Source organism: Aulonocara sp. 'chitande type north' Nkhata Bay, linkage group LG23 (genome assembly GCF_057382095.1).
Source record: "Aulonocara sp. 'chitande type north' Nkhata Bay isolate Kocher_YH1m ecotype deep benthic linkage group LG23, A_spYH_male_GT1.1, whole genome shotgun sequence".
In the NCBI taxonomy this organism is placed as follows: Eukaryota; Metazoa; Chordata; class Actinopteri; order Cichliformes; family Cichlidae; genus Aulonocara; species Aulonocara sp. 'chitande type north' Nkhata Bay.
Genome location: NC_141365.1, coordinates 28,247,116 through 28,391,294, shown reverse-complemented (window position 1 = coordinate 28,391,294; position 144,179 = coordinate 28,247,116).

Sequence of the window (144,179 nt, the reverse complement as noted above, 5' to 3'; positions counted from 1 at the left end):
ATTTTGTCTTTCTTGCCTTTTGCTTTTCTCATCTGTCGATTGGTGCACTCTTTCATTCATCAGTTACTCTACCTTTCATCCTATGCTTCTTTCCTTGCCTCCCAACACTCTTTCATTCATCGACTAATATGTGTCAAGCTAATCACACTTGCACGATCCCTCCTTTAACATATTACTCGTCTATTTATTCATCCATCCATTTTACTTTAACCAGTGGGTGGTTTTCAGGAAGCCCTTCAGCCTTGGATGTTTCCCTCCAAACACAGGAGAGGTGTTGACCGACGCTGGACAGATTGGCCGGGCAGCGGCAAAGCCGAATTGCTGTAATCACATTTACTTGGCCCTTATCTGCGTGTTTGACATTTTGTCTCAGCGGCCCGACAACCAAAGTGTAGGTCGAGCTGAACCACGAGCTGTCAAAACTCGCCGCTCGGCCCGTGCCATGTTAAACACCCAACATCTGGGTCCACCGTAAACACTCGGCCCCTCATAATCAGCCCCACATGTGGCTGCGCTCAGACTGCACATGCTCCCGTCCGGCGCCTGGGCGAGAGGGAAGCTGTCAGGTCCATCAGAGTGCTCGTCTCGTGTGAAGCGGATACAGCGTCAGGATTACGATTTGATAAATATTTGAGCTTGGGCTCTCCTCCTATTATAATTAAGGCAGGTTTTGAATGGGCCCCCTGTGTTTGATCTTCACGCCATCCTGATACGGAGCTTAGGATGGGACATTTATTTAATAACAGCTGCACCGCAAAACTTCAGCAGCTGGCAGTTAAAAGAAAACCCCTCCACTGGATACTGTTACACTCCTAGATATCATCAATCTGTGATTTCAATGCATTCCAGGAGTTATTCTTTGATGAAGTGGTTTAACTTGCTTCTCCAGACAGCCCGCTTTCCTTCAAAATGCCTTCTCTAATTGTGCTTATGGTAGTTTCCTTATGCTTTGCAGAAGAGCTGTGGCAGCTTCCAAAGATGGGTTCATGAAGCTTGTCCACAGAATTTACAACCATTAAACCTTTCATGCTGAAAAACTAATCTTTTTTGTGGCTACGCTGGATTGTGGTCTGATATCTACTCCCATGGGTGCAGAGTTGAATCGCTCCCCCCTCCTCCGCCTCCTCCACAGTGTGTAATGTCTATAAGACAGATCTGTGAATTTGCACGCCTTTTATTCTAAGTTACTGACATCAGATGTGACTTTAAATATTTGTGTTTGAACATTCTTCACTGTAGCCTCTGGAATAAGATACAAATGAGGAGTTTATGGGAGGAAACAAGCTGAGCTGTAGAAAAAAAGACTTTTTTGTTTGAGTGGTTAAAATGCGAGTTTGTCACAGACTTCCAAACTTGTATGTCTTCTTTAATATATTTGACTCTTGTTTGTTTTATTGTAAAGATTAATATAGGTTAATAGAAGTATATATTTTTAAAGTCTTCTGTTGTCTAATTTTGAAGCGCCTGTGTGAATTGTAGCCTCAGTTTGTTGTTTTTAGCTGACAGAAGTGACACCCAGTGCGGTCTTCTGCTTCTGTAGCCCATCCGGTTCAAGGTTTGAGGTGTTGTGCTTTCAGAGAGGCTCTTCTGCATGTTATTTAGGGCCTTCCTGTCAGGATCCTGACCTTTCTCCTCAAACCCTAACAAGACAGTTTCACTCAGAGAGTTGCTGCTCACTGGATATTTTCTCTTTTTCTGATCATCCTCTGTAAACCCTGGAGATGGTTGTGTGGGAATTTCCCAGCAGATCAGCAGTTTCTAAAAATACTAAAAAACAATGCCACACGACTTAAATCACCTTCCTTCCTTATCTTTATGCTCAGTTTGGAATTCAGCAGGTCATGTTGTCTGTGTCTACCTGCCTAAATGCACTGAGTTCCTGCCGTGTGATTGGCTTAGATATTTGTGTTAATGACAAGTTGAACGGGTGTACTTCATAAACTACTAACCGTTGCATTATTAGTTGTATGCAAGACATCAGCTTGTACCTGAACTCCGGTTTGCTTGGTTTGCTTGCAACTTCGCACCACTTCCACTTAGTCTGCTAACCCCCCTCAGGTTTGGGGCAGATGTTCTCAATACGAAGATCGATGAGGGGTTCATCTCACTGTCTTTGTTCCCTTCTGTTCGCCTCGACACTCGCACTTCTCGCAATAACTCAAGAAAGTAACACAAATGGCATGCAGGAGGCCATGTGGTGCATGAGAATGACAGAAAGACAGGAATTGAGGGAGGGAGAGGGGGATAAAGGCGGAGGTTGTGAAAAAGTAGAAAATGCACGAAGCCTAAATTAAAAAAAAAATTGAACCCCAACTCTAAAACTAAATCTCAACTTTGGAGGAGCTCAAATTCAGACTGTTCACAAACTGACTCTCTCCTCCGCTTCCTCGGCTGCTCGATGCTTTGATTCCACTTGGCACTCGACCAAGAGTTCGCAGATAAAAGGGGGAAGGAAAAAAAAAAGGAAAAGGAACACAATGAGCGTATCTAGCCTGTCACCTGAAATTTATCACTGCAACTTATCTCAATTGGCTCCATAATCTGCCACCTTACATCAAGTTCTACGCTGCTATTGAGCGTCAAGTCCTCAGATCTAAAACACATTTAAACTGCAAAGGACAAGAAAAAAAAACAAAGAAATACCTTCTGATTATAAACCAAGCGTAAGTTATGTATGTGCTCAGTGTTGGGAAATCTTATTATTAAAAGAAGTGACAAACAACAATTATAAATGTTTAACTTTAGTTAAATTGTTATTAATATTAGTGTTTTTGTTTGTTTTAATTAAGTCATGGAAATAAGTGGTGTGGGCAGATTTATGAAGGTCAAGCAGATATGTAAGTCTCAGTAAAGTGGGCATGGATAAAGATGTGTGGGAGCGGAAGACTAAAGGACCCAAACAGGAAGAAAGGAATCCCAACAAAACCAGAATCAAAAAAGGAAAAGGCACAGGAGAGCAGAAAGGTTGCAGGAGCACACCAGACTTTTCCATATCAGCGGGGAAGTTGGAAAACCCGAGTTTCCAGTCAGGATTTCAAGTCCTACTTGGAAAGTTGGAGAAGCCACACCAGCCATCCAGCATGTCAGCAGTTTGCATAAACAGGATTTGTAATCTATACTGTGTATTTTCAGCTCACTCAGCTCGTACACAGATAACTGATCAAGCCTGCTGTGTGGCGATTAATACTCCTGGAAGACGGTCAGATCCACTGTGATGTCGCTCACGGGTCAGACTTCTGAGGTAAAAGGAACGGGACATATATACGGTACTGTGCAAAAGTCTTGAGCCACCCCTCATTTTTGCAGTGCAAAGACACGTGGAAATACAGTATGTAAGGCAAAGCATTGGGATGAGGATTTGAGGAATTTTGAGGCTGGGATAAGGAGTTTTGGCTTCTTTTTCTTCTTCCTGCTCAGTTTTTTCTCTTTTAGGGGTTGAATTGAATTCTTTGTTTTCCTGAGGGAACGGGTGTCGGTAGCGCTGTTTAGGTGACTGGTACGTGTCCACATAAATTGACCCACATTCAGTTTACGTGTAAGGATCCACATTTTTCCAGCAAATTATTGCACTGTAATAATATCCATCAGTATTATTCACTTTACCTGTAAGTCGTAGCTGCATGCAGTGCAGCAATTCATTGTATTTCCTTTTCATCTCAGTCTGCTGATAATGAGTCTTTCTGCTGCTCTGCTTTACTGTGACCCACCCATTCCTGTTTATCCTTCTTCATGCTCACGTTATCTTGTGTGTAGGATTTTATTCCTATCTGTATCCCTGTTTTCTTTCTTCTTTGTTATTAATTGCTGCTGCAACCTCCCAGTTTCAGCACAGGTTTTTATCTCATCCAATAAGAGATGAGATGCCAAACCGACATGCTCTGAAGCTCTGTGCGTCAGCGCCTGTAAGACTAGGTGTGTGCACGTATGCGTCGCGCTCCTCTGTCGGGCCAAACCTATACATCATCCCTAGTGACGGCGCCTCTGAGCGTCAGACCGGCTCAGGCTGGCCCTCCGGGGTCAGTCTCTTAAATGAGATTTCAGCACCACTGACCCGTGCTCTGCTCCTCTCACCTTTTGCCAGGAGAACAGGAATGACCTTTGACCCCGGGATCTGTGAGCAGCCACCGTCTTCCTCCAAGTGACGACCCGTCAGCTGCAGCTGACCGTGCCTAAGCCACGGCAGACAGAGTGTGCGAGTGTGGAGATGAGGTCTCGGTGGGTGGAAGACCACAGAGGTGTGAAATGGAGAGTTAACTTTGGCAGTTTGGAAAAAAGAAGGACACGTTATCTCACCAAACTTCCAGGGATTACAGGTTTATTAATCTCCCTAATGTCTTAGTTGGCTAGCAAAATAGAACGTATTTACAGAAGAAGTGTAACTGCATTTCACAGCTAATAAAAACATTACGATTGAGCCAGAATTATTATTGGACTGGTATGAACTTGCTGTTATTCTCTTAGAGCCCCAATCTTCTTCCATTTCTACTGTTAGACCACAAGATTATTAGAGCTGCCAATACAGCATGCTCTGTTCTTAGACCCGGAGGTTTTGTAAGGAAAGGTAAGCTGTATACATTACTGTTTCTATATTGGAGATGCTGCTAATGGCTTCTTGTCTCTTGACCATGGTAAGGGCTTATCAGTGACAAAATACATTTTCTAATTCAATATTTTCAGAGAAAAACTCAAAATTTGTAAACATTCTTTTTGTGGTGTGGACAGTTCTGCCTAAACCTGTGAGAACGTTGTTTCAGTCATTGGTTTGAGGTCCTGGATGGGAGTCTTGATTAATAGCATCTTTTCAGAAGCCTCTACATTTGTCAGCTAAGTTATCAGCTAACTCTATTTAATGTTTTGCAACACCAACTGGTCACGGCAGATGGCTGCTGCTCCTTGAGCCTGCTCTAATGGATGTGTCTTCCTGTTAAAAGCGAGTTCTTCTTTCCCACTGTCACCAAGTGCTACCTCAGTGGGGGCATCTGATTGTTGGGGTTTTCTCTCTAATATTTACCTTACAATGTAAAGCAATTTAGGTGACTGTTATTCAGAATTAGTGCTATATAAATAAAATTGGAGCATAAACTTCTTACTAACAGCACAGGAAGCCATATTACTAGTTATTAGTACTGCAAAAATCAGTAACACCCCAGCATGGTTGATAGATACAGTTATGTTACTCAAGTTGGCGGAGTTTAAACAGGAGACAGCGATCATCCACCATTTCCTCAAAGCAGCCACACCCATAATAGTGGATGACTTGAAGAACAAGCTACTTTTAGCTGCTCACTTATTTCTTTGTATATTTGCTTTGGCAGATCTTTACACCGGACGTCCTTCCTGAGGCAAGCCCAAAGAGATTTGCGCCTTCTCCTGGGATCCAACTGGAGAGCTTTTGCCTGTAAAGGTATGTCCACGCTTTCAGCTGCTGTTACGGGAGACTATAGAAAGTTATGGACGGTTAGGGATATCAAATGATGAGGTGAAACAACCAGTTTACCAGAGATCCAAATCCCAATGAGAATGTAGGATACCTTTGATTGACAAATGGTAATTAAAGTTCTTGTCAACCAGAACCTGGACCGTCTGCTAGCAACATCACAGTGATGCACGATGAGCCACTCATTTCCAGTGTGGACGCAGCTGTCTGCAAATATGAAAACCACTACATTCTTTTGCTGCTAATAGATAATTTGAAGCCATGATGCACATTTAATGGGTTTAAGATCAGTTACATAATTTTTTCTATATATATTTGTAGCAAAGATGAATTTATCTGCAGAGACATTTGGGTTTTTTTGTACTAAGCTGTAAACATGTTTATATCTGTTTTAAAGTTGGACATTTTAACATGGGACTCCATGGGAACTGACTCGCTATTAGTTCAAGCCTCAAGTGGCCACTCAATGAACTGCAGTTTTCAACAGTATTTCTCATCTCCAGACATTCCTGCTTTAAAACTCACACTTAAGTCAAATTCATAAATGACATAAACATAACAAATTCCACCATTTCTTCTCTGAATTGGTTTGAATTTTAAATTACAATTTTCAGTACATAAGAGGGTGCTATTCATTGGCTGTGTTAAAACTCAGAGGCTGATAATCCACTAGAACATACGGGCCTTAGCCTGCATATTACACTATATGCCCTGGAGTTCAAGAGCTACACACACACACAGCTGCACACACACAGATATGCTATATAAAACAGCCTTTAATGTGCATATGTGCCGTTGTGTGCTTCTTTCCTGACATCTTGCAAGTGCTGTATGTATGTCATTAATTGAGTCTCCAGCTCCCTGGAGTGGTTAGCTCTACTTGTACTGGGAAGATAGAGAGGGAGATGGTCTTTGTGTGTGTCAGTGTGTGCTCTTCACACACATAAACACACATAGACCCTGACCGCCTGATGATTATGCTTGATCAGTGTCAAACACAAACTACTGTAGCGGGTGCTTTGAAAAGGAATATATTGTGTACTCGGGCTTCTTCAGACCCTTAGCGGTGGTTTTTACGGTGGATGATTTGTCCAATTCACCCAGATGTGAAAAATACAGTCTTTTTTTTTAAGGGGGTGAGGGGGGGGGGGATACAGTGGTAGAAGCAACACAGACTCAAAAATCTTAATTTTAAAGAAAAGAAAATCTGTGAGACAGGTAAACAACATGTCTGGTGTTTGCAGAGAGGTCATAGTACACACACACACATACACACACCACCTCAGCTGAGACCGATAAAAATTAATCATCACTGTGAAATGTAAAAGCCAGAAATTACCTTTTGATACTATGCAGCTCATATACACAACGAGACCACAGTAACATTGCTTTTTCATAGATTAAGAAAAATATAATCGATATAATTCAGCGTCAGATGTAAGTCTGGTTACCTGCACATATAATTCTTCCTCTCTTAGCTGGGGGTCGCCACTGCAGATCATCTGCCTCCATCCCACCCCTCTCCCTAACATCCTCCTTTGTTGCACCAACCGTCTGCATGTTCTCTTTCACTACATCAAAACAACAGTCTCCACAGTTTTCCTCTTTTTCTCTTTCCTGGCAGCTCCGTGTTCAACCTCCTTTGTCCACTATATCCACTATGTCTCGCCTGCACATGTCCAAACCATCTCGTCTCCCAATGAAAATCTTAACATCTTCGGTTCTGCCATCTTTGGTTCCTGTCTTTTTTTTTTTAGTGCATCTGGCCTTAAAAAAATCTCTAAAGGGAACAAACACAAAAAAGCATCATGCAAAGAGGAAGCATCCATCTGCCTCTACAAGGTACTGCTGTCTGAACTAGATGTTGTCATGTACACAACACATTACTGTACTCTTCAACCTTTTTGAGCTAGAGAGAAAATTCAAATGATTAAAACTAAAAATTCAACCCCTGTACAGTTTTATGAAGGGGAAGATTATCTATAGGGATCAAAACTGTTATTTGTAGCAGAATGTAAGCAGGTCTATTTCTCCTGTAAAACTGGGGATTTTAAAATGGGAGACTATGGGGAAGCCTCTGAAGGAAGCTTCGAGTGGCTGTTAGAGGAACTGCAGTTTTTAGCGTGATTTAGATATGAGGCGCTTAGGGATGTCTGAACTTTTCACTTCATTGCACCGTGATTGTGCCAGATTTGATCTCCTTCAACTGGAAAACCAACCAACTTCTTGTAAGTGTAGCAATTAATTATCGTATCACAGAAGACTCAGAGAGACCCTCAGCGCTGATGTAACACCGAGCAGGAGGACCTGATGATGAAATACAATCCAGGAAGTCCAGTTGTAGAAAGAGAGAAACACGTTAAGAGGCTTAACAGAAGCCAAAACACTGCACGACTCTTAATAATGCAACGAGACTGTCGAGTCTAGAAGATATCATGGTCGCAACAGTTTGACCTTTGCTCGCCGTGACCCCGAGGTTTAGGTTTAAATCCCCCAACAGGAACTTTTGTTGCACTGTTTTGACAGAGCCCCCTGTGGTGGCATCCGAGCCTCGTTTCCAGCCTGGCTTCATCAGCATGAATGAGAGGGTTGTGCTTTACACATGAGGTTCAAATTGGTGTGGACGCAGCCTTAGTCTTGTGGTGACTGTGTGCAACCACTTCACTTCAGTGTCTCAGTGAGGAATTTGGTAGTTTATTACAAAAAAAAAAAGGCCACTGGCGGAACTGCTGGATCCTTTTGTGCATTATCATCCACTCAGTGTGTTCTGCCCAGTTTGGCGCCCAGTAAATCTGTTAAAACTCCAAATTTTAGATCAAACTCTTAAAAGTTCTGCAAGAAGCCTGTCTGATTTATGTTGACTGCAGTGCGCTTGGCTCAGTGTGTTGACATGTGTGTCTTCATGTTGGTTTAAGAGAAGGAAAAGAGACAAAACGAAACCTAGTTTGATTTGTTTTCCAGGGGCATTCAAGCCAAGCGAGGCCCAATCAGGGGCCCTCGCTGCTGAGATGAACGCGATAGGGGTAAATATTTGTATCTCAGCGGTGGACAAGCAGTGCTGAGGTCAGTCGTCTGGAATCCCTGCGTTGTTTAGAGACCACTGTTGTTACAGTTGGGCTTTTTTGGGTAAAAAAGGAGGCATGAGAGAGACAGGGAGAGAGGGCCAGACTCCCCGAGGGAGAAAACTGAGCACTAACAGTAAAACAAAAGAGGAGATATGAAAAGAAGTGTGAAGTCTGGGGAGAGAAATGTGCATCTGCCACATGCCAGAAACCTCCATTAACCTCTGCATGTACACACAACTCCATTGTATTCAGAGGCAACATTCGTTTTACCACATTTAGAAAAATTCACATGACATAAAAAGGGTCATATCAACATCAGCTGTGCACGTACACACAAGGTTTATCGAGCTGTTTCAGGCTCATGGCAGTCTAAATGCTCTCTACTAGAATATCTCTGCATGATTCACAGTTTAAACCAATAATGGTGTTTATTTTAAGTGTTTAAACAATGCCAGCTACCACAAAATGTACATAAAAGTAGAATAAAAAAAGACATAAAAGAGAAAAAAACTGAATTAAATTAAGAAGAACAAAGACGTTTGACCGTGAAATGATAAATGGTTAAAACAATGAATGGATGGATTACTAGATTTACCCTTCTGATATAGCATTTTGCATTTAGCAACACTTTTACCCCTAGATTTCACCAAATACAAACACAAGTTAAAGATAAGTAGGCAAGAACAACATACTAATGAACATTTAACTTATCCTGGGCCTTGGTGTGAGTCCTCAAGCCAGTTTAGGTCCTCCTGCTTGAAGGACACCCTCTGTTTAGGATAGCAGTTGTCACAGTGTGAACAACTCAAACAACTGCAGGTGGGGCTTAAAGGGTCTGTGCTCAAGGTAGACAGGTGGGTTGGATTTTGCCCTGGACCTGGTGACTCTTTCATGCAGGTCGGTCAGAAATCCCATTAGTAACAACTGGTCAATAGGGAAAAGTGGCCATTTGGTGATTGGTTGTTGGAGGTTATCAACTTCAAACTGGTTGAAAAAGGCATACAGTGGTTCACCAAATACCTACTTGTAATTGTTTGGGTCACTAGCAGATTTCTGGTGTTCATCCTTAGTTGCCAACTTGTAAACTATTTACCAAGCAACAGTGAAACTGTGAAGACTGTGAAACCAGAAATGGAGAACATTTGGTTTCAAAGTAAATGTTGCACATTTTGACTTTGTTGGTTGCTGGAGTAAGACACAACTTTTACCTTGAATGCAAAAGTTCTCTGATTTCTGGTATGCATTGCACTTATTCAAGTTTCACTACAGCTTGGTGTGAGTCTTTGCAGAAAAAACTGTCATCTTCGAAGCAAAGTACAGTGGACCTTTTCTTGCTAAAATTCAACTCACATCCCTTTTTGTTGCTGATATTCAGATTCTAAAGGGGGGCAGGCCTGAAAAAGTTACCTTCAAATTTTTCTGCAGACATATATTTGAACAGCATGTGGGTGGGGCATCCTGAAATGAGCACATTACCTTGCTATGACAGAAACAGTGTTTAAAAGCCTCCACTCTAGTCTCACGGGGATTACATTTACATATACTGATGTCGTTATGTGAAACTCTTCCCATGTTTAGTGTGAGCATCCACCACTGTAGCAGCGTACATACATATATGACAGGAAGTGAGGAAAACCATAATGACTGCAAATTAAGGGGAAGCTTAGTGATGACTCCAACATGAGAGGATCTAAGACAATGAAAGAAATCACCTCTACTGTTTCTCCGCAGCCAGAAGAGAATGCAGCTGTAGCTGGGCACTGTGATGAAAACGAATCAGTGTGACTAGCTTTGCCTTGTAGGGATAGAGCAGTGAGCGACATTAGCGGGGGTGTCATGTTTGATTGGGGTTTATTAGCAGCGCCTGTATTGTTCTTGTTCGTCAACAGACTCCCAGGTAATGTGGTGATAATCGTTGCGGAAGCCTCCATCTGCTCATTTGGGGGAGAGGGCTGGGGAGCTGCCCTCGTTTCAAATCCATTTTCCCAGGTGCTGATGGGAGGCCGCGGGGTGTAGGGGTGGATGTAGGGAGGGAGAGAGGAGTGGGAGGGTGAGTGAGTGGGGGGAGTAGCAGTGTAGAGCCCTCTGTTTCATTTACCCAGGAGTGTCGGCGCGCTCGGCAACCAGGTTGTCTTTGCTTGTATCGGCTAATGGTTCAAACCCAGCTGGCTCCAATTGGGAGCTGGGCTCTCGAGTAATACATTTTGCACTTTGGCTCGCTACCAAGTGTACAGCGTTTCGATGCTGCATGCTACACTGAGTTTATCGCTCAGGTGTTTGGAGCAAGTGCCATAAAATCCATAAACAACCCTTCGTTGCGGCTCCAGGATGTCACTCGTGACATTTGGGGTCAAGGTGCAGACGGGCAAGGAGAGGCTCTGGAGCCAGCCGGCGGTGAAGGGCCGTCTGCAGCTTTGACTGTTTGTGAGAGGCAATTCTCCACGCTTGTAATTACACGTCTTTAATTGATAACGCGGAAAAACTGCATTGATTTGGTGTCAGCCGAAGGAGCGCGGCATCGCCGCCTCTAATTACTTTTCAGTTCTGCGACGTCAGGTTCGGTTTCCGCCGTCGCGTCTGAAGCGAGGATGCGGCTGATGCCATCACACCTGAGAGGCTTGCTTTTCTGTCCACTATGTTTAGCGAGAGAGAAAATCACTAAAACGTGCTTCCACATTTATAGATGAGCAGCGATATCTGCCCTGCTGGAGTGCCCTTAAACAAACCACTTCCTTCCAGCTTTGCTGTAGATGTAATGTGTGTTTGATGTGTTCTTTCTTATGAAATAAGAAAGAAGAAAACGCTTTTCACCCAAATGCAGCTCATTTGGAACAGTCCGCTCCAGGTTTGTGCTTTCTTTTGGAGAAAGAAAGATGTGAAAAAGAATGAAGGCAAACAAATAGACAGACAGAAGAGGAAGTGGCTCAGGCTTCATGCCCTGTTGAGCCTCCTTGTTCCCTCCAGCTTGTCAGCCTTTTGGTTAAGCTATCACTGTAAATTTCCTCTTGGGCTAAATCAAGGCAATGGGAACTGAAGGCTTGTTACCCGATTCTGCATAATGCCGCTAATTTCTAGAAGTGTATGAGAGCGCTGTCGCTGAGGTGATGACAGAGCAGGACCAACTGGCTTCACATGGGACTTTGTGAGCAACTAAATGGATTTAAGGTGGAGGAGAACAAGAGCTGGAGGCTCTTAATGTCCTGGGAAAGTTAGCTGAGCTGCTTTCTGTTTATCTATCCATTTGTAATGTTACAGAGTTTAAGGGTTCAGTGAAGTGCTTAAAGGGGACTTTTCTGCACATTTCCAGCTCAATATTCTTATTATTGGACTGGATTAGAGTAGCTTTTCATGATTTAAAGTTTTAATTAATCTTTATTTACGTGTAGATAGGTAGATGTTCTTTTTGGTGTTGTTCGGGCCAACATTAAGAATCAAAAAATAAACTTATAGGTGTCCATTTATTAGCAGGATGTTACTGATGGACTAAACTGAAAAGAGTTGCATGTCGGTCTACCCTCTCCACTTTTGATAAGATACTTGCAGCTCCCCTTGCTTAGAGTTGCACTTTCTTCTTGAATCATCCAAGGATGTTAAACCTCAGTGAAAATGCCGCAAAGTATTACATAACCTTGTTTAAAGTCGGCTTATTTCCACCCCTGACTCTATGGAATAGCTTTGCATGGCTCACAGTTCAAAATAATTCCTCTTTATCTGCTAGTGTCTGCTTATGGAGCCCCTAAGTTCATCCTTTGTCTGAAACAAGCCACTTTGGCCAGTCTTCTTCAGATTTCAGCCCATCCTTAACAGACATGACCACATTGCCATATTAAGACACCATACAGGGTCAAGAATAGAAAAAAAACTGTCAGATTCCACCATAGCAACCATATTGAAAAACATAATAAGTATACTTTAATATTTTGTACTTTAAAGCAAACAAAATGCCTCCATTTTAAACTAAGAGGTATGGGCTGTATTATGAAGTGGCTTAACTTTACCTTTTTACGTTTTCATTATGCATTATATGTCTGTGCCTCATTAGCGTCAAGCTATTATATTATTCTGTTTTATAATATAAAACAATGTGATAAGGACTGTTTTCACTTTCCTACTATAAAGGGTCGCCATTGTAATAATGCACTGCAGTCCAATGTACGTTACCTGAAGAAAAGATAAAAAAGAAACCAATGCATTCATGCAGGATTTTCACCTCAGCACTAAATTCAATGACATAAGCTCAACAAGCCATTACTAAAAAAACAAACAAACAAACTCTAGTCTTCAGTTATTTTTGTGGTTTTAAAACTGACATTTAGAGCAAACTGGAGAACACCTGCTGAATGACGACATCTGCGTGTGTGCAGAAAAGACATAAAAATGCTGCTCCGCATCAGCAATTCATGTAAACATGACCTCAGCCTTGCTTACCACATTTAGACACATTATAATCCTCTATTTGTTTGTTTGAATACATCAGCGAGTGTTTCTGTGTCACCTGTACCGGATCACATCTGCGAGCGCGCTAATAGAGATCCCGCCCCTGCTTGACACAAGTGACGACGCTGAAAAGCGACGTAATGTGGTTTTAATTAGATTTTAATTGTATTACCTGATCTTAACGAACCTCAGGAGGGAAGCAGGACGGCACTCTGTTGTGTGCCTTGTTTTCCTGTAAACTGTAATTTGCATTAACATGATGCCTGAGAGAATTTAGAAGGTTTAAAAAACAGAGTGTTGTCTGTCATCTGCAGAGATGTGTGCAAATTTATACGTGCTGCCCTTTTTTTTTAAAGACTGAAAGTGTTTCATTTCCAATGTGTGTGATCTCTCGGCCTGTAGATGGAGCTACACTCTACACTTCTCTTTCTCTCTCATCCTCCATCTGCACACAATGAATATATTGTTTAAAACCACCCCCCTTACACTTCTCTCTCTCCTCCAACAGATTTGGTATTTATGTTAATGTACACCTCTGTGGATCTCTTGCCTCCCAGTGGTTAGATACCCTGTTGATATGTGGCTTTGCCTGTGTGTATGTTTGTGCATGTGTGTGTGTGTTTTGTGGATGGATATGAGCTTGAGAGAGAAGCTGGAGGGGTTGAAGATGGTTTAGGGAGTCAAAGGACAATTCCTTCCCTCCAGAAACCAGAGAGAGGAGGAAGAAGGGGAAAAAAAAAATCCTGGCACTAGATAGACAATCGAGCCTTCAATAAATAACTTTAAAGCTGGTGTTGTCGTCTTTCTTAGGCAGGTGGGATTGGAGGGAAAGAACGTAACAAGGCTGCAGAACAGTTATGAAGTGTTTCATGATATGAGCCTGCACACTCGGCACGACCGCGGGGACCAATGTGGGTTTAAACGGTCTTTGCAGGTCAACTCGGTTCTTCAGCAACCAGAGATCTGACCCGGGATCTGAGTCATAACAGGTTTGAATTAATCAGGCTGCGTGAGTATCGCACCTATTGAAAATCTGTCATTTGTTATAATCAGAAGAGGAAAAAAAAGATGAAAAAAACAATCTTACCAGTTACAGACTGGGACTGGGATTTTTAATACGTTTTTTAGTTTTTTAGTTTTGGTTTACGCAAGCTTAAAATTTATTTTAGTTACCAAAAGGCCAGAAATAACATTAAGCAAGGTAACAAACACTCGTTGCCTTAACTGTAGGCAGACCAATTATCCTTACACGTGTAACACTTATGGGCCCATTTTGAGCTGGGCAATGGTCCCAGGACTTTGTGATATACTTTTATTTTTCTAAAAGGTTCCTGATAGAGTTTTGTTGTGTTTCTAGTTTCTCTGCTGCCTGTGTTTTCTTTGTCACTTCCTGTCTTACTTGGAAGGTTTAAATAAACCAATAAAATGGTTGCTTTATGTTGTTCAGTCTGCTGCCATGCCCTGCACTTGGATCATCTTTCCAGCTAATTATACTATATGGCTCTCATCGGGTGCCTTATTTGCTTAAAGACAGAACAGAAGAAGAAAGACACAAAAAAGCAGGCACGATAAAAGATGTTACATTAAGTCAGGCACGCAATTAAAAGGAGCTGATAGCAGAGGTGGGCTGCTAAGTGGCTTGCAGATGTGTAGTAATTGTGTGCAGTACAAAGCAGTACGTACTAGTAGTAGTTGCTAAAGTGGTATAAATAGTGATTTTGCAAAAGGGTCTCAGTTGAGACGTCTGTGTTCACCAGGGTTGTGGGTAGAGCTTGGCCTAGATGACAAACTCTGTGCTCATTTAGCCAAATTATTGTACGCTGTCAAAGGTTAAATTGTCCCTGCACATCTCTGATTGTTTTAATCTTTTCCAAAAATACTTGTGGTTCCTCAAGTTTCTAAAGTAGAATGGGAGGCAGAGGCTTTTAGATTCAGGAGACAGACGCCCTCTCTACTTTTAAGACCAGGCTTAAAACTTTCCTTTTTGATAAAACAGTTAGGACTGGATCAAGTGACCTTGAACACTCCAGTAGTAATGCTGCTATAAGCTCATGATGTACAACAGAAAACATGCTGTTTCTGTCCCTTCTTCCCCACCATCACCAAATGCTGCTTACAAGACATGGCTGAGCAGCATTTTCTTCTCAGAACAACTGGATTACATACGACACACATAATGTTGCATTATCCTATACTACGTGAATTTTGTTAGACATAAATGAGGAGAATAGACCCCTGTTTCAAAAATAAAGAACTTTATGTTAGAAAAACTGATGCCAAACAATCTTTTTAAATGCTGTTTCAAGATTTTTTGTGTGTGTGTTTGCATACATACTAAGTGGAGTGCTGTCTGCTGAAATCAAGTGAAATAGTAGTACTGAATTTTTATAGTAACACAACGCTACATTTTATTAATATTCTTAGCTGTGAGACTGGAGTTGATTAGTTTCTTTTTAAGGTCACTTGGGCCGCTGCCGAGATGGGCCATTGTTAGCTAGATAGAGTGGTGATTGATGTGATTGATAAGTATTGATAAAAAATCTGTATTTTTCAAATTCTCTTCTGCATAAAAGCTAATTTTTGCCCATATTTAATGAATTTTGGCTTTGATGGAACAAATGCAGATTCATTAGCATAATGAATTCCCACTGTCACAAAGTGTTCGCACAAAGGGGATCGTTTGATTGTTGGGCTTTCTCTCTGCTATTGTAGGATCTTTACCAGAATGCACCTTGAGGTGACTTTAGTTGTGATTTGTGGTTGTTCTTGAGCACACAGACCTGGAAATCTTACAAAAGCTGGTGAAATCATGAAAACCTAAAAGACGTCCTTCAAAAAATTTGGTCTTGGGCAGAAACTGACCTTCCCTTAGGATGATGATCCAAAACAAATCATCAAAAAATGGTTTGCGGACAACAAAGTGAATTTTCTGTAATGGACAAGCCATCAAGAGTTTGTAGAAAGAACAAAAGAACAAGAAAACATCTCAAACCTTTTAAGAAGTTTGCCAAAGAGCAGTGGGGAAAATCCCTGTGGAGATACGTAGAGACCCTCCTGATCAACTCCAAGAAGCATGTGGAGGCTGGAATCACAAACTGATTACCAAGAAGGAATATGACTAACTCTGGCAGGAATTCTTTTCCTAAGTCTGTCAGATAACTGCAATAAAATCTCATATATAAAAGAAGTCCCTTTCTCCCCACTTAGTCAGTAATTTGTTGTAATTAAGAGCTCGCCACGCAGTAGAAAATGCTTCCGTTTTTATTTCTCTCTCGGCTCCTTCATTGCCCCGTGCCCCAATCTTTCACACTACATATATAAAACAGTGATATTTTAAGATAATATCAGAGGCTAAGAGGATAAGAAAAAGAGCAGTGTGCATTACACTGGTGGTAATTTTCGCCACTCAAACAGTGTGTGAAATAGAGCTCCGCTCAGGTCATTGTTGATCCCCACCTCTAATAGAATAATCAATCTTGCTTTTGGCTAGTCTGTGGGATTAATTATTAAGGACTAAACATTTACCAGCTAAGCACAGCCCGTCTACCTGCTTCTGCCAGCCTCGCTGGTTTGCCGCAACTTCCTGGGGAAACTGCTCAACCTGGCGTGAATTGATTATCTACACGCTTATCTGCCGCCTCCATCCCCCTGCACCCCTCCACCTTTAAAACAATGCTATCTTTCCAGTTTGTCAGTCACAGATTTATTTCATGTAGAACACTCACAGAAGGAGGATTAACGGTATCTGCTTATACGCATGTGATAAACTCTTATCTCCTGCCTTCCCCTGAGCACTCTGTGGGTGCACGTTGACCTGTTTTTTCCCCCTCTTCCTTCTCCCTCCCGTCTTCTGCTCGCTACCTCTGCGATTTAATCATTTAACCATGTATAATCTGCGCTTTCTCCCAATTTGTTAAATCCTCCTGCAGCGGGCACATTTCTCTCGGAGCAATTTTAGGTTTTTTAAGACCTGCTGGAAGTTAATATATGTGAGAGGGAGGTGGATGGATTTCACAGAGTTTGAGCTGTATGAAAGGACAAACACACCGAGAATGAACTGCGCAGTAATTAGACGCCTGTTTATAAATGTGTCAGCATGGAGAGTTTATATGATTTAACAGGTGCAGTACGTCACAATACAAAGATGACAAGAGGGTGAAGAAAGGATATAAATATATGTGTGCGTGTGTGTGTGTGTGGCGGTGTTCATAGTTTACATTCAGCAGGTAAACTTTAAGCAGCTGCAGCATCCTGTACGCTCAGTGGAGGTTTACACAGCATAAACGCATCACTTCCCCCTCATTTAGCATGATGTAAACCAACCGTATACCCACCAGGACACCAGCCTTCATCCTGTGAAAGCAGGAAATGTGACGCTACCTTTGGCCCGCCGCTTTCTGGGTGGCACTGCCATGACGCGGCCTGGGAATTAGCCTGATGACAGCTTGTATCCATTAGGGTTACGGGGTGGCCATAATGTTATGTACTCACATCCTCTCGCAGGCTCTTAAAATGACATTTTTTTCTTCTGTCACAGGTTCACCTAGGTGAAATATTTTGAAGTCTTTCTAAATATTCAGAGCGTTTGCTTACTCCAGCTTAGAGTGGGTGGTTTTGCAGCTCCGGGAAAATACTGCTGTCATGTAGTTACACACCATTTACTTCTGTTTATGTCTCATTTACATTTAGAGCAGTGTATTTCCCCTCCTTTTTGTTTTTTTGTTTTTTTTTCAATGCTTGCTGCATGCAATTATGTTTTTTTTAACATATACTTGCCTTTGTCTTTTTGTAAGCTAAACAAGTCATGGTGGAAAACCAAACCAGTGATGAGAACTGCAGGAAAGCTGGTCAAAGAAGGTGGAAACTTTTTATTGTAGTCTGATGACAGAGAATGGAAACTCAACGCAACATTTTTAATGCCCTCCAAAGATACCTGCGTGACTTAGGCTACGTCCACACTCACCCAGATAGATTTGAAAACTGTGTTTTTATCTGAAAACGCTCTGTGTCCACACTAGCATTTTCAGTCGTTTTCACAGAGTTGTGCGTCCACACTGAAACGGCCAAAAATGCTTATGTTCCAGTCCTGCGCATGCGCGAAACGCAAGAAGATTCGACCTGCCTCATTTATGTCAGCCGTTTATTTACTTTCCGGCTCTTTGAAATGCCGCAGCAAAATGAGTCTTTTAAATGGACTAACAGTGAGGTGGAGTTGTTGCTGCGAGTAACACAAAAGCACAAAGTTGCAAAAGCAAGTGAGAGTTAAAGAATTTGAAGAAAAGCTACCTGAAGCATGTACAGACTGATATTAATCTTTAACAGGGCTGTCAAAATTGAGAGCAAACAAAACAACTGCTGCATAATGCCCTCCGCTATCTTTGTTTAATTGGTCACATAATAATAATGGATTTATATAGCGCTCTTCAAGGCACCCAAAGCGCTTTACAATGCCACTATTCATTCACTCTCACATTCATACACTGGTGGAGGCAGCTACAGTTGTAGCCACAGCTGCCCTGGGGCAGACTGACAGAAGCGAGGCTGCCATATCGCGCCATCGGCCCCTCTGGCCAACACCAGTAGGCAAGTAGGGTAAAGTGTCTTGCCCAGGGACACAACGACCAGGACAGAGAGCCCTGGGATCGAACCGGCGACCTTCCGGTTACAGATGCGATTCCCAACCCCCTGAGCCACGGTCGCCCATATATCACTATATCATATGACTAACATGCGTCATCGTTTTCGAAAGTCTCCGTTTTCGCTTTCCACACTGCGACGCAAAAGCACCGTTTCCAAATGTATCTGTTTTCGAGAGCGTTTTGAAAATGCCGTCTCAGTGTGGAGGCCAAAACAGAGAAAACTATGCTTTTTCAAACGAAAATGCATTAGTGTGGACGTAGCCTTAAAAATGATGCAACTGGTGTTTTCTGCCCTGCCAGTTAAGATATAATCAGGGTTATACTGTATATTTAAAGAAAGTATTTCATTCATGTCATTAAATAGAAGATCTGATACATTGATCAGTTACAGTAGAGCAAAAATGAGATAGCACCCTCCCTGCAACAGGCCACTACATTGAATTGTTTTAAGGCAACCCCTTTGGAACTGCAAAGGTCACCTGGTGGGAGGCAACCTGTCTCCGAACTTTCACAGTTTAACTTGGATTGAAAGAAGTCAGTGGATTTGCACATTTCCATATAAACAGAGAAAATTCTACAGAAACTCTACTGGAGATGATTCGCTTCTACACTCAAACGCAGCTTTTGTAATTGCAGAAAATAAGTCACTGAAGTTTGAGATAAAGTTTGAGTGGATTTCAGTTTCATTCATACAAAGCGCTCTCCATCAAAGCTAATAGTTTTTAAAAGGTAAAAAAATTACAGGAAATCAACGGAGCTGAACGTACAAAATGCAAAAATATCCTCAGAAACTGTGCAGGAATTTTAGGTTTTCTTTTCAGCTCAACAGTCAGTGGTGTTTGATCCATGGTTTGCAATGTTCCACAGAGGTTTCTTCCTGTTAAAAAGGAGTTTTTCCTCCCCACTGTCACCAAGTGTTTGCTCACAGGGGGTCATCTGATTGTTGTTCTCTGTATTATTGGAGGGTCTTTACTTTACAAAATAAAGCGCCTTAAGGCACCTTAATGTCCTGTTAATGAAGAAATGCAGAAATGTTGAAATCCTACAGAAAATCTGTGGAGTATGGTGAGTGACCATACTCTATAATGTGTAGAACCAAATATACAAATATTTATGTATAATAATAATATTATATATACATATCTGTATAGATGCCAATCAACATCAAGGATTGTATTTACATAACAGAGGCATCTACAGACCTCACCTGGTCTTTACATGCACTGTCATCACTGTTTTTCTTATTAGCCTAAATGTGTTCATTTTTGCTTATTAATAAACTTTGTGACATATATTCTTTACTTTTTTCACTTTTTTATTAAACAAAAAATACATTTAAAAATAAAATAAAGTGATTAAGATTTTAGAGAAAGTCATTGGACTATTCCATGTTCATTGAAATGCATGTCATCGACACTCAAGCGCAGAAATGGTGCCTGAGTAAAGCCAACTTTGGTTTTTTTGTTTCAAGCAGGAAGTTTTTAAATGTTAAAATTTTAAAGACAGCCAATGGAGCTCAGGGTGGGGTTTAGCATGCATTTCTGCTGCTCTCATTTAAAAAAGCACCCAGCTAAAGCTCTTATGTAGGACTCAGATGTTATTTAAATAGAATTAATCAAAGTTGATTTTGTTTTTCATAAAGTTCATCATTTTTAAAAGTTGAACTTGGACATTTAACTCACTTTCACTTTGCACTGAAGGGTGCTGAAATGATTTCGTAATAGGTAAAGGGTAGAAAAATGTTAAAATGAACAGAAAGTCAATAGACTTTGATGCAAAATACCACCAGCTCTGCGAGGCGAAGCTTTATTTGAATAAAGAAACAAAGACTGAAGTGTACATATGCTAGACTTTAGTCAGAACCTTTGCTGCTATTATTCTTACTGTATTTTCAATTAATTTCAACAGTTTTCTAAACAATTTTTGTTTCCTGAGCAGCTTCATTTTGTAGTGCGTATAAAATAAATGTCGATCAAGTGATGATTTAATGTTTACAGAAATGCGCTGTGGCCTCAGAGGAGTCTTTAGATGCTTTAGGGAAACCTGCCTGTTTGATTATCTTATTTTTCAAGACAAGCTCCTCTTTGCATACACAAACTATGCAAATGCACGGGTTAAAAAAATATACGTGTATATAATATATTCTGTACGGGGCTGTAAGTTGACGCTTTCTCCATACGCACACCCTAAAGTGTGTGAGAGAAATACACCTCTTCTTGTATCTTAGGAGTGTGGGTAGCAAAGGATGCATATAACCTCATTCCACATCCGACGTTCAGTGACAAATACATAGTTTGGGGCAAATTTCCATTTCATGTTCGACTACACCGCACATCTCAAATTAAGAGCGCAGCATTATCATCGACAAGGAAATACATCGCGTTAATATTCTCGCTTCACAGTTGCCAAAGAATTAGTTCAGATCTTCGCATAAATTAACGGTGGCACAGTTTAAAAATCGGTAGCTCAAGGCCATGCTCTCAGAACAAGGCAGTGAGTGCCGTGCCTTAATTCACCATTTGTTTTGATGTCTGTATTTGAAGAGTTTGTTTCCAGAATGTTATATATGCATTTTTATACAGGAGGGGGGGGGGGGGGGGGGGGGGGGGAGAAATCTCATTACCTGAAGCTCATCATGCTGCATCTCGAGTAATGCAGACGATCACGTCTAGAGAGCGTTCAAGCGAAAACTCCCAGTTTTTCTCTTATTTTTGTGTTATCAATCATCTTAAGTTGTCTTTTTTTTTTTTTTTTACCCCATAAAGAATTCACAACATTTAATACTTCAGATAACCTTTTATGTCCCAGAATTTACATGAGGTTATATGGAGTCCACCCCAGCTGTCATAGGACTGGGATAAACTCCCAACTCCAACCTAAATTGGATAAGTGGAAGGAGATGGACGGACAGAAGGATTTTAAAGATCTCAGACTGAAATACAAATTCCTGATTTGTTTGTTTGTATGGATATTTGTCACACTTCCATGTTTCAGTTCTTCAAACTAATTTTAATATTAGACCTGAGTAAATAGAACGTTCTAAATGATGACTTAGTCATTAAGATTTAAAAAAAAAAAAAAGTTATCCAAACCTACCTGCCCCTGTGTGAAAAACCTTATTTCCCTCTAAACAATATTAGCTGGATGAAGAACTGCAGTCAGTTGTTTGTGATAATGAGTCATTCACATAACTGTGGAGGAAATACGGCCCACTCTTCTTTGCACAATTGCTTTAATTCAGACACATTGGAGGCTTTTCAAGCAAAACGGCTCATTTACGGTCACATCAAAGCTTCTCAATGACACTTAAGTCCAGACTTTAACTAGACCTTAATTAACCTAACCTTGATTTTATTTTTTTATTCATTTCTGAGCCATTCAAAGGTGGACTCGCTGGTGTGTTTCGGATCATTGTCCTGCTGCATAACCCAAGTGCTCCTGAGTTTCAGGGCATGAACTGATGGTTGGACATTCTGCTTCAGGATTTTCTGGTAAAGAGCAGAAGTATTCATGGTTCCATCAGTTACAGCAAGTCGTCCTGAAGCAGCAAAGCAGCCCCATCACACTACCACCACCATGTTTGACTGTTGGTGTGATGTTCTTTTATTAAATGCTGTCAGTTTCATGTCAGATGTAACGGGACTCAAACCTTCCACAAAGTTCTGCTTTTGTCTCGTGAGTCCACAGAATATCTTCTTGGGGATCATCAAGATGTTTTTGGCAAATGTGAAACCAGCCTTTGTGATCTTTTTGGTCAACAGAGGTTTTCTCCTTGAATTCTGCCATAGATGCTATTTTTGCCCAGTCTCTTTCTTACTGTTGGATCATGAACTTTGACCTTAACTAAGACAAGTGATGCCTGCAGATCTTTAGATGTTGTTCTGGTTCTTTTGTGACCTCCTGGATGAGTGGTCGAAGCTCTTGGAGTTATTTTAATCGGCCAACCACTCTTGGGAAGGTTCACTGCTCTTAAAGGTTTTCTCCATTTGTGGATAATGGCTCTCACCGTGTTTCACTTTCTACCTTCTGTGGTAGAATAGTCCATGATTTAGTAGCCTGTTGTCAAAAGATGAATGACATAAGTTGTTTTTCTTTACAGATACATTTTGTTTACATGTAGTAGACTAATGTAGTAGCATTTAAAAGGTCAAAGCAGATAACCTTGTTCGTCAGTAGTGCTAGTTTCGGTCATTCAAATGTACTCTTTATAAGTTTGGGGAAGCCTGATGAAGTCACATTTCTCCCACTGAAAACGCTACGTCCAGATAAACACAATGAACTTTTTGGGATTTCTTTACCTGGATGATTGAGCATGCATCAAGATGTCAAAGCAGATCCAAAATACTAAAATATGGCTGGTAGTTCTCGACAAACAGAAAGAAAAGAACATTTATCTTCAGGAAACAGTGAGTGTAAGATGAAACACAGTGTCTTTGTGAATTATTTACTCATTAGCTTTAAAAAAAAATATGTAAAAAAAAATTTGCTGAATATTTTGTGACATAGAAGAGGATCCAAATGCAGAATGTGCAGGAAGATTGAATAAAACGAAATGCGTGCCTTTAATCTGTCCTATTCACCAATCAACATAATGTAAAAACAAAACAGGAAGAACACAAATAAAAATGCAATAAACAATTAGAATTTATTTTACCAAAGTAGTCTGCATGTAGTTATTTTATTTTTTCTCTGCTGGAGCAACCTGGTGGGGGTTTCCCAGGTTGTTCCAGCAGCGTCAAACCTGTGACTTTGCAAGTTCAGCTGCATTCCTGGCTACTTCAGATATTAGTCACTTGCACTTTCTCCATTTTCTCTTTTCATGTAGTTTCCCAGTCAGTCTCAACTGTAATCCCACAACTCTTGTTTGTAGTTTTACTACCTGTCATGTAGCTCTTTCCCCTCATTCAGAGTCTGTGTTCAATTTCAGGAGACGTGCTCTCAGTCAGGAGGCTCACAGGACTCCCTTCCTGTTGCATTGTGCTCAGTCCTTGACGCAACCTCTTCGCATTACTGAGCCCCATGTCTCCCTGACTCCATTTCCTGTCCTGAGAAAACCTTGAGCATTGTTGAGTTAGCAAGAGTTGGATGTTTCTGAGTGTAGAAATGTGTACGCGACTGGCTGTCAAGGCCTCTCAGTTCATTATTGTAAGTGGATGAGATGCCAGGGGACTCATTTTGTTTTCTTACTGTTAGTTGTCTGCACAAGGTAGATTAAACCTGCTGAGCTAAAGAGCACTTTAAGTCAGGGCTGCTAAAGAGTTTTAAACTGAATAATCAGACTGCCTGCGACACTCACACAACCGATTCCTCATAGCTGCTTTCAAGTCAAATATTTGATTGAGTGCCACTGGACTTACACAAGCAGATTTTTAATATACTTGCACTTTATTTACATTTTTTTTGTTTCATTTCCTGTCTTGCAATTTTAAAGCATAAATCTACTAATATATTGTTCTGCGTGGTTACAAATTGAAGTCTTTATGATCAGTTATAATACAAACATTTCAGTGGGTGTGAAATCCTCAGATGTCATGCACATTGGCACACGTGTGTTTTTGGTGTGTGTATTTATATTAGTAGTCCATGCTTCGGGTCATGCGTGGTATTATCAACAATGCCAATAATGTAACATATATTGTGCATAATCAGTAGTCTAAGGAGCTTGGAAAGAAACGCGTCTGGACTTCTTTAAGTTGCTTGAAGATGTTTCACCTCTCATCCGAGAAGCTTCTTCAGTAAACATTACAGGACGTAGGCCCCAAATACCCACAAGTTACCCACTGCTTAAAATTACTTTCAGGATAATTACTTCTTCTTTCCTGTAAAGACTATCAGCTATCACACTATTATTCTGGTCTAGCTACCCATAAGTATTTGTAGGTAAGTGTAAGTATTGTCATAGTAAAAATCCTCCTGCAGTTCAGTGCAAGTGGTGTACATGCAAAGAGCTGTTAAAGGATCATTTCATCCTTTGTTTGTGATTATTTTGCCTCCACTCTCTTGCTCTGCAGTTTTAGGGTCACAGTATTCATAATAATCCAGTGCAGAGGTTGTATTCAGCTGCATTGTGTAATATTTCAGAGCTACACGCTGCGTTATGTTCACATTATGCAACAGCATCCTGAGTGAGTGCAGTGACTGCTTGATGGCCGTTGTGTCGATGTCAAACTGAGGGATTTCTTCATGTAAAGGTGCTTCCTGTGTGCAGCTGTGTGCAGCAGTTACCTGAAGGAAAGAAAAACTGAAATGTGGAGGTCGCTGGTCACTCGTATCTGTCTGCCTGGTACTGACGGTGTTAGAATAATTGTCTAGATGTTACTGGATTTACCGTCTTTTAATGCTCACGGTCGATTTAAGGAGACGGGTTTAAGGTTAAAGGTTAAGCAGATGGAAGATTCACATATAACAAGAGAAGTGTATGTGTGTGAGAGTGGGTGTGTGTGGTTGCCTGAGCCTCTCCGGCCTTCCTGTAGCTGTCACTGAATAACCAACCGCCAAGCCCACATGCCACAACCAACATGTCAGGTGCTGTTACATCACACACACACACACACACACACACACACACGTGCTGTGAATTTGCCACCACAAAGGTAATCAGCCACAAACCTGATTGCTCCCCTCAGCTGTTTCACACCAAGCAGACACCTCAAATTACACCGTCCGGGCTTCAGAAGGACACACAGGTGGAGGGTGAAAGGATTTATCATCCCTTTGTTACCTCTGTGAGAATGAAAAGATGGCGAAAGATAAAATAAAGACAGACGGATAAAGTCTTCATCTGCAGGTCAAAGATGCGTGAAAATAGAACATATCCTGAAATTTTCTAATATTTCAGAAAATACAGAGAAAATTATGGATGTGGTGTTTTTTCCTGAGAAGTGTCTGCAATATTGTTCATGTACGTAAATGAAACCAGGTCTAACCAGTTATTTTAAGATATAAAATATGTTAAATGCTTCAACTACACAACATGATGGACCTATTCAAATAAGAAAAGCTTCCAAAACCAACAGATCCATTTTCCTGTTCAGAGTCATGGGGGTTGGAGCCTATCCCATCTGTCACAGCTTGAGAGATAGGGTACAACCCTGGGCAGGTCGCCAATCTGGAAAAAGTCAGAATACCCAGAGAGAAGCCATAAACACCTGGCGACAACATGGAAACTTCACATAGAAATGCCCCATAGTGGATTCAAACCCAGAACAGTCTTCCTGTGAGGGAACAGTGTGAACCACCACAACACTGTGCTGCCTAGAGACCCAGTAAGAAGGGACTCTCTGCACTCTTCATTTTCCACTATACTCTGGGAATTATTGTCTTTCTCGCACTTATGTGGACATTTCCTTGACACCACCCTCCTATACTTTGTTACAGACCACATACTGAGTCACTTTGCTCGATGGCAGCAGCCTCTTCCAGTAGGACAATGCTGCAAAAACTGCAGGTGATTTGATGCATTGCAACAAACCTGATCCAAAAGAGGCCTTCACCTGAAAACCAGCAGGATCCAACATCCAGAGGTCCTGTGTGAGCCGTTTTGGCAGGATGGCCGTGGGTGTGGATGCTTCTTGTTCAGGTTCCGTTACAGCTGCTCGAGCTGATCACACCCACTCAAGACAATGCTCGCGAGTCTACCAGATGTGCTGCAGTTCATTTCAGAAGCGGATCTCTGCGCCGCGTTGCTTGAAATAACACCAAATGTATTTTTTTTAACAGAAGCCCTGTCAAGCTGGACAGAGCAGGAAAGGAGAACAAATCTAATCAAAAGACCCTGTGCAGGCTAAACACCCTGCTACTGGAGCACCCCTGGTATCATTTAAGGCTATGCAAGGGAAATAAAAGACAAGCAGTTTAAGGCATGCGGTGTATTCCTGGGGGAAAGGAAACATTACATTAAACACAAGTTAAAGTCTTAAAGTCTGTTCAGCCCCAAACTGCAAAGACTCAATCACCTTCAGTGACCAGACAAGTCTCTGGTCCCACAGCAAGGCCAGCGGCTGGACGATCTCCGTCAGTAATAGTAGTGGATCTTTATTTCTTTATAGCACTTACACTGAAACAGCTTTTTCACATGCTTCAGATTCGGTGACTTCTACCTTAAATTCCTTGTATATGGATTTCTTTTAAGGTCGTAGTTCTTGTACAATGTAAAAACAAACAAACAAACCCATCGCCATAGGATATGTTTGCAAGTTATTGTTATGACCTATAGTGATGCTTTAAATTTAGCAGCCTTTTGAATAAAATGTGCTGTGGTGTTTTCACCTTTTAGATGGCTAGGAACTCAGTGCCCTGGAAATCTATAAAATGGAGCTTTGCAACATGTGTTTGATGTCTTTTTTTAGGCCAAACCATTGTTTTTTTCTTAACAAGATGTTTTGGTGCCTAATCAAAGCAAAGAGCTAGAGAAAATGAAACTTTGAAAGCGGCCATACCAAACTCAAACTCCAAGCTTTGCACCCATGTGAATGCAGTCTCTTTTTGGCCTTAAAAGCTGGGAGAAACCCCTCTATGTGGTTGGAAATTATAAGAACAAATGACTGATATCACTGTTTGGCTGGAGGACTTGTTGATCTTTAAACTTCTGAATAGGAATTCAGATTCAATTAGTGTTACTTTCTCCAAAGTAGTGCGTTAGACACATATAAAAACTAACTAGAAGGTCTATCAGTCCAGAGGCCAATGCTGTACCACGGAGCCAGCTATCACTCAGCAGTATTTCTTTGAAAACTGTAGCATGAAGCATCAGAGCCAGCAGTCTGAAGGGAGCAATTTCAATGTCTGTTTTCATTTCTAAAGTTGATCAACGAGCCATTCTAACCCCCAAAAAGAATTTCTTTTTAATTATCTCAACTTTCCTCCCCAAGCTGTTTGCCTGTCAGCAACTTTAGCTTCAGCCTCATGCTCTGCTGAGCACCCCTCCATCCCTCCACAGCAACTTTAAGTTGGCTGAGGCCTTGAACTTCTCTCCGAGGGGGCTGACAGCACTTCATTTCTCCCTGCCCCAGTTTTTGGCTGGAGTTAGCTCCCTCCTGGGCTGAATGGGAAGCAGTCAAAAAGAAAGACTCTAAATAAACAAGGCAAGTTTTATGTAGGTACTTTGAAAGAAGCAATGACAAGTTTGGGATCTGCTGATATTTGTATTCAGATTGGGTTTAAAATCAACATTTTCTTATTTTTCATTAGTTTAACTCCCCCAAAAAGCAGCTGTTTGTTTACCCAAAGCGATGCTGAGCTGACAAGAGTTTTCAGCCATGCTTAAACTTGAACTGCTTTCTCGGTGAAAAAGCTTTTTTGCAACTTTGTTCTTTGTATATGAGAGGCACTGAATGATGATCTTAAAGTAATATTTTTCATGATTAGACGGGACCACGAGTATGTTTTCTTAACGGCATAACAATAACGCTTTACTTCTAGCTTGACTTTCAGGCCTTAGAAAGATTTCAATAAACATTAGCGTCCCAGGAATTTTGGGGCCCCCAAAAGAGCATGTAATCATGCATTTAAACAGAAATCAACAAGTAAAATTACATTTTATTCCCAGTTTAAATACTCCTGGAGTCTGGGAGTTGTCCTGTTTTTACTCAAAGTTAAATATTAGCTTTAGTGATGTAAGCTGGTACAGTACATAAAATACAGTATAATGTTGCCAGATCAGATGTATTGGTCCACCTACAGTATGCAAAAAAGGTCTTGTTTTGATGTCACAAAAGATCGTGGATTTCCCGCTTCCCGCCCAACTCTGCTCGGTCGTTCCATAAAAGCGTTGAGATCGCCCTCTGGTGGACAAACTATGCAGCATAGACGCTCATAACATGGATGAAGGGTGTTTCTCCCATTTTTTCTTAACTGTTTTTCATTTTCTTTAGAAGATTTTATAAATGCTGATATATTGGCAAAAATAAATCCAGTGCTATTTTAAGCAATGAGCCCCCACTTCGTACTGGATCCCAGGCCATGAGATATATAGGAAGATATAGTTGGAGATCAGAACGTTTGACAGGTCGTGGTAGTTAAGTCTGTTTACCTGTTTCCATGTTTGCCTACTTCTCAGCTGTCAAATCGTGAAACAGCAACTCCCAGTCTGTACATTGGCTCCGCTCCAGTTACAAACTCCGATCCCAACTCCTAGTGAAGAAACACACATTGGTTGACTAGGCAGTCCAAACACACACAAAGTTTTTCTTAGGCAATCCACAGCTGTACTGACGAGTAAACTCAACAATCCAGCATCGACTGAAGCTCAGCCACACGATTAAATAGAGAGTCTGCTGACGAAGGTAATCAGCTGCAGCTTGGCGATGGCTGATGTGCGACAGGTGTGGCTGCCTCCAGCGCGGGAACACTTCCCAGTCAGATGACACTCGGAAACTAGTCTTCCGAAAACACATACGTCACATACAGAAACATGCAAACAGCAAAACAGGGAGCGGAGTCAAGAAAACAAAACACAACACATGGACACAACGGGCAGGTCGACCGGCGAGGGCTGCCAGACCTTGATACTGTCATTAACAGCGAGTGTGACCGAGAAGCAACCAATGAAGAAACGCAGCTCATTCAGTGGACTACATGGCTGAAGATACAGATCTGAATAATCCGAATGAGACACGTGGTGGGTTCTAACTTTCTCTTTGAGTAATTAATATACTTTTAAATAAAGCTGAGCTCTTAGCACGGTCGTTTCAACATATATTTACTAGCTGTGAGTTTTTCAGACAACCTCAGATACAAAGTGCAGCAATAACACCATATGGTTACCTATTTTCCTACTTTCTTGTACTTAAGACTAAGTTTATAAAAGTCTTGTAACCATATGAGAAATCATTTTCACCATATGGTCTCTCTAATTAAGACATTTTACATTTTACATAAATATATTAGACATAAGGCAGCACGGTGGCAGAGTGGTTAGCAAGAAGGTCCTGGGTTTGAATCCACCATCTTGCTGGGCCTTCCTGTGTGGAGTTTGCCTGTTGTGTGGGTATTCCGGGTTTCTCCCACAGGCCAGTGTCATGCAGTTAGTGGGGTTAGATTAATGGGTGTTACCAAATTGGATGTAGGTGTGAATGTGACCGACGCGACCTTGAATTGAATAAGCGGAAGAAAATGGATATATGTATTTTTAGACATAATCTCACAGGTGCAGATTTCTAAACACGTGTCACTCAGTTCTTCCATCTGCAAGTTTTCTTGAGCCTTCTTTTATTATCACCACCTAATGACTTCTTTCAAACAGTGTAACTTGAGGGGAGGCGTGCGAAGGTGGGCTCGATGGGTCTCTGTCACAGGGTTTTTTTTGTTTTATTTCAGGGGTTTAACCACGACAAGAGCTCCACCCCCGTCCTGCGTTTCAACACAGGAAGTTTGATCACCTTTTTGTCACCACATCAAAGGAGGGCGGGCTGGTAAGTTGGGGTGGGGTGGGAAATTATAGAAGTGCCACCGCTCTCTCATCGAGGTTCATTCAGGAGCGCTCCTCAATTTGAGCAGTCGGGGCACATTTTCATGCAAATAACGGCGTCACAATTTTTTCTCCAGCATTTCCCTAATAGCTTCTTACAAATGATGTGCCATTACAAGGAGGTTTATTTAAACAAATTTAATACGTCTTTAATCAACCCTCGGCGAGCGCCTTTCAAAAGGTCACACGCCACATCAGGACGGGCTTCGTATCCCCCCCCCCCTTCATCACCACCCCTCGCATCACCGTATTAGCTCAAGGATGGAGGACAAGAGGGGCGGGGTGGGGAGAAGGAATTATTTCACGGACAACTCATTTTAAGCAAATCTTTATTTACATTTTTATTCAGTTATTAAATTTTATTTCATCAGGCAATGGAAAGGGCGGGGGGCCTCCCTCCTTTCACCTCCGCACACACTCATTTACTTATGAAGTCATCTAATCTGAGAGCAGGAGGGCGTGTGTGAACCTCTAGTGTCACGTCTGACATGGCGGGGCCCTTGATCTTTTGTTGTGTGCGCGCAGGGAGCGATGGATATGCAGGCGGGTGCTGTTTGGAGAAGGCATTTAGCGTCATTTACAAGTAGTTCGTAAAACACATAACATTTCATAGATTTACTGTCATTTTAATGCAGCAAGTTGGCAAATTAAAGAAAAGAAATAGATTAAAATCACGTCTTGGGTGACAGCTGAACTGAATTTTATTGCAGGTGCACTAAAGGCACCCACACAAAAAACAAAACACAGCACAAATTGTTAAATAACTTATTAAATAAATGACTAAATAATTAAACAAAGTGTTTATTGCATGCATAAAGACACCGCTGCGGTTTCTCTAGTTCATTATTTGCGAGGATCTCAAGAAGGAAGAAAGGGAACTGGAAAATACAATAGACTGTATATGAAAGATGGACATAGCCACTGTGACATCACCCAGTGGTCCATGAAGTGAATCTGTCTTTCTGTCTTGGAGCCAGAAGTGGCCATGATTGGAGGAGATGCTGCTTCTCTGGGGTTTGGGTTCCCAAAGTCAGAAAGTCGCAAAGTGGAAAAAAAATGGGCGCTTTTTTTTGTTTGTTTATTACTTAAAGGGCTTTTAAAACATCCTGATCAATTTTTCCAGTGCATAATTATCTGATATATCCTTAATACCTACTCTCTGTGGAGGCCAACTGTGTCAGTTTAAATAGTTGAACTTGGACCAGTATTTAAAACCTTCCTGTGTCAGTGGAATATTTATCTGCCATGTTTTTCAGTATGATGCCACCAACTTTTGTACCAACATGTTTTATGACTCTGTTGCATCCATGTGAGTGATTAATGGTGAGTTAAATTCAATGAAACACCAATGTGGCGACAGCCAAAACACTAATATTAAGGCTTTAAAATAGAGTCCAAAAAGAAAAAAGGGCATGTCCATCCTCAATATACAGTCTTAATATAAGAGCTTTTGGAGGAAGAATTCCTGGTTGACTTAATTTAGCCTGGAAAAAGCTAACAACATGAACTTGCTATAAGAAAACTGCCACAGACTGTTTGAGAAGCTCCTAACTGTTCACTAGGCTGGAGGTGGGAGTGACACACACACACACACACATATGCGACTTGAATCATTTGTCCTTGTACTTCTGCATTCTCTTAACTCCTGTTCTGTTGTTTCATTACCCTGCTGCCACATCCGCGACCCCGACCAAAGTCAATAAACAAACCTATTTGAATATGAGCGTCAGCCGAAGCCGACCCCGTGCTCCCGAGATGGAGCTATTTCAATATGCAAGATTGGGACTGTGTAATATTACCTCGCCATTTATAACCTGCGACCCAGAAGGCGAAGCGCCGCCCACCATACACTTTACATATGCAGGCTCAAAGGTACGCCGCACATGTACCTAACATGCCCACAACCAAATCCTCTCTACACTCGACTGGCTACGCTTTATTTAATTGTCCATGTAACCGTGCACATGTAAATCCTCTGTTTGACATCTGAGTCATCAATACTCTGGATGAAACAGCATCCTAGCATGACCGAACCTCACCCACCCCACCACCCCCCAAAATAAACAAACAATGAAAATCCCACATGGCTGTTTTGGGGATAAAGTTATTCAGTGTCAGTGGCGAGAAGAACGTCTTAATTTTTTTTCTTTTTTTTGGAGAGGAGGGTGGGTTTAACCCTTTCCACGCTAATGCCTTTTTCTCAGGGTGGCATTTACACAAAATGAATTGCTTGCTTAGACACAGCTAACTAAATAAAAGACAGCGGGGGCTGATACTATGAAAAATGGATTTTCATTACTGTTTCATTGATTCCAGTAAATAAGGGCCCCGGGCCGGCACCGCAAAGGCTGCAAAACGGTAATAATTTAATCTAAGGTGACACAGACCAAAATGTATGTGGACAAAAAAATCATCCCTGAATATTAAACAAGGCCCCGAGACAAGAGCAGGGGGGAGGCGAGGTGGGGAAGGGGGGAGAGAACGTGTTTGCGGGCACATTTAAATGTATGCAGATTGCCGTCCAACCTATTTAAAAACAAGAATTAGGCATTCCTGTCATAAATCACGTTTGCCGCTACGGATATGCCTTGTTATGTCGGTGTTTAACGGAAACCTGAAAGGTTAAAGTACTCGGTGCATTAAATTGTACAAGGATAATTAATACTTTTCTCCTGGCTATTTATAAAATATGGAAAATAGAGTCAGCTGAACTGTGACAACACACTCGTTTGAGGAAGAAGGAGATGAACACACATACGGGTGAACAAAACGCGGCAGCAAAAGGAGCAAACACCTTCCAGGCTGCACATAAAAGCACTTTTTTTTGTTCCTCTTGTTCTAAACAGGTAAAAACAAAGCTTTGATTTACATCGCAGAAGTCTCAATTGACTTTTAGCGCCAGTCAATGGACTCTCTTCCCCCGAGGGTGCCCGCAACCCGACCAAGTAATCTCTGGTTTGTTACAGAGGTGACACCCTCGAGCTTGTGTGTTAGTGCCGCTAATTAGTGCCTGTTAGCGGCAAACTAGTGCAAAGTCCCTTAATTTGACAAGCTCGTACTAGAGGTGTTGACCTCTCACTCACACCGGTGTCAGCACCTCTGGGAGAGAAGTGTCACATCTACCTGGCTGTGTCACACCTTCCACCGACACGCTGTCAAGGTCTGATTCTTTGGAAAAATGACTGTCTGGGTACTTCATGTTGAATTGGGAAGCCACTTTTAAAGAGCCAAAGTGTGAATAGAAGCGCTGTGTGTGTGTCTGTGTTAGGGTTAGGGTCTGTTATGTAAAAATAAATAAATAAATTGCGGGTCATTTGGCAAATGGCGGCCTTTCCATGTGAGCAAAAGGCGACTTGACAAGTGTCCGCGCCCATTACTCCGTGTTAGTCTATTCACCGACTTTTGCTCCACTGGTTATAATGTGCGCCTTTAAGACGCGCCGAGACGATCACATCAGCTCGGGGAGATAATAGCCTCAACATACAAAAGCACAACATCTGGAGCGAAAGCAAAGATTTCACTGAACCGTAGAGAAGGTCCACTTCCTTTGCGTGAAGTAAAGGTATGAGCCTAATAGCCTAATAATTTAGGTTACATGCTCGGTGTGACTTGCCCGACTGAAGGTGTTCGTATTTCACTGGAGAGTCCTGTGTTAATTCATGCTCGACCATCCTTACAGTCTTTGCCAATCCGCATTCTGTGCTTGACATGCGTGCAGGAATTCTGCACACTTGCGGCGCTTACTCACTAACGTACCTCTCAAAACCCGGCTCAGAATAGATAGGAACAGTTAAGCTGATGCGAGGAACGGTTTAGTGAACCGTCAGAGCTGCTCACATCTGTCCGTGTTCCCTCCCTTCACTGCAACCACAACTGACCTTTTCCACATTTGCTAAAATCTGAGCGCCAGAGTTCGTCTGCATCATCCTGATTAGACCGAGTCATTACAGGAATGCTGTATTTAGAGTGACACTGATTCCTTCTTCTCTAGGACAAGGGGGATGACGAAATGCAAAGAAGAAAAGCTAAATAGAAAAAAATAACTGGATCACGCCAAGCCGGATCCAGAGTGTCTAATGGAGACGACTCACTAACCGACTTGTGTCTAGTAAACGGAAATGTACACAGTTGGGGTCAAAAGATTACATCTACTTATCATGAGCATGATTTCTTTAAACTGTTGTTTTTCCAGATTGGAATGACTGTACTGCACACATCTAATAAGTTTTAAAAACAGGAATTTGGTGTGAAACCTTATTTTGAATTTTCGCTAATCCACACAGACTAAAACGTATGCTCAAAACTGGATTATAGATGGCAGACAGTTGGTGTCGTAAACCACCGCCTCTGTTCAAAGATGGTCGCTTTTGAGTTCCCTCCTCAGACGCCTTAATGCCCACTCACATCCTGGGCCATCTGACCTCAGGAAATCGCATGATAACCCATTTTTACAACAACTGCCACTATTTGATGGAGCCAGGTCCAGGAATATATAATAGTTGATAATCCGAGTCTTACTAAACTCCCTTCATTTTTCTGGAGAAGTCAACTTTGCCATTGTTGGTAGTGCATATATAGCTAAACTCTAGAGATTAAAGGAAGAAATGAATGTCACCTCAAACTTAGCCTTCACTGTAATTTATATGTCACTTTATGGATTATGTGTTACACCAAAATATGTCTGGACCTGGCCAAAAAAAAACCCCAACATTAAAAATAACCTAAAGATGAATAAGTCTATGAATTTGTTTGGTCACAGTTCACCACCTCTTGAGGTTAATGCAGCAAAAGTACAAGGTGCTCTCTCAGTGGAGTCAATTTGTGCATCTCCGTGAACGCTCTCATGCTCAGGAGACAATTCTGAATTCAGCTCACTCCTTCCATGGGTAAAGTGCCTTCCTGAAGTTAATAAAATATTTGCTGTTTGCTTGCAACAATTAGCGCAAGATAAACATGAGCTGGATTCTTCTTGTTTCTGCTAATGGAGCTAGCCTCTGGCTACACTATAATTATTCCTATTAACAAATTAAGTTGTTACCTTGCCTCCTTCCTCTTTTTTTATAAAGTGGTAGAAATTACTTGGAAATGAACTCAGAGCAGGAGATAATTTGGCAGTAAAGCTGGAAAGTATAGAGACTTCTAAATGTAGGAGGTGCACTTCATCAAACTACAGCACAGACTAAATGCTGTTGTTTTATTTTTCTTTTTTTTTAACCTTACTGACTTTGGTGATAGTGCTGGGAAAATGTGGGCTTAATGTAGAGTAATAAAGTGATCATATACAGAATGATGAAGGATTTAAGCAAGATTACACATATGAAATAATGTTTTTCTTCTTTCGGTCACACCAACCCTCTGCTTCTCCTCTTTCACTGGATCCATGATTCTTCTCTCTGTCTTCCTCTTTTCCTTCAATGTCCAAACCATCTCAGCCAGAGCTGTCTCTCTGATATAATCATTTCAAATCCTATACATTCTGGTGACTCCCAATAAAAGGATCTTGATCTCCACCTCCTGTCTTTATGTTACTGCCGCCATCTCCAAACCATGCATCACAGCAGGTCTCACTATCATTGTAAGTGTTTGTAGATATATATATATATCTACAAACACTTACACTGCTCAAGTACACTGCTCAAAAGAATTAAAGGAACTAATCAGATCTCAGTGGGGAAAAAATCATGCTGGATATCTATACTGACATGGACAGCCACATCTTTTGATGGAAATGAAAATTGGCAACCTACAGGGGCTGAATTCAGACACCCTGAAAATCAAAGTGAAAAAATTATGCAGTGGGCTCGTCCAGTTTCCCGGAAATTTAATTGAACTAACTAAAATGGTGCTCAGTAGTTAGTATGGGCATCATGTGGTTGTAACCCAGATGCAACCTGGACATAAATGTTTTTTTTTTTTATTATAAAATTTGATATTTTAGAACAAAAAAAAAAATAGAGAAAAAGAAAGACCAGAAAATTATCTTTGTGTATGTTTAAACACCTCAGTTAACCCCCCCCCCCCCCCCCCCCAAAAAAAAAAAAACACTAGATTTCCAACCAATGAAGTTTCTCATATTCCAACTTCACCTACTCCTACACCTTTGGGATTAGAATACCAATATAAGACCAGACCTCTAAAACGCACAATACATAGTGCAACAGAGGGTCTAATCGGTTGTGTGGTTTGTGGTGCACTTGCATAGGAAAAGGAGCCCAAACTCCCTCCAAGGCCCCCAGGTATCCTCTTATGTCACAACCACTGGGGAGACTGCCAACCACAAGCCTTATATTGGGCAACCTCAGCGCGTACAGCAGGACATCGCACCTTCCTCAAAACGGTTGTATCTATTCAAAGCTGTGGTGGAAACACCTTTTTGTGATTTACATAACACATTCAGCACTTTCTCACACCGCTGTAATGAAGGTTCAGTTTTCTCCTCCATGTGGCTTATAAAAAGCGGTACTGCTTGCACTCATGCATGTTTAGCAGGTATTATGATTTAGTGAGCGTTTTAAAGCCAGATATGGATGTAATGCCCCCCTTTTCCCCTACCACTTGAAATATGTCATACACAAATAGCATTATACCATTTATTTTCTTGAGAGCACTTGACTTGAGGGAAAGGAAAATGAATGACTAAAACCCATATTAACAAAGCTGAAAACCTTTTTACTTGCTGGAATTCACATAGATTGATTAGTGGCTGTTTGAAATCACCTCCACTATGAAAAGAACAACAACACATCCTGACCATACAGCTTGATGTTCGCATAATTTACCCTCTCAATAGTCAGGCAGGCAGCAGCCTGTTTGGGGAAAACTAGAGTCAGGTCAGTTTTTCTAAGTATTTAGACAGTGACTTGATTTTTTTGTATTTTTCCCTCTGTGCATCACCTCGGGGGATTTAAATGCAATGATTGGTTTATATACTTTATATACTCTTCTTCTCTATCCTATTCTATTCTCATCATTCGGTCACAGGTTAACCTTGGTCCCATGTGTGTAAAGATTTTTTTTCCAGAACTCTTTCCTGTTTGGTCTAATCTCATCTTCTTGTTTTTGACTATAACCTGTGGTTTGCACTTAGTTGTAAACCCTCTGTATTCACATTCACAGTTGTAGACTCTGGAAATGATGTGCCCACCTCAAAAACCTCAAGAGTTCTTGACTTGGTTAGATGGTGTGCTAGAAGATGTTTTTCCTGACTGTGGAAATAATTCTGTGATCATCCACTTTAGTTGTCTTCTGTGGTCTTTTAGGACTTTTGCTGTTGATCAGTGATTTGGTCACTCCTGAAGCTTTTTTGTATTGGCTTATTTTGGTTTTTCAGCCTAATGATAGGTTCCTTCAATTTCATCATCTTTAGACCTGAAATATAGAGCTCAATGGCCCCATTTTGATCCTTTATCTGTTTTATTTGACATAGAATAATGACTGAACAGACCTCAACTAGCCATAAGATTGGTCAAGAAAAAGAAAAACTAAAAAAACAAAACAACTGATAACTGGACTGGTTCTTACCTAGTGCTTTTCTGTGCTATCTGAGCACTCGATTTACCGTAATAAATACCGTAAGAAAACATGTGCATGTGACATAGTAAAAGTGTCATCAACACAGAGATGCTTCAGGATCTGATGGTCAGTAATGTTTTTATTCTTCTGTGCACCCTGTCACTGATTTCTGGTTTAATTGATGGAAAAATTCGTTTTTTAAGCCTCCTATCTGCCACACTTATTAACTAGCGCTTTACTGAACTTGCCTCATTCACACAAGGGTTTTTCACATAGTCTTTCTATGTAAGTGCTTTTTATCTAACATTCACACACATTCATACTCCGATGGATGCATTGGAGAGCAGCTTGGGGTTAGTACCCAAGGATATTTAGCATACAGCCTGGAGCAGATGGGGATCGAACCACCTGAGGTGCTGCTGAGGTGGACCAGATGAAAAACTTTTCTATTTTTTAAAAATATTTAATAACATTGTTGTGTTAGCAAACTCCTTTTTTAAAATATCTTCTTTATTTAAGCACAACTAATACCACACTTTATTCAAAGTTCATTTGTAACTTCCATAATGGTCTTTATTTACAACAGCTAAAGTATTTAGATGTTAGGTATTTGGGGGCTGTTTGTATTGTTATCATGTTTGAAATTCTAGTATTGTGATAATGCTACCATGCTATGAAACTGCATCAAATGAGGAACTGTGTAAAAAATGTCTGTAATTCCTAAACAGTTAAAGCAATACTGTTAGACATCACTTCAAAATTTACTATGTTGGTGTAGAAAGGTAGAATTTGTGTACAAAAGCCCAACAATCCTAGATTAACCAAATGAAAAAAATGAAATGAAAAAAAATGTCATTAACATTAGAACAAGTATCTATGAAATAATAAATATAATCTACAGCATATTCTTTAAGAGCAGTGTCACAAGCCGTCTCGATTCACTCATACCACAAACCAGCCTTAAAATCCTCAAAGCCCCCTTATTCCACATGAATACAAGATTTTTTTCTTTTTTTTGTAAGGGGCAAATGTATCTAGGGCAATGAGGATGTGGCTCAAGGCTGGGGAAAAAAACACTATGCTGTTTCATCTGCGAGATTCAAAAGGCTTGTGCATTGAAAATTTAAAAGTAATTTCTTATGTACATATTAAACCTGCAGCAGCAAAAATCAGCCTCTTTCACAATGATACAGCCACTTCCTCCACTGCCTGCTAATGATTCACTGACTTGCTTCTCGTTTGCAAAACAATCGGTTTGTCTGTTGTCTGAATGCTTGCTCTAATTGGTGATTGGCAGCTGAGGGAGATGTCAGGGTGGAATATGCGATTACACCGATACACGGGCCTGTAGTGCAGCAAATGCAAAATGGGTGTAGCAGCGCCTCGGCATCAAGCAAATGAGAGGCGCTGCTCATACGGGTTCAGAATTTGTAGAATTGAACCCAGATTGATAGATGTGCCCATCAATCAGCATAACCAGAAGAGTTAGAAATGTTACACATAATGATGTGAATGCACTATGAATTTTGGCCTGTTGTTATGTTTATTGAGTGATTAATATTTGGCATTGCTTGCTTGACAGGTATATTGTGACCATTCAGAAACCTTCATAGGTTAAGAAATTAGTTTCCTTTTGAATTATGAGAACGGCCACGGAGAAGCTATACACTGTTCAATTTTGAAAGTTTTTCAGCTTTTAAATCACAGCAAAGTGATTTAAGTTTGGGTGTTAGGGTTTTGTGACAAAGAATGCCTGAAAATATTTGCGATATTTCGGGGATTGTTTTTGGTGATGATGCATAACCAGACAGAGAGGATAAACACAATAAGAGCTTGATTCTTCTTAGGAGATGGCAGGCTGCTTATATACAGTGGGGCAAAAAAGTATTTAGTCAGCCACCGATTGTGCAAGTTCCCCCACTTAAAATGATGACAGAGGTCAGTAATTTGCACCAGAGGTACACTTCAACTGTGAGAGACAGAATGTGAAAAAAAAATCCATGAATCCACATGGTAGGATTTTTAAAGAATTTATTCGTAAATCAGGGTGGAAAATAAGTATTTGGTCACCTCAAACAAGGAAAATCTCTGGCTCTCACAGACCTGTAACGTCTTCTGTAAGAAGCTTTTCTGTCCCCCACTCGTTACCTGTATGAATGGCACCTGTTTGAACTCATCATCTGTATAACAGACACCTGTCCACAGCCTCAAACAGTCAGACTCCAAACTCCGCCATGGCCAAGACCAAAGAGCTTTCGAAGGACACCAGGAAAAGTATTGTAGACCTGCACCAGACTGGGAAGAGTGAATCTACAATAGGCAAGCAGCTTGGTGTGAAAAAATCAACTGTGGGAGCAATCATCAGAAAATGGAAGACATACAAGACCACTGATAATCTCCCTCGATCTGGGGCTCCACGCAAGATCTCATCCCGTGGGGTCAAAATGATCATGAGAACGGTGAGCAAAGATCCCAGAACCACACGGGGGGACCTGGTGAATGACCTGCAGAGAGCTGGGACCAAAGTAACAAAGGTCACCATCAGTAACACACTACAACGGCAGGGAATCAAATCCCGCAGTGCCAGACGTGTTCCGCTGCTGAAGCCAGTGCATGTCCAGGCCCGTCTGAAGTTTGCCAGAGAGCACATGGATGATACAGCAGAGGATTGGGAGAATGTCATGTGGTCAGATGAAACCAAAGTAGAACTTTTTGGTATAAACTCAACTCCTCGTGTTTGGAGGAAGAAGAATACTGAGTTGCATCCCAAGAACACCATACCTACTGTGAAGCATGGGGGTGGAAACATCATGCTATGGGGCTGTTTTTCTGCCAAGGGGACAGGACGACTGATCCGTGTTAAGGACAGAATGAATGGGGCCATGTATCGTGAGATTTTGAGCCAAACCTCCTTCCATCAGTGAGAACTTTGAAGATGAAACGAGGCTGGGTCTTCCAACATGACAATGATCCAAAACACACCGCCCGGGCAACAAAGGAGTGGCTCCGTAAGAAGCATTTGAAAGTCCTGGAGTGGCCTAGCCAGTCTCCAGACCTCAACCCCATAGAAAATCTGTGGCGGGAGTTGAAAGTCCGTGTTGCTCGGCGACAGCCCCAAAACATCACTGCTCTCGAGAAGATCTGCATGGAGGAATGGGCCAAAATACCAGCTACTGTGTGTGCAAACCTGGTAAAGACCTATAGTAAACGTTTGACCTCTGTATTTGAGAAGATTTGGCAGATATACAGTGGGGCAAAAAAGTATTTAGTCAGCCACCGATTGTGCAAGTTCCCCCACCTAAAATGATGACAGAGGTCAGTAATTTGCACCAGAGGTACACTTCAACTGTGAGAGACAGAATGTGAAAAAAAAATCCATGAATCCACATGGTAGGATTTGTAAAGAATTTATTCGTAAATCAGGGTGGAAAATAAGTATTTGGTCAATAACAAAAATACAACTCAATACTTTGTAACATAACCTTTGTTGGCAATAACAGACGTTTACTATAGGTCTTCACCAGGTTTGCACACACAGTAGCTGGTATTTTGGCCCATTCCTCCATGCAGATCTTCTCGAGAGCAGTGATGTTTTGGGGCTGTCGCCGAGCAACACGGACTTTCAACTCCCGCCACAGATTTTCTATGGGGTTGAGGTCTGGAGACTGGCTAGGCCACTCCAGGACTTTCAAATGCTTCTTACGGAGCCACTCCTTTGTTGCCCGGGCGGTGTGTTTTGGATCATTGTCATGTTGGAAGACCCAGCCTCGTTTCATCTTCAAAGTTCTCACTGATGGAAGGAGGTTTTGGCTCAAAATCTCACGATACATGGCCCCATTCATTCTGTCCTTAACACGGATCAGTCGTCCTGTCCCCTTGGCAGAAAAACAGCCCCATAACATGATGTTTCCACCCCCATGCTTCACAGTAGGTATGGTGTTCTTGGGATGCAACTCAGTATTCTTCTTCCTCCAAACACGACGAGTTGACTTTATACCAAAAAGTTCTACTTTGGTTTCATCTGACCACATGACATTCTCCCAATCCTCTGCTGTATCATCCATGTGCTCTCTGGCAAACTTCAGACGGGCCTGGACATGCACTGGCTTCAGCAGCGGAACACGTCTGGCACTGCGGGATTTGATTCCCTGCCGTTGTAGTGTGTTACTGATGGTGACCTTTGTTACTTTGGTCCCAGCTCTCTGCAGGTCATTCACCAGGTCCCCCCGTGTGGTTCTGGGATCTTTGCTCACCGTTCTCATGATCATTTTGACCCCACGGGATGAGATCTTGCATGGAGCCCCAGATCGAGGGAGATTATCAGTGGTCTTGTATGTCTTCCATTTTCTGATGATTGCTCCCACAGTTGATTTTTTCACACCAAGCTGCTTGCCTATTGTAGATTCACTCTTCCCAGTCTGGTGCAGGTCTACAATACTTTTCCTGGTGTCCTTCGAAAGCTCTTTGGTCTTGGCCATGGCGGAGTTTGGAGTCTGACTGTTTGAGGCTGTGGACAGGTGTCTGTTATACAGATGATGAGTTCAAACAGGTGCCATTCATACAGGTAACGAGTGGGGGACAGAAAAGCTTCTTACAGAAGACGTTACAGGTCTGTGAGAGCCAGAGATTTTCCTTGTTTGAGGTGACCAAATACTTATTTTCCACCCTGATTTACGAATAAATTCTTTAAAAATCCTACCATGTGGATTCATGGATTTTTTTTTCACATTCTGTCTCTCACAGTTGGAACTTGCACAATCGGTGGCTGACTAAATACTTTTTTGCCCCACTGTAGTTGGGCTACAAGATGTGAAGAGATACACAGAATCTGTCTTATAAATGAAGAAATACATTTACAACCAATCATTTATGTGATGTTGGGGAGGACTTGTTATAGTATTAAGATTTTTGTAAGTGTTAATAAAATCTGGTAATTGGCAAAAAGTCTTGAGCCAAATCTCATTTCTTTATATTTTCCTTCCAAGGAGCCAAACTTTCTTGTAATGAACTTTATACATTAGTTCAATAAGGAAGATCTGTAATTATTCATCTGCTGGCTTTCCTGGGTGTTTGGCTGTTGGTCTCTTCTTCACCTCCTACACTGTCAAACTCAATACTGACATTATTACACTAGTCCAATCATCTTCCTGCTGGCCTTCTTTGAGACAATCTGCCTCAGTGCTGTCTGTTAATCTCCCTTTCACACTTTTATTCATGCAAACCCACCCCGTCCACACCTCCACCTCACCCAAGTTACTCAGAGCTCCGTCCAAGCCTCCACCCTCATCTTCACCACCGCCAGTGTCACCGACCTATCACCACTGAGATTCTGTGTTGCCATGATGGGTCATTGGAGTTTAATTACCAAATACATTGATTTCCTTATCAATAAATCATTTTTAGATCTTCCAAATGATCAGTCCTTATTGAAATGTTTTAAAATGTTCTTGAGAATGAGTTCTCCAGTATTTATGAAGTTTTTCTTTGGACATTGGCAGTTTTTTTCACTCATTTTCAATTCAGTTTTTGTACTTGACCATTTTCTGAAGAACGTTACCAGCAGCCTGTCCAAAAAAGACATAGTGTTCCAATTGTTGAATCTATAAAAATGTCAAAGATAACACAGTTTAACTGAAATAAAATAGTATTTTTGCACCAACAAGGTGATTCCCAAAGAACTATTAGCCAAAGGCATACAGCATACAGCACTTAGCATACAAAATGATGCTGTGGTTTGAGTACTGACAATGTTTTGTTGTCTGCAAGAACAGAAACATAGTTACTGCATTTTCTTTGAAGGAGAAAGAGAACACTGTTCAAAGTCATTAGGTACTTTGCCGTTAATATCAGCAGCAATATCAGCTGTTAGCTTCTAAAGTTGTTCTGAATCAAAATACTTTGCTTGTGAGTACTGTGTTGTAACATGTTGAGTCAAAGAAAATGATTAAAAAAGGATGGGATACAGACATAAAAGTAAAATGGTGCAATTTTCTCCCTTAGTAGGTGTGTCCATCAGTTATTTTGCTTTTCATGGATCGAGTAAGGTTAGTGTCACATTTGGTGTTGTTGGATGACCTGAGTGTAGCTGGAAAATTACCCAAATGCTTACACATTTTGGCTGGAAGATGCAGGGTTGCCAGCCTTTCCAGCTGCTTTGGCAGAACACTAACCATCATTTGGACAGGCTCCTCAAAATCTAGCTGGCTTGAGAAAAAGCAGGAGGGGCTGGTGGACCCTGGAAATGACTAGTTACTGTTTGGGAAGGTGAGCTTCCCACTTTACATGTCGCTGGAATGGCTTTATGTGTTTTTGTACATTTGCCCACATCAATTAGATGACTTTGAGTGCTGTTTGTTTCAAACTTTAAAAGCTTAGTGGTTGATTGTGTCATTGTCTGTTGGCTAAATATCAAAGCTACTCCCTAAACTCACAAAATATTTGGTCTACTGACTTTAAGTTAAGATGCTGAGGTTTTCTTTCCTACTTTCTACATGAAATACTTTGAAATGTATTTGAAAAGTATTTAGATATTAAGACCATTTTAGCAACTTTACAGCATTACTTATATTCACAATGACATTTAACTATTAAGACTGTCATTCCTAAAGGATTTATACAGTATTTTGTTAATGAAACCCACACAATGCCTCAATTTTAGTATTTGTCCTGTCACCATGTTGGGTTTTGTGAGCCAGAAGTGATCATACTTGGATAAACTGCACAGGTACAGCAAACAGATATACACATCAGCTAATTAGTGCTATGCATCGGGCTAATAAAACTGGCTCATAAAACAAGGGAATTTGACCCATCAAACTGCTTGAATGACCTGTCCCATGCATAACGCTTTTAGTTTTATGACCAACAGCACCAATCACTCAAACACAGTGGAAAGGCCCAGTTAAATGTCTTTAAATAGCAAATTTCAAGTTAGCAGACACTAACCGTCTACAGCATCAGTTACATGTAGCTTACATGGAAGACTCACTAAACTTTAGTGGAGCTTAGAAACGTGATGCAAATCACAGAACGCCTGCCTTCAAAGTAAAAGTTGCACCTTTTGCTGGTTTCAGCAGTAATGCGTAGCTTCTATTTTGAAGGCGAGTGTTTTCCATATCCCGTCTATGTTGCATGTTTTTTAAGGTACACTAGAACTGGCCGGTTAGTTAGCAAGTGTTTGTAGACAAATCAACTTATTTTATGCAAATTACAGGTAACCAGAGCAATCACAAGAAGATTTTCCATGCAACTACCCTCTTTATGATCAGATTCTACCAACAAGAACCAACTATCGCTCACCAATTGGTTGAAGAATCTACATATTTACCCAAAATCTGAGGTTGCAAAAGGGGAGCTGACAGTTTCCTAGGTCTGTGTGACTAAAGTCTTAACATGGGAGTCTATGGGAGTCTGTTTCTTATTCCTTTCTTAGTATATTCTAGATATATATTTATAGCATTATCCAACCCAAGGTTTTAGTTCATAACTAACCTCAAATGTTTGTTTTCTGAATGCATCAATACTGTAATTTGAATAGCCAGTACTTTTTCACGTATAAAAGATAAATCTTTTCTGTATTTGTTTCCTTCACAGGAGGAGTTGCCCACTATGGAGTCTCTTGTTGCTTGTTTATTAAAAAGAGGTTTTGGTTTCCTAACAAGTATGTTTTATATTGTCTGGTTTTGGAACACATGGAGAAACAATCCAGTATGTGTGTGTCCTAACACCCTTAATCCCCTGTGTTTTGGGGTTGCTTCCTGTTGTTTCAGATTGTTTTCACTACTAACAAACCTCACTGCAGTTTGCTTGGAAGAGGAGAAAGATCCACATTTTCAGGCGCCTGGGTGCTGCGATGTTCTTGTTCTCACCTGGCCAAACAAACTTGAACCAAAGCATTAAATACTTGAGGCGTCCTCGATGTGAGTGCACCCCGAGTGGCGAGCGCGTATCTTTGCGCTGATATTAGAATGACAAAGTGGACTGCAGATGCATAAAACCTGGCTGCCGTCCCACATTAACATTGCCCGTCTGCTGATAGATCGACTCTGGCTGCATGTGCAATGCGTTAAGATGCCTCCCGCCGCTGGTAGAAAGACACCTGCGTGATTGATGCATGCTATTTAGCAGCGGGAAAGAACAAGTGCACCTCCGCTCCAGGGAGTGTTCGCCAGCACCTTGTACCGGACAGCTGTGGGTGGCCAGAGGGAGACAGAGAGGGAGAGAGTGAGGAATAAAGATTAAAAAAGTCAGGAGTAGGCAGAATAGATGAGAAAAGGTAAAACATCGAGGAAGATAAAAGAGAGTGAAGGAGAGAAAGGGAAAGAAAAAAGCGAGAGATGAAGTGATGGAGAGAAAAAGTGGATGTATGAGAACAAGAGCGAGCGACCTACATCTGTTACTCATTATCCTCCTGGCCCCCTCTCTGGTAATCGCTCCATCTGACATAACTCACAGCAGACCTCACTTTGACTACAGATGGGAGTCGATGGGAGGGGGGTAAAAGTTATTCAAGGCAAAGTTGCAAAAGGTATGATTGATCTCTTTTTCTCTATCTCTCAGTGAACACAAAGCAATAAAGAGGTGCGACTGAAGTTCTGCATCATTACAGGGAAAATTCTGTGTTTTTTGTCCCACTTTTGGACATCATTCCTGTGGGTGATAATATTGTATTCAACACTGTAATTGCCAAGATCTGGCAACGCTGTTAAACAGAAGTCTGGGCAGGAAACACACAATCAGACAGGTTGTAATTTAACCCCTGGGCGAGCCAAATTTATTTAGAAGTGAAAACAGAGAAGAGTAAAATTATTATCCAATCCCTGAGTTTCAGAGATAGAGATGTTACCTCCAAATGAAGTGGTTTGGATCATCTTGGCTTGTTTACAACCTCGTTGAACTTGTTATTCATTACTTATCTCTAGAATAGAGACATGGGTAAAGACTTTTCCTTATAAGAAGCTTTCTGGTTGCCATTTTGTCACCAGAGTTTTCTTTACGACCTTGGAGAACCTTGGATGGTGGTAAACCCCTACTTGAAGGTAATTAGAGCCTTTTAATTTTCATAATGTTGTGGATTACGTATTTTCTTAAAAGATCTCTTATTGATCTTGGGACGAATGACAAAACTCTTTGGGGTTGCATCTGGAAGAGCATACGAATCTGCCAAATCAAACATGTGGAGCTACCCATTGCGGTGACCCCTTGTGAATAAGTGGAAAGTTGAAAGTATAGTTATTCAAGTTAAGGAATAGGATCCTCTGAGGCCAAGGCTAGCACCAGGGGTGACCCTAACCTTAACCTTTGGCAATAACAATCTATCATAAAATTATCGTGTTTCTCCAAATTATAGACTATGGGTAGGGTAGAGTTATTAGCCATTATGACTTTGCCATCAGGGGTTTAAACCAGATATCTATTATTTGCGATCCTGATACTTGGGCTACACTAAGATGCCCTCACAGAGTTGGTCATCAGTCTAGCCAGCGGCTTCCAGGATTTTCCTTAGCAATCAAATTGTGAATCACATTTGAGTAATAATCAATTGTAAAGATGGTAAGACCTTCAAAAGCAGCACAGATGTTATAATAAATTGGCATTACCATTTAAGCAGCACCCTTCTGTTCCTAACTTTGGCATTTTTTTCAAAGTGAGGAAAAAAAAAAGATAAACTCAAAGAAAGGTGTCCCAAGAAATAAGAAATTACATGCATGCAAATTGGGTATGGGGATACAAATAGCGTGTTATTATAATCAGATTCTCCTCAGTATCTTGCAGGTCATTGAATTCTCGAGGATGTGCAGAGACTGTTGAGGCCTCTGCCTGCTCTTAATCACCATGTCTTGAAATGAGATCCGTAGTCGCTGCGAGGAGCCCCTGGGGGCCGGCGGCACACTTGTAGACTCGGGAAGGTCAGGCCCCCATTGTGCTTCTCAATAGTCAAGTGCTCTTTTTTAATCACAGAGCTGCTCTCGCTCAGGGTTTTGCAATCATACACATACCCGAGTTGTGTTGTCAGAGTGTCTGACCGTAACAGCTCTTGAATATGCAAGGTGGCTTTTTGTTTGTGTGTGTAACTGCATCACTGCCACTGTGGAGGCAGGTGTAATGTTTGGCCGACGAGTGCAGCTTTCAGCACCTGTAGCATAACCTCATGCTGCAATTTATGCCCAAATATCCTAGGTTCTCACAACTTCAGCCTTCATTTGAGCACAGGTTATTAATTCGAAGTCAGCATTTAATGAGTTATATGTGCCCTCCTAGCCTTCATAAGATTTGTTTTTTTTTTTTAATGCAGCAATGATTTTTTGCAATTCTGTCAAAATAAGTTTCTTTTCCTTCTGAAAATGAATATACACAAACTGTTGCCGAACAACAAGATGTGTGATACAATAAGCTTTTTAGCTTTTCTTTGTTGTCTTTTTAAGTATGATTAGTATGACCCAATCACAGTGGAGTAGGCTTTGGCTGCATAAGCCACCGCGTAATGATGATATGATTTTTTATTAGCTTTTTATTTATCTTTTAAGGTGCACTCATAAGCAATGACACAGAACTGGACATATAATCCACTCTTGGATATTCTGGCTCCAGTGAAACCCCCAGAAAATTGGTCATTGCCCCCAGAGGCTAAGTAATCAGACTAGTCAATGGATTCCAGGATTTCATCTTATCATAGCCGACTATCTTGCAGTAAATAGGGTCACTAAAAGCCCTGAAAAAACCTTTAAAAAACTATATGGACAAAGGTACTGGGTGACTTACACATTACAGCTGCAGGAGCTGCTCAGCCATGGAAGCCCATCCCATGAAGCTCCCAGCCCGCAGGTGTTACACTGATGTTAATGTGAGAGGCGGTTTGCAACTCTGCAGTTGGAGACTTTTATGCACTTTTCAGCACCCAATTATCACAAGTGTGTAATTTTACATGGTCTGTCACTCCACAGCTGAGTTGCTATGGTTACTATACTACTTACAAGTAGCTGAACATGAAATATTAAGGGGGGAAAAATACCAAAAGCTGACTTGTTGCTTTGGTGGTATCCATGTTACAGTACTATGCTCAGATTCAGCAAGCTTATTATTTTAAACATTTTGATAAAGGCAGACTGAATGGCTAGTTGCTTGATGGTAAATCAAGCAACTAGCCATTCAGTCTGCCTTAATACACCTGAATTCAAAGATTAGGAGGTGTGGCTCAATGCTTTTCTCCATAAAGAACTGCATAAGATACTACCTCCGCTTGAATTATTGTTTATTTTTGTTGCACCAATAAAATGGTTTCAGCTACTTGATACCCCTATTATTGGCAAATTGCTTGAAACCTGAAGCGTTTGTGGCTGGAAATGATTACAATGCAAATTGTGTGCTATGTTGAGCGTACTGCAAACTCAAAAAAGAGCATAGGCTTTGAGAAACTGACAACAATGAATTTACTGGGAAAGTGTGTATTTTTACTTTGATGGTTTAAAAGTGGTATTTAAAGGTCTTAGAAAGACTTGAAGTGAATTTCTTTATACTGGTAAACACTGTGAATAATTGATTTGTAGGTAAGTTGCAGAGGATGTTATAGCCGTTAATTCAGAAATCAAAACTATCTTCTAAACTGAGGCTTAAGTATGTTAGCTTAGATTTTTTTTGTTACTGAAACTAAGGAGTAAAAAAACAGTTGTGATCAGCGAGTTGCCCTTTTTTTGTGTTTCTTTGGTTTAGTGAGTGCAACAGGTTGTTACATCTTGGTCTGTTTTATCTCAAGAGGCCATATAAGACTTTACAAAGGTGGTGTGCGGTGTTTGTAATATTGTGCAATTAGGGGTCTACACAAAACCAAAGACAGACCACTACACACTGGCTGTAGACCCAAACCAAACAGAGAGATGATTTGAGATGATTGGCCCACCTAGTCAAAGATGTATGGGACATGATACATTTGTTAGTTTTTGTAGATTTCTGGCTCTAATTTAGTGAATGTATGTCTTTGGTTTCAGTTCTGACCACATTAGACATTCCATAACTGTGTGTGCTGAGTTTCTCAAGGTGTGTTTTCAAGCCGCTGCTGTTGCCAGCGGGTGAAGGGATGAGGCATGAAATTTAACAAAGGAGTGGAAAGGACTTCACCGAAGGCACCTTACAGCTGTAAAAACACAAACCCTCACACAGAGAAAAGACTTTGAATGCCAACTTCAGGTGACTGCGCACCTTGGATTCCATTTATCAAAACCCTGTTTGCTCTGGCTGACAAACTGAGGCCGCAGAGGAATTGACTTCCTGGCAAAGATGGATGCGGCATGCTCTCATCTTGGAGAAAAACCCTGACAGCTGTGGCCAGAGGCGAGTCCCCAAGATTAAGAAAGGAACTGGTGTTAGAATGGGGTGGAAATCTGGTATTTGGTACTGGAAGTGTCGGACAAAAGAATACCTTTCTGTAAGTGTATTATGGCAGCAGATTGAAGTAAAACTTCCTTTAAATCAACTTTTAAAATTTTAATTAAAGTTTTTGCTGAGTGTGAAGAAAATCGGTTTGCACATTCACACCTGAAAACTGCCTGTTTAATAAAACTTGGATTTTGCCAGGTGGGAAAACACATGTGAATGAGTAATACCCCCCACAATGTGTTTCAGATGCCTTTAGGCAAGAGCCCAAAGCCAAAGCTTGACTTGGAGGTCCTCAATGGCCTCGAGTAGAAAACTGCCCTTGTACTGGGCAAAACTAAGGTGTGAAGTCATATGTTTTTAAAGGTAAAGAAGGTCACCACAGGCACATTAAAATGAATTATACTTGAAAGCAAATGACAGGTTTGTTTTAAGACTTGTGTTTTCCAGCCTAGAATTCCTCAAAGACTAAATGGCGACAATCCAAAAGGAACCAGCAGTAGTCTCAAACCTGTATTTGTATTGCTGCAGCTCAACAAAAGGCTTACACTGCATATTATTGCAGTAATATACAGAGTATGTCATTTAAAAACGTCAGGGATTAACCTGCTAGAAGTCCTCTGAACAATGTGTTGACCTTACTTTATCTGCAGACTCTTCAGTATCTGGTAATCATTGAACTAATCTAGGAACATATACACTGATCATATTAACCCTTGAGGGCTAAGCCATCATACGTGGTACACCAGCTCTACAGATTGGAGAATGGCGAATCAGATTTTAATGATAAATATGTGAATGATTATTTTCTTTGATTGCCTAAATGTCCATCCATCCATCCATCCATCCATCCATCCATCCATCCATCAATCAATCCATCAATCCATCAATCCATCAATCCATCAGGGTTGTGGTTGGGCTGAAGCCTATCTCACCTGTCTCAAGCCGGTCACCCTGGACCGGCTGCAATTAAAAGTACATACTCTAATTGCCTGGGATTATAATAAGGGTTGGGATCATCATTAATGTTGATCGGTCAATATTTGGTAGGTCCACCTCTAGCTGTCAAATAAGCACTGAAAAATTGGGACATAATCAAAAGATCTCTGGGTGCTGTTGGCTCTGAAATATGGCCTCCATAGATCAGGCTTCTTGCATGCCCCATATAAATTTGGAGCTGGGGATTTTGAATACCCGGTCAAAATTTGGCATGCTTCTAAAACTGATTCTCAGTGCTGTTTGTGATCTAATGGACGTCGGTCCAGAAGGAATATATTGGTCAGGTTCTACAACATTGTCAAAGGAGCTTGCAAAGAAAAGCGTCTGGACTTCTTTAAGTTGCTTGAAGACGTTTCACCTCTCATCCGAGAAGCTTCTTCAGTTCTAAGGTCAATGGTGGAGACTCTCCACCATTTGACCTTAGAACTGAAGAAGCTTCTCTTTGCAAGCTCCTTTGACTACGATGACCTGGATGACTGAGAACCTTCACAGACGTTCTACAACATTGTTTAGGCCTCAGGTACACAGGACTGGAGACCAGTCGTCAACCCTGACTCATCAGTTTCACAACCGCCTTAGGGAGTAGTTAGTGACCACAGACAAATCGGTATCTGCCATACAAACTTTACAAGACAATTCTATGTCATTGTCTCTGTCATTGTTTAAATGACACATTTTAAAGAACTAAAAAGAAGCTTAACTAACAAAGCTTAACAAAGGACTGTTGCAACTATATAAACTGAACTATTCAAGGGAAGCCAATAATACTGATCCTTGCCTACATATACTGCATATTCACATGGTATTATCTGGTTAATGAGGTTAAGTGGGTGGTAGGTGCCAAACTAACATTCACATAGATGCAAAACCCCAAGGTTTCCAGGGCAACTTTCATTTTTATTAATGTTTTTTTGTTTCTTTTGTTTATGTGTTGTGGCTGCTCGGCGTAAAAAGTTGGTATTACACTGTATAGCACTAACTTGAAATGCTTTGGGGCTTGTGTCATGTCAGCTGATCTTGTGCATTAGGCATGCTAATTCACAAACAAACCCTCAATTAAATTTGCACAAACCAAATGACATACAATAACTTCAGAGCTTTCAGTGCCCGCGGACTTTGGGGTGCCTCGGGGCAAATGCCCATTTTGCCCCAGCTGCATTCTGAGGCACTTGCGGTCTGCCCATTCCATATAAGGAGGGAAAAGACAAACCAAAGTTAGATCAAAGGTCAAAAGTACAGTTTAGACTTCACCACAGAAACAATTTATGCTCATAAATAGGACTAAATGATAAATAATCCTTTCCTGGACCACCGCTTCTTTCCTGTTAGAGCAGGAGATCAGCTCAGTCTCACTGCCCACACAGCTCACACTCTAGCTTTTGCAGGGCAGCAAACATGTGATACAATAATGTAATAAGGTGAGCTTCACTTAAATACAGGAAGGGCATATTAGATATTTTTACGGCTTAAAAAGAATGCATAATAACGCACTGCTGAAATTGCCTCTGGGAGTTGGATAGGAGTGTAGGAGGGTGGGAGAGGATTGTACATGTTCCTGAGCTCAGATAAGCCAACATTTCCTCCCTGTTTGGGTTTATTTTCCTTCGGCTTTAGAGTCTGGCCTCATATCCCACGCTACAAAGCCTCTGCTCAGTAGAAACCAGAGCCATCTAAAACCTGGACTAGCGGTGTCCTCTTGTGTGAACCCCACCTCCAGTGTTGACCCTTCAGTTGATACGCCTTGAAGTACACAGGAAGCATCATGAGAAGTGCTTGTGCATGCCACATACTGAATTTACATTCCACTCGGATTTATGGTATATTTTGAGAGCGTTGAACAAAGATGGAAATAATAAATAAAATAGATGTGAAGAGGTCTTTCATTCTTTTCTTTCTTTTTTTCTCAGCAGCACGAGTCACATTCTGATTTGTGTCATCAGTGATGTAGAATCACTGATTAGTGCAGCTTGAAAGCGTTAGTGTTTAGTCTCTCAGTTAAAACAGAAACAGGAGCAGCAGATGGATATTAGCAACAGAACTTCAAAGAACACCTTAACTGTGGTCAGTCTGGGATAACCTGGGAATGGCGTGGGTGCACTGTTGCATATAAGCTGGTATTTTCTTTTTTCTTTTTCCTGTTGCTGAGGAAAATAAACCACCGTGGAGCCCCTTTCCCCCTTGGGCTCTCTCCCACGTTTAACATGTTATCCTCAACATCTGTAATAATAAGGGGTCATTTGTTGTGATTACGGCTTTTATCTGCGACCTGCATCTTACATCCACAACATCCTCTCCGCTACACCTTCCTCCCCACGCTGGTGTGTTTACACTTACAACGATAAACTCTTGTCTGGGGAGCCCGTGCTTCATTCGCTGGCACCGTGATGGATATCCATATACAGTAACAGTGCAGAATAATATACAGTGGAGTGATAGTTGGAGACCACACTGATGCACTTAACCTGCAACTTGAGTGTCAGAAAAGTAAAAATTAGAAAACAGAACCTATTAATTACTTTCTTTACTTTAAATATTTATTATATATCATTAATATTACTTTACTTTGACTAGAGCTACTGTCTGAGCTTAAGACAGACTTTTTTTGCAAAGATTGTCTACAAAGACACCTATGGTGCCACTAGTTCATGGTATGCCAAATATTTTGTGTTTGCTCCAGATTAACTCTTAAAATTTGATAATTAGATCCCATGAAATGTGATTTACAGCTGGTACAGGCAGGAGACAGACTGACTGTAAGAGGATGCTAGTAGATGCTAGCATCCTCGTACAGTTAGCCATTGTTAGCATCCCTTTACAGGATGCTAACGGTCACTGGGGGCTTTTAATGATTTCTTTGAACTGTATGACCACTACTTCTTTACCTACATCTACTGTTGCTTTTGGTGGGAGGCTTTCCTTTGAGCATCACCAAACAAGAAACTCGCACATGCAAATTACACATGTGGCACAACATCTGTTAACCAAATGGTAAACTTAGCTATGGCCCCAAAATGGCTAGAGCTGACACCAAGTACATGTACCTGATTTTATGGTATTTCAAATTGCTCTCTTTATGACATATTTTAATATTCATGGCTTGAGACTTATTTCAAATAATAAACTGTAGCAGCCCATTTAACTATTGGTTCTTCTAGTGTTTACCACTACTACTATTTTGACTACCTTTACAGTGTCACTGAGAGTATAGTGTCAGTGGTATCATTATTACTGTGGTAGACAATTTTTAACTGGAAAAAGAAAAAGGACAAAATGTTTCTGGGTCTGTGCGTGATGTCAAATGTGTCAACTTTTGAGTGGCCAGCATGTTACAGAAGAAGTGATATCCTTGGTTGGCAAGATGGGAAACATTGGGGCGTCTTCCAGATTTCGTTTGGGCTTTGAGAAACTGTCGGAGGATGTGACAGTGTCGTGCTGGAAGAATAATGTAATCTGTCAAAGTGGTAAACAGCGATGCGAGGAGTCGTTCTTCGAGGCGACGAGCTATAGTAGCAGTGTCAAAAACGTCCGCTGCCCTGACATAACAAAAGGCAATGACTTCTTCATGAACTGGCATTAGGATGGCTGAATGAAGAGAAATTAGGTTTTATCGTGAGCTGAAGCGTTTGTCTTTGTTTCTTGAAGTTTTAAAGAAATGAAAGACAATGACAGCAACATAAAGGAAGATTTTTTTCCTCACCAGTTTTTACTCCCATTGTCTTATAAGCTGTCTCATAGGCATAGCTTTGTTTAGTTAATTGTCATTTAATATTTATTGCTGTTTGTTTTCCCCACAACAGGGGATTGTTAAACATTTCCTCTACATCAAAGTTAAAACTCTAAGAGAAACATTTGTAGTTAACCACATAACTTCACTTTGCAATGTTGGATAAAACCCATAGATTCATACTTAGAGTCAAGAGTTAGAAATAAAAGAGTGCTGATGTTCACAAAAATCAACCATATTCTAGCATAAAATAAATCACAGAGTCAGCTGACCTTATTGGCTTACAAGTTCTGATATACAATCACCGGCCACTTTGTTAGGTACACCTGTTCAACTGCTCATTAGCACAAATGTCTAATCAGCCAATCATATGGCCGGAACTCAATGCATTTAAAAAGGTAGCTGAAGTTCAAACTGAATTCAGAAGAAGGGTAATTTAAGTAACTTTGAAAAGGCATGGATGTTGGACATAGCTGAACATAGCTGACAAGAAAGCAACACAAAAAACACCACTCATTCCAACCAACATATGGAGAAAAGCATCTCTGTATGCACAACCCTTTGAACCTTGAAGCAGATGGGCTACAGAAGACCACACCGGGTACTGTTACTGTTACCTACCTACTGTTACCTAAGAACAGGAAACTGAGGCAACATTTCATATGCACTCGCCAACATTGGACAATAGAAGGTTGCAAAAAGGTTTTCTTGTCTGATGAGTTTTGATTTCTGCAGTAACTTTCAGATGGTAGGTTCAGAATTTAGTGTGAACATGAAAGCAGAGATCCATCCTGCCTTGAACTTAACAGTTCAGGCTGCAGGTGGCTTGGTTTATTGGTGTGGGGAGATTCTCTTGGCACACTTTGGGCCCCTCAGTACCAACTGAGCATCATTTAAACACCACAGCCTACCTGAGTATTGTTGCTGACCATGTCCATCCCTTTATGACCACAGTGTAGCCATCTTCTAAAGGTTTCTTCCAGCAAGATAGCACGCCGTCACAAAGCTCAAATCATCTCAAACCGGTTTCTTGAACATGACAATGAGTTCACTGTACTCAGTTGGCCTCCACAGTCACCAGATCTCAATCCAGTAGAGCACCTTTGGGATGTGGTGGAACAGGAGATTCACATCATATGATGATAATGTGCAAACAACAAATCTGCAGCAACTGCTTGATGCTGTCATGTTATCATGGACCAAAATCTCTGAGGAATGTTTCCATCACCTTGTTGGATCTATGCAACGAAGGATTAAAGCAGCTCTGACGGTAAAGGAGGGTCCAGCCTGACACTAAGGCTCATGTGTGTATACGCAGCAATGTTTTAAAATGAACTCCAAATTTCACTGGAAGCCCAAAATTTCAGGGTTATGTGGAATCAACAGATATCAAATTATTCAAGTCTGAAAGATAATTTCTTCCACATGGGTCGAGATGCTTCTGATTATACTGATGATATATTTTGGGTTAAAATCAAAACTATTTCCTTATTGATAAGTCTAACTGCAAAGAATGATTTGCTTTCCCTCTGTGGGTGTAATGTATACTAGTCTGTAAAGTCAATCCAAAATGTAATTTACACTCTCTGAGAATGTGAAATGTATTTTGTTCTTGTGGTTACCTCAGTGTCAGAGTATATCCAAGATTTCTCCTAAATTTAACACCATGACGGTCTCAGGTTTTTGCAAAGTTGACGAGTTTTGGTTTCTGCTTTAATTTCATCGTTATCCCTTCTTCTTGTGTAGTCTTTATGTCTCACTACATCAATCCCTTTTCCTTTTGCATCACCTATTGTAGAATGCCAATTTTCTGGAAGCTCCGAAAACAAATTTTATTTTTAAGGACACTCGAACACATTATGAGCCGTGTCTCGCATTTCTCTTGCTCATCAAAAGCTGCAGCACACTTCTTTAACACCCCTATCTTCTTCAATCTCCATTATCCCTTCTTCCACACCTTAGAACAGATTAGAGCGCCTCATTCATATCTCCACCCAAATCTAACAGGATTAAGGGGATAAAAAGTCACACTTTTTACATTTCCAGACAATTACCTTTTTAAGAAACCCCACTCCAGTTTCAGCTCGCTTCATCTTTTGTTTGTCACAAAAATAAAGATTTCTCCCACCTTTTTCTCAGCAGATATAAATCGGTGGTAATCAGCGATGCAGTGGTGAATCAGAAGGTGGGTAAATCCAGCCAGTAATAATCACTTAAACAAGCATCAGTGTGTGGATTATGCTTTAAGCTTCTATTTACCCCTTAAGAATTGCTGTTGCCTCAGGCGTTGGTTCACCTAGATTACAAATAAAAGCATAACATATTTTCTCTCTTACCTTAATAATGCTGCGCAGACAAAACAGTTTTGATTTTATTTGGTCTTCCTGTGAGATATTAGTCTCTAGAACTCATCTCAGGTCAATAAAGGTTGATATATTTTAGTTTCGGGGGGTGTTTTTTGTGCCATTGCAAGAAATCTACAGCAGCATGCCTCCGTCACATTTACTTTCACAGTTTTAATTTGCTCTGCTCTTTCAGTAATCCCCTCACAACACTCTGCTTGTTGCTAAAATATGGTATTCTGTGAGTAAAATGGCAGGTTTATCCCCCCCAACACGTGACTGTCTTCCAGGAAAGCCTGTGAAGCACTTTGTGCAGCCTGTCTGCAAAATAAATACAACAACAGAAGCATTATTTGTACGTTTAACAAAAAAAAAAAAAAAAAAATGAACTGGGAACACAACGATACAGTCACATATGTGAGTTTTTGAACCTGATTTGCATGTTTCTAAAAGATAATATTTAGTGATCAGTGTGATGTTTTACCAGACAATTAGACATCAGGATCCCTCCTGCATCGCTATGTTTAATGTAGTCATTTTCTACATTTGGCAGCTGTAAGATATTATTTTTTCTAAAGTTTCTATTCTACTCAGTCCAAAAACTGATAGATAGATAGCACTTTAAATTACATCCCTTTGACTTGAAATTATTCTAAAATAATAATTTATTTAAATAAATAAATAAATAAATAAATAAATAAATAAATCTAAAATAACATAAGTAAAAATATTAATTTCCAGCTTTTTTTTTTTGTGGCAATATAGTTCTTTTTAGTTTAGTAGTTTTGCAGTTTTGGTCCTCCATACCCTCAGATTTCGTCCAATTGTCTGTGTTTTTGCGTTGCCCGTAGTTTCACATATATTTACTTCATTCTTTCCACTTTACTTACATTTTTTAATAATTTATTTCGGTAAATAAAGTGGTTACAGCTCCATGTTTTTAATTTAACCTACATTTTTTTTAAATTCTCAGCTTGTTTTTCATTGTAATCTTAATCATAATCTGAACCTCTATCTGATTTCTAATCTTCACCCGTGACCTGGCTCAGAAACTGAATTATGAACCTCCTTCACTTCCTGTTTCTATAAATACTGTCAGATGGAAGACAGACATCCCCCTCCTGCCTTACACAGACACACAAAAAAACAAAAAACAAAAAAACCAAAACAAAAAACCACAGCCCACCTTAAAGTTATTTCCTTAAACCTTAACTCCAGACAGTCGTCTCTTTTCGTTAAATTCCTGCCCTGGGTGAACTCCTTCTTGTCGCCTCCTGGGACACACTACCACCTCCTTTGATACTTCTCTATCTTCATTTTCAGGAAAATACACAAGGGAATAAAAAACAAGCAAACAAATTTTTAGATTATGTAACATACATTTTAAATTCTGACCTAACAGAGACTTTAAAAAGGAGAGAGAAGCAGGAATAATCCTGAATTGAAATCTGAATAATTTTCAGTTTAATTTTGCAAACATTAACTCAAGAAGAAGAAAAAAGCAACTTTGTTATTTATAAATTATTAATTATTAAAATTATTATTTAAAAAATTATTATTAAAAGAAAACAGAAAATGTGGTAGTACATTATCTATTTTTGTATTTTTGTTTGCTTGCCCCCCCCCATAAACAGTAAATGAATACAGAACATTTGTTTATTTTAAAACAGTATATAGTCAGAATAATGAGTATTTTTTGATCATTATTATATACTAATAGTAATTTCAATAATATATTTTTATGGATTTATTAATTTATTTTACCTTATGAGTCGAAATCAGCAAACTTTTGTAAATTTAGTATTTAAATGTGATTATTTATTTTACGGAGGTAATTTTACGTTGTGGTGATCACTGAAATGAATGTTAGTTTATACAAAGTGTAACAAACAAACAAGTATTTGGGCAAAATTCTCAGACTTTCTTCTGCAGGAACTTCTCGTGTCGATGCTTGATGCTGACGTTCAGGACACACACAGACTCACACTGAAGATGAGATGTGAAACCAGCAAGCTGTGAATCTATTGTTGTAATTTGCAGCAGTGAGAGGTCAGATTTACTGTGAGCCTCGGGGCTCCATATCACTGAACACTGCATCATCTTCAGTCCATTTGATGTGATTGTGTCCATATGATACGGTCTTTTTGTCAGCGCTATCTGCAGGAAAATTGTTGTTTTGGTTTTTGGTGCTGGATTGATCCATTTTATTCCACGCTAGAGTTGTACTGTTTACCAATATATATATTTTTAAACTTCTAACGCAGTCACTTTAGAAGTTTATAACACAGATATCATAACTTTATTTTCATGTAATGAAACTTACAAGGTACGCAGCCAGTTGTCACATTAAGCTTCTTATTTGTCTGATTAAAAATTTGAAAAAGATTTTTTTGATGTAGCTACACACACTGGACATTTTATGAGTTGCAGCTTGCTTCTGCTGCCTTCAGAACTACATTAATTCTTCATTCAACAAGGTGCCAGAAACACTCCTCAGAGATTTTGGTCCTTGTTGACATGACAGCATCACACAGTTGCTGCAGATTTGTTGGCTGCGCATCCATGATGAGGATCTCCCGATCCACCATATCTCAAAGGGGCACTACTGGCCTGAGAACCGAAAGAAACCAGTATGAGATGATCTCAGCTTTGTTACATGGTGTGTTATCCTGCTGGAAGCTGCCACAGAAGATGGTGCACTATAAAAGGATGTACATGATCTGCAACAATACTCAGGTAGGCTGTGTGTTTAAATGGCAAGTGTGCCAAGAAAATAAGCCCCTCAAAATTACACCGCCAACAGCTAGAACTGTAGATTCGAGGAAGAATATCTATGCTTTCATGTCATTTACACCAAATTCAGACCGTACTATCTGAATGTTGGAGCACAAATCAAGACTGTTTAGATCAAATTTTACTGATTTTCCGTGGTGTTCTGCAGCTGTAACCTATCTGCTTCAATGTTCAGAGTCCAGAAATGCTCTTCTGCATACCTTGTTTGCAACAGCTGATCATTTGAATTAATCTTGCGCCTGGCATCAACAAGGTAATTTCACAGAGAGAACTGCCACTCTCTGAATATTTTGTCTCTTTTGAATCATTCTCTGCCTGTGTAGGAGTTTCTCAGGCAAACCATACCAAGTTCAAAGCCACTGCAATAGAGCAGAAAGGTCATTTAAATGCTCAGAAGTTCTTCTTGGTCACTAATAGCACTAAAAACTAAAACATCCAGTTATTCTTGTGGAAATTCTTGTGCCTGTATGACCGAATTTAACTGAAACATATATAAAAACAACAATTTCAACACCGTGCAATGAAACTCGATTTCTTTTTGGCCCTCATGATGAAACCAGCTTTGTTAAGATGGAGCAGACAGAGCCTCACTTTTGAAGTAAGTTTGAAAAGTGAAAAAGTAGACAAACAGCACATCAATAGAGCGAGTTCAGCACACTGAAGAAAATACAAACAGAATGAATGTGTAGTTCACAGCAGGTGGTTCGCTGTTTCTCGTCTTTTTTCCTACAGGCATAGGAAAGTGTATAGTTAAGTGTGTGTGTGTGTGTGTGTTCTTTCTCTGCATTACTTTCTCTATGTGTTAGCATCAACGGGCATCCTTGCATGTAAGGCTCTGGTGTGTCTGTGTGTGCATGCTTCATCCTCTCAGGCGCTGAGGCATGTGTGTTTGTGTATGTGTGTGTGTGTTTGTGTAGTATGGATTGGGTCAGTGCAACCAGGCATGTTTTCAAACACAAGCTACAAGACAGATCAGGGTTCCTACACAGGTCTGTCAAGTGTGGAAATGTATGAAAAAAAATGGTTCTATCTAAGGCTTGATAGGTTTGGATATTTCACAGAAACGGTTCAAAAACTGGGTGAAAGGACGGCAGCTTGTACTGTGATTTGCTCTTTCAAACATGCTAGTGGTCATCAGGGTTGCTTTCTCTAGGAGTTATTCTTAATTTTGGCGTGAGATAAAGAGGATTACTTGGAGCAAACAACACCTCTACATGCAGGTTCTTCAGGTTTGTCTAAGAAGCTGCCAAAACATCACAGGTAGCTTGATATTGAGCCTCTCTCTTTTTTTTTGGGTACCGACCAAAATGTGTTGACAGGAACAAACACTGAAAGCTGGCATCAAATGCTGGCCCAGTTTGGCTTCTTTTCTCAAGTGAGAAAATGGTTTTGTAGTATAAACATCATTCTATTTCTAAGATGTCAAAAAAATATGTTTTTGTATCCTTATTTTGAGAAAAAAAACTCGGGGTGGGGTGATGCTAATGATTTGAATTAATTACTTTAACCACTTAAGCATAGACAGTAGAGCTAAGATATACTTTATTTATCCCATAAGACTGGGAATTATTAATTATAGTATTATTATACTGTATATAATATATTGTAAAGTGTATATAAATTACAGCATAGAAATATAATAACGTTTAACATGGTGCTCAGGAGGATTTGTATTTGTGGTTTGTACAAAAAAGTATATACAGTGGGGCAAAAAAGTATTTAGTCAGCCACCGATTGTGCAAGTTCCCCCACCTAAAATGATGACAGAGGTCAGTAATTTGCACCAGAGGTACACTTCAACTGTGAGAGACAGAATGTGAAAAAAAAATCCATGAATCCACATGGTAGGATTTGTAAAGAATTTATTCGTAAATCAGGGTGGAAAATAAGTATTTGGTCAATAACAAAAATACAACTCAATACTTTGTAACATAACCTTTGTTGGCAATAACAGAGGTCAAACGTTTACTATAGGTCTTCACCAGGTTTGCACACACAGTAGCTGGTATTTTGGCCCATTCCTCCATGCAGATCTTCTCGAGAGCAGTGATGTTTTGGGGCTGTCGCCGAGCAACACGGACTTTCAACTCCCGCCACAGATTTTCTATGGGGTTGAGGTCTGGAGACTGGCTAGGCCACTCCAGGACTTTCAAATGCTTCTTACGGAGCCACTCCTTTGTTGCCCGGGCGGTGTGTTTTGGATCATTGTCATGTTGGAAGACCCAGCCTCGTTTCATCTTCAAAGTTCTCACTGATGGAAGGAGGTTTTGGCTCAAAATCTCACGATACATGGCCCCATTCATTCTGTCCTTAACACGGATCAGTCGTCCTGTCCCCTTGGCAGAAAAACAGCCCCATAGCATGATGTTTCCACCCCCATGCTTCACAGTAGGTATGGTGTTCTTGGGATGCAACTCAGTATTCTTCTTCCTCCAAACACGACGAGTTGACTTTATACCAAAAAGTTCTACTTTGGTTTCATCTGACCACATGACATTCTCCCAATCCTCTGCTGTATCATCCATGTGCTCTCTGGCAAACTTCAGACGGGCCTGGACATGCACTGGCTTCAGCAGCGGAACACGTCTGGCACTGCGGGATTTGATTCCCTGCCGTTGTAGTGTGTTACTGATGGTGACCTTTGTTACTTTGGTCCCAGCTCTCTGCAGGTCATTCACCAGGTCCCCCCGTGTGGTTCTGGGATCTTTGCTCACCGTTCTCATGATCATTTTGACCCCACGGGATGAGATCTTGCGTGGAGCCCCAGATCGAGGGAGATTATCAGTGGTCTTGTATGTCTTCCATTTTCTGATGATTGCTCCCACAGTTGATTTTTTCACACCAAGCTGCTTGCCTATTGTAGATTCACTCTTCCCAGTCTGGTGCAGGTCTACAATACTTTTCCTGGTGTCCTTCGAAAGCTCTTTGGTCTTGGCCATGGCGGAGTTTGGAGTCTGACTGTTTGAGGCTGTGGACAGGTGTCTTTTATACAGATGATGAGTTCAAACAGGTGCCATTCATACAGGTAACGAGTGGGGGACAGAAAAGCTTCTTACAGAAGACGTTACAGGTCTGTGAGAGCCAGAGATTTTCCTTGTTTGAGGTGACCAAATACTTATTTTCCACCCTGATTTACGAATAAATTCTTTACAAATCCTACCATGTGGATTCATGGATTTTTTTTCACATTCTGTCTCTCACAGTTGAAGTGTACCTCTGGTGCAAATTACTGACCTCTGTCATCATTTTAGGTGGGGGAACTTGCACAATCGGTGGCTGACTAAATACTTTTTTGCCCCACTGTACGTCGATGATTTTTAAAATTTTGATGAATGATTGATTAATTTTGATAAAGTTAATTGTATTAAGAATAAGAATAAAAAGACTAAGAAATCATTTATTTACTAATTTAGAAAGTATGTAAAAAACTTTAATTTAAATGCCCCCCTTTGAGTAAGCACTTGGCAACAGTGGGAAGGAAAAACTCCCTTTTAACAGGAAACTGCTGGAAGAACCATGCTCAGGGAGGGGCAGCCATGTACCGTGACGGGTTGGGGTGAGGGGAGGAAGACTAGACAAAAGACCCATACTGGAAACAGCTGCAAAGTTGAGCAATTAAATAAAACACATTTAGTTTGGAGGGATAACTTCCCAACTCAAGAATCTTGATTATCTGAGCTCTTAGGAACACCATGGATAATAAGGTGGACAATAGCAATCGGGGTGGGGGGGCACAAAGGCAAGAAGTTAAATGCAGTAAACCACACAATGAAAATAACCATTAAAAAATATCATTTTATAGCATATTGTGGTAAAAGAAGATGGCATTCCCTTCCTTTTACTATTAAAAGAGAGTTTTTCCTTGCCGCTGTCACCAAGTGGTCACTCATACGGGGTTGTCTGATTGTTGGGGTTTTCTCACTTATATTGTACCTTACAATATAAAACACCTTGAGGTTATTGTTTTAAATTGCTGCTATACTATAAAAATTGAATTGAAAGAAAAAGGACAAGACTGAAATGAAGAAACAGAGAAAGGGTAACCAGGGGGACCCCGAAAAAACCAAGCGGAACAATGGAAGTATAGACGTGTCCAGTATAACTTCCCTGTGCTCAGGATAGTATCTTCAAATTACCTGTTTTGCCAAAGACGTGACTCAAAATGCAAAGATATTTGATTTGGTATCACATAATGTAAAGTAAACTAGTAACACTGTTACATTTGGAGGTTCTGTCATCAGAAGGTCTGGCTATTCATTTCAGCTGTGCAGTAAAACAGAAAACAAGGTAAAGCAACTGATTAACATTCGCCTGTGATAAAACTTCTGTGAGTCTGCCTTCTGCACCAGCGAATGAACCACAAAGCGTCCACCTTCAAAGCTGACAGGAAGTGACGGTTTGATTCATGTGCTTTGTCTGAAGTATCACTTCAACACATTTCTCACTAGTTTTGTTGCTTTTGCTCCCTTTTTCCTGAATAGGACAGCCATGTTGGAAGTCTTTCACTCCTTCCACCATCTGCTGTCACCAGAAGCTCAAAAATCTTTGTGTCCGCTCGCTCTGGAAGAACAGCGCCCTCCTCCTGTTTCGTGCCATAAAGCAGTCCAGCAGGTTTCCCTCCAAAACCGAACAGGTGGCTCACAGTGAAAAATGTAGCGTAGAGACTGTTGGACAAGCTGACAGTTTCATCATAATGTTCTTATTTAAATTCTAATGTACCAAAATGTATTCATAAATGGCTGATTACTATTAAAATATACAGAGCGCAGTTAATGTGGCTTCTAATTTCAGGTAGGGGCAGAGTGGATTTGGCCCCAGTGTAGCAGCTTAAATACTGCAAAAACACTTCAAAGTGTTCCCATAGAGTTGCACTGAGCAATGTGTGTTTGAGAGCAGAGGGGGACTTTAGCACACCAGATGGACTCTGTCACGCTCCGGCTCGAGGCCTATCTGCCGGCCTCAGAATTTCATTAGTAGCTTGGCCCCGGTCGCAAGTTTGAAGAGCATAAGAGGTTCGATCAAAGGATTAGCAGCACATCTGAAGCAACAAATGGTCCACTTTTTTCTTCTTCTTCTTTTTATTTCTCTTTTTGCACCCTCCCACCTCCACAAAGTGCTCAGACCTGGCCAAAATGTAGGAGAGGGGGTAAGAGTGTGTGGCAACAAAGAGAGTTTCTTTGTTTAGAGAAAAATATCTGAATCCAGTCAGAATTCAGTCAGAGTGACAAAGAACAACATAATCTGGGCGCTAATTTGTTCTTAAATGATAAAAATACTGTCTTCATAGACAGTACTAGCTGATTCAAATTTAGCTTTATATCAATAATTTGATCTTAAAATGCAATTCAGTGATTTCTAGAGGATTATGTACTTGTGGCAGAAGTGAGGCTTGTGTGTACTTGAAAGGTGGCACACACATATTTCGTAACATATCATATCATATATAAATATATATATGTACATCCATTGTGTTTTACAGATGCTCGTAGAAACTCACTGTTGTACATCTTTCGCTAATTTGAAACTGCATCTGGTGCAGTGCAGAGGTTTGGATCCTTCTGTCAATCTCAACTGATTGATAAACTGGTTCCAACAACATTTATGATGGAGTGATGGATCCAAATTTGAATTTTTCTGCAAATAATCATCAGAAATGTATGGAAGAGGTCAGGAGAGATGTACAACAGTGAATTTCTGCGAGCATCTGTAAAACACGATGGAGGCTCTGTCATGGTTTGCGGCTCCATTTCAGCCAGTGCTGTGGCGATCTTGTCAAAATTGATGGAATTATGAAAGCAGAAATGTACCATCATCAGAGATGGGCAGTAACGCGTTACTTGTAACGTTACTTGTAACTTGTAACGCGTTACTGTAATCCGATTACTTTTTTCAAGTAACGAGTAAAGTAAGGGATTACTATTGCAAAAACGGTAATTAGATTACCGTTACTTTCCCGTAGGAACGTTGCGTTACTGAGTTACTAAAACCGTGATTTTTTGCGAGAATGTCTCATGACAGTGACGTAAGCGAGTGCGACGTTCGTGACAACAGCTGTGTGCAGATCAACAATGGATCGTATATCGAGTGCGGGAGAGAGTATGAGCGTGCAGCGTTTAAAGCGTGGAAGTACTGACCTTACTTTGAGTTTGATTCCATAAAAAGTGACAAAAACATTAGTGTCCATCGTGCGTGGGAAGAAAACTTCTTTTTACAGTGAAAAAAACCCCTAAACTTCCAAGCAAACACCGAGTGCGCTACGACGTAATGGGAAACTCACAGAGAAACTCCCGGATTCTTCCGCTGACCGCTGCGGCACACCTGCACCAGGGTAAACCTCCGCCTACACCACTACTGCTTTACAGGTGAAAATAGAGCAAAAGGACCGCTAGTCTTTGACTTTATTTATTTTCTGCTGTGTTTTACTTGCATCTATTTGAAAGACTGAGTGTTAACACACACAAAAAAAAAAAAAAAAATTTTATGTGCTGGAATGTGCAGAAAATAGGTTTAAATATTAAACAAATTTCTTCCAGTCAGAGAATGTTGCATATAATAAAATTTTTGCTTGATGCATAAAGTTAAAAGATCAAAACTGATAAAACAAGTTAAAAAAAGAGACTTTTCCATTTGATTACTTTTTGTATGATGGATTATGCAGAAAAAGTAGAATTGGGCTGAAAGATCTATCGCTTTATCACCTATTCAGGTTGTAAATCGTGTTTTTAAAAAGTAACTAAGTAACTAAGTAATTAATTACTTTTGAAAATAAGTAATCAGTAAAGTAACGGGATTACTTTTTGGGGGAAGTAATCAGTAATTAGTTACTGATTACTTTTTTCAAGTAACTTGACCAACACTGACCATCATATACTGTCTGGAAGACACATCTGATCCCAAACACACTGCCAATACAGTAAAATCATACCTGGATAGAAGAACGGACAGTGGAACACTATCAGTCATGGATCGGCCTCCCCAGATCTTCAACCTTAACATTATTGAAGCAGTGTGGGATCATGTTGACAGAGAACAGAACAAAAGGCAGAAACATCCAAAGAAGAGCTTTGAATGGCACCAACACCACAAACAGGGGGAAGAGATACAGCTCGGTGTTATGAATCAGCTGAGATGAAGCTTAGCACTCAGCTGACTACATTGGTTACCCTAATTATTCAACAGGTCTTATAAAATTGTTTAATTCTGCTGTAAATTTGGACATTTAAACATGGGAGTACATGGAGATTGACTCGGTTTTGGACCCGGCCTCAGGTAGTGACTAAAGGGAAATGCAGTTGTTGGGCAAAGCCTCGTTTACTTTTCAGCCCCAGAAGCTGTCGTTTGATTCAAATCAGCCAGCTTATCTCAGGTCAAACAACACAAGCACACTTCCTTGAGTTTGTTGAGCTGCTTGAATGCACTGTTAGGTAACAGTATGTCCCATATTTATATATTTATTTTTTCTACTTCCCTCCTCCTTCTCTGTTTGATCAATGAACTCAATTACAGCCATGTCCTGAGGTTCCTCTCGCCACGACACTCTCTCGTCTTTTTTTCCTTTCCTACTCTCTCTCTCCTTTCCGATGATGCATCACATGAGCCACACCTGACACCTCCACCACCCCCTCCCTAAAAATCTCTCTAATAAATAAGAGGGGCATGGTCGGAGCACTCAGGCTTTCTGTTCTTCTCTCTCTCTGTCTTCAAACTCTCCCTTCCTAACAGCTCCAGTGCTCAGCCTACGTCTGATTCCTCTCCGCAAGGGTAGCCTCTAATAGATTCCCCCAACTCCCATGTATTATTAATGCTTACTGCTCTCCAAGGTGGCAGTGACAAATAGGGAGCAAAATTCACTGACTAGCGGTGAATGTACTTTTTAGTCATGCTTGAGCTTCCCCTAGTCCATACTGCTGCCAGTTGGAAGATTTCTCTCTTCTCTTCCTCTCCCGCTCGCTCTTCATCTTTCTACCCCTCTAACTTTTCATCCTGGCTGTGAAAGAGCGCAGAGATGCTGACCACAGAACTTAAAAGCACTGGCTTTAAAGAAAAGAAAAAGAAAACTGGTGTAATATAGAAGGGGGTATTTTTTTCCTTCTGTTTTTTGAGATGCCAAGACTTCATGAGCCTACTGATGTCTTTGTTAACAGCATCCTCTTCCTCTTCCTGATTTTCAGCCAAATTCCAGGTAGGACAAGCTCTGAAAAGAAAAACCTTGACCCCCAAAAACAAGTTGTTTTTTTTATTCATTAAAAAGTCTTCATTGTTCTTTATTATTCTAATTAAAACTCTTAATTGTCTTAGCAAAAACATGAAAATTCAGACCTGCTGAATAATCTTTTTCTTAGGTTGCAACTTAAAGCCTCAAAACAATCTGTAGGATCTATATGTTTATCTATTTTTAATTAGCTTCTGGCATTTATGTCGCATATTAATTAATGTCCCAGGCTAGCTGAACTGCAAGCACGTTTTGTTTTGCAACAACATGGGAAAATACAGTTCTATTGTCACACTAAGTTTTAATATTAGACATTTAAATGGCTTTTTAAATGATGATTTCATTTATTAAGGTATAAGCTTTATCCAAACCTACCTGTGTGAAAAATAATTGCTCCCTAAATTGATTTTGCCACCCCGACAGCAAGAACTGAAATCAAGGACTTTTTTTTTTTTTTACATTCAGCCATATTTTGGGTTTCCAGAATAAACACCTGTTTAAGGTCACGTCAAAGCATCTCAGTCTGATGCAAAACCAGACTTTGCAAAAACACTTTCGGTCAAATAGAAGTTTATGGGAAAAACTTGACTGGTTTATGGAAGGTATTCATTTACACTGAATAAGACATTAATATCATTTAGTAAACGATGTTATTCTATGGTGAGGATTGTCAAAGATATGACCATTAGCTCACCACTTATGATTGACAAGCCAATGAGCATGAAGGTTCACAGTCAGATCTTCCCCTTGGCTCATCACATCTGGTTTCAAATACCAAGATGGCGATGGCGAAAAAGCTCATGGAGCCTTCAAAACAGAAGACATTTAGTCGCATACCAATGACTGATGTCACAGTAGTGATGTCCGTCTTTTATACTGTCTATGCTTTTAACTCAAATTATGACCTTTTTTAAATCCAACCAAGCTCATTGTCTATTAAAAATGCAAAAGTAAGTTTGGTACTGAGATAGAATTGTGAGTCATCAGCATAGAAATAGAAGAAGAGACCATGGCAATGATCTGATGAAAAGGGGTCCAACTACAGAACCTGTGGTCAACCACAGCACACTATGGTTGACTGCACACTTTGCACACCACTCAACTGGGGCAGAGGTGGCAGGGCAGCCTCCTACGGTGTGTTTGGTGCTGTACCAGAGAGGCGAAGATAGTTGGACAGATGTGAAAGAAGGATTGTGTGAGAAACGTTGTTAAAGTTTGCAGAAAGGTCCTGGAGGATTAGGATGCTGATGTGGCCAGAGTCAGCAGCAATGAGAAGATCATTAGTGATTTTGATAAAAGCCGACCCAGTGCTCAGTTTTAACCACAGCAGACTATGCACATTTTCAGAAAGTAGAAGATGATCTGTATTATAGAGTCTCGTACATTTTGGTATCACAGTTTTCTTTTTGCTCACCTGCACAAGTAATAATTATATAAAAAGAGTGCACATTACGCCAACCGTAGATTACTACTGTCAACCTGGTGGATTTTAAGAATTCAAAGCAGCAGATATCATTGACCTTTTGCATACAAACCTCCCCCCACATGTAAAATCCACAACCTTCAAGCAAGATGACACATGGCAACAGCCACTTGACATTGTGGTTACTGTTTGTGTCTTTTACCTCATAAATGTTAAACTATGATTTTGGCAGCGTCAAAGCGAATTAGGAATAAAACGTGAGCACATGTTTAGCTTGCATCCCCATTTATGGATTGTTCGTGTCAGTAGCATCACCTAATTCTGTGGTGGATATAAGTACTCATGTGCTATCATTTCTAGTAAAGGGCAGCATGCACAGACTCCATTTACAAGCTCTACAGTTCACATCCAGCCTCGAGGGACAGCATCTACAGAGGTTAACCCAGATTTGTTTGTCTCTCTGGGTCTTCACCCTCTCCCTGATCCCTCTACCTGGATCTGACAGAAATAGGAGCAGCAAAACAACAAAGCATTTGCCCTCTGAGAAACTACTCCGCTCACAACAAATCACACATCACTTAACCTGTCGAGCCTTTTCCAGCGATGAGACTTGCCTACCTGGAAGTGGTCGCCTGAATCGCTTTTTTCGTCTTTTCACCAAAGCATATGTCCTCCTGTCGACACCTTTATACAGTGTGCCTCCAAGTGCTGTGAGTAGTGCATCACCTGTTGAGCTACACAGCAAATATAGCCTATGTGTAATGATACAATGAAGAAATCTAAGCATGCTGTCAAGTCACTGCTGAGACACTTGTATTGATTACCAGACTTTATAAAAACACTTCTCGCCTACAGACAGGTGCTATAGGTAGAAACATACTTACTCCTGCTTGAGCATTCATCTCTTCATTTCTGACACATCTGACAAAACAACTTTTAATGTGTTCATTCAATGCATTAGCAATTCTCCACACCCTTTCTGAAGTCCTCTTAACTTGAAGCTAGACTTCTTTCAGCTCACCATGGTAACCTGATCATATCCTATGATTAGAGAGCTTTCCCAGTCACTTATCCACAGCTTGATTTAATATTTCAACCATTCATCCACAGCTTTTCGTTATGTTTATTGGCCAAGCTTAAATGTTTATGTTTAGCTGTGAACTGTGCTTGTTTATATGTGATAGGGTTAGGCAATTAATTTTCCCAAGGGGCCAGATGAGAAACTGGGACTGTTGTGGAGGGCCACACCAATAAGTGCAGCCCTCCACAACAGTCCCAGTTCTTCATGTGACCCCTTAGGAAGAGCCAACCCCTATCGACAATGTTTATTTTTCAGGTAATAGTTTTTAACTAATTCATTATCCATTGTTAACAGTTTAATGTGTTGATCCAAACTGTTTGCTGACCATTTCAATGCTTATTTATACTTTCAGCAAAGAGTTTCCTTATTTTATACTATTTGCTAGCAGTTTTTACATGTTATCTATCGATTTCAGTTATTTATTCACTACATTTAGCTAACAGTTTAACATTCCCATTTAACATACTGTTGGCTAAGTACATATCCACGTGATTGCCTGTCAATATTACTGTGTTATAGGTGTATAAATCTTTAAAAAAAAGACATTTCAGTTCATTGGTAGTTAGATAAAGAGGAGCGTTAGGGACCTAAGATGTACACTGTTGTGCAAAAGTTTTGCACTACCCCACATTTCTTTTTAGTGGCCTTGAACAATTGTTTTCCAGGCTTTCTGGGTGTCTTTCAAAGTTCTTCTTTGAACATTTGCTGCTTTTTCACTCATTTTCATCCAGTCCTTGTACCTGACAATTTTCAAAGGAATGTTTTTATTTGTTAATCCACTTAATACTCACCTATGACTCATTCATGCATAAAAAAAAGAACCAGTGTTTTGTCCACAAGAGACAACAAAGACCCAATTTTAAATTGTACCTTTAGGCACTTTAATACTAGCAGCCTATCATAAAAACACATTGTTTGTTCCAATTTCTTTACTTGAATCTATTTAAAATACCAAAGATAACACAGTTTGACAGACATAAAATAGCGTTTCTGCACTAACAAGGTGATTCTCAGAGAGCTATTAGCCAAAGACACGGTATATCTCAGCATGGTGTGAAGTGTGTCTTTAAAAAAATCTGACAAAAATAGAAATGTCTGGTCTAAAAAGCTAGTCATAGCAGATGAGTAGTATTAGAAAGTCATCCCAGACACACTGCCAATGCAGTAAGAGCGTACCTGGATAGAAAAACACACAGTGGAACACTATCAGTCATGGACTGGCCTCCCCACTACTGAAGCAGTGTGGGATCATGTTGACAGAGAACAGAACAAAAAGCACAAACATCCAAAGAAGAGCTTTGAATGTCTTTCAAGAAGCCCGAAGAACTACTCCTGAAGACTACTTAAAGAAATGACAAGAAAGCTGCCTAAGAGAGTGTGCTGAAGAATAAAGGTGGTCACACCAAATATTGACTTGCTTGATAAGTTGTACATTGAATTGTACAAACTCGGTTTTTGGCTTATGTACTGTATTTGCATGCATATTAACATGAAAATGATCTTTAACATTTGACTTTGCCTTTATCTTCACAGTTGGGGTTGTTTTGTTTTCATTTAGCTGGGTTTAGCCGGTTTTGGCCTCTAGCAGGGAATAAGTGGAAAAAAAACTACATTGAAAAATTCAAAAGGAGCTGAATAACATCAGGCCTTTGTTCACAGCATATTATATTAGTGAAAAAGGTCTGTAAATCTAATATGAACCTGCTAATATGCATTTGATCAAAGGTTTAACATGAGTGCACCTCCCCTGACTCTGTCAAGACTTCGCAGGTTGGCACTTCGGTTCAGCTCAAATAAGTAATTGGAGCGGAGGGTCAAACCTTTTCGACGCTCTCTTGTCTCAGAGAAGCCTCACCCCCCCCCCCCCCCCCCCCCCAACGCTCTCCCTCCCTCGTCTCCATCTTCATTCACCAGTAGCATGACGCGCGAGAACCCACTCTACAGCTGTTCCCCTGTTGATCAATTAAAAACATGCTTTGGTGAAATAATTAGCTGACATTTGCTCCTACTTAACAGATGTTTCTGCGGATTCTGACTGTAAAAAAAGTACAGAGGTGGAAGATAGGGTGTGTACGTGATGCTCGGTGATGTGTGTGTCACGTTTGGGTGAGGGGAGGAGGGCATTTGCACATTTCCTGCAGACACACACACACACACACACATACACACACACACACACACACACACACACACAGAAAGAAGGTTCTTCTGCTTGCTTTTCTAACTTGTGTACATCTTTTAATGCAATTATGAGAGGTGGGCCCCTCGCTGAAATGATTTGAATACTAATTTGAGCGCTGATCATCATAGTTAACCATCGTTTACATAATTACCCTGCAATTAGCATCACATTACAGCAATATTATTGGCATTAGGCAATTAATTAAGCTCAAATATGGACCGCTGCATTGCATTGTCGCTGTGTTTGTCTGTACTTCCATGTTTTTCTTTTTTTTTTTCTTTCCTGTTGTTGTTTTGAACCAAACCAAATCCAATGCTCCTGCGCTTCGATTTCCCAAACAAGTATTTTCACTTGGCTACTTTTGGCTGCCTTTGAAGGCTCTCCTGGAGTTGGAATATTGATTTGGATCCCACTTAGAAAACAAACAGTATATACAGTGTGTGTTTCGTGAGAGGAAGACTCAAGTCCTAATCACAGTATATCCCACACCTTCTCCCTGTCCCGTCCCCCCCCCCTCTTTTTTTTTATCATCAGCTTTAATCAAATAAATGCACTCACCCCCCCCCCCCCCCCCACCTTGTCCTCTGCATGACATCTTCAGCAGTGAGATGAAATTCTCCCTCACGCAGGGGGGGGGGGGGTTGAGGTGGAGGAGAGAGGCGCAGCTTCCCTAATGGCGGACGGCTTGTCAGGATTAGGGCAACGGGGGCTGTAAAATCTACGCCTGATGAGGTGACTAGCTCTCCCTCTCGAACTGCCCCCCCCCCTCCAACTTTATGTTTCAGGCTAAATTGGCTGATTTCATTACCATTCAGGTGAAGAGTTCTTCTTCTTCTAAAAGCAGCTCTTTAAAAAAAAAAAAAGACAAGAAAAGAAAAAAACAGGCAAAAAAAAAGCAGAAGGATGTCAGCACAGGGTGAAGCAGGTGCAAAAGGTTTAACCGTTGCCAGCCGAAACGCCGGGCCAACTCTGGCAGCTAATCCCCGAGGTATTTAATGAACTTTTTCTCTTTAACCGCCTCCGCTAATACTCAGAGGCCGTGCTCTTACACGTAGCAAGAGCAGTGGAAGCCAACGATGATAAAAAAAAAATTTCATACCTGTAATAGAGGTTTTAAAGGGTTGGTCCTCTTATTTGGAAGAGGAATGATTTAAATTTCTCTTCAACCTCAGGCTTTTCTGCTTGTGTGAGGAAGGTGAGGAAAAAGAAACACTCAAATGTAAAGAGTGTCTAGTTGTTATTATGATTATTGAGAGGTGGATTGCTTAAACCGTTTTGGGAAATCCAACTGCATATGTTAGTTTTAGTGACGCCTCCAGTGCTGGATATATTTGAGCTTCTCCTAACCTTCTTCTTCTTCTTGTTATTTTTCATGATTTTCATCTTTCGCCTTGTCTGATTTATTAGCGCCCTTCCACACACCACAAACGCCAAAAGGAAGAATCTCACGAGCACGGTTGGCTGTCAGAACAATTGGGAGCGCTGGAAAATAAATAAATAAATAAAGCCAAAATTACCTTACTGCCTGTAATTCCAGAGGTTTTACTGAAACATTAAGTGAACAGGCAGGCAGGAAAGAAGGCAAAAAAAAAAAAACTACTTGAAATATCCCTGGGCTATTTCTTTTGCTCCAGACATACAGAAACAAAATGAACTCCCCAAGTTCAGGTTGAGGCTCAGCTTTGCCCTCAGGTTCTACCACTGAAAGTACGTGTTCGTGTTTTTGTGTGAGTTTTGAAGAGATTCGGCCTGATTCCCGCCTTCTCCCCCCACCACCACCTCCTCTCACCTCTCACAAGCACACATGCCTCCTACTCCATCCGGCATTAAACGAAGTGACAGGACAATTTGCATTACTGCTCCCGACTCGACAAAGACTCAAAATTACACGCGTCCGTCGTAACGAGCGTATGATCAGCGCTTGCTGTCTTCCTCTCACCTTCCACGTGTTTCCCGCCTGACACCATGAATATATAGCGGTCTATGTTTTGTTTTTGTTTTTTTTAAATAATATTCAACACATAAAACGAAAAGAGAAGAAGAGTGGGGGGGGAGTGAAATGTTTATGCCCGTTTGTAGCCGTGTGTCACGTTGGGTTTGGATCTGTGCGGTAGAGCCTCGGGGTCAGGTGTTAAGTTCAACACTTGTGCACAAATCAGGATGACCTGTACCGCCTCGGGGCTGCGACACCAAACACAGCAAACCAAGAGAGGCAGGGCTAACACACGAAGGCATTAATAAGCCCTGGATTACAGACGGCTCATCCGACACATAGAACTCAGATGTTTTTTAACTTCATTTGCGAGCATGGTCACAGATAAAAATTCCAGCAGTGGCTCCGATTTTGTGTTTCTTGTACTCCATACGCTTCAGTTTCAGTGTTTAGATTATCTTTATATTTCTTTGATGAAGTATGCAACAATAATGAACCTTCATAAGTTTCAAAGACTTGGAATTAATGCAACAAGTCAATATTTATAGTACTGATTCTTCTTCTTTGTAGTTTTCTTTGTAAAATTGATCAGATTAACTCAGAAATTTCCTGGCCATGGATCCAGAATATTAATTTCATTATCTTCAAAGCACTTACTGTGCAAGAGGTCTTGAACTAGCCTCATCTTCTTTTTAAAATGTAGCTATAGGTGCAGTGATTTATTGCAACATGAGCAAACATACACGGAAATAAAGTATGTAAGGAGAAAAATAAAGTTTGTATAATTGTAACAAATAACGGAAATATTTGGTATGACCTCTTTTATTCTTCAACACAGCGTGAACTCTCGTCATTTCTTTAAGTCCTCAGCACTACTTAAAATCTTTAAGCATATACTGCATATCATGCTGCAATATGACAACTAATCAGCAGTTTTCATGGGTTAAACTAAAGAAATGGGAACAATTATGTGTTTTTGTGACTGGCTTCTAATAACAAAATATGTGTGTTTAGACACAACAGTGGTTCCTCCACTGAGTTAGAAGCCTTAAATGATTCATAGGTCAGTGTTAAGTGGCTTAACAAACAAAAAAAAACATTCCTCTGAACATAGTCAGGTACAAGTACTGGACTGAAAAGGAGTGAAAAAGCACCAATTGTCATGGTCCCTGTGCCCCGCTGGTCGATCCTCTATTGGGCAATATGTTTGTGGTTTGTTTGCTCTCTCTCACTCTCTCTCTTGCCGCGGCGACGCTCATTGCGGGCTCCCGCTGCTGGCCCACACACCTGCTCAACACCGCACCGGCCGCTGATCCCAGCTGATTACTGCACTACTTAGATGGCGAGTCTGCACTAGTCTTCGCTGGATCGTTGAGCTATCAGCGTCAGTTAAACTTGTGTATCTGCCAACCTGTATCTTGAGAGCCTTTTGTAATTATCCCGCTAACCCAACATTTTGTGTTTAGATCGTTTTTTTGGAACCGGATTCTGAGAGGAGTGACTGAGGAGGAACTTTTGTACAGAAAGTGTGGAGCACCCTTCCCCCTAACCCTGTTTCCCACGGACCCTGGCGACCCAGACCCGTTTCCCCTGCACGTTGTATATAGCCACTTGGTGATTGTGTTCACTGTGAATAAACGCACTGTTCTTCGCTTAAAGGAATACCCTGGCCTGCGCCTGAGTCTCTTTCGGAAACCTTATCACCAATGGCCAAAGAAAACTGAAATACCTTCAGAAAACCTGGAGAACTATAGCTGTCAAAGGAAAACCCTTTTCCACCTTTTGTATTCACAGTCTCATTCTTTTGGTCACTACCTAGACCTGGCGGTCATAGGTGAAGCTAGGAACAATCAGTAAATCGACAAATTCCCTTTCACATTCAGCTCTATCTTCAGCACAACAGACCAATAGGTCGTCACCCTTACTTCTGAATAAAGTCATTATCACTTCATACAAAACTCAGCTTTCTTAGTTACCAGGATGACTTGTGTAACAGTGAAGAATACATTAAAAAAAGTGTATCCATGAATATGAGCAAATTGGTTTTTCATGATTATTTGAGTCCGGGTTGTTAGTGCCATGGAAGTATCGTTGAGTTCGAGTCTATATTACACAAGAGAAAGAGCTTATTGTGTTTGACTTTCAAAAATAAATTGCAAATAAATGAGCTCTTCATTGGCTAAAACTTGACTAAACAAATCAAATAATCGGTTTCAGTTATACAAAGTTACACTGAAATGGACAAAAAGACTCACATCTAAATGTAACATCCAACACAACTTGATACACATTTAATTCACACACTGTCACGGTCTTAAACATGGTGACAGATAGTTGCAGCTGTATGACGAGGTCCACGGAAATAAAGTAACCGGCAGAAGAGAACGGCGTCAGCGCCTCTCTGGCTGTCCAGCCGTAGCAGATCAATAGACCCGCCATGCGTCCGACATGCTGCCTCTCCAACTGAGGCTTGCTGGAAAGCGGGGCTGGGAATAAGTCGAGGGGTTCGGGGCGCGCCGGTCCATCATGGCGTGTCACAGCGATGAAATGAGTTGTCTCCAGCCACCAGATCGATGGCTGACATAAGAGCGCCGAGCCACTGAGACAGGCGGGAAGGAGGGAGGAAAAGAGGAAAAGTAAAGGGAGCGTGCTTCCTAAAGTTATTACCTCCACCTCGCTGTCAGAAATCACGGCGTGATGCATTACATGTGTTCCCTGTTGTGTAGTGTGTGTAAGGAGCACACAAACAGAGGGGAAGGGGATGAAAAATGCACTTTCCGCTCCATTCGTCTCCCATATACCACTGCGTTCCCGCGGACAGGCGCGAGTGTTCCGGCATACTTTTGTTTGTAAATAGGCATCACTCATGAGGATGTTTCCTTTACCACAGCAGCCAAACTGAAAGATTTAAACTGTACATCCTGAGCTCCTGCACGTCACGTTCATTTAGAGCCAACATGACGAAGATCCAACAACTTCAAAACATTATCCCCTTTCATTGCACTTTAAAGTGAAATTTCACTTCGACTGAACACCTCGTGATAAATGCCAGAATTTGAGTTATTTACACCTTTTATTTTTTATAATTTATCAATTTTCCCAACAAAAACTCACAGATTAAGCCTACATTCTTCCATAAAAACAAGGAAATGACTGATCAGAGCACAGACTCTCACACTCGAGTGGCCAAAAACAAAGAGAGACTGAAATAACTCTTCGGCGCTTAAGACATCTGAATAACAATCCACCACTTCAGCCTATGCACATGTGATGATGAATACCATTTAAATAAGGCCAGGACACGCCCCTTGAATCATTTGATGACGATTGATCGTGACATGCTAATTTTTCAAGGGTAATTTCTAAAATGCGCCTCACACGTAACGTCTGGACTTATTAATACAAACGACGGGGCCCGGTCCCGTCGTCTCCCAACACCAGCACCCCCCCCCCCCCCCCCCCCCCTTTTGGCATGCAACGTTGTTCGTCTGCTCCTGGCAATAATAAATCACGCCGTGACAAGTGCCGCACTCTTAACCTTGATGGACTGAGAATCAACGACCCCCTTCAAATAAAGCCTGATTACGCGATTGGCATCGATCATTGCTCTTGTCTTCTTCAATAAGGACATGCTTATTCCGGCTGTTTTGACCCCGATGTCCCAACCAGAAATAAATAAATGAAACATCCAGGACTTCTATTTAAAGAATCTTAAATTCCTTTAATGATAGCATGCTGGACAGCTGGAAAAAAAACCTCGCTCTTAGTTTAGATAGTTTAATGGGTTATTTCTTCTAATAACCCATTATTAATTGTCCTTCTAATGTTTTAAATGTTTGCATTGGTTTTGCTGAGCATTAGGTGCTGGAATAAAAATGAACAGGCTGAATGAAAACTTTTCATTCACGTGCATCAAATGGCATCATTGCTATGGATATGAGCATAGGCTGTATATAAAAGATGGACCTAGCCAATGTAAATGGTAAATGGCCTGTATTTGTATAGTGCTTTTCTAGTCCCTATGGACCCCAAAGTGCTTTACACTACATTCAGTCATCCACCCATTCACACACTGGTGATCGCAAGCTACATCGTAGCCACAGCTACCCTGGGACGCACTGACAGAGGCGAGGCTGCTGGACACTGGCGCCACCGGTCCCTCTAACCACCACCAGTAGGCAAAGGGTGAAGTGTTTTGCCCAAGGACACAATGGCCGAGACTGTTGGAGCCGGGGCTCAAATCGGCAACCTTCCAATTACAAGACGAACTGCCAACTCTTGAGCTACGATTGCCCCAACGTATTATCGGTAATATCTTCATCCAAATATGGACCTGTGTTTTAAAGCCTTGACTTGATATTTATGGCCATTATGGTCCAGGTTTTTCTGGAATCGGAAATCATGAAACTTATACTAGAGCGTGGAGTGTTAATTTGTCAGATAATTCTGGCTGACATTGTTAGCAAACTGTAGAAATAAGCAGACAGATAGTTGCTAATGCATTTTATTGGACATATAAATACAGTAGTAGAACTTAATTCACCAAAACTCAATCACAGAGCTTTTTAATGGTCCATTAGTACAATTAACATTAGAGCAAGTTCAATTATTTGCAAACAGGTCCAGTTCAGTGACTCCAATTAGTGACCATTTCCCTTTACAATGCAAGCTTCAACCCTTACTTTATAGCTACTATACCAGGGCTGCCCAATCCCAGTCCTCAAGAGCTACTATCCTGCAGCTTTTAGATGCATCCCTACTCCAACACAGCTGAATCAAATGGTTTGATTACCTCTTCAGCATGCCATGTTTGGCAAAGGCCTGATAACAAGCCATTCATTTGATTCGGGTGTGTGGGAACAAGGATGCATCTAAAAGCTGCAGGACGGTAGCTCTCGAGGACCGGGATTGGGCACCCCTGTACTATACAAATAAATAAAGTCACTGACACACTTGCTACAAATGGATAAAATAGCTATTGAGGTTTCTTGTGTGATGTTCTGACACACATAGTATATGCTAATTAGTGCTACCCAAAGTAACAAACTAAAAAAGGCTAAAATAGGAGCCACATTTACACCGACTGTCATTCCCACACCACCAAAATCTCATAACTTTAAACCTTCATCAAACAGGGTTACACAGAAATTCACCACAGTTTTTATAGAGGCAAAATTAGCAACAGTAATCAAAACCATTATTTGTAGCAGGGTGTAAACACGTTTGTTTATGCTGTAAAGTTAATCTTTTTAATATGGAAGTCTACACGGATCAACTCATTATTTGGGCCAGTCTCTAGTGGCCATTAAAGGAAGTGCAGATGGAAGAAATAAGGGGCTCCAATTAGGAGCTGGAATGGCTTTTCAGGGATTAACTTGCTCATAAAAAATGTAAAATGTTTAAAAACGCTTTTGAAATTAATTTCTAGTTTACAAATGGTCCATAATGCGGATCACATTTGTCTCATATAGCAATGCACAATCATTTTAATGATGTAAAAATGCCTTGTAATTGTTGTTTTTTTAAGAAATGCGTAGGTGAGATGGTGATGCTGATGACATGCTTCATAACAGTTGGTGAAAATCTTGTTTTTGTGTGTGCGGCAACAACAGTGTGTTATTTTTACTTTCATCTCACCCACTCAAGGAGTCCAAGGGGACCCAGAGGTGCTTCCTCAGGTCTGGCGCGCCGACCTGTCTGTCAGTGTTACTCACAGGGGTTTGAATGCGGTGTGACAGGTGCCAATCTGCGGCGCCCGACGATAACGGTGTCTCCCAGCCAGCTCGGCGCTCGGAGGCGACCTCAGCCGCCGCCTGTACAGATGCCAAACATTTGAAGTAGCTCAGGACCAACAATGGAGTTGTTGCTTTTTGGTGAATCCTGAAATGTGACGGCTACATTTTTCATGGTTGATTTATGGGTTCCAGGATGAAGTGATAACACGTTGGTGCTTGGATTGACTGTCTGTGTAATGTCTGTGTGACATTTACCTTTGCTGTCACATGGTTTATGGATGACACTTCATACTGAGGTGGCTGTTTTTTGGATTTGCATTGAAAAATAGCATATGTATAAAAAGCCTTCAGGTAGTAGATACAATATAGAATCACACTATATACTTATAAGTACAATTGCAACTAACCTAGCTAAACATGAGGAAAAAAAGTACTAAGAGTTAAATGTGATGTAGGCCCATGCACGGAAATCATTTCTCAAAGGAGATATTTGGCATTTCTGCTCACATAACTCTCTTCCTGTTTACATGAACGTGTGTGTGTGTGTGTTTTTGGTTGGCTGATTGAGGGAAGGTGGGGGTAGTAACAGGTGTCAGGAGTCTTAAATGGCACATACACTCAGTAGTACACACCTACACACATATTCTGGGAGCGTTCCCACAGTCAGATTACTCACAAAAATATGTAGAAATTAGACACAATTTCAAGCTTTTCATGACCAATTTTGACCACTTTGAATCATAGTGTGGACTATAGTTTCTCTATCAATGATTGATAGTATTTATTCTTAATTCCTTTATTCAAAAGGTTGCCTCAGGAAATGTGGATCTCCAAGTACAAAAGCAAATATGGAACATTTAGACCACATAGAAGAGGAATGAAACATTAATTCAGGCTGGGAATTTGACTCTATCCAAGGCCACTTTTTTTAACAAACCACCAGGTTGCTAATTTTGTAGCTAACCCTGTGTGTTCATATAAAGGATGCCAGGCTCGATGTAGGCTTTTGTGCTGAGGCAATGTTGGTACTGAGTTTTAAAAGCATCCAGAGGCTGTCGGTGCAAACCTACAAACTCTATACACTGTATAAACATACCAATAAAAGTAAAATGGTATTAATCACATATTTAAATTCTCATCTTTATTTTGGAAGTTTTTTTTGTCAAGCTTTCAGAAAGTTTATATTCAAACAATACCAGCTATATTTTGAAATCTTTTCTAATATTTAAGCCAATTTAATATAGATATTAATTTCTAATAATAGGTAATGACACTGTTCTTGTAAGTGCGTAATGCTAGTTACAGTCGATATGCATTGAGTCACTAAGGCTCACCTCTGACTGATGACCTCGATAGTGAGGCGAGTTGTTGAGGATATCCTGAGCTTTTCTGTCAGTAATTTTTTGCAGCAGTTAGTTGCTGTTAGCAGTTGTTAGCCTCTGTTAGTTGCTGTTAGCTGATGTTTATCTCTGATAGCTGTTGAACATCGATCTAAAATGAGCGATCACAGTTCAGGTACAGCAAGCAGTTTGGTTACAATGTAACTGATTGTGAGGGTGAGGAGGGAACAAGGAAATGATTTAATACTAGGGCAGGAAAGGGTCAGAGAGCTTCCTACATCCTGGACAGCGTCTATGTCCTGATAGGAGCCCCTCATGCACAGAATGCAAGATTTGTGAGGGATCTTGGAGATTTCTGTGGGTCGCTTTAAATGATGTAGTTCACATAAGGCTGACAAAGCTCTTTCTTAGGTCTTAGCAATGATGTCTACGTAATGTTTAAACATGTATGGTGTTGCATATTGATGAAATTAGTGAGCACACACTCAATGAAGGAATAATTGAAAATTATGAAAATATCTTTGGTTAAGACCAAAAGAACTCCTGAGTACGACCAAAAGAACTTGAAAACTGTCAAAAAATTGCACACAACTTGTGCTCCCATACTACCTCCAGCCTGGATAGTGCTGGTGCTGCTGACATCCTTTGCCAGCCAAGCTATGGTTTAATACAGGGGTAGAAGGCAAAGAGAACAGCACTGGGTTGTCTGCAAATTTTACCAGATCACAGTCAGGTTATGTAGACCTGCAAACATCAGTGTAAAGTAATAAGTACAGGAGGACTCTATGGATCTAGAGTTACCTTGCAGGGAGGGTTGAATAAAAGTGTCCTGTCCGATGTTTTTAGTGCTTCATTCACTCTAGAGACTGCCTCTGTTTCATGTAAGCTCCCTCGTGTCTTAGAAGTACCTCTTTAAGCCCTGCATCTTTACTCCTGAGCGAATCAATGAATTGTACCAGGAGACCTGTGGATTTCTTTTATCACACTAACGTCTACGTTGCTAGTTCTGAATAGCTGTGTGAGTGTGTGTTGAACAGTTTCTATTTCCCACACATACACACACAAAAAGCTAAAGTCCAGCTTCTTTTTCTTGTTTTCTAGCGTCCCTCTCAGCACATTTCTCTCCACAAGCCCCTCTGCTCCTCCCACACACCGGAGATCAATTTGTCTTGCAGACAGGAATCCATATTTTTCTCATTGCAGGTACTGCCTCTTCCAGGACACCACCCCCCGCCATCACCTCTCTGCAACTGTCCATCCACCTCCCTCCACCCCAGAGCAGCTGAATCAGCTCCCGGCCCTCCTTGCACGAACTGCAGACCGACACCAGCATTTCTTCCCTGTTCCTTTTCAGTTTACAGTGTCTGACCAGTGGACGCTGCTCCCCGCGGCTGCTTTCCAAAGGTGTTCCATCAAACCTGAGGAAGGGGGAGGTTGGGGGATGAGAGCACTCAGAAGTGGGTAGAAGGAGAGGAAGAGGAAAAAGAAAAGCTTGATATCAACAGGGGAGTGGATGAGGGAGGGAGGCATTTTACACCGCATGTTTCCCTCACCGGTGTCTACCTTGGTTCGAGCAAAGACCGGCGGGCTCCCTAGTGGCAGCTGCCGCGATCAATACTACACAAGAGTTGAATTAGACCTCAAGTGGAGCACACATCTACCTTGGCGGAGGCAGAGGCCGACCTGAAATCCCTTGAACATTTACTTCTTTCCACCGAGTTAACCAATAACTGGATGAAATGAGAGGGAAAAGAGCAGCTGTCTTTCCTGTTTCTTATCTCTGCTTTTTTTCCCCACCCCTCCTCCTCTTCCTCGCCGGCTCTGTCTCTTCCACTCGTTCTCGCCTCTCGCCGTCGCTCCTGGCGCTCAAACTCTCAGTATCTGTTTTGCCTTAAAAGAGTCACTTGAACAGAAATGAAATGCACAATTAGCAGATATCCAGAAGAAATGGGACACACACACACGAGCACATGTGCAAGGAGTGCATGCATGTGTGAGCATTCCAACTGCATCTTTTCATATATCCTTAATTTAATCATGAAGTCTCAATGACGTGGGCTCCTGCTACACACACAGGGGACAAATGTTTTTAAAGCAAGAAAAAGAAGCGAGCTAACGAAGAAATCTTAAATCACCATCGTTATATTTTTGTACTGCTGTTGTTTTATGCACAATGTGAGCAGGCCACCGACTTCTTCTTTGGTATTTCCTGCAGGACGATAGACGTCTGAGGATTTTCTATGTCTAAACATTCACAAATCACATGTTTACATGTGCATTGTTGAAAATGGAGTAGTGCAGTAGCACGTACATTATAATTATTTTTTTTAAAAGGGTCAACATTTTACAATGTTAACCACAAAAATGATGTTAATTTCAAAATTTGAAAAACAGTTCTAGATATTAATCATAAGCTTACAAATCCGTACAACAGATACTTGATTAAATAATTTAAGAAATATGTTGGATTATGTGTCATACACATACAGACGCAATATTACAAAGATGTGCATTTGTTTTTTTTTATAAAATTAATTTTATGTTTTTTGATTAATTTATATATGTTTGATAAATACACACACACACACACACACACACACACACACACACACACACACACACATATATATATATATATATATATATATATATATATATATACATATACATACATATACATATACACATATATATATATACATATGTATGTGTGTGGCCGTAGTGATCGATGTAGCGGTTCCGAATTACAGCAATATCAGGAAGAAGGAACACGAGAAGCTGGAGAAATACCAAGGGCTCAGAGAAGAGCTCGAGAGGACGTGGAGGGTGAAGGTAACGGTGGTCCCAGTGGTAATCGGAGCACTAGGTGCGGTGACTCCCAAGCTAGGTGAGTGGCTCCAGCAGATCCCGGGAACAATAGCAGAGATCTCTGTCCAGAAGAGCGCAGTCCTGGGAACAGCTAAGATACTGCGCAGGACCCTCAAGCTCCCAGGCCTCCGGTAGAGGACCTGAGCTTGAAGGATAAACCGCCCGCAGGGGCGTGCTGGGTGGTTTTTTTTTTTATATATATACATATATATTTAAACAACAAATAATAGTAATAAAGATTTTATATAAACACAAAATAGGAAATATATAGAATTTTGTACTTGAAGTCATTTTATATTAATTTAAAAAAAAATAGTTGTTTTTTTTTTGTCTGCCTTTAATATACGTTACACACGAAAACTAAGATGTATATTATGGATATTTCTAACTGTGCTTTTTTATTTTTAAAATTTTGCTAATGAGAAATACATGAGTACAGATTTTTAAGTAGACATTTTGTTTTAATAATAAATAATATAGGTATATTTTATAGAAACAGACATATACAAGTCTTTTTATTTATTTTTACATTTATTTGAACAAGGTAAATTTATGAAGGAAAAGTACTCATATTTAAAATGAGTTAATTAAATAGATAACATCATCTCAAATACTGATATAAATAAATAAATAAATAATACAATTAGTTGTAATTATTTAGACAGGTGAAACTCTTATATTAAGTTGTGCAGTAAGGTGATATAAACCTTTTATTATAATGTATTTTTCTATAAACAACTTCAACCTCCAAACGTTTCATAATTACATTTAATCCGAGTAATCTTTCGAGTTGTAGATTATTCTGTGCAAAACTGAACAAGCTAAGTGGAAACAGATACCAGCTGTTGTTTTACCTTTCATACGTTGGCAGGATGTGAGTGGCACCTGAGCCTAACTGCTGAGCATCATCATGATCATCATCATCTCCATCGTTCCGTCCACCCTCCTGCACCTGCCTCCCTTCCTCTGCTGGTGGATCAGGTAGGTGCCCGTTCCCCTGCCAGATGCCTCCTGCTGAATTTGGGTCAGTAACACACTCCTCTCCTGGATCAATAGAAGGCACTCAGTGCAGCTGACGCCCTCTCACACCTGATACTTCGCCCAAACACCCGACAACCACTCCCGCCCCTCCCCTCCAACACACACTCCAACCTGGCGAGGGACCAATTACACCTACCAGAGGGAATTACCCTCTTGTCTGGAGTGATATCTCCAAGGATTACAGGTACTTAGCTCCCATTATGTCTGCTCCATTACCTGTGTGCCGCCTCTTAACACACACCGACCTCCTTTGTGTTTGCCTGTTTGCACAACAATCCCTCCCATCGGCTGGCTACCTTTTCCACTTCTCAATGGGCGCTTTGTGGCCTGAAAGAAGTGTGTGTGTAGAGGAGGGGGCGGCTAACACTTTTCCCCTCCAGGTACATGCTGTCTTACTTAAAGCATTTTCACGGTTAGTTTTCCCAAACACACTCTCTCAGTCTCTCACACGCTTTGGTTTTCTCTCTTCACACACACACACACACACACACACACACACACACACACACACACACACACACACACACACACACACACACAGTCTTTTTGCATCTGTTTAATGATTCACTTCTTTGTGTATAAACACAGACACATGCATTCCTTTACACATGTCAGCACACCTGTACACATACCCACACTTCCCTCACAGACACTTATACAAATTATCTCCTTGTTGCCAGACTCATTTTACCCCAGCGCGCGCGCGCGCGCACACACACACACACACACACACACACACACACACACACACACACACACACACACACACACACACACACACACTCTCTCACTTCTAGACAAGAGGTAAACTGATCTCTCTGACAGACAGACGACTGGCAGTTTGGAGAGCCGAGGGCGCTGTGAAGGTAATTACCCGTGACAGACGTACCTGTGTAGGTTTCACCTCCTCCCCGCCTCACTCCAACCTGCACTTATCACAGTTACCATCTCTCCGCCGCCGCTCAAGAGCTTTAATTGGAAGATTAAGGTGTTTTAGGCATCGATTTCATGTCGACTGTTTGTTTTTTCCCCACCTTCCCCAGTGCAGCGGCGCTCTCCCTCCTCTGGAGGCACTGTTCTGTGTGTGAAGTTACACTTGATGCTTTTTTTAGTGCCACCAAGCAAAGCTGAAGATTTAACGTCAGTGTTTGCTTTGAGGAAAATCATCTTAGTGGAAAGTCCAGTTGTAGTTGGTTTCCAGTGAGGTTGGGCTGTATTAAAGGGTGGTTTGATGGTGATGTGTAACACTGGCATTATATACACCTTTACCTCTCTGACGCCTAAGTGACGCCTAACTCTGCACCATTAGAATACTTTTAATATTGTTTTATTATTCTTCCAGGTCTTGGCAATCAAAAGGAAAAGCTTAAACCTCACATGGCTAACTGACATCAGGTGAAGTAACATTAGAAATTCATCTATAAAAAAGTATTATAATTTAAAATAAATGATGGTTTAAATAAATAAAAAGATACACTTGTGAAAAAACAGGAATTTTTCATATTTTGGTAGTTAAACCAAACAATTATATAATTCAAAAACACATTTTATATATCTTTTTTAAAGAAAAATAACACAAATTTTATTCATGTATTTTAATTTTACCGTGGAACAACGTCAGGCATGACAGTGACAATGTGGCGCATGCATATCATATTGTGGAAATCATGTTATTGTGTTATTTCCTACAGCTTCTCCACTTTTTGGAAGCATTAATGTGATATCTAACTCATGGTATATTTCATGCTGTCACATTTTGACAGACATAAAATAATATTTTGGACCAACAAGGTGACCAAAAGACCTGTTAGCCAAAAACTTGGCATATCACACCATGACATGTGATGTTCCTTAGACTTTGGATCTGTGATTCCACGGTTCTTAGATGATCTGATATTACTGGTAAGTAACACAAGAACCTCAAAAACATATGAAACCCTAAATCCACACACATACATGAAAAGCTCTGAGAACATCTGATATACAGAAAGTTTCAGGTTCACCATTCAGCACTAATTTTGAAAGACCTACACACACTTATTTTGAACTAATTGTCACGGTGTACAAGGTGGACTCACGCGCTGGGATTGATGCACACAAGAGAATTTATTAATGAACAATGTCCAATGAGTGTATATACAAAAGGTGAGAGGGGCAGGGCTCCCGTGGAAATCCAGGTGAACACTCTCGTCTCTCTCCAAACAATCCAGACATGAATCCACTCGAACACTCGTCACTCAGGGAACACCAGGGAAAACAGTCTAGAGGGTCTGCACACAAAGAAACGCTCGTTAGATTCCAAACACACAACTACATGGAAAAACACTTGCTAGACGCTCGACTTTCACTGACGCGATTCTCACAACGATCCAGCAAAGAACAGCCGTTGCTTCCTGGCTTAAATGCCATCCACACTGATGAGGCACAGGTGTGTCCTCCTCCGAGGGCATGGGCCAAGGGTGTGAACCCATAATGAGAGAGAGAGAGAGAGAGAAACAGCTGATCAGCGACCAGCTGAACCCCCAGGCTGTGAAACTAATCCACTATAAATTAAATGGTTACCTTTAGTTTTTTGTGTGTTTTGTCTTTTTTGGGGGGGACAAATTAGATGCAGTCAAAGTAAGCATGTAGGGAGGCAGGGAGAGACTTTAAAACAAAGAAATGTTTACAGAAGTTCACAAAAAGAACAAGTTCACAATTCCTAAATCAGCAACAACAGGACAGGAAAATTTTAAAAACTCTGGCTAATCCTTTTTTTCTTTATGGACCAGATCATAAAACTTCAAGGTTCAAGGTTCAAGGTTCTTTATTTGTCACATGCATAGTTATACAAGTATAACACACAGTGAAATGTAGCCTGACACGCTCCTCGACATGTGCAAAAAAATTGGGGGGGGGCTGTAGAGGAAGAACATTATATATATATAGTATATACACTGGGTGAATGTGCAGTAGTAGCAGCAAGCAGGTGAATTCTGTACATTAATATGAATAGACATCTGACTATTTTTACAGGATAGACAATATAAACATATTTAAAATTAAAGGAATTTGAAATGTACATTGTGCCTTGGTTTAGTGTCTGGAAGAGAGTCCTGTCTCAGTCCATTATAGATGATGTGAGAAGGCGGGTGTGTGTGTTTAGGGCACGGATGGCTTGGGGATATAAGCTCCTCTTGAGTCTCTCTGTCCTTGCCCGGATGATGCAGAACCTTCTACCAGATTGCAGAAGTTGGAACAGTTTGTTGCCAGGATGGGACGGGTCCTTCAGTATCTGCGCTGCTCTAATCCGGCATCTCCTGGTGTAAGTGTCCTGAAGCGGGGGAAGAGCAATCCTGCAGCAGCATTCTGCTGTACGGATCACTCTCTGGAGAGCTTTTTGGTCCTTCACACAGCTGTTCCCAAACCACGATGTCATGTTCTGTGTGAGGATGCTCTCCACAGCGCCTGTATAGAAAAAAAAACTTCATAATACTCCATATTATCACATGTGATGGCCCATTCAAGCACAGTTTGTAAATGCACTGACCTAAAGTGGTAGTGATGTCAGAGAGAGTGCTTCAGAAACACTGCCAAGTGTTAAGGCAATCTGATAAAATCAAACCCTCACTGCAAAATATTAAAAAAAGAAACAACACTGTCACCTGAAGCTTTAATCTTTGCATCTCCTCCTAAAGCCTCACTCGGACTTGTGCTGGACATTAAACTTTCTTACAGACTTATAAACAGAAAGCTGCAACTTTCATGGAAGTCACACTTGGACCAAACTGATATTTGCACATTGAAACTGTGCGGAAAGTTGAAAACATACACCTACTGTTTCCCGCACACATTTACATACTGTTAATAATTTCTCTATTAGCCAGGTGTTATGGGGTCCCTGAGGTCGCATTTCATCAGGAATCAACAACCTGTTATAAACACCAACTATCCTTCCTTTCTTTCCCCCACCGTCAGCCACAACCATCTGGCATCAGGCCACAAAAATAGACTCAAAAGCGTTGGTAACAATTAGTAGTTGCTGAACCCAGGGACCTCACAACAACCCACCTGATTTTCATACCCTGCATTTCGTTGCCCCCCTCCCACCCCCGCTCCTCTCCCCCTCCTCATCAGGACGCTATCAATAGCCAGACACCTGTTTCCTGCCAAACGCTAGCTAGGCCCTCTATGGCTGCACCTGTATGTGCTTACACAAGAGCCTCAAGAGGAGTATTTATGTGGATGGGACTGCAGGGCTGATATCAGGCTCTGCTAATGCAATCACAGGAAGGACAGGGAACACTTGACGAGTGTGAAGCAAGCCAACGGTGGGGTGAATTAACTCGAATCAAGTCAGGATGTGGATTTTCAAAAGATGCTCAAATGGGAAAATCTTTTGACCCTAAAATGAGTATTCAAGATGATGAAAATGATTGGTGTGCATGTAGGCTAATCTCAGAGGAAAAGTAGTTCTAAAGGAACAATGAAAAATCACTATGTGTTTTTTTCCCCCCCTCAGGGATGTTAAACTGTCCAGATGCAGAGATTTCTGACTTTATTTTTAAAATGTGCTGGAAGTGAAGCATCTTTTCCAGCCTTCACATTTTAAACTGATGATTGAATCCAATAATAAACTCCCACTCAGAGTCCTCTTAAGGCCACATAACCTTGGAATACAAACTCAAATGTCACCTCAGTTAGGCACCTCTTTGCTACATAGACTATATGTACTGAGAATAGCCATCCATCTACACTCGGTCTGCACCAAAATTAAGCTGGGGTCAGTCGGGAGAGGCCATGGCTCAGGAGCAGTCTTGGTCAAGTTACTTGAAAAAAGTTACCAGTAACTAACTACTGATTACTTCCCCCCAAAAGTAATCCCATTACCTTACTGATTACATATTTTCAAAAGTAATTAGTTACTAGTTACTTTTAAAAAACATGATTTACAACCTGAATAGGTGATAAAGCGATAGATCTTTCAGCCCAATTCTACTTTTTCTGCATAATCCATCATACAAAATGTAATCAAATGGAAAAGTCTCTTTTTAAAACTTGTTTTATTAGTTTTAATCTTTTAACTTTATGCATCAAGCAAATAGAAAAACAGGTTTTTGTGTTTACACTCACTCTTTCAAAAAAATTCAAGTGAAACACAGCAGAAAATAAATAACATCAAAGACTAGCGGTCCTTTTGCTCTATTTTCACCTGTATAGCAGGTGGAGGTTTGCCCTGGTGCAGGTGTGCCGCAGCGGTCAGTGGAAGAATCCGCGAGTTTGTGTGTGAATTACCCATTCTGTGGCAGCGCACTCGGTGATTGCTCGGAAGTTTAGGGGTTTTTTTTCGCTGTAAAAAGAAGTTTTCTTCCCACGCAGTGAACAGCGGACACTAATGTTTTTGTCACGTTTTATGGAATCCAGCTCAAAGTAAGTTCAGTACTTCCACGCATTAAACGCATACTCTCTCCCACACTCGATATATTATCCATTGTTGATCTGCACACAGCTGTTGCCACGAACGTCGCACTTGCTTACGTCATTGTCAGGAGACACTCGCGCAAAAAAATAACAGCTTTAGTAACGCAGTAATCCAGCGTGCTTGTGGGAAAGTAACAGTAATCTAATTATCTTTTTTGCAATAGTAATCCCTTACTTTACTCATTACTTTAAAAGTAATCAGATTACTGTAACGCGTTACTGCCCATCTCTGCTCAGAAGGTAGACCAGATGGTGATGGTTCGATCTCTGGGTTTTCTATTCCGCGTGTCATGGTAACAATAGGCAAGATACTGAACTCCAGACTTCCTCCAGTGCATTTAACAGAGAGTGAGGGTGATAGTTATAAAGCTCTTACAAGATACAGTACAAACGTGACTATCTACTAGCTCTCTAACTAGGGATGGGTATCGTTTAGGTTTTATCCGATACCAGTACCAAACCGGTACTTTTGAAACGGTGCCAGTGCTTAAACGGTGCTCGAACCGGTGCTTAAAGAATGAAGAACACAAACTTTATCCAAAAACCTCTCATGTTTAGCTGTTTCCCTCTTTTTCTTTGGTCTTTTTAGCCTTTTTGGCCAGGGTGAAGGGAGTATCTGCCATCAAACAAGAAGACAGCCGCATGTAACTATGACGGTGTTTGCTAGTTCACCTTACATGCATTAATGTAATAATGTGGCCTACTCAACGTAAATTACACACGAACACCATTAAGCCACTCACTCAGAGAAGAACGGCTGCTGCTGCCATCATCATCCGCCATCATTTCTGCTACACTGGCAGGGCTAGGGGCCAGGACTCTACTCTTCGGGTTTTTGGGGGATGTTGCTAACTCCGGGTCCGATAACAGGCACCACACCCGCAGTAGATGTGCTCGGTGTGAGGTCTCGCAGCAATCTATCAAATACGGCGCATTTCTCGGCTTTAAAAAAAACCCGCTTTGCGTTGCCAGGTGTTTCATCAGATTAGAGGTGTTAACTCTTTTGCACAGTATCACCTTAAAGCACTTGCTACTGAGTTTGCATCTTTTGCTGTGAAGTACAGCCAGACTTTTGACCGCTTCGCTTTGGGCATTTTTAATCTGTAGCTCTGCTCTAAAAGAACGTACGTACCTGGGCCCGCCTACTACGCTTGCAAAGGTAAAATGATTGGCTAGAATTCAAAGTGTGTGACATCTCAGGGGAAAAAAAGCACCAAAATAAAGCACCGAAATGTGCGCTGCTTTTCGGTCTGGTTACTACCGTTTATGTCAGAACCGATACCGGTACCCATCCCTATCTCTAACTGTATGACCCTACTTAGCTCACTTGACTTATGACTTGAATAAACATCTTCCTGATGACTTTATCGTAACTACTTTCAAATCTTATTGAATGTGACAGGATGCTCATTTTGTAAATTATGACGAGTCAAAGCAAGGAAATCCTTTAAGCCCAATCATACAGGCATAGAGACCGGTCGGTGACCAACAGGCAACCTTTTGTCGCTAGGCAAAAATGTGAATTTCTGATAGCAAGTGGTTCTTGGCACGTCCTGTGAAACTGATTGCTAAAAGGCTAAATTCATGCAGGCCTAGAAGCTGGTCAAAGCACAGTGAGTCGCTGCAGGCAGGGCAGCATCTACATACGACCTACAATTAACCATCACAATCTGTTACCAACCAAATATTTACAACAAGGTTCATGATGTAGCACTGTCTTTGTCATTGATTTCAGATAAAAAAAAGTCAAGAATCACAGGTACCTGCTAATTTATAGGAACTAACAGACAATTAATAGTTTCACACACTTCAACTGTGCCGTTACTACTAATAACTATCCAGAGAACTATATTATTAATTTGAGAATTTTTCAAAAAGGCAGCAACAATCGAGCAATAATTTTTAAGCCTTAACACCATTTAAACATTTGAATTGTAAAAAGAATCACCTCCTGGATGGAAAATATCCACATAGGCGAAATCAGTTTTTTGTAGCAGACTACTGAACGTGTATTTCTGCTGGAAAGTCAGGCACTTTAACACGGGAGTCTATGGGGATTGACTCCAAGTTTTTGACACTTACATCCTGGCTACATTTTTGAGCCCTGGAGATCGGTGCTCAGTTTACCTGCTTCTAATTTTGAGTTCTCTGCTGTACAAACTGTCAAAATCTCCATAACATCAAATGAAGTCCCATAGCATTTTTAGAAGTGACGTTCACATTGAAGAGGTCTCTCCGATCTCTATATCTCATCTGGATAAATGTCTGTGATAGCGGCGATCATATGCTTGCTGCACAGATCAGAAAGCCTTCTGCATCAAAGTTGTGATTTGTGGCTACTTAACTCAGCACTTAACCTCTTAGTTGTTAAGCCTATGATTTGCTCTAAACTAAATGGAGAGCTACTCATGCTCCACAATGTCAACAGCAAGGAGTGACTGGAGAAGAATTGTAGCCAGTTATTCAGCAGGGAAGCAGTCATTCAGTCTCCCACACAGTCAGCCATCCATTACCTCAAAACCAAAGAGAGAGCCAGACATCGAGGAACAAACTGCAGAGTCAAGCATGGAAGGGCAGGTGATTAATGCCAACACAGTGTTTCCCCGTTCGTGGCCAAAGTGTTATTGATTTGATTTTGGAGGGGTGAGAAAAGGTTAGCATTTGCAGGCTATGGTTTGAGGTTAGCCCCGTGTGAAAGGAGGAGTAATGACCCCTCCCTCCACGGCAGGAGCTACTGAAGCAATCAACCAGGAAATGGAGACAATCCCTAGCCAGGGCACGGAGCAACTTTCTGTCCTTTACACCACCGATATGTGTGAAGTGGACATTCAACGGCTATCGAGTGCTATACGTAGCCCTACACCTAACAGCCATTATAAGTTTTAAATGGATGAAACGGCAAGACAGTGTGAGGTGTAGGCCCAGGGTTCAGTCAGGGATTACAGCTGTGTCCCATGACCCAGTGTCACATGAGTACATGCTTCTGTAAACCGGTCCAAATGCTGAGATCACTCAGTGAACCTGAAGCTATAAGCAGGCACTACAGAGTGACATCAGTTCAGGTGGGTTTGAGCATGGGAGGATGCAAATGAGAGAAATTTGATTTCTTTTTCAGTAACCTTTTAATCTCATAAATGGGCACCTAAAGGTTTAGTTTTTCTGATCCTGATCAAAGTCTGTGCCACACCAAAAGGAACCTCTTCATTTCTGGTACTAATTTCTCCTTCTGATGTGACTCGAGGCTCTGTGCTCACCGCCACATAAATGAAATAGCTGCAAAGCATGAAAAAAACATAAATAAATGAGATTCACCCAAAGCAGGGTAAGACATGTTCCCTCTTACATCAGGTACATGACAAGATCACACTCTCAGAGTGGAGTTAATTTTCATACCCCCTCCTCGCCCTCCATCCGTCCGTACTCTTGTCATTTTCGGGGAGAAAGGTGCTGTAGCCATATGACAGTAATTAACAACTGACAAAAATATCCCCTCCCTTAACATGAGGTGGGAAATCACAAAACCCAGAGTTATTTTCTCATTAATTTACCAGCCATGCTCTCCTTTACGCACCTTAATAAGGCACCGTACTGTTTGTTTGTGCAGCAGAGGGAAGAAGTGCTGCTGTTGACATGTATTATAAAGAGTCAGGTTGGCTTTATCACATTTCACATCTCACTATTTTATCTGTCAGTACACCAAGGCCAGCTCAGATTAAGCTCCTTCATCTCTATGATCACACATGTCAGTGCAGCTTTTTTTTTTTTATTATTTCTTTATGATCTTAAACGCTGAAGGGACATTTTTCACATTGCATTTGTTTGGCAACACAGCTTTAAAGCATCTGCGTAGGTAAGTTACCCAAGTGAGGTGACATGTTTTTTAAAAGATTTAAATATGTTCCCTAAAATGTCCAACTTCACAGCAGAATAAACACATTTAAGGCCTGCTGCAAGAAGAGTCTCTGAATGGTGAGTAGTTTCTTTTATTACAACTTGATAAAGACATTTTTTTTATTAGGGTTGCAATGTGACGCTTTCACCCGAACACAAAGCAAAGTTTCACTTCGTAAACCCACAAACTTTCGCCGCTAACAACAATGAGAAGGAATATAATTAACAGCTGCAGTCCCATCAGAGTAACACATTTTCAGGACCAAGGTCCCACAATTTCTTTGCTTTGTCTTTTGCAAATTTGCATTATTCCACCTCACTTAACTTTATATTATCTTAACAACAACAGCTCTTCTTCCAGTTTATGGTGCAATTCTCATCTTTTAGTTGTATGTAACTCTGTGTCCTGTTTTTTTTTTACCTAAGGCATATACTGTTTTATCTTCCTTAAAGTCATGCAGCTAGCAATTGGGACCATAAACACATCAGATTTAAAACCAGATGAAATTCCTCATGATATCCATTAGATTCAATTTTGACTATGAAGAGGGACATTTGCGATTATAAGTAGAATCTCTAATGTGGTCTTTGTGATGAAAGGTGGTGTGACTAATACACACCGTTTGTATTAGGACAAGAAGCTAGGCTCAGAAAGTCGACTAATCTGAAGGTCGGCAGCCTAGTGTGAAGTTTCTTTACAAATTTCCCCTGGCATGTCACCGTGTCCCTATGGTGGGTAAAAAAGGACTGATAGAATAATAATAATGAATAATAAAGGACAATGTGCCTTAGGAATCTGGATTGTAACTAGAATACTGTTTGCTTCTGACATAAAGATTTGAGGTACGTTTCCTAAACTTTTACGCAAATGAGAGCAAAAATTGAGCAAATTGAAAGTTTTCTTGTGAATTGTCTGTGCCTGACTTGTCTGTGAGGTTTGTAATTTGTGGACTGTGATGCACTCTCAAGGACAAACAGATGGTTTGATATTCACAGATAGCAGACTTCTTTTCCTACCCTCCCTCTGTCTATTTGGCTACCTCTGGTCCCTTTAACTCTCCCTCTTCCTTCTGCCTTGGTCAATAATAAGATTTGACTGATATAGATTTTCAAAGTCCACTTCTTTTAGATTGATGTTGGCAAGAGAATATTAGAGCTGTATTTGGTGGGCATGTTCAGCTGCTCACCTCCATCTAATCTGCGGATGTCTGAGTGCCTGATACCTTTATAGAATATTTTAAACCACCTTTTCTCCGTGGTTTTCTGGCAGTGTCTTTGTAATCACCACAGAGAAAAGCAGAGCCTCATCACACACGGAGACATAAAGAAACACACCTCTTCGATGTTTCACGGATGCCAGAGTTTGTCATCCTCATATTTGGTTTTAAGAAAGGGGGAAAGGAAGACCGACAGCTCAGTGGAAGATGGAAGTCAGGCTTAAGTTCTGGGCTGCATTGCATCAGACCCAGAGGATAGGTGCCATTACGCCTGCATATTTAAAGCCACCTAAATGTGTAGAGCAGGTGGCGGACAATGCACTCTTGTTGTTATTTGGTTTGCGTAGTCAAGATGGCAGATTTCGTAATGCTTTCAAATGGCACATAACAGGGAGAAGCCTCACAGGACTGCCAAGAACAATTTCGCCAGGAGCCAAAGAGGAGCAGCAGGCTGCAGCCCGTACCTTTCTCCACAAAGAAAGAGGAAGGAGGATGTCTCCGAATGAACACAGAGGGGTAGTGAAATCACCTTTTAACTGCTCAAGTTTGTTTGCTGAATTCTAATGAGCTTCTTAGTGAAATGCAAACGGTAAACATCCTGTGCATCAATGCCGATTAGAGGCTTGGACAAACACAAAACAGGTAAAGCCTGTGTAAAGAACGTGGCACCATGTTTTGTTTGTGCTGCCAGGCAAGCAAAGATCTTCTGAAAGAGGTAGCTCTCTTGATAAAGTGTCAAAGAGAGGACCGTGCTTTGGACTTTTTGTGCCTTTTCCTTTGTGTATTTTCAATCTGTAAGGAGAGAAGACTCAAAAAAAACCCCAAAGCAGTGTTCCTAATTGCAACCCAGCGCAATTCTTTTGTTCTTTTTGAATTGAGAGTTTAAGTCTTGGCATCTTGGCAATCAGGGGAAGCAAAAAAGAATAATTCTAATTGGCACATATCAAAAAGTATTTAAGAAAGTCATTTTTGTAAATCTCCTTCTTCACGTCTTAACACAGGGCGGTTTGTTGGTTTCGGGTCGTCATGAAGGTTGACTTCAACCTTGCAGGGTTAACTTTTAGTGGGTGAGCGGCATTTTGAATGGCAAACTGGCAAACTGATCCAAAAATGCCTAAGGTGACTTCAAACTCTCATCAATATTACCTCACACCTATCAAAATAAACAAAAAAAACCCCTGAAAAACAATTTGTTATAAATGATCTCAAACTGACAGTCTCCTCTTGGCCGGTCTCTTGGCGAAGTCTCTCCGCTGCGTGGCGGAACTCGGCAGGGATTCGTGTCTCATCCGCCCATTCAAATAAGCCCACAGATGTCAAGAGAGGACTCCCCCACCAGCACCACCACAAGCACACACACACACACACACACTCGACCCACCTCCAACACTGTTTGTAATGAAATCTAACACTTGGAAGAGGAGAAGTGGACTGACCACCTGTGCATCCAATTGTTCAGTATTCACAGACACACAGGAGAGAAAAGAGAGGAGAAGCGAGAGGGGGAGAATGGGTAGAGAAATCAAAGCTGCTCAAGAAAAGAAAAGAGAGGAATCCAAAGCATTTTGGAAAAAAGAAGAAATAAACAATCAAGTTTGAAACTTCGTGTTAGTGAGCTTTTAAAATTATTACCAATATTTTGCCCTTATTCTGTACTGTGGACATGATATTATGAACACCTTTAAATGTATTGCTGTCAAAAACATCACCACCACCTACCATCACTGTAACAATAAAAAAAAAGTAAAAAAAATCTAGTTTTTTGAAAAAAAATAGAAACTGTTGTATGAGCTTTTAACCGGCTCACCTAATAAAGCATCACTAAGTACCCAGCAGATTACCAGTGAAGATGACGGTGACCTGGACGATAGAATTTATACAGACATGGTTGAAAAACCTGAATTGAACTGATGTCACGGACGTTAGTTCAGCGTCTTTTTGAGGTACTTTCTGAACATCTTCTAGATGCCACTGTTAGAGATTCTCGGAGGAGAAGGTTTGTGTCTAAGAATTGTTTTCTACTGCTGATTAAAAATTAAATTAAAATACAATAAAACAAAAATAGTTGCACCATCTTTATTTATTTTTTTATTTTCTTTTTTAACAGTCATGACCAAAAGAATGCAATTATGAATGCAATCGCTAGAAGTAAATTTCCTCTGCGGGGGTAGGATCAACCTATGGTGAGGAGCTTGGCCATTCAGGAAGAGCTTGGATTAGAGCCCCTCCTGAAAGGAGCCGTTTGAGGTGGCTCTGATATCTGATCAGGATGCCTCCCAGGAACCTCCTAGGTGAGGGTTTCCAGCCATACCCCACTGGGAGGAGGCCCTGGGGTTGAGCCAGGACACGCTAGCTCGGGAATGCCTTGGTGTCCCACCAAAAGATCTATAGGAGGCGGTCAGGGAGAGAGAGAGAGAGAGAGCGGTCTGGGTGTCTCTGCTTAGACTGCTGCCCCCATGACCCACAGCTCGATAAGGATGGATGAAAGTTATCATAAAATTATATTGATAAACTGTAGATGAGGGATGAGACAGAAACACCTTATCTGAATTAGCATAAATTAATAAAAATTGAAAATTATTTTTTTTAATAAAAATAATAAAATAAAACTTTAACCAAACATTCCAACATACTAAGATTCAGTTTTGGATACACTTTTAGAGTAAGTCTTAACAAGTACATCACCCACATTTAATAATTACATTAGCAGCATTATATTTCTGAAAATGAGGCTTTTCATATCTAAATATATGCCAAAAGAAAAAAAGGTTAGAAATCTGACTGGTTAAAACATGATGGTTTTAACCAGTCAGATTTGTTTTGTTTTTACAGTAATACAATAGAAATTTTAATGTATATAACAGCTGTTGACATGAGATTTCTGGCTCAGGGTAAAAGCCAGAAAATAAAGTTTAAATCTATGTAGGGTTAAAAAGAAAAAAGAAACCAAAACAAAGTAAGTTAAATACTTTTTGTTGGAATTAAGTATGTATGGGTCAAATTTGCCATAAAACACTGGTTGAGAATTTCAATACTTATTTATTGTATTCCAAATATATTTAAACTATATACACTGTTGAAATTATATATGCACAAATTTACATAAATCTCCTGAAAAGTATCATAAATTTAACACTAAATTTAAAAATTTAACACTAATTACACCAGTGTAATTTTCCTTACACTAAATTAATCATGTTATAGAGGCAAACTGATCCAAAATCTCTCATTTGGGCTGTAGTGACTCAGGCTTAAGGGATGGGAGGCTTAGATCGTCATGGGGATTGTTATACTGCTGTCACTCATTTTCCAACATATCATGCACGTAGAAAATCACTTAAGTCAAATGTGGGAAACTATACATATTCTTTGTAGAGGAAGGAAAGTCCATTTTTAAAAGTACCGAAGAGATTAATGCACGGCGTGTACACCTTGCAAATGCACGGTTACACGCAAGACAGGAACAATAGATTCTTTGAAACAAAAGCTAAAAAGACACAGAGAGGATGAGTATAAAAAGATGCCAGCAAGCACACATGCACATGCAAACACATACTAAAAAAACCGAACGCACTCGCAATCACAGACCCACACAAGTGCACCTACACACACACTCTCTCTCTCACACACAAACAAGAAAGGACCAGCTACTACTTAGAAATCAGCCCTGACATTGCTTGTCACAGTCAGAGGCCTTGATCAGGATTTGCTTACAGGACCTCCTACTCAGCACACACGCAAACACACACAAGATCCTGGAAGGGGGGTAAAAAAAGCTTAGAGCCATGTTGGAGGAAAAGGGGGAACCCGGCAACATCTGCAGTCTCCGTTGTTGATAGCATTGCTGCCAGCTTGGAGTCAGATCACAGGGCTGGAGATGCTGCAGTCTGGGCTCTACCTCTTGGCCAACCTCCCCCCTCCTCAGATCCATACTTCCAAACCTCCTAGCTACCACCTGTTAGTTAATTTGCAGCAACGAAAAAGGACACCGTGGTACTCTGAAGTCAAACTCCTTCTCTCCATCTCCTCTTTCGTCTTTGTCTGCATCTCTATCCCCCTTGGTGTCAAACCCCCCTTTCCACCCTCTCGGAGGTTTGGTACACCCACGACAGAGTTTTTCCGGACTTGGAAGGGTTCAGGGCAATGTTTTTTTCTTTTTTTCTCCCCATCTTCCCCCTGAGTTGAAGCTTTGATGTGAGAAGACTGGAGTCACAAATCCTTGTCCATTTACCATCAGAGAGCATCCCCTAACTCAGGGCTTGGCAGAACCCCACATGGCTAATGATTTGAGATACTTTAATTAGGCCAAAATGTGTCTAAAGATGCAGTTGTGCCCCCAGTCTTCCAACACTCTCCGTGCTAAAGAGATAAATAGAGTAAATTTCTATGTCACAGATATTTCAGAGGAGTATTTTCTATCTTTTCATGTCTTTCAGCGTTTGGTAATTCTCTGCCACAGGGCCTCATGTGGGCGTGGCTGGCCTTTTTTTTTTTTTGCACAATCCAATTGGGCCCAACGCATCACTGTTGATCTGCATAAAAATGCGTTGTTGTTTTTTTCTTTTTCCCCTGAACATTTTGCAAACTCATGTTGATTTTAATTCGCCACATTTACTGCACATTTGGATAACATTTATAATATATAATATGTGTCAAACTATAAATAACGCTCTTAAAATAAAACTAAATGATGAAAAGGCCAGATAAGAATAACAATAAAAATAAACATGATGTGTCCAGCTGGAGGAGCAAGAGGGATAACAGGGTACAAGTGAACTTGGTCAAGACAATAATAACATAGAGAAGCACAAAGTTTTAATAACAGCAACCATTAAAAAGACTACTAGGTAAGGTAAAACTAGATGCCTAGCAAGAAGTGACAGTTATGTCATCGTTTGGGATTTCCCGCCACTTTTCTGCATTGCCTTTTCCCAAATAATCGAGTCCTCCTACAAACATCCTCTATATCACATGACTGCTTTCTATCCCTATCCTAATCAGTTTAGTTGTTGTTTCAAATGATTTCTCGTGAATCACATTTGTAGCATTTACTTGCTGAATTTTGATAAACTGTTTTTTTTCTATCTCAAATGCATACACCTGCAGCATGCCAGCTAATTTCAGTGCCTTCTTTTAATACCGCACTAGCTTACACCCTCCTATTTAAGCCTGCCTAAAGTTGCTGCATGTTTACAAGCTGCTGTGCAACCCAAAGCTTCTTTCATAGCTGTTGTCACTGATGCATAATATAATCTGTTTAGGGACGTCTTACTGCTGCTTTTCCCACCTTAGACTTCTTTTCTTACATATATGTACATGTAAGAGCCCCAGAACAGAGCTATGACATCAAATATACATTTACTACTTAGTAGTAGCGTATTGGAGTGTCTATTGTAATGTGTCTTATATTATCATAACTAGCTAGCTTTCAGTCAAAATATCATATGGAAAAGTGATTAATTTAACAGTTTAAAATGTTAATATTCCAAAAATCTGCAATGAGTCATCTAATTGACTCGACCTCGAAGTTGTTAAAGGTTATTGAAGAAACTGCTATAAACAACTGAAGCAAATTCTTAAGCAAAAGTGACCACACAGTTAAACACAATAACAGAAACAGCAGAGTGAAAACCTCAGGTCCCCTTTTCCTAACAACAAAGATGAAGTTCACAAAGTTATTTCTACGCTCTGAGTTACAATCTTGCATCCATGTGGATTCACAGCAATAGATAGCACGCTTTTTTGTGTCAACATTGATTTTTCTCTCCCCCTCCACCCCAACTCTCCTTTTAATAGAGGAGTGGATGCTTCAAAGCCCCCCGTTTGCCCAAAGCAAGCTTGAAATTCTCTCCTTTCAAAGCGCCATTCCTTCTTTGTAGTTATGATCCCCTGTCTCATCGGGTAAAGGCAAGGGAGAGACGGAAACGTCTGAAGGTACCAAAGGTAGCACATGAAATCCCTCCCATGTAGGTGTGTGAAGTTCTGATAGTTGTGTCCGACTTGGAATCGATACAATCCCCCCCTTAAGCCTGGAAAAATGTGTTTGTTCAGCCAAAGACAAGGTATCTCCAGACCCTAAATCAAAGGCCTCGTCTTCACAGATTCTGTGCCAGACAACTTTCTCCAAGCCAGGCCAAACAACAGCGCAACAACTTCTGAAAAGTGTTCACAGAAGTCTCGAGTTGTTGTTGTTACATCCAGTCTTCTGCTGTCTGCTCAATTACAAGTTGTTGTTTCTTTCTCTCTGTCTGGCTGTCGCCCTCTCCGTCTCTCTCTCTCATTGTCTCACTCTCCTCTCAGACTACTGTGAGGTGTTAAAAAGGAACCAACGGGGGATCTGTGCTCCATTATGCAGGTCTGTTCCTGTGCTGTCTGTTGCCGCCTCTTCGCACCTCATATTGCATTTTTGCCCGTCGAGACACACACACACACACTTTGACACACACACAGACACACACGTGCACGCATGCACACACAACCACACGTGCGCAGAGGGAATTGAACTTTGGCTGCCTCTGTGTATCTTGTGCCAGGTGTAAGGCTAAGAGGTGCCTAACTTCTTCTCCGCCCCCCTAGGCCATACAGGCATGCTCGAGAAAGAAAAGAAAAGTGGTTGTGTGATCCAGGCATCCATTACACGCTGTGTGGGCGATATGCTGCTGCTTGTTTTTTTTGTTCATCTCAGGCCTGCTTTTGCAGAAAGGATGGAGTCTAACTGCTAGAGTAAAGGTGCTACATTGAGCCTGGCATTTGTAATGATTAATGTCTCATTGTCAGATTAGGTGTGATACCTTGGTGCGATTACACCATCTGAGAAATGAGAGCAAGGTGGAGATGACTTTGAATGATGTATCGCAAAGCATGGCAAGTCCTAGTGTTCGTTCAGGCAGCAGCTGATGACAATGAAAAATAAATCAACTGGAGTTAATTCACAACAGTGATCTCTGTGCATTTTGTACCAAAAGGTAAAGACCCTCCAATACTAGAGAGAAACCCCAACTGTCAGAGAAGTTACCACCTACCAGGCAGATGGTGATGGTTGGGGAGAAGAACTCCCATTTAACGTCTCACTCACACAGGCATAGAAACTAGAAAGCGTCCTCCTGGCAAAGATAGGTTGCTGCAGGAAAATGTGTATTCCTAGACCAGTTGAGAGTGGTTGGTAGAGATTTCTAGCAGGTTCTATAAAACCTGTTGCTAAGACATGCCAACCTAGAGATTAGTGAGTGACCTCTTACCAAACTGAAAAAAAGGTATATTCCTCAACTAGTTAGCAAAAAGTTGCTGAGGGAAATAATCCACAAAGAAGCATCAAAAGGCACCACATACCACCTTGCAATTGTTCTGCCCACTATCAGATTGCCATGGTTGCCCATGGTTTGCATGGACGTCTCACTGCTGCTTGGCATGTAGTTAGGGTGACATCTTACAAGCAAACTCCCACAGTGTTCATACCTAAATACTACAACCAAAAGCAAGGAGGAAGCACTCTGTTTGCAATCTCCAGCAACCACTTGCCAACTGGTAGTGACCTGTGGTTGGCAGGGGGTTGTTGACTGGTCTTTTTGTCTGCATCACTGAGCCTTATAAAAAATATCCCATGAGAAAGAGAGAATGCTGTGCCTTCTGTTGCCCTTTGATATCAACATGATGAAGATGATGATGAATTGCTCCATATATCACATATACACAAATAGAGTAAAAGGCTGCTCGCTTGGCTCACCCCTAATCAAAGCTGCTGACAAATCAAAGCATTCCCCAAATATCCGAAATACCCACCATCAAGCGCTGACCAAACCTTGATCATTATCTTCAGTTTTTCCTATTCTTAAGTAATCATCAGAAATTTGAGAAAAAACAAGTCACATAAAGCAATTACAAATAAGTATCACTTAGTAAAAGACTGACAAGAAACAAACAACAACAAAAAAACCAAAGAAGACCCAAACAGGTGCCCTGAAGAACTCCCAGCTCTCCCTTTTTTCAAATGGTAAAAACCTACTTTGTTCACTCTTTTCATCCCCATCCCTGATATTTTACAAGGAACAACAAACCATTTTCATTCCCTTATATGGTTATCTCAGGCACAGATGTCCCACCTACCTGCTGTTCATACTTTTTGTTAACGGGGGAAGAGGAAAGTTAGCTTTAGCGGAGAAGCACATAAACCACCTTGTTTCAGATTGATGGTTTGAGGGCCTGAACCAAGACCCAGTATAAGATAAATAAAATCAGATTTAAACTTTGAATCATGCAAAGCTTCTCTAGCTGAGTCCAAGAACAAAAAAGTGCAGAATAGGTGCACTTTAATTCTTTATATGTGAAAATGCAGAGAAAAACTTCCCATTGAAAACCAGGGAAACTCTCACCCTTAGCTCGACAACACAAATCCTGTAGATTTGGTGTACTTAGATCTTTCACTACTGCACACTGGGTTCTGTAGCTGCATATCTCACAATAACTTGAGTCTCAGAGCACTCTGGGGGATTCACTGTAAGATGCACTTACAATTTTAAACTCACACTGTGAGCGTACTTCAAGTACACGATCTCCCGTTTTCCCCAAGCTCCACTGCCTGGAAATGAAAGTCGACATTGACCACCCTGCCTACACCCAGACCTACTTGTATGATTCAACAGGAATGCGGTCCTCCTCTGACCCCCCCACCTGATCGCCCCATCCCTCATATGAATAATACATGGCGCCCCCACTACCTGTTTCACTGTGTACATGTGAGGTCGCAAAGGCCGAGCACACATACATGAAAACACACACAGGAAAGCAGCCAGCGAGCCTGGCCTCTGAGGCCTGACCCTGGCTCACACACACACACACACACACTGATGTCTGCTGTAAACCCATAGAAACACGTTCAAACATATTTAGATACCTATATTCACATGCACGCAAATGCACGCGAGAAGCACACAAAGGCAAACAAAGCCCACACACATCCTCTGTGTACCTTGGAGGCAAGGTTGGGGGTTGAAGTGAGCACTGCTGGCAATAAGGTGAGCAGCTGTGCAGTGCTGTGGATGAAAGAGGAGCATCAGGAGGCCTGCACTGTGCGCCTCTGTGTGTTTTTGAATTTGTGAGAGCAGCATCTTTGTGTGTTTAAAGCCAATCTCTGTGAGTTAGAGTCTTTCACAGAGGCTCGAGCAGAGAAGATCTATTTGCGTGTGGCTTTGCAGCTTCATGTAGTTGTCTTAGTGATAGTGCATGCATGTGGGGAGTGATTGTATCTTGTTTTTACATCTATGAGTCTTCCAGCAGTGACAGAACAAAAACTTGACTCAAGTTCTTCACCACCACCAGTTCTTCAATATGAAGGGGATATGAAAGTAGATGACTGAACTGCAAATCAATAGTAGTATGTACTTGCACCACAATCAGCTATAAATCACAGTATATGTAGTGTTCAGTTTGCAATAGTGACCACAAGGTACTTTGCATCAAAACCCAGACCAACTGTCAGACAAACTTTTATCTACCAGGCAGCTGGTGATGGTAGGGAGGAAGGCCTTAGTAAAAGGCGCAGGTACCACGCATAGGTACTGGTCGTCAATCCTTGGTGACCAAAACTATTTATTCCTCAACTGCTTGGTAGTAGTTTTCAAGAGTTTTCACACACATGGTTTACTTCCAAGTAAACTACTGGCAACCAGTACAACTTTCTACCAACCAAAGCAGTCCACCCTTTTGCACTGTATACCTTTCTCCAACCAATTTCTGCCAGCAATCACAAGCAAACACATACTACCCCTCAAGGAATACACATTTTCCCTTGTGACCTCTCTAAGCATGTGTGACTATGGCTTAGCATCAAGAAACCTCGAGCAGAGCCAAGCTCAGAGAGGACAGCCAACTGCTGTGACCAGTTGGGGGTGAGGCCTAATAGAAGACTGAAAAAAGGAGCATTTTCTAACATAGCATCTTTATAGACTGAATTTGAGTGTATAAAAAATCTCTGTACAGAGCATTTATGGGTATTTATTTATTGACAATTCTAGAGCTTAGTAGCATGTTTATCTAGCTTGTTTTGAGATGCTACTATGCAGTAGGTTATTTACACAGGTGTCCAAACAGGGAATAACTGGCACAATGTAGTTTAAAAAATAAATAAGTTTCCTGTACTGAAGATGAAGTGGATGAGGTGGTAGTGGTAGTGAAGTATACTGCTGACTGACATATACTGGCCATGTACATACATTAGAGGGTTATCTGGCACATCAGAACATTTAATGCCAAAGACTATGAAACAATGATATTCAAGTATGTGGAGAGGGCTTGTCAAAAGTCTCTGTTCCTCTGTTGGCTACATGAGTCATTCTCCAAAACTGAATCAATACCCAAAGATGTTTTGGGAGCTGTGGCACAGGAGCCAGAGTGGCTCACCTACCAATCGAAAGGTCGGTGGTCGATCCCTGGCTACTGCACTCTAGATGTTGAAGCGTTCTTGATCAACTGAACCCAGATGCATCCCTTGGAGTGTGAGTGTGTGAATAAATGTTAGACAAGGCACTTCGGTATAACAAAAAACATTTTTATGAATGTGTGTGCGAGACAGAGTCAAGCATGTAGTAAAAAGTGCTTTAGAGTCCTTCAGCAAGTAGAAAAGTGTTATATATGTACCAGTCCATTTACCATGACCATAGATAGATAAATTCTCCCTTCTTAATAACTAATAATAATAATAATAAGGGATTGCATTTATATAGCGCTTTTCAGGGCCCTCAAAGCGCTTTACAATTCCACTATTCATTCACACACTGGTGGAGGCAAGCTACAGTTGTAGCCACAGCTGCCCTGGGGCAGACTGACAGAAGCGAGGCTGCCATATCGCACCATCAGCCCCTCTGGCCATCACCAGTAGGCGGTAGGTGAAGTGTCTTGCCCAAGGACACAACGACCGAGACGAACTGCCAACTCTTTGAGCCACGATCGCCCCTGTACAATAGAAGATAGAACAATCTTTTAATAATTCATTGTTTTAGATCATATTAAAGGGCACTGTAACTGACAGTTAAGCCAACATACCTGTCTGCTAGGCCTCACCTCCACTTTGTGGTGCTGGGGCCTTTTGGAGAATTTTAATGTAATTATCTGGCAAATTATATGACTTGCTCCACCCTGTGATACAAATATGTTGACTTTTGGCCTAAAACGGTCAAATAAACCCCTAAATAAGAGCTTTCATACCCATATTAACCACATAGTCAATTTCACCACAGCTTCACGTTGATCTTCCTCCTTGTGTCAAGAGTTCTGTCAAATATAAAGTAGCAACATATAAAAACAACTCAAAATGCTTAGAAAACTCTATTATGAGCTGCCACCGAGCAGTTTAACATTATCATTAAGCATGCTAAAAAAGGGTACTTGGCAATGTTGTATGCTGTGCAGATGTGGATGTTTGATAGGTTCTGGTTGATCTGATATCCTCGTGTTGGTGTTGTTCCCAGATCATCATACTAAATGTTGTTCCAGGATCAACATTGCAAGTGACCAATCAGAATGTTGTGACGTCATACTTTTGCGACTTCGGGAAAAAGCGGCGTAAAACAAAAAACTGTTCTAAAGCTGCATGAAACCGCCTCTGTCCGCCGATCAACGGACCATGACCCTAACCCTAAACGTAACCCTTTAATAAACAGTAAGCAGAATTGATATTGTCCTTGCAACATTGGAATTTCATAAATGCACGAATGGCTTGGCGCGCAAAAGAATAACGTCACAACAATGTGATTGGTCACTTGCAATGTTGAACCTGGAACAACATTTTCATGATGGTCTGGGAACAACACCAACACGAGGATATCAGATCATCCGATAGGTTCTAGTGACTGGTCCACAAGTACAACTTGTTGTATGTCTTGACTGGTGTCTTAAAGGATTTAGCAGTTGCACGACTGATGCTTTTTAATGGTTTCATAATAATATTTCTCAGCTGTTTGTACACCTGACATGTGCAACCTATTAAGAATAGATGATAGTACTGCCACTGTTACTGTACTCATGACTTCGCTGACAAAACCTGCCACTTGATGAGTATATCTACATCTTTTCTGTTGGTATTTGAGTATTTTTACTGCATTTGCTTCTGCTTTTTTCACATTTAACTCTAACTTCAGTAAATAGATGAGTAGTCCTTCAAAGATGCATTTCTTTCTTTTAACATATTCATATTTCTGAGAACCCTCTCTGTTTCTATGTGCATATTTCAGTGAAACGCTTGCATCGGTGCCGTTTCTTTCCTTGTTCCATGTCTTCTTCTCTCAATCCCTGCATTTCCTTACGAAAATATGCTTCTCTATAGTATGAGCATGGTGTTGGTGTGCTATGCCTGGAGCTACTCCATCCTCCCATGCAACCTGAATCCCTTTGGAAAGGGAAGCGGAGTGTATACAAGTGAAATGATCAAATAAATCAGCTGGATTTGTCTCCTCTGTATGAAACATGAATATTAAGCACATTAGGATCATGTGAAGAGGTAAATATGTCACGCCGGTAATCCCCAGTGATCTGCCGGTCAGTTCGGGTTTGTGTTTTGCAGAGAGACGGGGAAAATTTACTCGAATGTGTGAGGCGTTTAGGTGACGCTCTCCATCCAGAGTGACTCAGTGATTGTAACAGTAAAAAGAGGCAACAGTGCTCCACCCCCCCCCACGCATCTTCTGGCCAGTGATGTAATCTCCCTCTGGGCCAATCAGCAACAAATATGTCAGTCTGTCCTAAGGTGTAATTGTAGTGATCCCCAGTGACAAATAATGTTATTATGAACAAGCCAGAATCTGTCCTTTTCATGGAAATCTAATCAACAGAGTTGAAAATAAAACTAATGAATGTTTAAATTTGTCAGGGGGATGAATGAATGCATGAATGAAAGACACGAAAGTGCTCCGTTAAATCCTTTGTGTTTGTTTTTTGGGTTTTTTCAAGATGACAGCCATGAATCGGCCGCGTGCTTTTTCTCTACTTTCTGTCTTTGCGTACACGTGAGTTGCAACCACACAGATGGGTCAGTGTTGTAGGTGTGAAGTGAAGAGACAGGGAGAGGAGAAAAGTGAGGCCAAGAAGGACAGCGAGCATGTTGGCGTGCAGCACTCATTAGCATGAGTATCCACGTTTCCCTCCTGCCTCCAACTGCTCCCAGTCACTTGTCTCTCCTGGAAAGTAACAGTGAGAAAACTGAGAACAAGGAAGCAGAACGAGAATTAAATTAACAGCATGTTTTTAGTCATATGCATTGGTTTGTTTCTTCGTCATATGGTATATTAAATTAAAGCTTATATTTAAAGCCTACAGTTATTTTTCCGAGGTAGCTGTGTAGACGGATACGTTATGGTCAAAAAGTGAGAAAAATGTGTAAATAGCTAACTATAACTATTTTATATAAGTGAAATAGCTTTGTGCCAACTCCCTTCATTGGATCTGGCACCCATTTCCAACCCTGATTGGTGACTGTACATAACCTTGAGGAGAGGAGACAAGGTGACATCTCTTTCCTCTGTGATGTCTCATTCAAATTGTTGACTTTTGATTATTTTAAGGTATTTTCCTTGGCTACCATGGTGAAACAGGCAAAGTGGCCAGGGTACCACAGGAAGGACAGCCTACATGGATCCTGGGACTGATAAATGCACGCGTACCTGGAGGTTGTTGTTTTGTTTTTTGTTTTTTTGGGTTCAATGTATTAGATCTAGAAAGTTTTCCAAGTAACAGAAGAATGATCTAAGAAACTACAGATGATCAAATGAGTCATTCATTGTATGAAAGGAGTAAATTTTGTTGAGATTTTGGGGTTTTGTCCTTAATATCACTCTCTCTTTAATTTAGTCAACTAGTTAACTCAATTCAGTTTTATACAATTTATACAGCACATAATCACAACAGCAGTTGCCTGAAGGTGCTTTTTAGAGTAAGGTAAAGACCCTAAATTAATACAAAGAAAATAGAGAAAACCCAAACTATCATATGACCCCACCATGAACAAGCTTTGGCGAAAGTGGGAAGGAAAAAGTCTCTTTTAACAGGAGGAAACCACCAGCAAAAGCAGGCCCAACCGGGCTTAAACAGCTTAGCAGTCAACAGCCAATTTTGCAGTCCCTATGTCCTTTTTATTCTTTATTTTCTTTATTTTTATTTAGTATTTTTTAGTCTTTATTTTTTTACATGTTGCTGTCAGGCAAAACTGCCATCAGCATTTTGTTGCAATTACAATAAAGAATATTTTTTTTAATGAGTAGTAATTTGAATAAATTAACCTCTGATTTGATGTATTTCAGTTAAATTTAATTCAGAATTACAGCTTATTGGTTATTATGGCAAAGAATATTCTTTTTTCTTGTTTTTCTTGTGTAATTTAAATGCAGGCAGATTTCCAGCACTTTGCAGTCAATCTGAGTCCGTCTGCAGTGATGAGCACATCACTTATGCAACACGCCATTTCGCCACTGCCACCTTTGCCACTTGTTTCATGTTATCTTGCAGTTAAGTCACCGTCAGGCAGAAACTACGTCACTAATTATAGTAAGTAGTTATGAATGTAGGCAGTTAATTTAAATTCGTCTGTATGCAGACACAAACAGATTTGTGATTTTTATCTCAGTCCATCGCTTTATTAGATTGCCAGCTTGAGCCCCTTCAGTTGCAGAATGATAGCAGACTCAGTCTTGTTGCTGTTTTATCGTTGCACCGAAGTAGCTTTTAGAAAGCAACTGAATGCAAGTGATCGCAGACTGGGTTGCTGTCTTCAAAGCAACAACTTAAAAGCCAACAATGTCCCAAGTTCATGGCACACGGTGGCAAAAATGTTGGTCATGCTGCCATCTCCAGCCACTGTTTTCCCTGCTGTGACTGTAGCATATGTGGCTCAGAGTTTTCTACCTACATCTGATTCACAGGCACTTTAATGAAATCACTATGATTAAATGGTAAACTGAGATTAGCGAGTTCAAATGAACACATCTCATGATGACGAGCTTTGGGGTACATCAGATGAAAAAACGGCTGGGAACCGTTGCTTTAAAATATGCCGACAGATCTTCAGAGGGATTTTCTTCATTTAGCATTTGGCACAGATTTCATAATGAAAACAGAATACCTGATTTGAAAGGATAAAGAGGGGCCTCACTCATGTAGCAGGTGGCTAGAGGTTCGTTCTTATTAAAACCACCGTTATTGCCTGCACACTGATTCTCACCTCAGAACAAAGATCAGATGTTCAGACTAAAATAAAGAATCAAGCTTTAAGAAAAAAAACCCCAACATTCACTCTGTACTCCTTAGCGTCTGTTTCCTCCCCATGTCTATTTTCTCCCTTTCCCGAGCTGCTCCTGGTTGGCAGGTTCACCGCACAGCACGGCGACCTGTGCAACACCTTCCCCAGGCCAGATGGCGGTGTCGAAGGCGACAGGAGCAGCAGAAATCTGCCAGAGCAATCTGCTGTGAGCAGGTGTCGGCTAATTGTCTCCGAGAGCCGAGGCAGCGGTGGGCACGTGCCAGCGCTACCTGAGTGGAAACAAATATCTTCATTTGCTCCCGTTTTGTCGAGGGAGCACGTTTCCAAGCTCTGAGACATAATAGGCCAAGCCCGGAACAAGAGGAGGGCGGTGTGCTGGAGCAGGCAGCTGAACAAGCGTACCTTTGTCTGACAGAGAAAGAGCCACAATGAATCTCATAGCGACTGGTAGCAAAACACTCTTGACAATCACAATCACGCCTAAGTGGATGCAGAGAAAAAAAGGAAAAATAAACTCTGGCAAAGGGTAAAAGGGCTCATGAGGGGAAGTCGTCCAATATTTATTCAAGTCTATAGTGTTATACGTGTAAAGTGCAAGAAGGAGACAATGCTTTCATTCTGACTGGCAATCAAGCAAATTTATATTGTGTTATATGGTTTTTTTCTTCTTCTTTGTTTGCTGTATTACTGCAATTAGCAAACAGTTGTCTGTGGAGTGATGGTCATGTAGCAGGTCTTCCAAACCTTTAGAAAAGGTTTTCATATTTAGCAGCTGAACATTTCGAATCAAGATGACATAATTTAAGGCAGTTCAACTTTTTTGCCTCCCCCCCCCCCCTTATTATTCCAGCCTGTGTTCACACATGGGTAAGGAGAACGAATTCCACATGCGCTCTGTGATTTATTCAGGTACCGGCTCGCTGCTTCATAGACTCTGACATTCCCATTGTGTATTTAGAGGGGAAGGAGGGGCTCCTGGAAGGGCCCGTTCAGTCTGACAACAGACTTTCTTCTCCTTGTCAAAAGATCTTTCAAACTGAGTCGACCGACCGTAGAAGGGGAAGCAAAATGCCTCTAATTTAAGTGCTTCTCCTTTTCTGTTTCTTTCTCTTAGAGAGAATCTTGTTGGAAAATATCCTCAACAGTCTTCACATGTGCAATTAGTGAGGCCGTCACTGAGGCTTTTATTTATAGAGAGGAACTTACTTCGTCGACCCCGTCATCAGCCTCCTCAGGTGTAGATGTTGTGATCTCGTTTTTTTCTGAATGACTTCCAGGAAGAAATATGCAGCAGAGCCTGCAGAAAAAGCTACCGGATAATCCGCTTTGCTTTCTCCAAACTTACAAGACATCATAAAAAAAACAAAACCACTGCTGAGAGAAAAAAAGTTTGCATGCCTCAAAAATTATGGTGAAGTAGAAGATGAGGCAGGTTGAAGTAAAGTGGATTCACCACTAAAGTTAATTACAAAAAGTAAATTACAGAGCTTTTACGAAATCCCACCAGGAGTGCATCGAATGCCACAGTTTGATTATATGTAATGGTGCAAGAACATCAGTGAATGGAATTTTTATTTTTTTATTTTTTTGAGCTATGGGACTGTGCTGCCTGCTCATTGCATCAGTTCAGATGCGTCCTACGGAGCACTCCCTGCTATGTGAGAAGCAAGGCTGCCTCTATTTTTAAATCTCAAGTAAGAGTTTTAGTCTCTAAAAGCTTCCCACGATACTGATTGATCCCTCTGACCCAGCTCTCTTCAGGCTTTCCCCTGGTCCATTAAGAGCTGTGTCACCAGAGGAGTTTAGCATTACCATGTGTGGCCTCTGTTGTTTCTAAAGCAGGAAGTGCCCAGTCAGGTTTAAGTGTGCTGCTTCCCCACGAGCCCCTGTTGAGATCTGACTTTAACCCCGCTTCCTGCCGCTTACAGCTTGTAGGCTGAGCATCCCACTTCTGCAGCCTCTTAGCTTCCAGACTCCTCTTCTCTTTTCAGCATTTATTAACTTTGTAGTGCAAGTTGTTGTTTTTGGCAATACATAGCTTTAAAAAGTTAGACTTGATTTTGGAGGACGTGTAAAATTGTTAAACTTAATATTTAAAGCTTTAGAGCTCAGACATTTGTTTTTGTTTAACGCTTTACCCCTTGAACGCCTACTAGTAACCCTTAAAGCTCTTGAACCACAATTTCTGTCATATTTCAGGCCTCCTCACAGAACAAAATGACCAGGCATGCATCAGAAGATAGTGAGAGTGGTCTCTGTCTATGCATCCACCCTTGGAAAAACACAGTGTCTTTATTCATACATGCTGGGGTGTCAAAACTTGTCAGAGGAGGTCATTAAAGGTCACAGGTTTGTTTTTTACTGATCAAGTCCCTGCACATCATGAGTGGTATTTTTTTTTAAACCATATTTAGCATTTCATGATAAAGTAACAGAAGAAACATTTTATTGAATTTTAATTTCCGTGTACGACTTTTAACAGGTATTTTCTACATTTGGCATTTAAACAAAATATATTTTGCTTTTTCACGGGTAAAAAAAATAACACTGAAGATGTAGAAATCTCAAAAACTAAAAAAACCCCTGCATGTATCAAATATAATACACTCTGCGTTAAGGGGTTAATACTTACCTGCCGAATCATTTAAAACAATGTGTCTTTAGGATATACAATCATGCATCTAATGCATAATTTAAGCTACAGCAATTGTGTCCGTTTGCATACAGAAAGGGATTTTTGCCCACTGTGAACATGCTTCCACGCAGAACTTCAAAAACCCAAATGCATGCGCTGGACATGGATGACAGTGGTTGAGAAGTGGGCTGAAACAGACAGTGGATTTCACCAGGAACAGAAGAAGAACTCAAAAAATGAAAGCACAGGCAGCATGTTCATTGTTTTTAACACTTTTACTTCAGCTCGTTTCTGCAGCTGGCTGACAGACCAACAACAGCACAAGCAAGAGTTGCCCAAAGACCAGTTGTACCAGATACACGTCCTGCAAGAGACGAGCTGTCATAGACTGCCAGCGTGCTACCACTGTTGAACCATAAGTTGAGCTTAAAATGCATGAGGCTGCTTAAAAGATGAAGATGAAGGTCTCTTAAACCTAAACTAAACCTGAACAAAACTGTGTTCAACTAAATTTAAAGAAACTTGGTGGAGAACAAAAACCTGTGAAGTTTTGATGCTACAAGATAACTGTGTCTAGACTGTGTCTTTAGTGGAAAAGGTGCAAACTTCATTTCTCAGTGATTTCTTTAAAGGGGAAGTGTGGGATGTCTGAAACATGTCCTCAAGTTGGAAATGACCTGTTTGACTCATTTCCAGTCCAATATATTTGTTCTTGTGCCCTACTAGAGCGGCTTTGCATGATTCACAGTTAAGAATAATCCTTATTTATCACATACTGGGCCTTGGTGCATCCAAAGCTCCTCCAAAACTTTCTGATACTGAGTATTTAGAGCAGTCTGAACCCCGAGTCTTTGGCTCACGATTGCTGTGAGGTCAGAGCAATGGTTAGTTGCTCTGATCTCAATATTTAAACTTAAGCCATTCTTACTGTGAATAGTGAATATGTGTACCTGTCCTGAATTGTCTAGTACAGTATTCACCTATTGTCCCTCCCTGTTTGCATGCTGTAAATAATTTTGAGTCGTTTAATGACGGGTCAGTGGCGTGAAAACAGCAAAGCACACGTCCTTAGTGAACACGTATAAAACAAGGATTTGGGGAAAACCCATGCATTCATTTACAACACTGTTTTTACTCCTCCTCTTTGCACATTTGAGTGTCATTTTACTGAGAGATCATAAAACGCAGTGTTGATCCAGTTATTTTACACCGTTTTTTATACGACAGGCTTTATTGTGCATAATGTTGTAGCTCATTCCTCAGCTCCTTATATAACAGCTAGCCGGTGTGTAATTACAGCTTGCAGTGAGCAGCCAGACGGAGCGATATGCGGATGAGGATCTACAGAAGCGCTTGATTTATGAAGCCCTGCTGCGCTGTGTGCGGGGAGTCCAAATCTTCCTGTTCACCTTACCTCTGGGGTGTGTGATGTCCCAACATGGTGGTGGAGAGTGATGCTGGGTGCCCAGAATCGAGCATCGGAGTGAGCCAGACAGGGAGGACAGTCTGGCCTTCCTGTCCTGAATATGTGCCAAAAATAGCAATGACTTTTGACCTTAAAGACATTGAAAAAGGCAGAAAATGAACAATTTTCTGCTAAAAATAAATTACTCCAAATTTCATAGATGCCAGTTCACATAGGACTGAATACTTCATGCTGACCTCTGGCTTAGTTAAATATGAATAGGGCTAAGAACACAGATATGCTCTACACCACATAATACAAATAATATACACTCACTGGCCACTTTATTAGGTATACCTTTTCAACTGCTTGTAACACAAATCTCTAATCATCCGACCCAACTGCAGCAACTAAATAGACATGCTCAAGATGATTTAATGATGACGTTGTGGTTTAGATTACTTTGAACGTGGCATGGTTGTTGTTCTGAGTAGTTCAAAAACTGTTGATTTGCTGGGATTTTCCCACACAAGCATTTCTAGAGTTTAGTCAGAGAATGGCCTGAAAGAGAGAAAGTATCCAGTGAGTAGCAGTTCTCTGGATGAAACTGTCCTTTTGATGTCAGAGGCCAGAGGAGAATGACCAGATTGGCCATTAACAGTAACTCAAATAACCGTTCATTGCAAATGAGATATTCAGAAGAGCGTCTCTGTACTTGAAACAGACCACGGGTACAGGAAACTGAAGATGCAATTCACAACAAGTCATGAAAACAGGAAACTAGAAGAAAAATGTTGCGTTGTTTGATCAGCCTTGATTTCTGCTGCAACATTCAGATGGTAGGGTCAGAATTTGGTGTAAACAACATTAAAGCATGGATCCTTGTATGAGTGGTTCTAGCTGTTGTAAGAGTGTTGGGGATAGTCTCTTTGTACACTCTGGGCCGCTTAGTACCAATTGAGGATGATTTAAATCCCACAGCCTACCTGAGTATTGTTACTGACCATGTCCGTCCCTTCATGTACCATCTTCTGATGGCTGCTTCCAGTAGGATAACACACCATTTCACAAACTGGTTTGATGAGTTCACTGTACTCAAATAGCCTTGTTGATCCCATACCACAAGGAATTAAGGACACTTTGAGGAAAAAAGGGGGTTCAACCTGGTATTAGCAAGGTGTCCCTAATAAAGTGTCCGGTGTGCATGGTAGATAATGGTTATTGTCCTTTAAATATCTCAATCCAACAACCAACTAATACCAGGGTTGATTACAGCTGTGTACATCTGTGGAATTTTAGCTATCTTCAGTAAAAAAAACGGTGCTGCCGATGCCCTGGTATGAACATGAAACAGTAATAACACAAATTCTGGTTAAACAGCTGTAAAGTACATGTTAAGACGGAATTTACCAGGTAAAAGTCTGAACAGATTGACTGCAGACCTATGAAAAGAAAAGAGACGTTCCAATTTAACACAATCTACGTTTTCTAATATGTTTCCTTTCATAATTGAAGTATGATGACGATGCCATAAGCTCGTCGGTCGGCACAGCTGTGTGCCAGCGCGCTCGGCTGGAGATGAATCAGTGTGTTTAACTGTTTGTCCTCGCAGTACCTTTCGCCGCATCGGAGCAAGTCATGTGCATCAATCCAATATGGTGTCATCTGCCACGCGCTCGGCACAGGTGCTGCGCAGGAAATGCAACGGAGTTTGGAAATCTGCTTGTTATGTTCAGATATGCTCCTTTAAGTGAGTTTAAATCATGACAAACAACTCCAAGAAGGCTTCTGTGTTTAGCTGAAGGTGCACATTTTTTTTCAAATTAAAGCCATAAATGTGGTTTTTCGAGTCCAGCGAGGATTAAACCACCTGCCTCAAGTGTTCAAGATTTATTCTCATTTCTTAATTTCCTCTAAATAGATGGGTGAGATAATCTGTCATTTAGTTCCTGCCATCACTTTATCTTGAACCACACTTTGTAATTTTCTAAGCACAAATTCCTCTCTGGCCAAAAATGCTTAAATCCACTTCAAAAAGAAAAGATGATGTGGTCGTCCAGTAATCCACAAACTGTGGCTTCCAGTGAAAGTTTATGGGCCGAGTTATCGCGGGGGGAATGAACTTTCTGAAGAATGCTGTTTTCCTTAAGTGCAGGGGTTTGAAGCGGGCAGTAAATTATGATCGAACGACAGTAACCTGGAACACGAAGTTTTCCAAAAGAGACTGCGTGCATAGACTTACCAAATGCTCTTAGATTGTTGGATAACAACACTCAATCTGTCCCGTGTACAGTGGAGTAAATACAGCAGGGGTGGGCATAACTTTATCTCTTTACAAAATGATATTGTTACCAGTAGATGTTATAATTGGGTTTAAATTGTAGCCACTTGGGAAAATGAATTGGCCACCCTCATACATAAATAAGAAATTAATTGTACATTTAATCAAACAGCAACCTCCATCCAACCTGGGATAGAAGAATTAAGCCAATGTCTAAGGGGCTTGGAAAGAAAGCCAATGCTGTTGTGCTTAAAACTGCACTTCCACTTTTGACCACTTGAGGCTGGTGCCAAAAGTGAGTCAATGCCCATAGACTTCCATGTTAAAATGTCCAACTTAACAGCAGAAGTAAACACGTTTACAGTCACCTGTAAGAAATAGGTTTGGTCTCCAAAGCTGACTTCTTCTTTAATGACTACTCTACAAGTGGTGAAGTTTTTATAACTGTGTCATTTAAACTCTGTTAAGGCTTAAAGTTGGTGTCAGTAGAGGCGTGGCCACTTTTGCCCCTAACAATCCCCTAACTGGACAACTCGACTGTGTTTGTGTGTTAGCACATTTTAAAAACAAATAAAATGCAATTATCTGACGAATAATATGGGTTGATATGCAGTTAACTGTATGTTTGTATGTGTTGTTTCCATGCGGTTGTGTTTCAGTTTACTTTGCTAAAGGAAGACAATGCTGCAGAGCAGTCAGTCCCAAATCTAGTCAAAATGGCATGTGATTCACCTGCTCAACCCAGCTAGCTATTCCAGAACACCATTTTTCTTTTCTCTTTATACCCCCAAACAGCTTGAAAGCCTACTACTAGCAACCCTTGAAGCTCTTGAACTGAACTGTTTCTGTCATATTTCAGGCCTTATTAAAGAACAAAATGACTGAGTGTGCTCAGAAATCAGTGAAGGTTGCCTCTACCTATGCAGCTAACTTTGGAAAAACCACAAAACTATTCTAATGGTACTCAAACCACATCTTGATATACTGAGGTGTCAAAGAGAAGTAACCACTGGTGATGAGAAGTGGGCGGAAACCAGAGGTAGACTCTTTTCAACTTCCGGGCAAGAAAGTGAAGCGACCAATGAGAGTGAAGAATACTGATTGACATATGACTTTGGTAGCAACTACATCAGAAGGTTGCCTAGGCAACCGGATACTAGATGTAGATAGTTTGTAAGCTCATGCCACCTCTCATTTATTTAGATTTTTCTTCCAAGGAGCAGGACTTTGGACTTTGGAGCAGAACTTTCTTAATACCTTTCCAGGCTTTCTGAAGGTCTTTCAAAACTACCTTTGCCCTCCACCCTCATTTTCCAAACACTGACTCTTCTGGCTCTAAAACATGGGTGTCAAACATAAGGCCTGGGAGCCGAAAACTGAGTAATACTGTTGATAGCGCACTTCTTTTTCTTATATTAGATACCTCAGAGATTAAATGCGCACTTAAGCTACTTTACACCAATGAGGCCCAAGAAGTAAAATGCGTTTGACATCCCTGCTCTAAAATATCAAGATAACTACAAACCAATGCATGAACCTAAGAGTGGCCCAGTCCATCCATCGAATCAGATCTGATAATTGGCTTTCTAACAGACCAAGTGTAAAAAGTCCATACAGTGCAGGTATGGTCTAGGAGGAATTTAAGTAAACTCTAAATTCCTTTCCCGAATTCACTGTCTCGCAACAATTAAGTGAATAGCCCCAACTTAACAAACTTTAACTTAAAGGAAGCTCATAGGTTTTAAATGCCATTAAGCGTGCTGAATCCACACTTGTTAATGTGTGAAATATTAAGATTCATGAGTTATACATTTCATTAAATAAGAAATTAGCAAAGCCTAATGAGCTATCGTGGGCAACTGCGTTTTCTTTTTTTTCTTTTTTTTTGCCTCAATCCACCCATGCACTTTTCAGCGCTGGACTTTCTGGTCACTACCCATCGGAGAGCCACAGCGGCGTGACCGGTGTCGTGCGCAGCGGCCCTCGCTGATGAATTTTCATCTGCTAATTGCAGACGCGTCGTTGTTGCCATTTGCTCTTGTGAAAACAGAGATTAAAATGTATTTGTCACTCATTCGCTCATAAAACGTATTCATGCCGCTCGCTTTGCCCTTTGAGTCGGCCCCGGTTTTACGAATCACTTGTGGCCGCGAGACCTTAACGCACCGCGAGCTGGACATCAAACACAGCCTTTTGGCCTGACCTTTGATTACTCCCCCCCACGGGCACGGTTTATTTTAAATCAGCATTTCGCACATGGATCGAGTTATCTTCGCTGATATCTCTAACAGTCTAGGCCGGTTTGATACAGGTGGCGTACTGGAGGAGGAGCTGAACTGTAAGTGTCCAGGCTGTGCAGCTTTTATCTGACCTTTTTGGATGAGGATGGATGACTCCCATCTTCATGATGATGACCTGCAGATGGAGGTTGCCTCTTAGCGCTTGTTTGATGCAGGTGGGAAAATGCTAGAAGCTCACACAAACAGCCATCTCGGAAAGCTCTTGGGGACCATTGGTAATTTAGATAATGAAGTTTCCTGGCCATATGTTATGAACTGCATGAGCCACATTTGCTATGAAATGCTGGCTTTTGGATCAGCAGCTTTTCTCACAGATCGTTAATTCCCTGTCACTTTTTCTCTTTAAAACATTAAAACCTACTCTCCTAGCTTTTGTAATCTTCATAAGTTGACCTGCTTGTTCATCTGTGCAGATTCCTCACTATCTTTACATATTTAATCTAATAAATTAAGTATAAAATGTGAGTTCCTCAATTCAGCCCATATTGGTGTTTAACAGATAGCCCTACAGTCCACCTCGGCTCAGTTTGACTCCCACTGAGCCCCCTGAACGTCCACTCACTCTCTGCACTTCCTTCCACAGCGATTTCCTTCCGTGGCCTCTTAGGAGCTACACAGCGATTATACAATACCTCACAGTTGGCTGGGAGTCGCCGTGCTTTGTGTGACTTAAGAGGGAAGGATGGAATAGAGTCAAACAGTCATTTCACTCTCTGCTGACTCTTTGGCCCTCACATGAAATACGCTCGCTCCTTTTTTGCTTTCCAGACCACTTTCCCTGCAGCGCTCACACTCTCGGAAAAAGTTCTGCGGTCCCTCTGTGTTTGGGATAATCAAAGAAAATTGAAAAACTGAGAGTTTCTACACAGAGACATGCCTCCTTCTTGTTCTGCTTGTTTAAATCCTCGTCTAAGTAACAGTGAAAACCCATCTAATTTCCCTGAAAAACGAGTCTAGTTACTCAGGTATAGCTGGAATTTTAACAGGAGCTTAGGAAGTAAGCACCCATACAAAATACACTACCATTCTCAGATTTAATGGCAACTTTAGCTCCATAGTACAAAGCAGTGAAAGAACATATCTCAGCAAAGAAATAAACACTTTATTTTTGTTTCTTTTTCTCACAGAATAATCAGAAGACAACAACAGTTGCTTTTTGTTTTGGGAACCACAAAGGATACCGGGGAACTCTTAATCGCCAGTATGAAGTGACATTTTTGGTTAGGCTGCTACTGAAACATGGGCCTACTCCATTTATTGAAGAGTCAGAACCAGAAGGTCTCATATATAACATATGACAAAAACAACAACTGAACAACTTGTCCGTACACTTTCACTGAAGACTATGAGCTCTTCTAAGCTGTATTTACATACAGTCACAGGCCACTTTATTAGGCACCTTTTCAACAGCTCATTAACATAAATCTCTAATCAGTCAATCACATAGCAGCAACTCAGATGACCTTCTGATGATCTGCTCGTGATGTACGTATTTTAACGTAACTTGTTAGAATTCTTCAGAAACTGCTAATCTACTAATCTGCTGATTTAACCCGCAACCATCTCTAGGGTTTACAGAGAACAGTCTGAAAACAAGAAAACATGTTCTGGGTAAAATGCCCTGTTGATACCAGCTTGACTGCTTTAAGCTGATAAGAAGAAACCAGTAACTCAAATAAACACTTAGCCAAGGCATGCAGAACAGCATCTCAAGAGCAGCAGAAGACCACATCGGGTGCCACTTCTGGATGCTCAGCTGAAAAATCTGCAGAAACTCTGATGCTGTCATGTCAATATAGACAAAAATCTCAGAGGAAGTAGCAAGATCAGAAGATCAATCAGAAGAAAGTAGGCTTTCAGGGAGACTAGCCTTGCACAGAAAGAAACTGATACAGCTAGAGGATAAACTGAGCAGCTGCAGTACAGAATAAATGAACAGAAAAACATAATCAGTAAATTTAAAGATGCATCTGAAATACCAATAAGTGGAGCTGCAGTTGCTGTACTTGTAACTCAAGAACTTCATATTTGCTGTGATGCAATCTTAGTTTTTGAACCTTATTTGCTGCAGCCTGTATAAATACTAAACAGGAAAAAGTTTCCTCAGCCTTGAAAGTACATTATTGTATCTCTGTAGTTTATACTTTCATAGGCACTGACTTCCTTCTATAGCAAACACATCATTGAGCAGTGCTTCAAATACAAATGCTTCATAGATTTCTGAAGCTCTTGCTTTAATGGCAACAATTAAAGTAGCACCTGAGTTACTTCACCTGATGCCACCACTCTTAAAAAAAAAAAGACTAGCCATTGATTTGCAATGGTCTTTTTTTGTATGAGAGCCATTTAAAACAGGGGCCCCGTTACCCAGCTGACTCACCCATTGACCCTGCAGTGCTACGGGGAATTCCTTGGGCTCGATTGTTTAGACAAAGGTGAAATGTTTATTCCTATTAGCCAACTTCCCCACAAGATACGATATTGACCTGGAGGAACGTCTGATCGGCTATCACAAATTACAGCTGTGGCGTGGACGCAACTCTGCTTCAGTGCTGCCTGGGCATCAGTGAACGGTGCTGGGGACATACAAACACAACCTACTGTAAGAAAGAGAGAAAAAAAAATCAATGGAGTCTAGTCAGATGTTAGGTAAGCTGTCCCCAACGTTTGCTTTAGGGACAGTCACAGTTGTTTAATAAGACCCCGAGCATCTCCAATCAATGAGAGCTTTCCATTTCCCCGTTTTGAAATCAATGCGGCTGCTTGATGCAACACTGCTGACTTCTTGAGACGTGTCTTCATTGCTGGACCGCATAGAAATTGTTAGTTGGGTTTTGATTATGTTTCTCCTCTCTTTTTTTGGGAATAATAGATACAAGAAAACAGCCCCAGCCTTTTTGGAGCAAGTGGAGATGAAATTAATGAGTGTGCGTGTCAAAAACTTTGAAGACGTGCAAAAAATGTTTTTTAGAGATGAAAATTTATGCAGGTGGCAAGACGTGCATTCATCTGATTGACGTTTTAAGATTTGGGAAGTTTTAGTGAAACCTGTGGCTTGGCTGAAGACTGGAACACGAGGATGAAGTTTAAAAGCAAATATGAATCTTCTGAAGTGTGTTTCTCACATAATCTTCAGACACGTACAGAAAAGAGGAAAACACACACACACAAGCTGAGCCTAGTGTGCTCCGAATGTCATAAAATCTGCTGTTTACTGTATTTTAATTTGTCCCTGCCACTTCCCTTCATCCTCCTCTTGCCTCTCCTCCCTCCCACCCCTCCGCCTTCCCCTGTCGTATTGATGCGCGCCCCCCTGTAGAGCCCCCTGCGCTACCAGGTATGACTAACTGCTATCTTGCTCCTGCGACTCTTTTGTCATTTATCTTGCTCCGCTATGCCGGCCGGCTGACTGCACAGCACGACAGCAGGCGGTGACAATAATTTGCACTGATCGGACCCCTCTGCCCACCCTGCTGTTACAAATGGCAATCGATTATCATGCGGTAGTACTATCGACTGTCCAGCACTCGTGTGTGTTTGCGTTTGTGTGTGAGTGTGTGGCAAAGGATAGGTTTGTGTTTGTACTTGTACAAGGCACTGCTGCACTTCACCAGCTGCAGATTGTTTTATCTTTTTTTTTCTACTATGACACATCATAAACACACAGTCTAAATTAATCTAATATTTGGAAATATGTTTTCTGAACTCTTAAGAAACAGTCGGCTCTTCATTTTCACCTTTTACCCAAGTTTAATGCTCTTGTGCACTGTTGTGTCTGCATGAGCTGCTAATGCTCGGCTTGGAGGAAGTAGAGGAATCTTGAGGACTGATTGAGTCAGTACAAGTATTATCAGAGCTGTGAAAACAAGAAAAACACCTTGTCTGCTTTCCTGTTTGCAGAAAACAAGCTACTATTATCCTCATGCTAGTCAATTTACTATATTTACATGGCACGTTTGTCCCAAACAGACATGTTGCAGTTATTTAGGCCGCTGTGAGGTGTAGTTACATTTCTGGGAAGACATGATTTGAGATACGTAGGACAGTATAGAGATATTTCAGTGTAGCAGACTTGATCCAGATTCAACTTCAACTTAAGTAATTTTTGAAAGGATTCTTTACCAAAATTGAACGGTTTGTGTAGCATCTTCACAAATACGTATCAAACTGTGAAATGACGATGACTGGGAGGCAAACTAATCAGCGTCCAGATATCCCTCTCAATCCCAGAACTCATTTCATGCCTCAAGTTGTGGGAATTTGCAACTTTTCAACAAAATCTATTCTTCTCTTGTAGACAAAGAAGGATTGTTTTCTATAATGTTTTCATGGTAAAATTTGGGATATATCGATGCAAAGACTTAACAGAAGGCAGGCGTGTCCACACGTGTCCAGTGATATTCAACAACTTAAAGTGAAGACTGAATGCTGGTGGTCTAGATCAAGATTCAACTTTTTGCAGGTTCGAGGCAAGCGATTGAAATAACTATCAGTGAGAGTCAAGGGCCAGAATGATTTGCATATGACAGCATGGTAAAGATTAGAGGGGTGACTAGGAAATGGGAGCCAATCAGAGTCCACTACCATCGGATCACTGGTGACAAAGCATTGCACAAAAGGCAAATGACATCCCTCAAGTCATTACTGGTGATGACCCTGACCCTAACCCTTTTATAGAAAAAAACAAAACAGACTTTTGGGGGAAAACATGGAAATTGAACCTGTGTTTGAAGTAGTGAATTTGAATGGTTGCTATCTTTGCTTAAATACTTGTGAAAAGAATTTTACAAATACACGAGTTGATGGTTGGGAGTCATTGGGACCAAAACCGATGATGACTTGAACGTGATCCCATTTCAAGGAAATCTTAAAACAGAGGAATTGTAAAGCCAAAATGCCTGACAGAGCCTTGGCTTTAAAGGTAACATCTTCAAGTTTATTAAATGATGATTGCTTAGCAAGTGTTTAAAATGCAGTTTAACCCTGGGTGATCTGCCAGTGACCTGATGGATGTTAAGAGGTTAAACTAGTCTTGTTAGCTTGAGTTTTCATGCATTGTGACTGTTCTCCAGTATGTAAATTACAGTAGGAAGGCTGTGTTGGCGGACTAATTTTTGCAGGCCATGCTTGAGAAAGCAGGTTCAGGAAAGTTCATACACTTTTCCACTTGCTGGGTTGATTTATATCATACGAAAAGGAGGGCAAGCTTTTGCATTTACACAACCTTTTCATTAGTTATAACTTGCAAGTTGGTGCTGAATTTTTCTGAAGCGTGTTAGGGTTCAGGTCAGCCCAATGAACAGGCTTACTCTACTGTCTCAACTTAACGAAAGTAAGCAACGAGGAAAAGCCAAAAATGAAGAGCGAGTAGTAATGGAAGTCAGAAATCAGCAGATGAGGCTAAAGTTGATTGAATCAACCTCTTCACATACAACAGGTCATTGGTGACCCATCCTGGGTTTGGGTTTGTTAGCATCAACCAACTTCTACATGTTTGGTACACCCAAATGCAAATAATTTTAAACAGAAAAATTACATCTTCAAGTTAAGCTTCTGGTTAAAACAAACCCAAACTCTAGCTGATGGGCTGTTCTTGGGAAGATGTCAACTTCCTAATCGGGATTTGTGTTGCTGTTTAAAGCTGGAAATTCAGAGCATATGGCTTGTGTTCAGCAGAGATGAACAAGAAAGTTTAAGAACGACATCAAAGCTGGTTTTCAAGAAATTAATTGAGCCGAATTAAGCCGAACCAAGACTAGATGTCAAGAAGAGACCGTGTATAGTGGGTGAGAAGCCACTCTTCCTCAAGTTTCTCTTACTGAAAGGTTACTGAGGTGCTTTTTTCCTCTAAGATGAAGTAAAAAGACAAATAAAAACATATTTTCTTGGCATGAAACTAACAATTTATACATTTGGATGCAGGAATTTATAATAGAACCAAAAGTTCCTTTAGATCAACATCAGGTACGACTATAGATTTTAAATGGTTTATGTTCAGTCAAAGAATGATGGTGCAGTTTCTTCCTGCTGATTGGATGATGAACTATGAGCACTAAGAGACTGCGGGCTGTTAATTTTGAGCTTTATAGCTTGTGAGACGTCTGCTGTCTCCTGCACAGCTGCACCACACTGTCTACTGTACGTTTCTGCTGTATTTATCTACTTCACCAGACTTGAACATTGGTGTCCTGCAAATAGAGTGTGTATAATATTGATGACCGGGATATGTGCCGTTTAATCAGTGCTATCGATCCGCTCGGCCCCGTTGCCTTGTGCAGCTAGGGTGGAGGAGCGCTTAAAACAAGAGGGAGCGTTTGATTCCCCTGTTGGAGCTACATTAACGGTGCCCGGGCCCTCCCCTGTTGGCGCTCCTCTCTCCACCTCTCCTGTAACTGCATTGTGCTTTCGCTCAATCAATACTTGCAGCAATTGCTCAAATTAAAAGGAAAAAATAGGTTTGCTGAATCCTCACCCGGTGGCTTCCTGTGGACTCCTGGCGGCCGCTGTGGCTCGCAGAGCACTTACAGGAAGTGGGGGGGAAAGGTGTTCGAAGGGTTGATTGATGGGCTGTCTCAGCACGGCGCTCACCCACTCAGACTCCACCAGACTGCCAACTCCGTCTTTGTGCGAGACTCTCATAATTCACAGCTCCTCCATCAGTGGAAACATGCAGCAGCTCCCAATTTACACATGTAAAAAGTGTCCATTTGAATACTGCCAATTTTCTCATGCTTACCTTCATACCTGTCTCTGGTTATCGGCTTTCATAATGAACCCACAACGTTATTGTTGTCCTGTATTTCAGGCAGCAGGGCATGATTCAAAGGGATCAAATTGTCAGTGTGTTTGGATATAGGGGATTGTAGGGATACATTTTCTCTTTTCCTCTTTTCCCTCTTTTTTAAACCCAGTCTGTTACCCGGTAATCACTTGGCGGATACCTTTTGAAGTCAGAGGGAGTTCAAAGCGGGTGTCAGCAGGCTGTGGAAGACGACCCCTTCACGTTCCAGTCATTGTGTGTAATTGGTGCTGTCTACTGTTGAGCGCGAGCCGAAGGAATACAACCTTTATTAGTACAATCGCAGGCAGGTTCGGCTTACCAGCCGTAATATCTTGCAGGCACACGCATATATGTGGATACGCGCACACACACGGTGCATCAAACAGACGGTGTCAAATCACCAATGGGTGGGTGTTTGGCTCAGGAATGCAATTACCGTGGTATGGGGAGAGCTGCATACACAGAGAACACATTGGGTGCAATAAGGTGAGCTAGTTTACTTTTCCAAGGGTCCTTTCTTTTTCCTGTACGCTTTGTCTTCAGAAGACACAAGATGAATGCGAGGAAGAGCAAATGGCCAAGTGAAACTGTATCGGCCCAAACAGACACAAACTGTTTACAGTATAATGTTACAGCACAGTTGAAAATGGCACTGGGAACTCTGCAGACAATAGATTTTTGAATGTGCCCTGGTAGAAGTCAGAAATGTCATTGTGTGCAATTTAGTAAAGCTTGGCTCGCTAAGCTTGATTTGTATCACATCGGAAATGGCACAGAAACTCCTCAGTCTCCTCACAATACACTCGAATAAATCACAGCACTATGATTACACATGAAAGTTTAGCTTTTTTAGTGTTTTCCTTTATGTTTGTCTTTGTTAACTGTTGGACAAGTAAAAAAAATTCCATACTTTATTATTGGAATCATTCTTTCTTTCCCTCTCAGATGTACTTCTTTCTGCTAATTGCACAATGCATCCGTCAAATTAGTCTCTGCCAAGCGAGGATGCAAGTAACACAAATGTTAAATGGACTTCTACAGCACATGTATGCTCTACTTGATTACACAAAGCATTTTCTTCCTGCAAGACTCATTCTCTCACACCGTTATAAGGTGCTTTTTTCTAAACCTCAGCATTTTTAACCTAACATTCACATTCTCGGTGGATGCACTAGGGGCAAATTAAGGTTCAGGTTATTCCAAGAATGCAACGGTGTCCCAGCAATACTTTGGCCAGCAGACAATAAGAGCCAGGGATTGATCCGGTAACCTGCAGATACACTGACAACCAGGTCAGCCTCCTGAACCATACTAAGTGTACTTCTGCAGTGGGCAAGGGGGAATGACACGACCCTCCAAGAAGTGGATGTCCCAGCAAATTCACCCAGATCGTGCAATGCTCAGAGAAAACGCAAAAATCCAAATACTACATCTCAGACTCTACAGGCCTCAGTATGTTAAATGTTAAGTAAAGTAAGTAGTTGTTAAAGTTCATGGCAGAACATGCTAGCATGCCTTAGTTTTCCACAGCTGCATCTGACCCAACCACAAGACTTCTACAACAATGTTCTTTACACAGATGGGATCAAAGTGGAGATTTTTGGTCATAATGCACAAAACTAGACATAGGATACCAGCTCAAACGTCTCCTACCAGCTCCCAGCATGTGGCATGATGATTTGGGCTTGTTTTGCAGCCATAGAATCTGGGCACCTTGCAATCATTGAGTCGACCATAAACTCCTCTGTATACCAAAGTATTCTAGAGTCAGATGTTACGCCATCCTTCTGACAGCTAAAGCTTGGCCATCATTGTGTCATGTAACAGGACAATGATCCAAAGCACAGCAGAAAATCTACAGCAGAATGGCTGAAAAGGAAAAGAATCAAGGTGCTGCAATGATCTAGTCAAAAGTCCGGACCTCAATCTGACTGAAATGCTGTGGTGGGAACTTAAGAGAGCTTTTCATAAATGAATGCCTGAAGTTAATGAACTGAAGCAACACTGTAAAGGAAAGTGGGTCAGAATTCCTCTACAATGATATGACGGGCTGATAAAGTCATAAATGAAACCACTACTTCAACTTACTGCATTTTGTTTTCATTTTTGTTAAATAGATAATGAAATAGTGTACAATGTTTTGTGCTGTTATTCATCTCAGGTTACATTTGAACTTTAAGATCTGGTGAGGATCAGATAATTTCTTATTATGTCCTGATACATAAAACATTACAAGTGACACATTACATTAACTGTAAATGTCATCAACAATGCCGTCCAGAGCCAGTTTAAAATCTATAAAGGGGAACTTGTGGCGGGAATACATGTGCTGATTTGTCAATTAACAGTAAATCAACGAATGTAGCATCACCCTCATTTGAAACAACTCAGTGTTTTAGATTTATTGCTTCTTTTTCATACTGAAAGAACCCGCCCCCCAACCCCACACAGAGGAACAAACATACATGTGTGGTTATACGTGTCCTCCTTCAACCCTTGAACAATGCTCACTCTCAGCCCTGCAGACCAGCATCCGGAGGAAAAAAAGCATCACGAGTCAAAAGGCCTATTCCCTAACCCTCATAAATTGCACATAACTTGATTACAATGAGACGATTATACCTTATTAGCAAGGATATTATGGCGTCTTCTTACTGGGGCTCATTATATAGACTTACATCTGTGACTGAACACTGGCGCTTCCTTTTCTTCCAGTGTGCATGTGTGACCTGCCAGCCATTACCGCAGCTGGAGGAAGAGGTATGGGGCCAGGGGGGCGGAGGGTTGGTCAGCATTCATGTGGTGTGGTCTTGAAATTCAGATTCTTAAAACCATTGCTGTGTTTTATGTATTTACAGTGAAAGGACATTGCTTGCAACAAGCAGAGTATCTTACTTGTTACTGAAAACACTATTACATGCATTTTGTGGTGTTATCAGGATGCCTTGGGGAGGGGGGTGCCATAACTGAGAATATACACACACATACACGCACCAGTGTTGAATCTGATGGGGTTTTACTGTAATTACTGCACTTCTGTTGCACCTGCTAGGACTTGGTGGCCAATACAAAAAGGCCCATTGCACTGGGCAGCTTGCACATCTAAATGTGTGTAATCATTTGGGTGCAAAGCAGGACACTGCTGCAGGGAGGATGTGCGAGCTCAGCAAACCTTCCCCCGGATAAATAAAGGTTTAAAAAAGACATCTAGATAATAGCCGTTTGTGATTACAGAGGCGGTTTGCAGCGCGGCACCTTCCGATGGGTGCGTATGTGCTGCGAGGCTGCTACGCCGCCAACAACAACATTTTCTTCCATGTCAGCCGCCAAAATGAGAGCAACTGCCATATAATCTGTTTTTAATGGACGCTAATGCAGGAACACCTGTCATAGCCACGGCAGCATTTTCTCCCCCAATATAATCCTAAGAAGATTACACATGTTGGAAGCAGGTATTCCTGGATTAATTATTGACAGACTGTGAATTGGGTCTTATAGCCAAATGTATTTTGGTAATGTGTTTGTATACACTATTCCTGTGGTTAATTCTACCCTTAATGGGTTGTTTAGGAGATAGCACTCTTTACTTGACTTTAATTTGCGAATACGGAGCCAGTCTTGATAAGAGTGCTCATACCTTATGTGCAGAAAGGTTTTAGCGTTCACTCCGATTTTAAACTTGTAGTGAAATTTACTCGTCTAGGTTTGAGTGTCCACACGATTGTTTTTGTTAATAAACACAAGCGTCACGAAAAGTATTGTCTTTGAGTTAAGGTTTTTAAAACTCATCGTGTACACTACAGTATAAAAATTGTTACCATACATGTAGATAAACAGTTAAAGTTGCTATTTTTTCAAGCTTCCAGGAAGCCAGACTTTCTTGTCATTTTATTAAGTGCTCTTGAGCAATAGTTCTCCAGGGTTTCTGAAGGTGTTGCAAAGTTTTTCTTTTGACACTGGCTGCTTTTTCACGTATTTTCAGTCCAGTTCTTGTACCTGACCAGTTTCAGAGGAATGTATTGTTGTTTTGTATGTTGCACAAAAACACATCATTTGTTCCTATTTCTTTAAATCCATGAAAAATACCAAATATAACACATTTTGAAAGACATTAAGTTGTATTTTTACACCAACAATGTGATTCCCAAAGAGCTATTATCAGAAAGCTTGACATGTCTCAGCGTGGTGTGCAGTGTGTTCTTAATAAAGTTGAGGAAAATGGACAAGTGGAGGACAAAAGAAGTCACAGGCCTAAAAAAACTATCTACAGCAGATGAATGGTAAATGAAAGTCATGTCCTCAAGAAACAGGAACAAATCCAGCAAAGACCTGACAAAGGAGTTCAGAGATGCAACTTTCAGTTGATCATCTACTGTTCACTCAAGCTTCATCAGAAATGGTCTCAGTGGAAGGGTGGCAGTCAGGGCGGAAAACATTGAGAAAAGGCTGATTTTGGCTCTCAACTGTTTGACCTGTTGCCCTCTGGCAGGTCCCTCAAATCACAAACAGATTCAGAAAAACCAACACTGACCCTCAATATACACCAACTCCCCCCACCCCCGACCCTACATTTGTCATAACTGTCACGCTTCCAAAATGGCAAACAAGTTAGTCACATGGTTAGGGATCAAATGTGTGCAAAACCTCAAGTAATAGTTAGTGAAATTGTGAATTATTTGCACCATCATGCCACGCCATTGCACTGCTGCTGTTTTTTTACCATACCTTGTGTATACCTTATTTATTTAGCAGTTTTAAAATCTTGAACTTCTTATATTCACTTACTCATCTTTATGCCTGTTCTTTGTTTCTCTTTGCATCTGAAGGTGTAGCCGTTCTGCATACACTCCATAACAACGATTCTTATAAACTCAATGGAGAGTTCTCGAGTACATGAGAGGGTTCATAAACAGCACTGAGTTTAAGCATTGCTTCTTTTGCATTAGTTACAAAACTGGCTTATTTATTTGCCCAGTGCAAAATAGTGTTCATTGATTAATACTTAGCTCCCTCAGCTCCAGGTTTGGGCCATGACAAACACGTAACGGAAGAGAGCTTTCATCTTTTTACCAAGTCTTAAGTGTGTTCTGAGGAGTCTGGCATACTTATGTTCACTCTAATTTAAAATCTAAACTTTCCTCCACCGCCGCCACCATCTTCACTCTCCTTCACCACCTCTCTCCTCACTTCCCCCCGTCTCCCCCCGCCCACCCCCTTGGATGACAGCCGGAGCCGCAAATGAGTGAGGCTCCACCTGACAAGCCACCGCAGGAGTGGGGTGGGGTGAGGAGATGGGTATAGGTACATTAGAATTGGGGGAGGCAATGAGAAGATGAGGGTGGAGGATCTGCTATTTTAGACCTTCTAAGGAGCTCATTAAGCAAAGGTGTGATCAGCACGCCTCCGCTTAGGTGATGCTACCGGCTTCCGCACCTTTGCTTGCCACACCACAAGCGAGTCAATTTTATTCACTGTTAAAGGAAGAGGAGGAGGAGGGGGAGTGTGTGTGTGTGTGTTTGGCAGGTGGGAGGGAGTACACTTAGCCAACAGGCCCTTTTCTCTTCCCCCTCTCCCAAATCTCCCAGAAGGCTCACCTCGACTTTCAATTGTCAGACTTGTTAGTGAGCCTGTCTGACATCGGGGCCGTCAAGTTATCGGCTGGATTGCACTTTATGACGTGTGGTATGATAATATTTTTACCTTTCACTGAGCGAAGAGGGGGCTGTTCTTCTGTCTCTAATTCCCCTCAGCCCCTCAGCCCCCCTCCCCATCCCCACGGCTTCTTTACCTCTACTGGAGATTTTATTATTTGACTTGAGAATTTACTCTCGCCTCGCAGCAGCTTCCTTATTCCCAGCAGCGCAGGAATCACGCGCCAAGGAGACGTTGACGGATGTCTTCTTCCATCCGCCGGAGAGCTGTCGCCCCGGACAACGCAGACGATGACGAGGAGCTTTTGACATGCTCTACTCCAGCTCGTGTCTCCTGACACGAGCCTCCTGCCGCCATTGCCAGCCAGGGCCGCCACCAGGGAGGATGCTGGGATACGCTGCAGTGATTCACCTATTACAACTGGCTTTGGAAATCTGTCACACACACACACACCTTGACTGCGTAGCGCACGCACACATACACACACCTCCTGGATAAGCTGCTGCCAGGAGCGGCAGAGGGGGCAGGCCTCGTGTGCACAGAGCAGATGTACGAGACAGGAGGAAAGAAATGAAAAAGAGAGGAAAAAAGGAGACAGCAAGTGTGTGTTGTTCCTCAGACAGCAGAGAAATACACACACGATGTCTAAATCTACCTTCCTCCCACAAGCACAATGGAAAGATTACTTGCAAACTGCCAGGTAGACAACAAGACGTGAGCCGTCAAGCCCCTGGCAGCTCACTGCCGCAAGAGCTAATCAGGTTTGAAGCACACCCAGGTACACTATCTTTTGCTTTTGAGTGCACACGTTTCTCGACATTAATCCCCACTAAGCCTTTGCAGCTAATGTAATCTAATTAATGACTTTTTTCCTGAGCCTGCTGCAAACTTGAACTTCAGACTATGTATCCATGTTTTTCTGTACATTTTACTGAACTGTTAGCCTGCTAGGAGAAAGAAAAGGTTCTTTCAAAACAGTCGCTCCGACTTCTTGCAAATAAAATTGGTATATTCAACAACAAATGTCCTAAAAAATGAAGATATGTGTCTTAAAGGGAAAATTTCAAGCATTTACATATTTTATGTCCTATCGGTCCATCTTGATATGACAGCATGACACAGTTGCTGCAGATTTTTTCTGCTGCACATCAGTATCACATGACGTGAATCTTTTGTTCCACCATGTCCGGATCCATACCATTCTGCCCCTACCCACTGAATGTTGCAGCAGAAATAGAGACTCATCAGAGTGACCAACATTTTTCCAATCGTCTATTGTCCAGTTTCAGTGAGTCAGTATTAACTGTAGCCTCAGTTTCCTGTTCTTAGCTGAGAGGGAGTGGCAGCCACTGCAGTCCTATGCTGGTACAGCTCATTTCCTTCGAAATTTGACATGTTGTTGATTCAGAGAGACTCTCATGCATACCTTGGTTGTAACAAATTCTTATTGGAGTTACTGTTACCTTCCTATCAGTTCAAAGCAGTCTTGCCACACAGTATTTTGTCTTAGAACAGTTGCTCACTGGATATTTTCTCTTTTTCTGACCATTTTTGTAAAACCTAAAGATGGTTATATAGGATCAGCATGTTTTATAAAATGCTACAATTTTTGATTTTATTTTCACTTTTCATTTTCCCTCAGCTTCCTAAGTTCCGTAGTAGTCTTTCTTCTGCATTTCCTGTTTCAGTTATTTCCCGTTTTATTTAGTTTACATGACTTCCTGTCCTTGTCCTTCTGACTCCTCTGTGATTCTCTCACCCATTTTCCGTGGTTTCACCTGTTTCTCATTTTCATGTCTGGTCTTTCTGTGTATGTACTGAGATGTTTTTGTTTTTTTCCTGTAATGCTTCCTAAAATTGAACCACAATTTTAGGAAACAAAAAGAAAAGGAAAGAAAATGTTCTATATTTTTCTGCCAGTTCATTGTAATTATTGTTTTCAAAAATGTGTTTATTTTATGTGATAATTCATTTTATTTTTCCATGTTTTCTTTTACAGTGTGCACAGTAAAAACATCTGTAAAAGTACACATGTTCCACGTGTTTTTTTCTGTATTTTTAGCCACAGTTTGAACTTTACAATTTTCCATTTGCATAAATTTCCATTAAAAAAAAACAGCAGATAATACACTGTCAGAAAATGAAAGGTATATTTTCTGTGTTTTTTACAGTGTAGGCTCTTCACAGTGTTCCCGTATAAATTCCCATCTGAGATACTTCAGAAGCATGCTAAACTTCAAGGATTTAATGTTTGCATCATGCTGTTGGCACATGCTCTGCCCTTCCATGAAACAGCCCATACGGGTGGTCCTGATATCTGATTAGAAATGAGTTTGTAGCACTTACATGCTTTATGTTACCTGCTCTATCATGATGCATGTGAGCACCTCTCTGTACCAAAGGGATTTCCTTGTTAAAAAAAACAAAACAATCCAACCTGGTTATTTCCAGCGTATTTGGAAGATTATATGTAGTCTTCATTTGGAGCCACAGGGCCAGAGGGGATATTCGAGCTGCAAGTACTGGGCATCATTTGTGCTGTAAATATAAATAATTTAACACATTCAGATTATGCGCTGTACCTTAAACATGAGGTCTCTGAATATTTTATTAAACATGCATTTTGCAAAATTAGCTTGAGCTTTCATATATGTCAGCCTACTACCATATTTACATTATTTTGCTCCACTAGTTTTTTCGTTGGATCGGTTTGTTCCCAAGACTTTTTCCTCAAGGTTTGCTTTGGTCAAAATTTTATCTGTCATATCAGTTGCTCTAATAATCTTTTATAATATTCTTGGTGTCTCTTACATTTGCCAGGGTTTTGGTACTTGAGATAATTAGTCCTCCATTATTTATGCAAGTTAACATTGACCTCAGCAGCCATAAAGGAATATCTCCAGCAGCAACAAGAACGTGCAACAGATGGTATATCCGCTGGTCTCCAGAGCTCCTGATCTCAACACTGAGTCTGGATTACATGCAGTGACAGAAGCAAAAAGGGGCCAATTTCCAGAAAAAATTTGTTTCAGGTAGTCCAAGTTGTTCATAGAACAACACATCTACCAAATACTAAATATGGGCTTATTTTGGTTTATATAAAGTTAATTGACCATTATGTCATTAGTTTTTAAAGTAATACAAGCTTTTATGAAATACTTGTGAATCTGTTAATGTTAAGCTTTGATTGTCAGGGTCCTGGGTCTGAGCGACCCAGGATCCCTGAGCAGTTATGAATTATATTATTAGTATTATTATATGTATTTTGGTGTTGCTTCCCTTCTCTGTGCTTGTGTGTGTGTATATATATGTGTGTGTGGCTGAGCACCTGTTTATAGGCGGCGTCAGGCCTGGAGGGTGTGGTCCTGCAAGGGGACTGGCCACACCCGAAGCCACACACCTGCTGCTGATCAGGCCTCGTCGGGGGAGCTACTTAAGAGAGTCTTGGAGCTCCCACCGACGCGGGATCATTCCATGAGACTCCACGTTAGGCTTCTGCTTAGTTAAAGTCTGAGTGTATGCCTACTGGAATTAAGTGTCTTGACGGCTGCCTCTGTCATTTTCCCCTCAGGAGGAGCATGGAACATCGGAGGGCAGCAGGCACGGGGTGTGTGTGGACACACGAGAGTGGAGAACACGGAGCACGGACTTTTTGGGAAGACACGACACGGGAGTCACGGGAGAGCACGGGGATTTACTGTTATTGTTTCCATCACTGTAAATAAACGCACTGTTTATACACAGAGTACCGCGCCTGGGTCCTCCTTCCCCACTCCTTCCACGGTGTGCCATGCCGCACCGTGACATTGATATCTTGATGCCCAATTAGAGTTAGTGGATTCAAAGGTGCAGACAGGATGAGGAAGGTGTCAGGTGTGGGAACCTTAAAGAATAGTTCTTTAAGCTTTGTCAGTGACCTTAATGCTTACCTTTGAAAGTCTACTAGGAGTAAACCTTGTTTCTCTTTTCTGAACTGAGCGGTCTCTACCTGTGCAAATACCACTAGAAAAACCATGAAACTATTCTAATGGTCATCAAACAGCATCTAAACCACAAAAACTCAAAATTAATGGTACAGGGGAGTTAATCAAATGTTGTCTTTATGGGGGGGAAAGTTAGGGTCTTGATTTTCGTCATTGGGGGCACAGACACAGACAACTGGAAACTAGATGGCCGATTAATCATTCCTGTGTTAGTTCACATGATGTCTACCACCAGGGCTATTTGGTTCTTTGTAATGTAAATTCTCCATCACGCATGGACCCAAGTGGTCTAGTGCACTGGAATAGTGTGCATTAACCATTTGCACTGACTCTTGAGGTGTACCTAGCTTACTAAATTGGTCCTGAACACAGCTGAGGAAATAAAATAAAAACACCCCACATCAGCACTGATGAACAGGTATGAGAAAAGTTTTGTTTTCCAGAAAGTTCCATTTTCTCAAGCTGTTGAAGCATCTTCATCTCTGCAATCTGAGACTCTCTGAGCTCCTGTGCTGACTTATCAATGAAATGGCAATCCGTTTTTACACTCTCATCTCCAACCTGGCCCTGGGGGCAGGAACGGTAACATAAATGGACTTCGAGGGAGCTCGGAGTACAGATGCTGTTTCTTTGTAGGGAAAGAGCTGCTAAAGGTGGTTCAGGCACCTAATCAGGATGCCTCCTGGGTGCTTTCCTTTGGAGTTTTTTCATGCACATCTAGCTAGGAGGTGACCCCACGGATAGACCCAGAAATCGCTCGAGGGATTATACTGTGTATTTCATCTGGTCTGAGTAAATGGCGGGATAACCCAGCAGCAACTGGAAAATACTGCTGGGGAAAAAGTTGCCTGGAATACTGTGCGTGGGCTGCTTGCTACTCTGACCCAACTTCATATAAGTGGACAAAGTTGGGATGAAATGACAACAAACTTTAAGCTCCACAAATCAAAATGTTTTAGTTTCTCAAATGAACCATCAGAAACCATGAACCACATTGATGAGTGTCACTTCCCGCTGTCACTGGAACATTTTCCCATATCCAGGCCATGTTTTGCGTGCACGTGTGATACTGTTTTGGGAAAACTGAGTTGCCCTTTGACTCTGTCTTTGATCTGAAGTGTCCAATTTCTTAAGGTGAAATAAAACCTCCACATGTTCTTGTTCCTGGCTTCTTCAGGAATTACTTTCCATCCTTAGACCTTTTGTAAGGGAAGATACTTTTCTTTTTTTTTGATGCCATGACAGGAACTGTCACAATGGATTGAAGTGGTACACTGCTGTGGAGCAAAATAGATTTTCAATTCGCACAAATACCATTATCCATGGCAGGTTTCTCTTCCTTGGCTCATCCTGTGAGCCCCTTTCCCCTCCCTTAGCAATTTCCACAAACAAACATTTTCCCCCTCCCACTCTGTACAAGAAAACATACAATTATCTCTAAAAACTGGAACAGATTTTTTATTAAATTAACCTTATTAGTGCATTACGGTAAGCAAATGCCAAAAAAAGGAGCTCCTCATTTGCATTAAGATAGATTTTTCAGGTTGGCTGCACAATTTAATTAAAGAAAAGATTAAGAATCATTAACCAAGCTGCTCTACCTTGCAGTAGCGACAGGCTCACATCTGACTCAGGTTAACAGAAACCCAGATGGTGGCTCTCTAACTGTTGAATCTCCGTAACCGAATCAGAATGATCCTATTAGTTTCCACGGGTGGGGCGGGTGAAGTAAAGTGAGGGAATTCTGGAAATTTGCAACACTTGCACACGGTGCAGCCGGGGGCCGAGTTTCATCCGAGATCCCTGGCTGACTTTTTGATTTTTAGTGTTGTGGAGGGGAAAGGAGGAGGGAGTCAAGGGTGACTCAGGTGGCCAAGGTTCATTTCAGGGTGTGAAATCCAAATGGAAGCGGTGTACAAATGGAAACCTAATTTGCTACGCTTTGCATCCATTTGGGAAAGTAATAACATTACCTGAAGTTCATGGAGCAGTATTTCCAACACAAATGATCCTGCATGCAAATGTGTCATCTACAGACATATTGCCCTGATTTTCTTGAAATTAGATTTTGCTTTCACTCAATGTTTTTAGTTTGGCTTTTTAGTGTGTATTTGGTTACATATTTGAACATTAAAACTAATTTGTAATTGTGCAAAACAAGATCATGGTTTGGGTGAAAACAGACCATTTTAAAATCTATAAAACATGCTAGAAATTTCCATTGCCAAATTCAGCCTCATCTAAAGGCAACAATATAGCATGCACAACTTAACTTTCAAACATATTTAGACTGTAATAATAGCTTGCAATGTTGTTCATATAATGACTTATTAACCAAATAATGTTTGAATTTTTCTGATTCATATTTATTATTTTGAAATAATTTTACTAAATTTTAGCTCAAACTTTTTATTCTTGGACTCTGCTTGAGTAGCTTTGCATTATTTACGGTGCCAAAATATCGCTTACTTATCTCATACTGGCCATTGATTAAAGCTCCTCCCACTTGTGGCCATTTTTGCCCTGATTGGCTGCCCCTCACATACAGAAGCTCTAAACAGCCAATGAATGCAGCTTCTGTGGCTACACAAGTTGAAGATGGTCTCAGCTACCAGGCAATCACTGAGGCCTTCACTTGGGCCTGCTAACCTTGATTCAGGTGAGGTGGCATCTTCTCCCTAAAGGTCTTTTGAATAACTCTTAGTCTGGCCCCCCACCTCAGGGCGTGCCCAAAGTGTGGGGCATTGGGTGCAATGACCAACACTAAAATCCAACATTACAATACATTATTAGATAAGAGCATGGATAGGAGAAGTAGGAATATAACTAAATACATTTACTCAAGTAATTCACTCAGGTTTAACATACTTCTACTTTAAGTATAAAAAAGTCAAGGAGCTGCTTTTACCCCATACTAGATGGACTTATAGAACTTTGTACTACATGCAGTGTTAGGGAGTAACGGAATACATGTACCGCCGTTACGTATTTAAAATATGTTATGTATAACAAAATATGAGTAACTGTATTCCGTTACAGTTACCGTATAAAAAGGTGGTATTTAGAATACAGTTACTTTGTTGAAATAAATGAATTACACGGCGGTACTTTCCTGTTTCATATTGTGGCGGGTCAGGACTGTTTAGGTTTTGTTTGACAGCTATGTTCTGTTGCTCCAGGCAGCAGCGTTACCTTTGCCATGGTTACAGGGTGATGCTCTCTCTCTGCGCCTTTTTGTTGTTGTTGTTGTGCTAAGCTAATAGGTAGAATGCTACAGGCATAGCTCTAAAGAATGTAGCATCATAGGCAGTGTAGTCCGTGGTGCAGGTAGAATGAACTGCCATACACGTTATGTGTCTGTGAGCAAGAGGAGGGAGAAAAAGGAGAGTGGAAAAAGTATGAGTTGTTATCGAGAGCGGGAGCTGGAAGCATGTAAATATAATAATAACCACTGCAGCCAAGAAGAGTGCCTGACGAGCCCAGTTGTAAGTACGCTATTAAGACTCGAGTGTACACTGTGTTCGTGTTTTCCTCCGAAACACTAAGTTTAGTTGGAGCAGCCTTTCAACGCCTCTCTCTGTCTCTCACCTCTCTCTGTCTCTCGCAAGCAAAGTTGACCCAGACAACAAAGTAAAGCTATTTTTCGGCTACGAGCCCAACACGGAACCTGGCGTATTAGCCAGAGGTCCCTTTACTACAGTTCGGAGCCGCGGACCTTCAGTAATAGTAATAAATCACACAGCAATAGTACATTCACGTAGTTGTAAAAAGCATGATAATATATTAACTCATTCACTGCCAGCCATTGGCAGTGAATGAGTTAAACCCATTGACTCATTCACTGCCATTGACGGCTATAGACGTCAATGGCAGTGAATGAGTTAAGTATTCCAAAGTATTCAGAATACGTTACTGTCATTGAGTAACGTAACGGAATACGTTACAGAATACATTTTGGGGCATGTATTCTGTATTCTGTAATGGAATACATTTTAAAAGTACCTTCCCAACACTGACTAAATGCTATTTATTTTAAAGGTTTTGTCACTTATTATTTTGCAGACTAACTGGGTTATTGCAGATAAAGCTGGTTATCTAAAATAAAGTAATATACACATAAATAAATCAGTAACTACGATTTAAAAATATTGTATATGTTTATGAAAAGTGTCATTCCACATCATGTGAACTTTTACTTTAAGAACTCTAAACATAGTAGATTTTTTTTAAACCTGTGTGCTATTAAGGTATAGAGATAGAAATTTTACTTGAGCAAAAATAATTTTTTTTCTTTTTTTTTACTTTGCAAAACAATTGTCTAATGCAAGATTATGTTAAAACTTGTGTGCAGTTCTGCTTATCGCATAATAAATCTGCAGCAGGAACCTGACTGAAACTGAGATCTTCTAAGTCAGTTTTCTAAAGGAGTTGTTTTTTCTGATTAAATTTTCCGATGTCCTTTGCCACCCATCTGTACAGTCAGCATGCTAACATGAAGCCAGCCAAGAACTGAGAGTGATGTCAAAGATGAGTGTATGCAGACCCCAGCCTAGCAGCCAGAGCCTGATCTTGAACAGGTAACAAAGGCAGTAGCATGTTTCTACAATAGAATCACTGTGGCAATTTAATGAGTCTTTGGACTGTTTTTCATCTTTGCTTTGTGTTGTTGGTTTTGTGTTAGCATATAAAATTTAAAAGAGGGATCATGTGTATTAGTTGGGTATCTGTGTTAGTGTGTGGGTCTGTAGCCTACAGTTTATATTGCCATCTGTTAATTCTTTGACAGTTCATTTCAGCTCATGCTACAGTAATGAATTAAGGTACTGCATCACTTTTCTTAAAAGAGAGCAATATGCACTTTTTTTGAGTGATGACCCCAACATCACTTTTAAGCTGAAGGCAGGTCACTTGCAGACATTCCAGGCTCCGGTTGCCTAGGTAACCTTCGAATGTATTCACAAGAAGTTTACATGTCAATCAGCAGTTTCATCACTGTCATTGGTAGTCACCTCAGTCACCGCCCACTCCCCCTCACCTGCAGTTATTTCGTCCCTTAGTTACTTTAGGTCACAGAACGGCCTTCTGTTTTTACAGTCTCCAGTCACCACACTGCTTCCAGCATGGATGCAAAAGTGCCATACTATACAAATAAAGTTTGACTGATTGATATAATCTTGGCTTCTCAGTCAAATCCATATTTTGCTTTTGCAAAAATCAAGATGGTTTGCTTGACTAAGGTGCACAGTGGCCATGTTTTTGTACAGTGTATGCTTCTACTGCTGCTGCTGCTTAGAGACCAGAACACAGAAATGTATGTGAGACGTACACTGTGACGTTGCATTGAGCAATAGGACAGTTATAATTGCTAATTTTGTTTGTTTTTGAAGGTTTTTATAGACTTGACTGAACAGACTATTACTCATAAAAAGAATAAAGGGGTTACCACCAGTAAATCCTGCTGCCACTAACAAATATTTTTGTCCCTGTAAAGCATTACACTTTGTGTGTGTGGGAAAAATAGATGTGATAGAATAACAGGAAACAGAGACAACCTCTTTCATGTTGGACTTTTTTTAAATATATGAACTGTGATGGAACTAAGTCAACGGTCACAGGTCTGATGCACACACAGAGCAAGCCAAGTGGAGAGGATTTGACAGTTCTTTCTGACCACCGTAGGGTTAAAGAATTTGGTATGCAAATTATTCGGGAAGGATGTTATTAAAAGTGCGAGAGAGAAATAGACAGAGACGGGCAGAGAGAGAGAGAGAGGGAGGGAAAAAAAGGGAGGTACACATCCAAACCCCTAATCCTCTTGCTTTCGCCAAAATGACAAATGCAGGAACTGAGGCATAAAAGAATCATTCATGTATGGCGCACTTGAGTATTACTGCGAGGCACCTGCATTGGAATGAACAGATACAAATAAATACAAAATAATGCAGGGGAGGGGGCGGTGGGACAGAGGAGAAAGGATGGGGTGTGAGGGGGAGTGGGGGTGGGGGGGATCACTAAGAAGCTTAAAAGAGTCTTCGGCGTTTGAATGCAATCAAGCGCCATTGAAACGATACCAGGTGCCTGGCAGGTGGAGGGAAACAGATGCGCCGGGGTTGGCAGCCTCGGCGGCGTACAGGTGTGAAAAAACGTGCCTGCTCCCTAATTACCGATTTAAATGCTTAATTTCTGTGTTTCAATATTGATTGCTACCTTTCTGCTCCTATTTCCCCACGGAGCGGACCGAGTATTTGTAGGGAGGCCCCGTCAGTGTGTTTTCTCTCCTTTTCTTCCAGCTCTTTTTCTTTCTCTTTTTCTCTTTTTAATAACCCCAAACAAATCTCAGCTTTTCTTCCCCGAGCGCCGCTCTCTCTCCGCTCTGTGTTCATGTTTGGATTCCTTCCCAAATCATTCCTGAGTGATTAAAGGGGGGATGTCTTCGTTATTTGATGGCAGGGCAGCAGAAAGGCCCGCTCGCGGTGTCGCTCCTCTTCTCTCTTTTTAGATTGGATCATATACTGGTAATGGGACACACAATCAATGGCCGCACATTGATGCCAAAAGCTGCCCCCCCCCAACACCCCCCTTCCACCTCTCCCCTCTCCTCCTCTTCCTCCCCCCTCTTTTCAGTGGATCCAGATGGATCTTTATCTGGCGATGTATTGATGAAAATCACTCCTTTCATTTGCTGGCCCTCCTTCCTTCCTCCACAGGCAAATGATAGACTCGTGTACCTGCAGTAATTTGTACTTCAGTCTGAGATTTATAACCTGCTGTGCTGCAGATTGGGGGCGAGCAAAGGGAGGATTTAAAAAATAAAAAATAAAAAAGCAGTGACACTAATAGTGGCTGATGAATCTGATTAATCAGATCCGGTAAAGAAAGACGTAAAGTTTAATCCCAAAATGCACATTTCACCATTATTAGTTGAATTTGAAGGAACTGTTTTATTTCCTGAAGGTAGCGTTGCATGCTGGGACCAGTCCAGGCCCACCATGGCAGCTCCCGTTGCAGGCCAACAGCTGCCTTTCCCAGGTGGCCTGACATTTGAGTCGCAGCCGGCCAGATTAGATGGAAGGTGTACGAAGAGGGACAGACGGCGGGAGGATGATGAAGGAAGGGAGGGAGGAAGGCAGGACGATTAACTTAGTGCCAGGTCCTTGTGCGCACGCTGTTAGAAGGCGGGAGAGCCCAGGGGACAACCTGAGCCCCTGGATTTCAGTCCAGATGGCTGGCCAGGGCACCCCAGAGGACCCCCTCTTATTGATTTAGGAGGGAAAACAGAGAACCTGGCTTTGCTTTGGGCCAACTGTACCGAACAAGACCTGCATCGCTGCTCCTTCCTTTTTTCTTTTCTTTTTTTTATCCTCATCTCAGGTTATCTGTGGCGACCCAAAGGGGAGAAGCAAGCGCAGAGAAGTGGGGAAACGAAGGCAAGATATGAATATAAGTCGACTGATTTAGCAGGTCAGATGTAAAACGGGTCACACTTTTGCAGGTCTAATCCCCTTTTCTTTGCGGTCAAATTGTGTGCTGATATGAGACGGTATCGGCTCCCTGGAACCAAATAGAGCCTGAATGGTGCAGGTCTCTGTTAATACAAAGAGCTTCTCAGCTAGTGAGCAGGCGAGAGGAGATGTGCAAGATAAGATTTGTAGAAACACATGAAAGGGGACATGGGTATAAATATGTATGCACCCCTTGGAGTGGAGCCCTCTTTGTATGCCCATTAGTACAGCT